The 144,179-nt window shown below is 37.7% G+C and overlaps 1 protein-coding gene across 7 annotated transcripts; it reads right to left on the minus strand.

Annotated features, from left to right (window-relative positions):
* Positions 1-2,863: 2,863 nt before the first annotated feature.
* On the minus strand, positions 2,864-109,228 carry stard13b (StAR-related lipid transfer (START) domain containing 13b). 7 transcript variants are annotated; one of them, XM_048160092.1, is made up of 18 exons: positions 108,991-109,228; positions 101,615-102,665; positions 91,867-92,034; positions 90,483-90,620; positions 80,832-80,862; positions 16,673-16,744; positions 13,663-13,744; positions 11,262-11,325; positions 9,260-10,635; positions 8,836-9,006; positions 8,345-8,504; positions 7,974-8,172; positions 7,643-7,853; positions 7,117-7,237; positions 6,685-6,921; positions 6,376-6,593; positions 3,828-4,004; positions 2,864-3,726 (listed from the first exon to the last, which is right to left on the minus strand). In XM_048160092.1, exons 2-18 carry the CDS (start codon positions 101,885-101,887, stop codon positions 3,609-3,611), a joined length of 3,816 nt encoding a protein of 1,271 aa, XP_048016049.1. In that variant the 5' UTR covers positions 101,888-102,665; positions 108,991-109,228; the 3' UTR covers positions 2,864-3,608. The 7 variants fall into 7 exon arrangements, with proteins under 7 accessions (XP_048016049.1, XP_048016050.1, XP_048016053.1 ...); XM_048160093.1 differs by lacking the exons at positions 91,867-92,034; positions 101,615-102,665; positions 108,991-109,228 and adding an exon at positions 90,797-90,814; XM_048160096.1 differs by lacking the exons at positions 80,832-80,862; positions 90,483-90,620; positions 91,867-92,034; positions 101,615-102,665; positions 108,991-109,228 and adding an exon at positions 58,128-58,526.
* Positions 109,229-144,179: the final 34,951 nt, after the last annotated feature.

A 144,179-nucleotide genomic window follows, 5' to 3' on the forward strand; every position in this document is an offset into this window, starting at 1 on the left:
ACAGAATAAACTGATGTACCTTGTGATTAAAAACACATATATTTGTTTGTGTGTTTAATGGGATTGGTGTGGATCTCTTTGTGTAAATGTGTCATTTCAAAAAATGTTTTGGTTCACTGTGGTGAGAAGGCATTATTCTGTCAGTCTGATGCTATATAAACCACACAGTTCACTAGATGACAGAGGCCATCTGATGGATGGATTCTTTGGCTGTCTGCTGGAAACCACACCATGAGGTTTGATGTCTGGATTGGGTAAATGTGTGTGAGATAGTGTGTCTGCGTCCATCTGTAATGCTCTCAGATGTTGTTAAAAAAACAAACAAACATGCAAATTTATTTACAGCAACAAAGTGTTGTTCAAAGTTCATTTGGTGTAGTTAATGCACTCCATTGTTGTGTAAACATGTATTTAAAATTAATTATTTTTTGTTTGTATCATTGTTGTCTCACATTTTGACATCCAAACAAATGCTGTTAAAAAATTTTGATATCAAAACACTGTAAACAAGCTACTCTGCAGCTTTTCAAGCGTTTATTTAATATTTACCAATAGAATTTGGCAGTCATTGAAAAGAAGGAAAGGTTTGTTGTAGATAAACACTGACATCTAGCGGATAAGAGAAGTACTTCACCTTTAAGCAATACAGCTTTGGTTTGTGTTCACCCAAAAAATGAAAATAATGTCGTTTAGCTATTACTCACCCTCCCACACCCGTAAAACCTTCGTTCATCTTCAGAACACAGATTACATAGATCGTAAAACATAGTTCATGTGAGTTCAGTGGTTCAGTGGTATTATAAAGTGACAAGAAAACATTTTGTGCGCCAAAAAACAAAAAAAAAACAAAAAAAAACGACTTTTCAACATCTAGTGATGGGCCGATTTCAAAACACTGCTTCAGAGCTTTACCAATCGAATCAGTGAATTGGCGTGCCAAAGTCACGTGATTTGAAGCTCCAAAGCTTCAAGAAGCAGTGTTTTGAAATCGGCCCATCACTAGATATTGTTGAAAAGTCGTTATTTTGTCTTTTTTGGCGCACAAAAAGTTTTCTTGTCACTTTATAATATTAAGATAGAACCACTGAACTCATATGAACTGGTTTCAAATATGTTTTTAGTACCTTTAAGGACCTTGAGAGAGTTTGAATGGCTTTGCTCTCAATAAAGGCCTCACTGAGCCATCGTATTTCATCAACAATATCTTAATTCGTGTTCCGAAGATGAACAAAGGTCATGACAGTGAGTAATAAATGAAATTACTTTCATTTTTGGGTGAACTAGCCCTTTAAAATTATTGTGAATACATTTTAATTCATTCATCACTCTTAATTCATTGCCATTGAGGAGCAATTCAAATGTTCAAAACTTTGATATCGGTAAGATTTCTTTTAAATGTTTTGAAAGAAGTGTCTTATGCTCACCAAAGCTGTATTTATTTGATCAAAAATAAAAACTGTAACACTATGAAGCATAATAGTTACTTACATAATAATTACTTTAAAATAATGTAAAATAAATTGCATTAATTAATTTAAAATAACTGTTTTCTATTTTAAGAATTATATTTTAAAGGTGCCCTAGAACTTTTTTTAAAAAGATGTAATATAAGTCTAAGGTGTCCCCTGAATGTGTCTGTGAAGTTTCAGCTCAAAATACCCCATAGATTATTTTAAATTATTTTTTTTTAACTGCCTATTTTGGGGCATAATTAGAAACGAGCCGATTTCAGGTTGCGGCCCCTTTAAATCGCGTTCTCCGCCCCCTCCCGAGCTTTCTACTCTATCACAGCATAAACAAAGTTTACACAGCTAATATAACCCTCAAAATGGATCTTTACAAAGTGTTCGTCATGCATACTGAATGCATGCGTCGGATTATGTGAGTATTGTATTTATTTGGGTGTTTACATTTGATATTGAATGAGTTTGATAGTGCTCCGTGGCTAACAGCTAATGCTACACTGTTGGAGAGATTTGTAAAGAATGAAGTTGTGTTTATGAATTATACAGACTGCAAGTGTTTAAAAATGAAAATAAGGACGGCTCTTGTCTCCGTGAATACAGTAAGAAACGATGGTAACTTTAACCACATTTAACAGTACATTAGCAACATGCTAACGAAACATTTAGAAAGACAATTCACAAATATAACTAAAAATATCATGTTATCATGGATCATGTCAGTTATTATTGCTCCATCTGCCATTTTTCGCTGTTTTCCTTGCTTGCTTACCTAGTCTGATTATTCAGCAGTGCACATCCAGACGTCCTGCCCTTGTGTAATGCCTCAATCATGGGCTGGCATATGCAAATATTGGGGCGTACACCCCGACTGTTACGTAACAGTCGGTGTTATGTTGAGATTCGCCTGTTTTCCGGAGGTCTTTTAAACAAATGAGATTTATATAAGGAGGAGGAAGCAATGGAGTTTGAAACTCACTGTATGTCTTTTCCATGTACTGAACTCTTGTTATTTAACTATGCCAATATAAATTCAATTTTTAATTCTAGGGCACCTTTAAATGTCACTTGATCCTTCGGAAATCATTCTAATATGCTAATTTTGTGCTCAAGAAACATTATTATAAATGGTTCTAATTTTGTAGAAACCGTCAGATATTGTTTTCATAAAACTGATAGAAGAGTAGAAGGTTCAATATAACTTTTTTTTTTTTTTTTTTAACAGATACATCTTTGCTGAATAAAAATATTAATTTATTTATTAAAAAAAAAAAAAAAAAAACCTCATAATGGCCCTAACAGGTTATGGTGTTATTGTTATGAAAAACATATTATATCAATGATCATGTAGATGATAGGACAAAGAAAATAGCATCAAAAAGACAGTAAGCAAATGAATATTAATTCATTTACATAGTTTAATTAAAAATCATTGTCTCTTTGTCATTAATGTAATCCAGTACTATTATAGCAGGTCTGAAAAAAAATCAAACCCAAGTCATTTTGTCCATCCTTTAAAACAAGCAAGTAAAAATTCCATAATATTACACCCATTCATGGACAAACATTAAAATAAAACAGAAAAAGCAAAATAAACCCAGCTTACAACTGAGTAACATTTTGTACTATATGAATTACACTGATATCTGTGCAAAAGGAGATATCAAAGACATATATGCAAAATGTTCGTACTACATGAGCATTTAAATATATATATATATATATATATATATATATATAGTCTATACAAGATGTGTGTAGATACACACGTACACACAAATACAAACAAACACATACATGGACATGCGGTGCATGCATGTGCAAATATAGCTTTTTTTTGTTAATTAAATAACATATATGCTTCCCAGAAGCACTTAAGAGCTTAGGTGTCCTATACATTGTATAAGATCATATAAAAGAATAAAATAATTAATTATAATACAAATAACAATAATTACAATAAGATAATATTAAAAAGGGACCAGCTAAAGGTACATTGGTAAGTTGACGACATTCCCATTTGAGTTTATTTCCCAGACCAGGCAACTCTGCTCATTGTGCAAAAGAGGCAAAGAGCTGCAGAAAGTTTTCATGGTATTCAGAGTCACAGAACTGAGATTTCATTTCCCAGAATGATAGCACGGCTCAAATTTTTGTTTCTGGACCCTCTGTTTGGATCGGCTGGAAGGAATTGCGAATACGAGCAGCTTCGGCGGCGCAAAGGTGTCCGAATGCTTTGTTATACCACTCTGGAGATCTCCCCCTGAAAAACAGCACAGAAAATGTGACCACACTGACATACTTTCATTTCTATGAACAAAGTAGTTACGTGTGTATGTGACTCAGGCAACTATATATACTCACTTCAGGTCCACTCTGCAGATGTGGGTGAGTCTGGACTTGCCAGAGCCACAGGGCTCCAGTAAGTAATTGGATTCCATCACTATAGCTCTGATGCCCCCTACAGGCAGACAGTCCTCATGCTCGATAGACACAGACACCAGAGAACACGTCCCCCGTGGCAGATCTGTCCTCCATGACCTGAGGACAAACATTGTAACTTTATATACTTACAATCGCTGAAGCAAAACAAAGTAACATGTGATCTATGGATCTATGCATTAATCCTACTTAGTGCTGACAACAATGGAATCACTTCGGAGAGAATTGCCAGAATAGAAGACTTATTTTTTTGCACAAAAGAGGATTAACAAAGCAAGTTTTTGAGTGTGAAAATATAGCAAACATAACAGAAACTCAAAAAGAACGGACTTGTGACAGGTCACTGAAACGATCAGTCCTTCACTTTAAGCATTTCATGATGACTGATTGCAAGGGGGAGGAGTGGAATGAGAAGTGCCTGGTCCCCACAGTGAAGTTCGGTGGTAGTAAAGTTCTTATATAAGGATATATGAGTGCTGAAGGAGTGGGGAAGCTGTGCTTAATCAATGGTGTCATGAATTCACACTCCTCATTCCCTGCGCTGTTGGCCACTTTTTCATTATGAAAATGACTCTATACATTCTCTTAAGGTGGACAAGTATTTCACCCAACCGTAATGCTAGTGGGCACCTGTGGGGGATTTTGTAGAGACAAGGTGAGCAACATCCCCCATAACATCAGGGCACTCAAGGAGCTCATCATTCAAGAGTTAAATAGGATAGATGTGACAATGTGTCCTGAGCTTGTACACTCAATGCCAAGAAGAGTCAGAGCAGTATACTTAAAGTTATTGAGGACACTACATACTAGACTATTACATGTTTGTGGACATTATGCATTTTTGCAACCCTTTATTTAAGCAAAATTGGCTAATTTACTCATTTTGCATATATTTATGACATTTAGTACAGTCCAAAAGTTTGGAACCACTAAGATTTTTAATGTTTTTAAAAGAAGTTTCGTCTGCTCACCAAGCCTACATTTATTTAATTAAAAATACAGGAAAAAACAGTAATATTGTGAAATATTATTACAATTTAAAATAACTGTGTACTATTTAAATACATTTGACAAAGTAATTTATTCCTGTGAAGCAAAGCTGAATTTTCAGCATCTTTAACTCCAGTCTTCAGTGTCACATGATCCTTCAGAAATCATTCTAATATGCTGATTTGCTGCTCAATAAACATTTATGATTATTTTCAATGTTGAAAACAATTGTGTACTTTTTTTTTCAAGATTCCTTGATGAATAGAAAGTTCAAAAGAACAGCATTTATCTGAAATACAAAGCTTCTGTAGCATTATACACTACCGTTCAAAAGTTTGGGGTCAGTAAGAATTTTTATTTTTATTTTTTTGAAAAGAAATTAAAGAAATGAATACTTTTATTCAGCAAGGATGCATTAAATCAGTCAAAAGTGGCAGTAAAGACATTTATAATGTTACAAAAGATTAGATTTCAGATAAACACTGTTCTTTTGAACTTTCTATTCATCAAATAATCCTGAAAAAAAATATTGTACACAAATATTTTGTACAATTGTACACATTAAATGTTTCTTGAGCAGCAGATCAGCATATTAGAATGATTTCTGAAGGATCATGTGACACTGAAGACTGGAGTAATGATGCTGAAAATTCAGCTTTGCATCACAGGAATAAATTACTTTGTGAAATATATTCAAATAGAAAACAGTTATTTTAAATTGTAATAATATTTCACAATATTACTGTTTTTTACTGTATTTTTAATTAAATAAATGTAGCCTTGGTGAGCAGACGAAACTTCTTTTAAAAACATTAAAAATCTTAGTGGTTCCAAACTTTTGGACTGTACTGTATTTTAAGTATATAATTAATACATTTCAATTTTGTCATGTTTCCATGAATGATAATAGTGATCGTTAAGAAATAAATATGTTCAGAGGGGTGTATATATTTAAAGGGTTAGTTGAAAATTCTTTCAAAAGTCATCAATTATTCACCCCCATGTCGACTTTCGTTCATCTTCGGAACACAAATGAAGATTTTTTTTAATGAAATCTGAGAGCTTTCTGTCTCTCCATTGACAGCCTACACAAATTTCAAGCCCCAGAAAGGTAGTAAAGACATCATTAAAGTAATCCATGTGACCCAAGTGGTTTAACCTCAATTTTATTAAGCGACGCAAGTGCTTTGTTGGTGCAAAAAACATAATTTACCACTTTATTTACAAAATATGAATCTTCAACACGCATTTAAGAGATCACCACGACGCATGCGAGTTGACGCGAGAGCAGACATTGCGTGAACGCATGTTGGAGAGTCATATTTTGTAAATAAAGTGGTAAATTATGTTTTTTTTTTTTCTGCACAAAGCACTCAAAAGTGGTAGTTGCGTAGACTGTCCATGGAGGGACAGAAAGCTCTCAGATTTCACTGAATATTTCTCATTGAACTTGAATATTTTACAAATATATATGACTTACCTGAGCACTACGAAGTCTCTGCTGGGATGTGGGGGCATACAGTTGAGGACATACTGGAACACTTCCGTCTGCCTGTCCAGGACCTCACACACTTTCCAATTCATCAGATCCACGTCCCACAGGTGCCGTTCCCGAAGAACACGGTTCAGAACCACAGAAGGAGGAGCCTCCACCTCCACCGAGACCCGCCAACGTCGAAGAGGGTTCCCATCACCCACCTGGAGTTAAACGAAAGCACTTTACTTAGTATTAATTAGTTTTATGTAATGTTTGTTATGTGGTGCAAAAGCCTGATTTCTCCATTCATACCTTCTTATAGGACAGCTCGGTGTTACCGGTGCTCTGGCAGGATACCCAACCTTTGGCCTTTTCCCGTGATTCTTTGAGGAGACCCTGCAGTCTGGCCTCTATGAATGCAGGCCAGGAGCCTTCATCTTCCCCCTCTTCCTCTTGATGTTGCCGCTTACAGAGCTCCTCGATTGTGGGAGCCTGAAGCTCCGCCTCCACGTAAGAGTTCCGCGATTGTGTCACCATTTCATGTGGAATCTGAGGGAAAATAAAACAGTTTGTATTCTGCAGTAGGGATAATTGAAAAGGCCAATAAAAAAAAAAATTGATTTTCACATAGACTGTGAGTGCATTGTGGGCATAAAAGTTTTGTTATGAAATACACATTCTAGTAATTGAAAGAAAGTATGTCAAGTTATTCTCATGTGAAATAGATGTGTGTATGTGTCTCACCTCAAACAAGTGGTTACACTCTGTGATCATGTGTGCCAGGCCCTGAGTGGCAGCCAGGTTTTCATTCAGGTCCTTTTGGTCTGGCCTCCCTGTAGCATACTTTTTCTGCATCTGCATAGCTCTGTAAACAGATCAGAAAATGCTTTAGTTAAGATGACATTAAACTTTTAATAAAATGTATTTAAATATTTATTTTTACAAAAAGTAACATAAAATTTGTAATAAAATAATACAAATGTAAAAAATATAGTAATAATAATTTAAAAGTCAAGTAATACATAAACTCTTAATAAACTATTACTTTATTGGGAAAATGTATCTTTATTTAGTGTTGCTTTAACACATCACCAAACCTTAAAGTACAGTATTTATATACTGTATAAAATTAGTTTTCTTCATTAGATGGATGGATGGATGAATGAACTTAATGGTACATATAACAGTAGATAGTTGAAATGATGAGTTTCTCCTTTATGGGGATAAATAAAGATTTCTATCATAACCTAACCATTGATAGTAGATATACCTTGGTGTAAGATTGTCCTTCTTCAGGATGTTGAGATGAAAAAGCGAAGGTGCCAAACAAACTGCGATGTTCATAGGTGTCATTTGATTCTCTTGCACGGAAGTGACATCGCTCAGGAAGCAGAGCAGTGTTTGCAATACTTCCCTGTTTTCATCTGACATCAGCATGATGGCCGCCTGCACAGCCTGTAAGCGCTGCTCTTTGGGCACATCTAAAGAGGAAACGAGGATCAGATGAGTGAGTAAAGTAAGTACAGTATTTCTCTTCCTGAATGCATGAGATGGATGCAGGAGAAAAGTTGGGTTAGAGTTTGGGGAGCAGTGTTTCTTACATTGGTAAATGTGGAGGAAGGTTTCACCAAGTTTGCTGGTCAAAAGTGGCTCAGGCAGATCCCTGAAGAACTGTTTAACCATGTCGGCCACATCATATGCAGACTGGTCTTCATAGTTGACATCTTCTGGAGAACTCTCATTCATCTGTCTGAGAGCTTGGATACGAGACTTAACTCCAGACTTGCGAAAAAGACCCACCTAGGAAACAGAAGACAATTTTAAGTTGTACATTTTAAATGTAAAGAAATGAAGTTGACTTACAAGAAAATGGAAATGTAATGTTCACATACAGTATAATGTACATTTGCATTTAGAAGAATAATAGCATTTTATATACAGTTATATTGTTGATTTGATGAGCCTGACTGACCTGATCAAGGCATTGGCTCCTGAGGTAGCGCAAAGCCTGCTGCACGCCAAGAGGCAGAGGCTGACCGAAGCGTTGCACATGCACAATCAGTGGAACCCCAAACACATTCTTATCCTTGTAGTCTGGAACCTTCATCCTCTTCATAAACTTTGGCACAGCCCTAAGAGACAAAGAATAATAGTGAGGTTTTTATACCATATAACCTATTTCACAGTGGCGTTTTTTTTATATTTTATGTTTTGGGAGTAGTAAAGTCATCAATACAAGTAAATTAAACAAGTTAAACAATAAAGCTTTGTATAAACAGTGAAGTTATCACAGTTTTAGGCAGGCTGCTGTAACAATAGTGACCAGTAGAGGGTGCATGGGTTAGGATTTACTGGTACTCCTTCTTGAACTAATCACAACACAACCACTTAAAGACTGAAGCTTTAAGCTATAGTAAAACATAAATCCCATAGGATCTGATTATTTTTCTAAAAGATTCTTACCAGGTCCAGCCATGTTTGTTGGACATGGAGTACTTCTCCATAATAGCAGTGAGACGGAGCAAGGAAAATTTCTGTAGCAGACTAAGCTGGGCGGCAGATTGGCTGGAGATCTGGAGGGAGGCGACCGAATGGCTGAGGCGGTTGGAAATTTGGAAGCTCGGCCATCGCAAGCTAAACAAAGAGCAAGGAACCATGTTAGGGTTTTAAACCTGAGGGTGAATGAATGACTGACTGACTTTGAGCACAACCACCTAAACCAGCATTTGGACAATGCTAAAACTACTCCATTTTTTTTTATTTTTTTGTTATACATACACATGCATACATGCTAATTTCAACCTGTAAACCAATCTTTATTTTCAAGTAACTTCTACGGTTCTGAATGCAACACATATATCCAAGCATTGTTAGCTCTGAATCTTACCGTCTTGGTCTGGTAAGAGAAGCCCCAACACCAGAGTCTCTCCTTTCCCTCATTCCAGTGGATTCTGTTTCATTAAGCGACACCCCATCCCTGTCTACATCACTGAGGGCCTGACCCTCCAGCACTGAATGCCCCTCAAAGTCCAGCGTGATCTGGCTAGATGACTGCAGGTCCCCTTGTCTCTCTCCATTAAAATCAACTCGCTCCTTCACTGCATTTTCACTATTGGGCAGTACATTCTTGGACCAGTGGTCCACGATCTGTTGCAGCCCACTAACATGCTGCAGAATATCGTCCAAATGTGGGAAAAGGTCTTCCTTTTCCAAGTCTATGAGGTCACCAGTGCTGGCATAGAGGTGTGAGCCAGGTACGTTGTCGTAAATGCTGATCCGACTACCTCGTGTGCAGCACTGTGTGATGGGGCGAGGTTCTTTGATGCTGGGTGGACGTTGGACATCCGAGTCCGTGCTTGCAGAGTGCCAGTTGATGGAGGTTGCCATTGAGGGTGAAAGACTCTCAATGGACAGAGCTTTGGGAAAGGTTCCAGGTTTGTGATCTTTAGGGATATGCACCACCAGGTCCTCGTAGGAGCGGAACTCATTGCGGCGGTTCTGCTCGGCCACACGCTTACCCTGGATGAGACTGGAAAACACATCCAAGTCCTCCAGGTACATCCCGCTCCGCTTGTGATTGGCCCGGTGGACGTTGCGTTCCTTCAGGTTTGGCGTACTGACGGCACTCCCGCTGGACTGGCTGCTGCTCCCTTCACTGCTGGACTGGGATGGCAACCCCATGCCGGAAGGTGGCTCCGCTAGACGCATATCACAATTGATGATCTCCACACAACGGAGAGTTTTCACAGCCTGGGGTTCTTGTTGGAGAACCGGGGCACTTATTACAAGACTCCTGTTCCCTCCGCCACCCATTGCTCCCTGCAACTGCAAAGCCTCCATGCGGCGTAAGAACTCCTTAGCTCGTGTCCGTCCTCGCTTGGCATGCTTTACAGGCAGCGAACTGTAGCTCGAAATATCTGAAGAGAGATGGGCCACGCCTAGTGATGTGTGGTCGGGCATGGCTGCGGAGTCCGAGCAGGTGCGGTGCGAGCTGTCAGAGTCTTCCGCACTGTGCGCAGGAATACCGCCGCTTCCACCGCTGCTCTCGCTGTGGAGCGAGGAGATCTCCGGCTCACTCAAATCTGTTAGAACACTCTCGCTGCTGGTTGTTGTCCTCAGGGCAGAGTTCTCCCCTGAATTCTTGTTTTCCACACCCCTCAGCAGGCAATCAATGTCTTGGAGCCTGGACCAACGGCGACTGCTCCATTCAAAGGTCCATTTGTCACTGATGGCAAAGAGGTCATCTTCATCTGAGTCTTCACTCTGCAAATCAACAAGGGAATGAATAAATATGTCTTTCTTTCTATTGCCATACCTTTTCCTTTACTAGGTTAGTAATTCAGCACAACACTTGAATACCATCCCAGTCCTTCAAGAAAACCTTTCTTTCACTCTCTCCTTTTTTTCCTTTTTCCTTCTCCACAATCCAGAACCCCCAGAGGTAACGGTTTAGATTCACTCAAATGACTTTTTCATGTTTCAAAGGGCACATTCTTTCCTCTGTTAAATGATTACATAACCAGTGTGATATAACATCTATTCATCTATAGATGTGATATAACATCTATTTCTATTCAATAGTTTCATCTATTCTATTCAATAATTTGGTGGGACAATAAGTGATACTATACTTTAGAAAAGAAAGCAGAAATATCACTTCACACAAGACAATGCTAGTGGCTTTCTCATATGTCAATCTTATTGTGATAAAAAGGGTTGTAGTCTTTTTTTTAGAGTTAGAACCCATCACATTTTGTGCTAGTCATTATATAGCTTTTTTACAGGCATAATAACCCTCCTAATTCTAGCAGCAAAAACGCCATAACATGAATTCGCTAGAACAATGCACATACCCAGCAAGTATTAAATAGAAATGATGCATCACTTACTTTTTTCTTGGGAAGGTTTACATCAAGTTTCATAGAGGCACACTTGTTCAGCGTATTTAGTCGCCTAAATGAGAAAAAAATTGATAGAAATTTAAAAAGCCTTTCCTACCAACTGGCTTTATTTTGCATTGCATATACCATAGTGATGTGGACACAATGTCAGCACAGCCTTCTGTGGCAGTTTCTAATATAATCAAGCTGTAAGATCTATGTCCCTGCTATCCAACAATCAGCTCTGGTGAGCAGCAAACCTAATTAGACACAATAATTGGCCAATGCCCTACTCTCTCTCATGTACGCTTGCTTTTAATTGGCGAAAGCTTGCGAGCTGCAGTTGTCATGGTTTTCAATGGCCCTCAAGAGCAACTAATGTGGTGTTGATTCCAGCTGCCACATAGTCACTCTTCCAGGTCTGAGAGGCCTGTTTTAACCCTTAAAATTCAAAACATCGAAACAAAAACCATAAGAGCTTGCTTTTCTTTGATGCCATTCCCAAAACCTCCTTAAAATAGGTCTTTCTTTTTCGGTCATTTGCGTGGTCCATCAAATATGAAAAACCCTTTTGGGATGAAAGTAAAGCAGTGTACTGAACTTTTGACAAAGTCGTGGGCTCAAGCTTCTCCTTGAACTAGTCTTTTTGAATCGCAGAGCATAAGTTTAAATTACAACGTTTCACAATAAAGGTCTTGAAGCAACACCGCAACATATCAATATTTCCAATAAAAAGTCAATAAAAAATAAAGAAGACTCTTCCTAGATCCAAAAGTGAGTGGGAAAGATTTATTAGAAGCTGTTACTGATGTAAAGGGAAAGAAACGGATAATGTGGAAAAGACGACAACACATTGCGTGCCTCAAGCATGCATGGAAACCAAGCCACTGTTTGTGATGTAATAATCATGACATTTTATGACTCTTTATATTGTTCAGTGGTCTGTGCGAGGGCCATGACAGCAAAGACTTAAGATATAAAACATGAATCACAGAACACATGCGTAATGTAGCAAACTGAAAGACATTGGCCATAGTCAATGGAGAACAAAGATAAGACACTGGTTCCAATAAGACAAGGCATCAACATAAATGTTAACTTTGTTTTCATTTAATCTATTAATATTTATATTAATATTTACCTTTTTTTAAACAAAGAAGTGTCTTTATTAACCGTTTTTATCGTGGTATCAAAATTTGTATGAAGAATTTCGGTGGTATTGGTATTGACCATTGAATTATTGGTTTCACGAGAACCCTACATTTGGGGTAAAAATATGAAGGGTTAACAGGGCTACTTTGATGACTTCCTGGCAATTAATTTATTAAACATGCCAAGTTATTAGTCCACAAATCAAGCAGCGAGTCTTTATCTACAAATTGATTTGCCACTGGAACTTGCAAACATCCACAACTAACAAACTCCTCCGCGCTCTTACTGGGCATGTCGTGCTAGAATTGTTTACTGAGCTGTTCCCCTCCGGGGGCTGTAGAAAAGTGAGAAGTCAGGGGGAGAGGTGGGAATGTCGGACATTGTTTCCTATACAACAGTAAACAGGTTTGGAATTTCGATGAGTTGCTTAAGGGTTGTTTAGAGTCACAGTAGACCAGCTTGAGTACGCCCCCCTTTGCCCCCAATGCTTTCCTACCAGGGTAGTCTCCAAGGCAACCAAAGTTACTGGAGGGCTCTTTTCATCTTAATTTGGGAACTCAAATTCAGTGTCTAAACAAGAGGAAAAGCTAACTCATTGAGAACATTCTGTACTTATGTCTGGGGAAACACAATGAGTGTAATTTACTTTATTTAGTCAGTAGTTGCTTTAATCATGACATTATTTACTTCGGCATTGCAAAAAGATTGACATGAGAAAAACTACACCAGACTTTTATAAAACACAATGACAGCAATAAAAAAAGGATGACCTAAGACAATTTAAAAGCCATTGATTTGCCATTGCAATGTCTGTGAAGAGTTACAATCCTCAACCACAACAAAATAAATATTTTAAATAGAAAATTTTAATGCAGTAGGAGTAGATCTAAATGAAATACTCTAATTGACCAAATCCTGTTTATAACCATGAAAGTGATATCAGTAATGACAACAGGTCGTAAGAGTCATTTTTTCTTCTTGTTTTATTGCTGTCCTTGTGTGTTGCATCAGTTAATTCTGGTGTGGTTTCTCTCATGTCAATCTTCTTGTAATGTAGAAGTAAATAATGTCATAATTAAAGCAACAACTGACTCAATAAAGTCTGTAAAATAACTCATTATGTTTCCCCGGAAATAAAGAACAGAATGTTCTCAATGAGTTAGTTTTTCTTTTTAAAGAATCTGAAATTGAGGTGTTCATTAGGTTCAATGGTTTATGGATTATGGGCTTTTTTGTTAAGGGAGTACACAGTCCTTACCGGCATAGAGGTTCCACAAGGTCTTTGTCCAAGAAGTCATGGTCTTTCTTCACAGGAGAGATATCAATTGGAAACTGAGAATCTGTAAAGAAACAGGCATATCCCATTTCAACAATCAAGTTCATTATAGTCAAATGCTGGGGAAAAAAGATGCCTTTTAGGGACCGTAATGATTTCCCTCTGATTCGTTAATAGGCCAATCTTGCATGTTCACAGTGAACACAGAGGAATTCAGGCGCCCACACTCTTAAAAAAACCCTCTGACAACACATTCTTTCCAGAGCGATAGCCAAGGCAAAGAGAGTAGCTAACTTGTTTTAGACTTCCAGATGCTAATAAAATGAGACAGGGTTTGCCCCCCAAAAACTGAGCTTGGCTTTGAGAAGCCATTACGTCTTCCACCAAATATTGTGTTCAACTTATGCAACAGGGTGACTGGATCCAGACCCTGCTGAAGCTGACATTCCTCTGGTACAATTAAATGTTTCATCATATTTTTTGCCTTTGCAGAACGACACAGAAGTAAAAATACAGATTCAAAGAAAGTCACTGTGTTCTGGCATTGAAACGCTGGAAATTCCAAAACAACACTTGTAAAGAGATGCATTATGGGAAGATTCTATTCTGCATTTTGTTCCTGTGTCTCCCACTGAGATGACAATGTAGTAGCTATTAATATTAAAAATGAACAAAGAAGGGACTGCATAACAGGACACCATTGTTCTTACATATTAAATTGCAAATTAATTCAATTAATGTGAAAAATGAAAATACATAAAGTACCCCTATTATGCTTTTTCGATTATTACCTTTCATGCAGTGTGTAAAATAACTGTTTGTGCATGTAAAAGATAATCTTCAATTCCAGTCTCCTGTTACATGCACAATGAAACAAACTTGCTTAATGCCAGCCCATGGTTTTCATTGGCTGCCCGCAAATAATGTCTACTTTGACCCGCCCTCAAACACTGTAGTTGTAGCTGAGGCCTAGAAATGTTTGGTTTGTGTTGTGGATATGTTGAGAACACAATGTTTTCTGCAAATCCACTTTGCTGCACTACAAAAGGATTCTAGATGGAACTGATATGGAAAAACGACGCCATCATTCCTGTTTGTATCAAGCGCTAAGGAAGCTCCTGAGCTGAAATTCAGATATGGTAATGGGAATTTAGGGTAGACCAATCACAACAGACTGGGCCATCTGACCAATCAGAGCAGAGTAGGCTTTCGGAAAGGAGGGGTTTAGAGAGACTGAATCAATGAATGAACTGTTTTTAGACTCTTTGAGAAATGTATATTATGAGAAAATCAAAGTGTCTTTTGACCTTGGATGCATGTACATTTATTGTAGGAGACCTGCAAAAAAATTAAGCAGCTTTAAAATAGCATAAAAGGGACACTTTAACCCTTAAATGCATACCTCGGGTCTTTAGTGACCCGAGACGTCATTCACTACCCTCCTCCTCGTTCATTTTTTAAAGTTAGACATCAACCTTCTTGGTATTCCTCAATCAATTCATTATAAAGAATATAACAAGAAAAAAATCATAAAATTATAAAAGAATGCCTATTTTTGTATTCATTTTTTGTAAAAATTGTATAGGGTCGCAAACGACCCGAGGTGTGTATGAGTGTACGTATATTTTTTCTGCACAACAATAATTGAATCTTAGATGACATAATAAGTGCAATTCACCTTTATTCCACAAGGTGGCAATGTCTGATACACAATGCTGAAGTGACGACTCATTTAGACAGAAAACGAAATAATAAGAAAAACATGAAATGGCTCAGTGATTTACTGCAGAGCAAGTACTGAACGCAATCAAATATGACTGTAACTCTTACTGGATTGGATCTGGTGAAGCTGTTAGCGATCGAAATATTGATTTTGAAGATGTTGAAAATTATATAGTTCTGAGAATATGTTTGAGATCGCGAATGGGCTCATATTCGTGACCTCAAACATAAAACTAGCCCATTATTTGCTGAATTTACTGGGAAATGAGCTCTGACGAGGACAGTGATGATGGCATAAAACATCTGCTCAAACGAGCCCTTTCAAGCTCCAAAAGGTAACAAAATACGATTTATTTTATTCTTCTGTAATTGTTACTCTAATATCAGAGGAGTTTTATATTATCATGACAGGTAGAGATCCTTCCGTGTTAGATATAGATCCGGGTCGAAAAAGACCCGAATATGTAAGAATGACTGGCGAAACAGTCATTCATTTAAGGGTTAATTATCTTGCTACAAAAAACTGTGAGCCGATGTCTTATTTCCAGGTATAAATTATAAATTCTAATCTATAATTTTATACGAAATATCCAGATGTGGAAATGCACTAAAACTTCAAATGGATAGTAAGTATCCATTATAAAAAATATCCCAGAACCTGGGGTGCAGAGTCTTAGTCATAGTTCCTGCAGAAGAAGTATAAAAAGAAAAGAAAAATAGAGTGTTCACAAAATTTCATCCAAAGACACTCCAACATCAAAAGCGTTCGCCAAGGGCGAGTGAAAAAGGCAGTGTTTTTGTGGCAAGGTTATTCCCATGACCTCTGTTTCTCTTTGAAGATGTCAAACTCTAGTATGTTCAAGTGGTACCTCTTAACTGGAACCAGTTTAAGCAATGACCTGTACCTCTCAGCATTTCAGATGAAAATTTCAGATGTAAGACTTAAATGAGACATTTTTTGAGGTGGTATAAAAAAGTTACACATCACAGCGCAGGGGAAATGAATGAGCTAAAACCAACTTAACATCATGAGGTCTGGCAGACATTAAAGCGGCCATTAACACAAGTCTGTCGCAAACAACATCGGAAACTAAACCCCACATTAAAAGCTTGTGTTAGCCGTAAATCATGCTGATGTCAAACAATTGTTTCTAAATCTGAATGAGAGTACCGGCCTCCCTCTAAACAGTTTTAACTACAACTTTACAGTTGGGTGTGATAACATTTGTGAGATCTTCTAAGTTTATGTTCTTGTGTGGTGAAGCGTTACCTTCAAAGAGCTGGGCGTACTGGGGGAATCCTGCCGCCCGTAGCCAGTCACAAGCTTCCTTTGCCTCGATTTCTGCAACACAAAATGTTTGTACTTGTCAGACTCATAAAGCATGTCTATCTGTTTAATATATAAAGACAAAGAAGAAACGAGATTAGAGGGCCCGATTTCATGGGTAGCTTCGAAATTTGAGATCATAATGACCACATAATGACAAAGTCAGCCATCTTTCATGCCACTCTAAAGCAAAAGTACAGCACATTGATATGGATATATTTTGTATAAAGCAAACATAACATGTTTTTGTCTTTTTTTCTTTATTAATATATAGTATATACACACGTGTGATACATTTAGATAGTGTCTGTCAGTAGAAACTTTTTGCATCTTAGTAAAGGCACAGTGTAAGGAGACTAGGAGGACCACTAGCATATTGTTTCAAAGACAGTTATCATCAAAACTATTTTTAGAAGAGCTTGTGTGCTCTTGGACAGGAACAGAGGGAGGGAGGGAGGGAGAGAGAGAAAGAGTGAGGAGGTATTACATAACATAATCAGTTCTGTGTGATTTAATTATGTTTCTCTTCCTGCCACTGCATGAACAAGGTTATTCTTGTAGGTCAGGAACCAGCCAGGTTACAAGATAATCACACAGCCCTGTGAGCCTGTAAAGTCTGCTCGTAATCCTACGTGATAAAACGAGGACAGCTCAAGATCTTCAGGATTAAGAGATCAGTTACATATTGGCATCATGATCCTGTTCATATAACCGTAGTCTTTTACGTGACACGTCCCAGTCAGCTAACGCAGAGCTTATGGAGGGTTAACATAATGTACTAAAATGTCTGAAACCTGTTTTTGATTTTTCTTCTAAAAAAGCTTTTAGTGGTCAGCTTTGGAATAATGCTAGGAAACTGAGTGATTAATATCATCTTCCAGAAGTGGAACTGGAACATTCATAAATATTAATTTATGGGTCCACTAAACAAAACAACTGTTTTAGAGTTGACCAAAAAGGTCAAAGACCCTCTGGTCACGAGTGTATCCCCATAAAAAAACATAAAATAAAAACAGGAAGGAAAATCATAAATGAAATCTTGTAAATAGCAACAATGAGATAAATAAAGAGTAAATGGAGATCCCTTTTCCCCAATAATCTCACATTTCCTCAATAGGGTCTCAAACTGTGCTCAGATCAGCCAATATAGCAAAGTCTCCAATAAAAAGATTTCAATATGAACTCCAACTTTTCTCATCAAAATCTTTCAATGCCACATTATATGATATCTATACCATCCACATTAGTTTTACAGATCCATACTCTTACTGTTTGTCAATAATTGTCTTATTTGTGCTGTTTTTAAAGAAATTTTATTCTGCACAACTATGACACAAGCTGTTCATGAGTTACTTTCACTGTACTTGCATCAAATACACAAAATGTAATACTGTCAGCCAGAAAAAAAAAATTAAGTCAGTGTTTGGGAGTGAAACAGCAAAATCCGATATTTTCAAAACAATAAAAGAACACAAGCACACACTTCCCTTTGTTTAAGATTTCATCGCATTTCAACCAGCTAAGTTACTCATGTTCACTGTCAACAAATCACAATAAAAGGCATCTACTATTCTATTACATACTTTAATATCATCAAAGAATGACTGAAAGTAATATTCTGTATTTGTGTAGCGCTTTTCACAAAAAAAAAAACTTTACAGAAAAATAGTGCCTTACAATCCACAGTGATCAAGCCAATTATTGCTCAAGATGTTTAGATAAGATGAGGAACAAACCGTGGGAGGAACCAAGACACAGACCGGTGAGTTTAAACAAATGCAGACAACGATACACAGAAACCCATTGACAATATAATGTAGGTAGATCCTTTAGTTAATTTGTCAATTTTTTAATCTAAAACAATTTTTTTATTCATTTGAATCATTCTCACCTGATTCAGCAGTACAGGAGTGACTCTGTCACCTTCACTTATACAACTCTCAACAGCTCAATTTAAAAAAGGACATATGGCTTGAATCTCATGCCAAACCACTTGACAATCCAAATCACGCCCCAAAGGGTCTCCTGTGTGTGGGTACAGCCTATATGTCCGCCCTCCAAGCTTGCGTAGAGGAGTAGCTGTGTCAGAGAGTGAATCACCTGGGTTTCCATTCGTCATATTGACAGTAACATGTATAAGTGTGGTGAGAATTCCTGCGCTGTCTCCACCCCACTAAGATTACCTTTCTTTTGTGTCACCTCAGTTCACTGAACAATATGGTTTGTTCGCTTCAGCAGCTCCTATGGGAAAGACTAAACGCTTCAGACGTCAAATGATATAAGATTGTTCTTTATGAGCATGTCACGAAACTCTCAGGCTATAGCTAATTAGCACAACTATAGCAGTAACCACTTGAGGGATTTGAAGAAAACAAACGCATAACAACTGGCAAATATTAGCAGATAAAATGTCCTTGAGGTTCAACAGCACGCAATATGACATGAAATTACAAACATTTGATTGTATAAATGTATTTTCACAAGGTCCTCCCTAAATACGTCACACAAAACAGTGGTTGACCAAATCGTTGATACAAACACTAAGACAACATTGATGGAGACATTTCAAAATTTCGAAAAAAAAAAAAAAATGAACTTGCATAATATTTTCTTTAATATTTTAAAGAAAATTTTCAGCATCATTACTCCAGTCTTCAGTGTCACATGATCCTTCAGAAATCATTTTAAAATGCTGATTTGGTGCTCAAAAAACATTTCTTATTATAATCAATTATATTTTTGTGGAAATTGAGATACATTTTTTTCAGGAATCGTTGACAAAGATATAGGGCCCTATTTTAACGATCTAAACGCAAAGTGTAAAGCGCACGGCGCAGGTGCACTCAGGGCGTGTCCAAATCCACTTTTGCTATTTTAACGACGGAAAAACGTTTTTTTGAAATGGGTTGTCCCTATTCTCTTAATGAGTAATGGGCGTAACGTTCAATAAACCAATCAGAGTGTCATCTCCCATTCCCTTTAAGAGCAAGATGCGCTCGTGCCATGGCGGATTGCTTATTTACATCGCGGAATTTGTTGGCGGAAAAGCTGAACGCTTTTCAAGCGAAGAAACCGATCTGCTCGTGCGCGAAGTTAAAGCGCGCGAGCAGATCATCTACGGGACAAGCAGGATTCCACCAAAGCTTCCCGAGGTGAAGAAGGCATGGGATGAATTAGCAGTGATTGTGTCCATCAGATGTTTTGCTGAAATTACCTGTTAAGTGGCCAGTCAATCTCTCAGTCGTCTGCGTTGGATGCAGGCTTTCAAATAGCTCCGCGCGATGAGTCAGTTAATATATATGTGTGTGTATTGGCACGATTGTTCAATTAATTAGCCAATTTCGTTCATCATTATAAATAGTAATAGGCTGAATTGAAAATAGGTAGCCTAATTCTAATACACGCAATGACTATTCATCATTACATTTTTATATTTATGTAGCCTACACAATAATATTCTTTTACACTGTAATCCTTTTGTTTTTAATATTTGGCATGTTTGTGTGATGCGCATCCCTGTGTGTAATAAGCAAAGTCAACGCGCACTGTGGACGCGCCCAGAGGCGCAGTTTCTACCAACGCGCTCTAACAAAAAAATATTGCGCCATTGACTTTAGACTTTAGACCAGGTTTGAGTTGGTTTATGGCGCAGTCTATTTTCAGCTCCTTAAAATAGCAATGCGCCAGCAATGCACCTGAACACACCTCTTTTTTAGACCAGCACGCCCATGGGCGCACTAACTGGCGCAAATGCATTTACTAATTTAAGGACGTGGCGCTGAACGGGAAAACGTGAACGGCGCCGGACGCAAACTAGCAAACACACTTGCGCTGCGCCTTGCGTCGCATTGCGCCGGGTGTATTATAGGGCCCATAATATTCTTAAGATATAATTTTAATTTGCATATATATATATATATATATATATATATATATATATATATATATATATACATATATATATATATACATATATATATATATATATATATATATATACACACACAATAAAAAAAATCTGTAAATTATACAGGGAACCATTTAACTTGGTACATCACAAAAGAAAACCCCCCAAAACAAATTAAAAATTAAGAACAGAACTCTGCAGTTCAATTGCTATTTAAAATCTATAATATTCAAAACAACCAAAAATGCTCTGGATATCCCAACTGAATTTCAAATGATATTTCTTGTGTGAAACATTGGAGTATAGAAAAACGTTATCTATAAAAAGTCTAAAAACGTTATGCATATCTATGAATAAACAACATTTTATAAACAAATTCCCATGAAAGCGTACAACAAAGGTTTGTTCAAAATAGTGTAAGGAACACAAAACAATAAACATTTCTCATAAAAAATGTTATCAAATGTCAAAATATCAGATAATTGCTTAGCTTGACCAACATCAGTTCTATCACTATCACTGTTATGTAGCACTGTTATACAACCACGATATATGGTGCTGCTCAACATAGTGCCTGTAACTGAAAACAAAGCGTAATCCAACAGAAGGTGAGGGAACCACCTTTGTGACTAAGCGTTCAATTCCCAAGAGTGCTGTGGGCAACGCATTGCACCTCCTGCGCTGTACAGTAACACTGAAAGTGAAGCGGCATCCTTATCAATGTACCAAAAAAAGCCTGGAATTCCACGTCACACAGCATTCTGTAACACAATCCCGAAAGCTACAGTTTCTTTTCCGTCATTGTCCTTTTTCATGGAATCGGAAGGATAAAGAGCTCAGCTACTGGCTTGCCGCCAGCAGGGGAAACTCTCCCTTTTAAATACGACCAAACTGCGTGCAGAGCACAATGACTGTCACAACAATATCTTCGTAACACAGCACTCCACCAACACAATGCTAAAAGCAGAGTGCCGCTAAATATGTGAGAAACACAGACACCTTCTTTTCCTCACTGAATAACCTTATGTAAAAGGAGGTTGGATACGGTTTTCCCTCAAGGTCAGCCGTGGCACACGCTGTCACTTTGGCAAGCTGTCACAAGTCCCATTAGAATTTAATACGCTTAAACAAATATTTGGCGTAGGATTTACTTTGAAACAATTTTTACAAATAATTACAAACAAAATGGCAAGTAGAAATGAACTTTTGAAGTAGAATGACTGAAATTGTATTTTCTTGTATTTATTTGTGGATTTACTTACGAGAAACTTTCATCCTGGTAAAAACAAACAAACAAAAAAAAAACAGTCCTGTAAAGTTTAAAACAGAATTTCTTCCTCCCAAAACATCTTTTCTGTGCGCTCCTAACTCTCTCCTCTTCTGCTTCTCTCTTCTCAGCTTTTGTGTTTCTCTCTCTCTCTCTCTCTCTCACTTCCTATTTCCCACCCCTTTATTTTTCACTCCCTCTGTCTGTTTTTACTTCAACTTCTCATTGGTTCTCAAATCCGAGCCCCCTTCCAGCATCTACCCCCTCCATTCCTAATGCTTTATTATCTCTTCCACTTAAACCATCACAACTCACTCCTTCTTCTCTTGGCACTGCCCTTTCAGCCACCCTTCAAGTGGCAGGACATTGGCAATGTGGGACTTTCTTTCCTTGCTGTCTTATGATGTAATCAGCCCCCCACTGATCCCATCGGTCTCCCAAACCTACAATCAAGCTCATGTAGTAAAGACTGCAGGATGTTTTACATCCCTTAACTTTAAGTTTTATAGCGTTTTATAGCTTTCATGTAAAAGGAAGCTGGGTGAAACAGTCACCCTCTTCACTCTTAAAAGGTTCCAAAAAGAACCTTTAACATTCATGTAGACTTTCCATTACACAAAAAGGTTCTTTATATTCAGATTTTCACAATGTTCTTCACTCTAAGAAATGTTTCTTTGTTTTTTGGGGAACCCAAAAATGGATCTTCAATGGCATCGCTGCAAAAACTCCACTTTGGAACTACAGTCAAACCAAAATATATTCAGACACTATATACAGTACAGTCCAAAAGTTTGGAACCACTAAGATTTTTAATGTTTTTAAAAGAAGTTTCGTCTGCTCACCAAGGCTACATTTATTTAATTAAAAATACAGTAAAAACAGTAATATTGTGAAATATTATTACAATTTAAAATAACTGTTTTCTATTTGAATATATTTCACAAAGTAATTTATTCCTGTGATGCAAAGCTGAATTTTCAGCATCATTACTCCAGTCTTCAGTGTCACATGATCCTTCAGAAATCATTCTAATATGCTGATCTGCTGCTCAAGAAACATTTAATGTGTACAATTGTACAAAATATTTGTGTACAATATTTTTTTTCAGGATTATTTGATGAATAGAAAGTTCAAAAGAACAGTGTTTATCTGAAATCTAATCTTTTGTAACATTATAAATGTCTTTACTGCCACTTTTGATTGATTTAATGCATCCTTGCTGAATAAAAGTATTCATTTCTTTAATTTCTTTTCAAAAAAATTAAAATAAAAATTCTTACTGACCCCAAACTTTTGAACGGTAGTGTATAATGCTACAGAAGCTTTGTATTTCAGATAAATGCTGTTCTTTTGAACTTTCTATTCATCAAGGAATCCTGAAAAAAAGTACACAACTGTTTTCAACATTGAAAATAATCATAAATGTTTCTTGAGCAGCAAATCAGCATATTAGAATGATTTCTGAAGGATCATGTGACACTGAAGACTGGAGTAACGATGCTGAAAATTCAGCTTTGCATCACAGGAATAAATTACTTTGTCAAATATATTTAAATAGTACACAGTTATTTTAAATTGTAATAATATTTCACAATATTACTGTTTTTTCCTGTATTTTTAATTAAATAAATGTAGCCTTTTTACTAGTAGGTGCAGGACACTATAGTTCATTTATGTAAGTAAACTGTGACATATTGTACCCAAAAAATGTTCATACAGTGGACTAAAATTTATAAAAATTTGGGACCAAAAATTATTCAGAGACTTTGACCTGACCATGTTTTGCTTAAGTGTTATCTGACATAATTAAGATAAACAATTTTCTGACACAGTTTAACTCTGAGATCTTGTGATAACTGTGATAATGTGTGAAATGTTGAAGGTGTTTGAATACATGTATATCATTTTAGAGTGTTGCTGGGAAAACGGGAGGGGAGAGACAGACTGGGGGAAACCAAAACAATCCAAATTCCTGTAATGGCCTTCTGGATGACGGAAAACCGTAGGAGAATGTGACACAAGAAGCGAGCATTAAAATAGATTTACTAGGTAAGACATTTCAACACATTATCTAGTGTCAGCTGAGTGTTTGCTGCCCACTGATCATTACAGTAAATACATCAGCAATGTGACCCAAAGCCTCATGGGAAGACCCTTGTGGGCTGTAGCTTCTGCAGTGGGATCAAACAATAAAGAAAGAAGACAAAAGACTGTCGCCAACAGAATGCCAGAAAACATTCCACTGAACTCAAAAGAACATCTTTGTTGTCTGATTGAGCTTTTTTTAATAATGGTTTTGGGCCATATCATAGTTGCAATACATTAAAAAACAAATATTTACAAGTATTTAAGTAGTAATACAAGTATTTAGTATGTCAAATACATATAAAATAGGAGGTGTACCTTATTGGTACTATAATGGTTATGTTGATAACCAATATTGGACATCATATATTGTGCATCGCTACTTTTATATATATTTAACATACTAAAAATATTACATATATTTAAAAGTATACAGTGTAAATAATGTTAACATACTAAATAATTTCATTTAAAAAAGTAAATAATTTTAAATACATAATTTTTAAATACGTTATTTCAAATAAATTATTTTTTTTAAGGGTTAGGATTACATTTTTACAAAATGTAACTCTAAGCCTTAAATTTTAACTAAAAAATAGTTAAATATTTTTACCCAATATCATACTTTACAACAACAACAATAGTAGTAGTAGTAGTAGTAACAATAATAATAATAATAATCATTCATACAGCACCTTTATAAAAGATCAACAATGCATTCAAATAAATCTAAATAAAATGCATACTGTGTTTTGTAAAAAAATTATTATTTTATGATGCCTAAATTCACGTGTAGCATTTAAAACAACAAATAAAATAGAACTTGTGTAGAATATAATATCCAAATAAAATCCTTCAGGGTTAATTATTGTTTATCCAATACATAATAAAACATAGAATGCACCTACTAATATATAATAAACCCTTATTTGGATATCGGAGTACAAGCTCTCCATGTTGTTGGTCTTAATATTTTTGCACATATTTTATCAATGAATCCTGAAAAAAGGCTTCTGGCAACTAAACATTCAATCGAGGAAGAGCAATTCAAGGAAATGCTGTGAGATAATTCATCGACCACCCTACAAAAACACGGTGTGTGTTATGAATCAGCCAGACGGGGATGTAGAGTGACTGAAAACATCCATGATATAAACTCACAATCTGTTACTGTAAAGCCTGATGGTCTCATTGGAAAACACCTGGAGGTAATTCATTGCACAAGAATCAAAGTTCCACCGGCTGAGTCAGACGCCCCTGAGGGAACGCAGGTTTGACAGACACCTCTTGGAGCTCAAACACATACTATTTTTGCCTGCTGATTCCCCTGTGTCAGAACAGACTAGCTTCCTTGTAAGAGGAACCTGGCTAAATGACAGACAAACATGCATCTGTTGTCTGTGGAAACCTCTGCGCTGGAATGTGTCATGGTAAAACATCCTAACATCTGATAAGACAATGGAAAAACTATGTATCAAAATCAGTCAAGCATCAGTAAGCCCAAAATTTAAAGATATACACTGACCAACTATATATACTGTATTATATATATATATATATACAGTACAGTCCAAAAGTTTGGAACCACTAAGATTTTTAATGTTTTTAAAAGAAGTTTCGTCTGCTCACCAAGGCTACATTTATTTAATTAAAAATACAGTAAAAAACAGTAATATTGTGAAATATTATTACAATTTAAAATAACTGTGTACTATTTAAATATATTTGACAAAGTAATTTATTCCTGTGATGCAAAGCTGAATTTTCAGCATCGTTACTCCAGTCTTCAGTGTCACATGATCCTTCAGAAATCATTCCAATATGCTGATTTGCTGCTCAATAAACATTTATGATTATTTTCAATGTTGAAAACAGTTGTGTACTTTTTTTTTTCAGGATTCCTTGATGAATGGAAAGTTCAAAAGAACAGCATTTATCTGAAATACAAAGCTTCTGTAGCATTATACACTACCGTTCAAAAGTTTGGGGTCAGTGAGAATTTTTATTTTTATTTTTTTGAAAAGAAATTAAAGAAATTAATACTTTTATTCAGCAAGGATGCATTAAATCAATCAAAAGTGGCAGTAAAGACATTTATAATGTTACAAAAGATTAGATTTCAGATAAACACTGTTCTTTTGAACTTTCTATTCATCAAATAATCCTGAAAAAAAATATTGTACACAAATATTTTGTACAATTGTACACATTAAATGTTTCTTGAGCAGCAGATCAGCATATTAGAAAGATTTCTGAAGGATCATGTGACACTGAAGACTGGAGTAATGATGCTGAAAATTCAGCTTTGCATCACAGGAATAAATTACTTTGTCAAATATATTCAAATAGAAAACAATTATTTTAAATTGTAATAATATTTCACAATATTACAGTTTTTTACTGTATTTTTAATTAAATAAATGTAGCCTTGGTGAGCAGACAAAACTTCTTTTAAAAACATTAAAAATCTTAGTGGTTCCAAACTTTTGGACTGTACTATATATATATATATATATATATATATATATATAGAAAAGAAAACTTTTTTGGTCACTGTTCTGGTCATAACATGACATAAAATGACATTTTATGCTCCAACAGAAATAGATTTTAAGCCTGTGTTCAATTTCCGAAAGCTTTTATCATCAGTGGTACTTCAATACCCCACATCCTGATCTAAAAGTAATGTCCTTGAGCAAGAGCTAAATATTTACACATGGTAATCCGGCTCATGTGCTTGAAAAGAGACGTGATGAGTAGGGGGACAAGCAGACGTGCCCAAAAATCTGTATACGCTCTGTCTGACTAGTAATGTGGTGTGTCACGCCAAAACAGACATAAATCCGGCTCAGATTACCATCTGCCTATTGTTCATATGGAGATTATATTACGACCACACAATGCGTATAGTGTAAAGGGCAGCAAATGTATAAACACATCTGCGGTTGAGCGGAACGTGATTGATTGCCATGTACGGTCAAACGTTTTGGGACACTGGGTTTTTAAAACACTATTCACTGTATGTGTGTCTACGTCAAATGAGTCTATAGACGTCAAAGAAGCGTTCATGCATCACCAAAACACACATAAACTGGTAATGATTCATCTCACCCAGCATCTAAACACATCTGACCAATGCAGGAGCGTCACATACCTATTTTTCTTAGGACCTAGCAGTGACAGCTCACTTGGTGCCCTAGGCAAGATAAGAAGTGAGCAAAGAATTAAACCATTTTTTATGGATGGCTGTGGTCCACTGCCATTTTCTACCATGCTTTTATCATTTATTTTCTACCAGCTGTTTATTATTTATGACTTTCGTGGATAGATTTAGTTTTACCTTTGTCACAGGCCCAGTATTTCATTATTAAAATATGGAAATTCATCATAAAAATATGAATTATCATAGTTTTAAAAATGCAATTATCTTAAGAACTATTATCTTATTAAACTATATATATATATATATATCAAGGTGTTGTTTATATAGTATGTATTTTTAAATATTTTATATTAATTTTTAAATATTATTTTTAATTTACATATTATATATATATATATATATATATATATATATATATAAATTAAAAACAACACTTTTGATTTTGCCCCTACTTTTTCATGAGTTGAACTACACAAAAGGCCTATTTCTCTCAAATATTGTTCACAAATCTGTCTAAATCTGTGTTAGTGAGCACTTCTCCTTTGCCGAGATAATCCATCAACCTCACAGGTGTGGCATATCAAGATTCCGATTAGACAGCATGAATATTGCACAGGTGTGCCTTAGGCTGGCCAAAATAAAAGGCCGCTCTAAAATGTGCAGTTTTATCACACAGCACAATGCCACAGATGTCGCAAGTTTTGATGGGAGCGTGCAATTGGCATGCTGAATGCTGGAATGTCCACCAGAGCTGTTGCCCATGAATTGATTGTTCATTTCTCTACCATAAGCCGTCTCCAAAGGTGTTTCAGAGAATTTGGCAGTACAATCCAACCGGCCTCACAACTGCAGACCACGTGTAACCACACCAGCCCAGGACCTCCACATCCAGCATCTTCACCTCCAAGATCATCTGAGACCAGCCACCCGGACAGCTGCTGCAACAATCTGTTTGCATAACCAAAGAATTTCTGCACAAACTGTCAGAAACCGTCTCAGGGAAGCTCATCTGCATGCTCGTCGTCCTCATCGGGGTCTCGACCTGACTGTAGTTCGTCATCGTAACCAACTTGAGTGGGCAAATGCTCACATTCGATGGCGTCTGACACTTTGGAGAGGTGTTCTGTTCACGGATGAATCCTGGTTTTCACTGTACAGGGCAGATGGCAGATGGTGTGGGTGAGCGGTTGAGTGGCCCATGGTTGAGTGGCCCATGGTGGTGGTGGGGTTATTGTATGAGCAGGTATATGTTATGGACAACGAACACAGGTGCATTGTTATTGATGGCATTTTGAATGCACAGAGATACCGTGACAAGATCCTGAGGCCCACTGTTGTGCCATTCATCCACGACCATCACCTCATGTTGCAGCATGATAATGCACTGCCCCATGTTGCAAGGATCTGTACACAATTCCTGGAAGCTTAAAACATCCCAGTTCTTGCATGGCCAGCATACTCGCCGGACATGTCACCCATTGAGCATGTTCGGGATGCTCTGGATCGGTGTATACGACAGCGTGTTCCAGTTCCTGCCAATATCCAGCAACTTCACACAGCCACTGAAGAGGAGTGGACCAACATTCCACAGGCCACAATCAACAACCTGATCAACTCTTCGCGAAAGAGATGTGTTGCACTGCCTGAGGGAAATGATGGTCACACCAGATACTGATACTGGTTTTCGCTATAATTAGCATTTTTTTTTTACATTTTAACCATCGTTTACCCGCCAGAATGCTATTAAATGCAATTAAAACATTATTTGAAATGCAGTGGAAAAGTTAATTATTTTCAGAATTCTCCTGATAAAGTGTTAATGGACTAGTGACAGTGTGAAAAGTGTATGAATTGAAGAAACACTTTGAAGAAACACTTTGTGTGTGTGAAAGACAGTGAGAAAAAAATAAAAAAACTTGTTTGTGCTCAGCTTGATGCTTGAAGACTGACAGACAGCACCAACAGCTATTGAAAGCACAATCATCAAAATTCAGAGGTCGGAACTGCTGGCGAAGCAAAATGTGGCTTAACAGGGAAAAGCCCTGGGTCATGGTGGCAACTGCGTGGGAATGATTCTCTATTATCTCACTGCCTAGGTTTTAATTAACAAGCACCGGTGTTTCTGGAACCCCTAAAGGGCGACATCCTACATACAATAGTCAGGAGTTGAATTAAAGAGAGGTGCCACTCATAATCTCACAAAATCACACGTCCACTCCTCTGTGGCAGGAGTTTTGCCAGTAGAGGTTCACAGCTGGGCCTTGGGCCAAAGGAAATTACAATCACTGGGAAGTACGCACAAAAGCAGCCCTCCAGATAAGACGTAATAAATTCTTCTTTCTGACAAAACATTTGGAAGCACTGATGCCTTCAAGGTTGGCAAAAACAACACGGATTAGGTCAGCTGGGGATTTTTTTTGGGGGGGAGGACATCACACTGCTAATACTCATTTCCCGACAATGTCACGAGTTTTAAGGTTTCGTTTTATGACGAAAAACAGTAGGAACGTGTAGCACCAAATTAAGGTTAATAAAACAAATACACGTAAAGTCGCAGACAGTTAGTGTACCCGTGTTATTTTTATGACTTTCCTCCACGGCATGATGTTGATGCAGTACGTCCAACTCATACTATAAGCCAAAAAAGAGCCATTTCTGTTTCTGTACTTCAACAAAAGTATTTGTTGGCTAAACCCTATCGGAAAGCTCGATTTCACCAGGTACACATCTTTGTTGATCCTGGATCAATAAACCAATCAGATTTGAGGGACAAGTTTACAGTTTATGTCAAGTTTATGATTACAAGCAGGGTTAGGTGCTTCTACATCAGTGTTATTCATCTATCATTTCCCTTTGATTTTAGGGATAACTTATGGGTAGGGTTAGGTTTAGGGGTAGGGATATGATCAAATGTTCAGACAGTAATGTTGTTCCAGGATCAACAAAATATGTTGACCAAGTCTAACTCTGCAAAATCCGGACATGCAACCCCTTTCCTCTGAAAAAAAGAAACGGGAGTGCGGGTCTACTTTCAAAGGCACACAGTGAAAGCTTATTGATTTTGAGAGTGAAAAACACTTGTTGACTGCTGATAAAGCTCACTGGGTCAGAAGTCACTCTATGTGTTTTTGTCCTGAAATGAATTCAAACAAGACTGGCGCAGCTGTGGTAACACACTCGCCTGGTCCACTCAAGGACACCCACTGATTGTCCGCTTTCATCCACAAACCTCAATCAGGGTAAGCTTTATTTGAGGTCACGCTCCATAGAAACATGCTATCTTTTACTATAGTAAATCAGTTCAATGTACCTAGCATACGTTTTGGTGTTCTGTGGGTCCACTTAAAAAAAAGAGAAAATTTTGTCATTATTTATTTACTCCTGTGTCGTTCTAAACATATATTTTTTCCATGGAACACACAAAAAAAGGATTTGAAAGCTGATCACTGAGTAAGTGAATAGAACTCAAGAACCGAATCAGTGAACAAATCGTTCTTTTGAGTCGTTTCACAAATCAGGCTGACCGATTCATTCATGAATCAGAGCTCAAATGATTCAAATATCTGGGGCATATTCTTCGTACGTCGCTAACTCAGTTAGCTGGATTTGACTGATGGCGATTTGGCATGATCTTGGATTGTTCGGTTCTTCGACGCTCATCCTGGACCTGCTGTCATAGCAACAGGTCCGTAAGCTCAAACCTGCTCGGGATCAGGCTTATTTCATGTAAACAGGATTAGATTGCATCTTTTTAAGCGGAGGTGATGCTTAAAGTCTGTCCCAGCCACTGCTACTTTCCCACAAGAGAATCCTAATGTAAACCAGGGACAATAATAATAATTTAAAAATAAATTTGCAAATAATACTATAATGCCGTGTAGTGTCATAATATAGACACCGACAGTTTTACTCTTTGAGAGATTCATTCATAAGGGAACAATTACGTAGGCTAATCATTTTTATTGGAGTCTTACACACATGATGTACAGATGTCTATGCCGTACATTAGGGGTGTGACGAGATCTCGTGGCACGAGATCTCGCGAGACTAAACTGTGACGAGATTTCTCGTCGAGGCGAAAAGTAGTCTCGTGATGTTGCCATGACAGAGTGTTAGGATGATTAGGAAAGAATATGCCACCGCTACGTTTACATTATGCATCCACTGTCGTTTTGCTTTGTATTTAAATAAAAAAAAAAAAAAACATTTAATTCAGTCGGATATATTTACAGAGTACGCGCGACCGTTGAAAGTGAAAGTAAACGCGTGCGCGCATTCAAACGTGATTTCAATTCCCCGCATTTGACAGCGGCTCCCCGTTGAATATAGTACAAATCATGTACAGTAAGGTCTGAAGAGACTGAAATCATACAGAAGAGAAGTCAGTTGAGTTAGTAGCAAAACCTTTTACAGTAGGCTACTTGAGTATTGTTGTCTTTTACTGCAGATGATAATTCAGGCTCAGAAAGTAGAACTGAAATGACATTCGTTACAAGATGATTAGTTAAAACATTTCAAATACACCTGCAGAATATTTTTTCTAGTCATGTATTTCGCCATCTTGTCTCGTCTCGTGAACTCAATCTCGAGTCTCGTCTCGTGAGATACCGGTCTCGTCACACCCCTACCGTACATGCATTTGTGCATTTGAACCGCGACAGATATTATGGGAGTGGCTTGATGAAGCGCAGGAGATGCAGATAACTTGATCTTGACCCTTAAGAAACTTTAATTAATGCTGTCAAATATGCTTCAAAGGTAAATTAGTTGCTAATTACAACATTGAAATAAAAAATTGCCTGTACAAATACTAGAAATTGTGAATATAGCCTAAATAATTGGGTAATCGTGTAAAAAAAAAAAAAAAAATAGTGCATATTTCTTTTTTATCTATTATAACATTTATGTCGTTCTTCTGTCATTTATTCGCTTGGCTGTTTCCTTATAAATGTCTAGAAATTCGTCAAGTTTTTCGACAGGTGTCTTTTCTCATTCTATGATGTCATTACGTTGCCGTCTTGACTCCAGCCAATCGCTGCATTGCTGATCGTGGTTTCGAGCATCGATACATCTGCCCTTTTCATGGAACACGAGAACACGCAGTAATCTTAGACAACTTAATCCAGATATTTTAATCCAATCTGCAAATTCGTTTGAAGAACCAAATTAGCCAGAGTTCAGTTATCACGATTAGAAGATGTGGCATCTGTCAAATCATCTCAGATGTATTAAGCGAGGTACGAAGAATATGCCCCTGGTCTCAAATAAACAAACAAATAAATAAAAACATGCAAACAAACAAACAAATGTTTCATTTTTGGAGGCTAAAATATGTGGTCACTGTGTCTTTTGGGTGAAGATACTTCAAAATAACTCATTTTTGTTCTACAGAAAAAAAGTAAAACAGATTTAAAATGGCATAATGGTAAGTAAATGAAGACAAAATCCCATTATGATTAAAACTACACAAATAATAGATGAAGGCTATCAAAGAACTATCAATGTTTAATGATATTTTTAAATTGTCCATTATTCATAATGATATTGTGAATACTGACATCAATGTGAATCTAAATGCAGCCGACATTGTTTGAATCCTAACAAAGAATGACAGCTTAAAATGATATGTTCATTTCGGGAGTCCTGCGCATGGTGGAAAAGCCTCGTCCAGTAAATATTTGGATCTCTTTGACCACGGAAAATCACTTTGGGTTGTTTGTCACACTGCACATTTGTGTAAAATATGATACACAACAGAATGTTCCTCCACAAAAGGAAAAAAAAGGGAAATATATGGGAGGATTATAGTGTAGCCGTATACCAAATAAGCCCATGACGTCTCTGCATCACAGGTCTTAAATTCACCGGCCCCATAGCTGTAAATTGATAGTACATTTCTGACTTTGTGGCTGCTGTGAACCATGCTGAAAAGCTACTGCAATGAAGCACGCCAGGGCTTTACGGCAAAAACCGACACTCCTCCAGTTCCAAGTAAAACCGAGAAATTCATACTTTATTAACTTGCCTAACCACAGAGCAGTGACTCTAAGCTCCCCAAAAGGATTAGCGAGTAATATTCAATGCTCTGAATGTTACCAAACATCTGGGGAATGTAAAGTGTGACACTTTGTAAACTGGTTGCGGGTGCTTTCAGGACGTTAACCAAAGTGAGGTGAAAGGAAATGTGTAGCAAGGATTTTGCTGCCTTTCTATTCCATCAAAAGCTTGGTTAATGTTTCTTGACAGTCAAAATATATTATAAAGTTAAAGGGAAGCACTGACCAAAACATTTTGAAGCTGTAGCCAAAAGTGTTAAGAAACTATAATCCAGAGCTATAGAGCAGGTGTTCGCTTTCTGACCTCAGGGGTCAATATGTCCATCCGCCACACATGTCTTCCATTAAAACCTCTCAAGTAAGCAGCTATACAAGGAAAGGCAGCTCAACCTGAACCACAAAAATACCTCAAGACCTTCCCTCCAGACACCAGATCCCCTAAACAAGGCAAAAAAAATCAATCAGATGAGCTCCCTGAAAAATACATCTAGCAGACATTCTCTGTGTGCCAGATAAACACTTCCAGGTGCTGGACTACTGCCATTTTCCCACATGCTAAAGTGTTTTGAAAGCCATCTCAGGAGCTCCGATGTTTTATTGCCTTGTATATTTTCAGAAGAATTAACAACATTAACGCGAATTTCAGCAGAATTTCTTCATCAAAGCTTGTTGCCGTAAACTGCTCAGTGAGTTCTGCTAGCGAACACTCAAAGACTTACAGGAAGATCTGTTGGGAGAACCTCGAAAACCATGTAAAGACAAACAAATTGTGATGCTTGAACCATCACAAGAAAGATGAACAAGTCCAGATAAAGGAGAAAAATATACATCTATCAGACAATATCAAAACAATTCACTCTTGAAAAATAATAGTTCAAACGAAATGAAAATCAGGTCAACATTTATGTTGTTTCAAACACGTTCCACTTTCTGTTTGCCATAGAACATAAAGACATTTTGAAAAGTGTCTCAAAAATCATTCTTTTGAGTCTGATCTTTTCAACGAATCATTTGATTTGGTTCAGATTCATTACTACTTTTATCTTGAACTCTCATGAACAGTAATAGTTCATCCGAGATGAAAATCAGGTCAACATTTATGTCGTTCCAAACACGTTCCACTTTCTGTTTGCCATAGAACATAAAGACTTTTGAACATAAAAATATTATGAAGAGTGTCTCAAAAATCATTCTTTTGAGTCTGATCTTTTCAACGAATCATTTGATTTGGTTCAGATTCATTACTACTTTTATCTTGAACTCTCATGAACAGTAATAGTTCATCCGAGATGAAAATCAGGTCAACATTTATGTCGTTCCAAACACGTTCCACTTTCTGTTTGCCATAGAACATAAAGACATATTATGAAGAGTGTCTCAAAAAATCATTCTTTTGAGTCTGATCTTTTCAACGAATCATTTGATTTGGTTCAGATTCATTACTACTTTTATCTTGAACTCTCATGAACAGTTAGTTCATCCGAGATGAAAATCAGGTCAACATTTATGTCGTTCCAAACACGTTCCACTTTCTTTTTGCCATAGAACATAAAAACATTTTGAAAAGTGTCTCAAAAAAATCATTCTTTTGAGTCTGATCTTTTCAACGAATCATTTGATTTGGTTCAGATTCATTACTACTTTTATCTTGAACTCTCATGAATAGTAATAGTTCATCTGAAATGAAAATCAGGTCAACATTTATGTTGTTCCAAACACGTTCCACTTTCTGTTTTGCCATAGAACATAAAGACATTTTGAAAAGTGTCTCAAAAATCATTCTTTTGAGTCTGATCTTTTCAATTAATCATTTGATTTGGATTCAGATTTATTACTACTTCTATCTTGAACTCTCATGAACAGTAATAGTTCATCCGAGATGAAAATCAGGTCAACATTTACTCACCCTCATGTCATTCCAAACACATTCCATTTTCTTTTTGCCACAGAGCATAAAGACATTTTGAAGAGTGTACTGGTCTCAACATCATTTTTTTTTTTTTTTCTGAGTCTGATCTTTTCAATGAATCATTTGATTTGGTTCAGATTTATTACTACTTCGATCTTGAGCTCTCATGAACAGTAATAGTTCATCCGAAAAGAAAATCAGGTCAACGTTAACTCACCCTCACCATGCCGCTTCCTTTTTGAAAGCCTTGACAGCTCTAGTCTCCATTTGTTGTAAGATTTTCACAATTTTGTCTATTATGTTCTATGAAAGACAGAAAGTCATACAGGTTTGGAATTAAATGAGTAAAAGATGGTGCTGCTTTTTATGGAGTTTTGTCATAACAACTTTATCAAAAATAAGTGGACTAATTATCTGTTTCTCAGTCACTTCCTCTATTTAGTTGTCATGTGTGAATGTTTTGAGCATACACAAAGCACAATGACAGCCAGTACATATGTGTTCAGTGTGTGAAAAACACCTCAGACACTGTTATAATGACATGTCCAATCTTTACACCTAAAATCAATAATGTTTCACAACTATTTTCCATGTCATGAACACAGAGTGTATCCTGTAATTCACGCTGCTCTGTGATATAAACACTCTCACGATACTCTGCAATTTGGTTTTCCGTGCCAATGTCTCACAGCTGTAGGATGTTGCAATTATCAGCACACGTCTTGCGCTTGCTCCGTAACAGGTTTAGAAGAAACTACAAACACTGTAATTTCACCTCAGAGTGTCTATATATCGAAGAGTAATTTACAAAAAAAATCAATGTGGTGGTACCATGGTACAATGATGGCATCAGATGGAAATGGCATATTCAAGTAAAATGGTGTTTATAATGGCACTTCCAGGTATTTCAAAAAATATTATTGTGTTCACATGGTATTGCTTTTACATGTGGTATTATTATTACATATATAACAAAAACACTTCAAACTATCCATTTAAGCTTTCAAGTTTCTGTATAGATTATTTAGAGGTAATATGGTTATAAAATGATAAAGCATTGAGGCTTGTGATGCATCTGACTGCAAATTCACATTTGCATCAGCAGGGGTCTCTCTTCATCTAAAAACACTGTCTAAGCTGGGGGGAAAGTTTAAAAGTACATTTTCTCTACCAATAAGAATAAAGACAGTGATTCCATTACTTCTTGCAGTCAAACTTAATTACCATCATATATTAAAACATGCCAGCAGAATATTTGAAAAAAGCCAACAAAGCACTATTCACTGAAAGGGAAAATAACTCGATTACCTTTAAACACATTCTTCATTCTATCCTTGAACAGACACTGAAGTAATTCTCAGTCATTGGAGATTTATTAATCTCTCTCCGGCTTTGTCAGCGCCAGGGTTATATTTAGAAATGCAGAGAAAGTCACGAGCCACAGGTCTGTTAATATGTCACGTCATCCATGGTCACTGCATTCAGACTCTGGCACACATTAGTGAAGACTGTCAATGATTTACCCTCGTGTGACACAGATAACCCTTACCAGCTGTGCAGATGCACATTCACAAGTTGGGTTTAACAACAGCAACACGTAAGCGTCCATTATGTATTAAATACATGGCATACAATATATAACATTAAAATGTGTGATTCATTATAGTACACTCTAAAAAATGCTGGGTTAAAAACAACCCAAGTTGGGTTGGAAAATGGACAAACCCAGCAATTGGGTTGTTTTAACCCAGCGGTTGGGTTAAATGTTTACCCAACGTGCTGGGTAGTTTTATTTAACTCAACTGTTGTATAAAAATTGCTGTATTGCTTGCTTAAAATGAACCCAAAATATGCTGGAAATTAACATTTATTAATATGTTTAATAAATGAGCATTTATTAATAAGATGAATAATAAACAATAAACATTTATTAAATTGCTTATTAATAAATGTACACCTTTTGATTATTATTGTTGCCTCTAGTAATTATGTGTCTGATTTTTAATTTCTCACCTATTTTGGATTCATTTTAAGCCAGCCATATAGTCATTTTTAATCAGTAGTTGGGTTAAATAAAACTACCCAGCAGGTTGGGCAAACATTTAACCCAACCACTGGGTTAAAACAACCCAATTGCTGGGTTTGTCCATTTTCAACCCAACTTGGGTTGTTTTTAACCAAACATTTTTTAGAGTGTAGGCTATTCATGTAGGCTATACATATGCAGGTAGACTATACTCTTGCTTTTCTGAAAAATGCATAAATAGATTATATAATATTAATACATTATATTTATGTATAACGATTCACAATATTTGTTAATAATAATAACAGTAATAATGATAATGATTTTACAAATATTTAAAATTAATAAACTATATATCTATATTTATAATTAACCATACATCATTTTAATTCTGATCTCACAAAGAGTTACATAGACTGCTGGGAACTTCTTAAGTAATGGATAGGACTGGACTCATTCATTTTTTAGATAAATGGGTTTACCATCACAGCCGCTGATGGTTTGCCACTGGAAACATTTATCCATCCTCAGTACACACATTTTCGCTATGCCTCGTCTACCATCCATGAATGTCTCTAAATCTGAGGAACTCTACTAAATTCTGAGGGAAAACCCACCAGATTCCATCCACACTGGACCAAAGCCACTTCTAAGAACAAAACCTGGGGAGCCTGTTTACTTTATGAGCTTTTTATTAAGTTCTCTGGGAATCATTTGTCCTCTTGACTAATGAGCACTCTGACTGGAAATCAACACTCATTTTCTTGTGGTTTCTTCAGAGTCTAAGGCCCCTTTTGGTTTTGAACTCACAGGATATTACAATCTGATGACCTTCCAGATGAAATGTTCGCATCAGATCCTCTTGAACAACAGACAAGCCACTGCTGATTTCAGAACTATACCTCATCTCCCTACAAAGAATTAATTAATCAGAGAGAGTTTTGGGCCTGATGGGCAGCACTGCAATTCAGCTCTTCGGAGAAGACCATTTAAATGAATCCGATATCTACCACTTAAGCATGCTAGCATTTGGCCATCCTGAGTGGCACTACGCTTTCAAAGAATGGGATATCTATCCAGTGAAGGAGCGAGAGAAAAGGTGAAGTGCTTTTGCTGCATTTGGCTTGAGTGGCTCAGGCCTCTCCTCCACTTATACTTCCAAAAGCACAAAATGGGAGCATAGAGGTCCACCATCGTGCTTCTCAAAACATTCCCATCATGCAGCTCTAGTGGAAGCTCTCATCCCAAATGACCTGCTCACCCTCAAAGCTAAGAACATAAAGACAGTTTTCCATAGATCATTGAAATACAACTTCAACAGCAAATAACAAAAAATAACATCTAGGTGCCCCATAAATGTTGAATGTCTATCTAAAAACATTGGTAAAATGTGTTTTTACGAAAGAGCAATAGATGAATCAAAAGAGGGATCGATGGATGGATGGATGGATGGAAGAGGGATGGAAAGAGGGATGGATGGATGATGGATGGATGGATGGAAAAAGCAATAGATGAATTGAAAGAGCAATGATGGATGAAATGAACGATGGGTGGATAGATGGATGGATGGATGGATGGATGGATGGAAAGAGCGATGGAGCGATGGATCGAAAGAGCAAAAAGCACAATATGGGAACATACTTCCAAAAGCACAAAATGGGAGCATAGAGGTCCACCATCGTGCTTCTCAAAACATTCCCATCATGCAGCTCTAGTGGAAGCTCTCATCCCAAATGACCTGCTCACCCTCAAAGCTAAGAACGTAAAGACAGTTTTCCATAGATCATTGAAATACAACTTCAACAGCAAATAACAAAAAATAACATCTAGGTGCCCATAAATGTTGAATGTCTATCTAAAAACATCGGTAAACTGTGTTTTTATGAAAGAGCAATAGATGAATCGAAAGAGGGATGGATGGATGGATGGATGGATGGATGGATGGAAAGAGGGATGGATGGATGGATAGATGGATGGATGGATGGATGGATGGATGGATGGATGGATGGATGGATGGATGGATTGAAAGAGCGATGGATGGATGGATGGATGGATGAATGGATGGATGGATGGAAAGAGCGATGGAGCGATGGAGCGATGGAGCGATGGAAAGAGCGATGGAGCGATGGATCGAAAGAGCAAAAAGCACAATATGGGAACATACTTCCAAAAGCACAAAATGGGAACATAGAGGTCCACCATCGTGCTTCTCAAAACATTCCCATCATGCAGCTCTAGTGGAAGCTCTCATCCCAAATGACCTGCTCACCCTCAAAGCTAAGAACGTAAAGACAGTTTTCCATAGATCATTGAAATACAACTTCAACAGCAAATAACAAAAAATAACATCTAGGTGCCCATAAATGTTGAATGTCTATCTAAAAACATCGGTAAACTGTGTTTTTACGAAAGAGCAATAGATGAATCGAAAGATGGATGGATGGACGGATGGATGGATGGATGGAAAGAGCGATGGATGGATGGATGGATGGATGGAGCGATGGATCGAAAGAGTGATGGATGGATGGATGGATGGATGGATGGATGGATGGATCGAAAGAGCGATGGATGGATGGATGGATGGATGGATGGATGGATGGATGGATGGATGGATGGATGGATGGATGGATGGATGGATGGAAAGAGCAAAAAGCACAATATGGGAACATACTTCCAAAAGCACAAAATGGGAACATAGAGGTCCACCATCGTGCTTCTCAAAACATTCCCATCATGTAGCTCTAGTGGAAGCTCTCATCCCAAATGACCTGCTCACCCTCAAAGCTAAGAACATAAAGACAGTTTTCCATAGATCATTGAAATACAACTTCAACAGCAAATAACAAAAAAATAACATCTAGGTGCCCATAAATGTTGAATGTCTATCTAAAAACATCGGTAAACTGTGTTTTTATGAAAGAGCAATAGATGAATCGAAAGAGGGATGGATGGATGGATGGATGGATGGATGGATGGATGGATGGATGGATGGATGGATGGATGGATGGATGGATGGATGGATGGATGGATGGATGGATGGATGGATGGAAAGAGGGATGGATGGATGGATGGATGGATTGAAAGAGCGATGGATGGATGGATGGATGGATGGATGGATGGATGGATGGATGGAAAGAGGGATGGATGGATGGATGGAAAGAGCGATGATGAATGGATGGATGGATGGATGGATAGATGGATGGAAGAATGGATGGATGGATGGAAAGAGCAATAGATAGATAGATAGATAGATAGATAGATAGAGCACATGGCTAACTTATACAAATATCCATTAAATCATCAAATTTCCATCAGTAAATTAAAACAGAATAATTTGTTACTTAAAAAAAACTGAGCGTCACCCGTAAACACCACATTAAAAATTGTCACCCGCTCTAGAGCCTTGCGACCCCTGACACAAAGATCTAATCGCTGAGCGCTGTTGTCAAACCATTACTCTCAGAGAGGATGGGAGGTGACAGCAATACAACAGTGTGGTAATGATCTTTACAGGGAGGCCGGAGTTAGTGAGTTGTTAAGAGCTGTGTGGGAGAGGTCGGGAACGACACAGCCCTTTGTCCTGAGTCCTGACCCCTGCACTGGATACTATAAATTAAGTATGACAACTAATTAGGCTTGGTTACAGTACACCACTGTTGAGTTTTACACTATCTTAGATGACACATTGTTTCTTAGTACCTCTCTCATGAGACCAGATATTTAAATTTAATGAGCAACAGGTGGTCAATTTTTATACTGCCAACTTGATTAAAATGACGCTAAGTTCTTAGTCTGTTTCAATGTCATGAGATGGATTTTTATTGCTGTCAGCAGCCTTTGGCATTCCGAATTAGCTATTGGCAAATCAAACATTTTTCCAAATTTTATTTTCTGGCATCTAGTCAATCGAATTACATACAAATGAAACTATTTTGGAAATATCTGCTAGCTCAACCTGGGGAGAAAAATCAGAAACTATCATAAAACATTTTTTCCAGAGATATGAATAGCTCATTGATTTTATGCTTTGACAAAATGTGTATGTGTCTCCATGTATGAATGGGTGTTTATGTGTTCGGATGGGAATTTTAGAATATTGTGAGTGCAGCTGTAACAGATGTGTAGAGTGTCTGGTGTCCAGATGGGCATCTATTAAGAGGAAAGAACCCAAAGCACCACAGGAATCAAAGCAGCTCCATTACTATAAACATCACTAAAGTATCCAGAGCTTCATTTCAGAGCTACCTCAAACACCAAAAGGAAAAAAACAACACTTTGTGGAGACTACAGCCAATTCTGATAGAGTCTTAAAGATAAGCAACAACGTAAAGGATACTAATGGTGTCTTCTAGGTTGGAATGCTATATCTGAGTGGGAGAAACTAGAGTTCAACTTCCTGTCTACAGTTGCCACAACAGAACTTACATAATCACACACAGAGTAATTTCTCAGGTCTCAGTTTTAAAAAATAAATATATCAACCTTTAAAAAATGTTGGAGGAATGCTATTATTTTTAAAAAGCCGTAAAAATGCTCTTATAGTCTCATATCTGGCAATATATTGAACATTTATGATGATTTTGTTGACAATATAAAAATCAATTCCAACATTGTGAAAACCGGTAGACAAATTTCATTTTATTTCAAGACTCTTGAGTGTAAGAGTGTTAAGACAAAGATATTTAGCATATGTGAAGTAAACATCAGCAGCAAAAAGGCTGATAGACAATAATTATATATATATATATATATATATATATATATATATATATATATATTTATTAGGGCTGCAACGATTAATCGCGATTAATCGTTTGCAAAATAAAAGTCTATGTTTGCGTAAAAAAATATATATATATATATATATATATATATATATATATATATATATATAGGCTATATTTATTATGTATTTGAGGAGCGGAGAAGATCATTCTAAAATTCGCTGGTCAAAAAGCAACCAACAAGAGCTTAATTTTGGTAAAATGTTAATAATATAATGATATATACAATAATTTGACCATATAAAAAGCCACAATATCAACTTTAACAATGCAGTGTTTAATTATTTTAAAAAAATACAGTGTTTTTTTTTTCTTTTCATTTCATCGTATCTGCATTTTTGGAGTTACAAGGTTTACGCACGACAGAGATGATATACACAAAATAAATAAATACATTTTAGGTATGTTGTCTCTTTCTTAGTTTGGCCCCTCAGTGTCTATGTCAACAAAACAGAGAAGGTGGAATTTATGTGTTTTGAGCCTTTTGCCTCCAACCCCCCTTAGAGGTTGAACTCACACTCTCCAGCACTATGCCAACATACAGGAAACATCCTTTAGGAGGAAAAACATAACAATACTTCAAGGTGTTTTATTGGTTGTACATGACTGACATAAACAAGAACTTTCTATAATATACTGTATATAGGTTAATTGTCCATAAAAATAAAATGGATTTGGAAAGGATTTGTCCTATTCCTTTTCCACAAACATGCAGCCCTCACAAACCTACAGCAGATCCATCAGGATTTGACACCACCATAACACAACAAATAAGGAAGGTATTAAATAACAGCAGTTGTCTGTCTTGTGTTCCACCTAAACTAGATACCCCTGATGACAAACTAGACAACCACAAATTCAAGAGGACAAGACCCAACATGCCCTGCCGTACACCTTTATCACAGCCCATCAAGATCTGAACGTGAGACGTATACCCGCATTTCTGAGAACATCTCCCTCCAAAAAGAACATTCTGTGTCAGGTAACCTGAGAACTCTCAAGAAACATTCTAGGAAACAGGTCAGTTAAAGCTTGTCCACATGAGTCACATAAAAATGGGAAAGACAAATCACAAATGAGACCTCTTTAAAGGATCTTCTTTCTGATGAACACAATCAGAGTTATATTAATAAATATCCTGACGCATCCAAGCTTTATAATGGCAGTGAACAGGAAACAACAAGTATGAAGCTCAAGAAAGTGCATCCATCCATTATAAACATACTCCACATGGCTCCGGGGGGTTAATAAAGGCCTTCTGAAGCAAAGCGATGCATATGTGTAAGAAAAAATATCCATATTTAACAAGTTCTAAAGTAAAAAATCTAGCTTCCGCCAGACCGCCTTCCGTATTCAACTTACAAAGTGTAAGACTCTCGCAGTTCAAAACACTTACGTTATGTCCTACACCTTCCATATTCAAATTACGAAAAAAACGTAACTGACGCAACGTCTCATTTCTTTCTCTTGGAATTAAATTGACCTATGTATGAAATCGAAATTCAGTTAACTCTAAACTCACAAATGAGATTGCTTTAATATTTCTCAGTTGTTTCTCCTTGAAAGCGAATGATGTTAAAAAGAGAGTGAAATGAGACTTTTGCTGATGTATTCTGCTCCTAACAATTTGTTCCCTATATGTATATGTATATATGTATATGTATATGTATATATATATATATATATATATATATATATATAAAAAAACACTAGGTAACCGCACGTCTCAAAGGAAATCTCAAAAAAAGTGTCAAATTGTGCTCAGATTAGCCAAAATATCAAAATCTGCCATCAAAATTCTAGAGATTTCAATATGAAATCTAAATTTACAACTGAAATTTCTTTAATATCTCAATTATTTATCCTAGAAGGTAATGAGATCAAAAGGAGAGGGAACTGAGATTTTGCTGAATTGTTCTGCTTCTTAATTTTGTTTCCTACACAAAAAAACTCTCCTCTAGACTTTCAAAAGATATCTCTCAAACTGTGCTCAGATTAGCCAAGATTAGCCACATTTTGAAAGCTCTAAACTTTTACTGTATGTTGACAATTATCCCATTTGTCTATATTTTTATCTCTCCTGGGGAATTTTAGGTGAGACGTATCAGCTGATGCTTCAAACATAATGCCATTAAGTTTCATACAGTTTTTCACTTAGATGAAATATACAATTACATGTATAAAGGGAGAAAAAAGGTGTTATCTTTAAGAATATGCTAAGTGAGGGCAGCTCTTCAAAAGAGTGAATGGTCTGTCAAGGTCTTAATCACCCTGTAATGTCTGCAGACCCCCTCAGGTAAACTCTCATTGATGAACACAAAGCAAATGGGAGGAGCTAAGATGTCAAACGCCTGAACGGCTCACCATTGTCTTAAGCTGAAAACAACAGCTTGAGGTGTGATGGTGACAAATAAGAGAGTCCACACTAATTATACTTTCTTTTCTGTCTCAGTATAATGCAATATAAATAAAAATGCTATGAAGAAATTAACTACATAAGGTTAAGAGTCAAATGAAGGTTCAAAGGTCATGCTAGGGATTGTTACGTGTAACTAACTTCATTAGTTTCTGAATGTCTAACTAGAGATGAATCAGTCACAGAAATATGCATGGGAAATCTGAAGCCTGACACTATCTGACCCATAGTTTGAGACCGTTCCCAATTAACTGAAACAAATTGTGACTAAGTAAGGGGTATACTATCACAACAAAGACATGATATGTCTTAAAAAGTTATCAAACACAATGTAAAGATACACCTTAGAAAGTCAAAGAACACAGCAACTTTTGACTCATAAAATCGTATATAACTTATGCCATGTTGTTCCACCTGGTCATACCTGCCGCTTTCCTTTTAAGCAGCTGCTGGCGGGCAATGATCCTGCCTAGCCTGTACCCGGAGCGTCGTCTGAGGTGGTCCATCCTCAGGTAAATATCCTGTGTCTCTGGGGTCATGTTGCCCAGGCATTCGCTGCTCTCGGTGCGCGGCAGCTTCCTGTACATGATCACACAATATAAAACGTCTGGCACCCCCTCCCTGAAAAAAAAAAACCTGAAACAGTCACACAACTGTCCGTCTGTCCAACAACAACCAAACACGTGTGAGATGTGAGTCCGTAGAGCTCTAGAACCTGGGAGGAGAGCCAGCTGTCAGCCCCGCCCCCTGTTTGAGTCACATGGCTAGAGGTGAGCCAATGAGAAGTTAGGCAGGCCTTGTGGCTGAGCTGAATTCAAGGTCTGTGTGAGTGCTGCTCAGTTCAGGAGGGAAATATAAATACCAGAGGAATGCCTGTGAACTGAGCGAGTGGAGAAAGCTGGAGAGCAGGGGGCCGTGGGAGGGGAAAAAGAAAAACAGCGTGGCTAAGAGAACCACCCAGAGCAAAAAGAACAAGCCTGCTGCTGTGAAGCCACATTCAGGTGCCAAGTTTGCTCAGGAGGAGTTTGTTGGTTGGGAAAAGAGAAAGGAAGAGTGGCAGAAAGAAAGAAAAGTTTGGTCTTATAGACTATTAACTTAAAATAGTAAGCCTTTCTTCCTTTTTGTGACATATATGTGTAGGACAGGACTTGATTTTTGTGAATGATGAATTGATTGGATCATTGCGGTTTGCTGTTGCTGTGATGTCATGTGAGTGACAGGTTGCCCCTCCCTTGCGCCAGTAAACACGTCATCAGAGAAGAGATGTCACTGTACGTAGGAGGGAAAGTTATTTGATTAAAGATTACAATGGCGCATTAATAAAATAATTAAAAATAATTATGTGCATGGATAAATCATTTATAATAAATTCTACAATATTCAATAAAAAGTTCCAAAAGTGACTAAATTGGCTGTAGAGGTTAAAAAAAAAAAAGGTGTCTTGTTGGTAAACTCGATCCCCAACCCCCTATTTGCTCTAAGCACAGTGGGGCTTCACCTTGTGAAACAGCCATTCATGCTAAAAAGGCCATTTCACACATTAAAATAGGTTGTAAAGGAAACACCTTAACTGTAATTCAAACACAAAGACCTTTCTTTATGCTGTAATATGTGCACTTTACCACCTGGCATATTTCTAAGTCCCCTTGTAGTCAATAATTTTATCTCTTAAAACTCATCTTTGATCACCAAAGTGATATATTTAAACATTTTTTCCTGTGGATAAAATTTCTTCATGCCTTAAAATAGCCTGAATGTAACTCTACATCCTTGCTTCATTTAGTATATATGGTTCTATGAATATGCAAATTAGCCCCGGCTCTACTCACTAGCACAAGCTCAGAGATGCACTCAGTCAACTTTACTGAGGTAATGGTGTCGTTTCTTACAACGGACACATGACGGTAATTAATATTAACCTTCTGCTTGACTACATTATCAAACAGCTGCTAATAATGTGTTGCTAATGTTACAAACCATGTTTCCGTTCGCCATCTGAGTCAGACAGCTGCCTTCTAAAAACGTCAGTAGAGAAAGTTCATCATAATATAGTAATATACATCATACACCCACTATATTGCTAAATCTACCGATTTTTCAAATCCACAGAAAAATAATATAAAATAATAAAAATAATAACCTTCTGTTGAGACTCCTCTGCTTCAGAGCGGTCATGGTTAATGATATGCTAAAGCCCGCCGGCAAGTTGACATGATTGGTTACAAGGTAGTTTGTGACGTCACAAACACCAGCGATTTCAAACCGTGTTTTTGAAACTGTCCTTAGATCACTGCAGTTTTAAAGAGAAAATACTCAGCAATGGTGTTGACTTATGAATTTGCACATGGTTTGTCTTAAAGCATATTAAAAACACCACATAGACATATAAACAACATTAAAAACTTGATTTTCACCACAGGGGGTCTTTATAACATGGTGCAAAAAAACAAAAAAAACATAAATAAATAAGTGAGTAATAACATGTCAACAATACACTTAGCTCTTAGGTCCACTTACATTATTAAAATTAAAATAATAAAATAATAAAAAAGATATTAAATGAAGAGTTTAGTTCCAAAACGCGATAAACGCCATTTAAAAAATAAATAAATAAAATTTTTAATTTTTAGTTTCCGCCAAAATCAGTATTGTATCTGGTCAGTATTGAAAAGTCATTTATTAATTTTGGGCAAAATGCGATATCCGTCGTGTTATTCTGTCATGTTTTCTCCCTTTCTTTCCAAAACGTGACGAAAGCCAGTCTTCTTTTTCTGCAGAATGCGATATATCCGCTTAACCAATCACAGCGCACCATTCCACGCACTGTAAACATTGAAGGCTTTTTTTAAAAGTCGTTTTTAATACCAATGTACTTGGCAAATGTGTTTATTTTGCCAGATGCTCTTTAATCGGTAATGACAAATAATTTATAACATTAACAAGATGACCCGTTGAATCAATTTTGGGAGCAACGGCTGAATGTACTAATTTTAGTAAAATGCCTGTATATAAGATAAATATTGGCAAAGTTTAGACTCTGTCATATATGTGAATCAACTTACTTTGTTGTGTATTTTCAATTTGAAAAATAACTTTTATATTGATGGATTAATTGCATTTTGAAAATAAAGTGTCATGGATTTATTGCATTTTGGGAAAAAAAAAATATGTTTTTATAATAAAATTTTTAAAATCAAAATGTAGATTTGAATTTTTAATGTTTTTATAACCAAAAGATGCTATATGAAAGTTTGAAACAGAAAATAGTGGTTTTCATCTTGCCAATTTCTTGGTAAAGTAAACACCTTTTTACTCAAATTAATCAAAATGGAGTTATTGCATTTTGGAACCAAACTCTTATATATAATTAAATTAATGATTTAAATAATAGTAAAGGTACTTTAATATATTGTATGACAATTACATATTTATGTATGTTTATTTTAATATTTTTAGCTATTATTGTGTTGAAAAAATTTATGTATATTACTTATCGGAAACAAATCAAAAATAATCAGTTGTATCAGTCATAATCAAGGCACAGCAGTCGATCTCTAATGTTTTGCTTTCCTCATTCACTTATATTTAACAAATGCTGATGCTTTAAAAAAGACAATTGAGATCTACATGAATTTTGTGCAATACAAATTTCCTTTCTACAAACCCGATTCCAAAAAAGTTGGGACACTGTACAAATTGTGAATAAAAACAGAATGCAATGATGTGGAAGTTTCAAATTTCAATATTTTATTAAAATACAACATAGATGACATATCAAATGTTTAAACTGAGAAAATGTATCATTTTAAGGGAAAAATAAGTTGATTTTAAATTTCATGGCATTAACATCTCAAAAAAGTTGGGACAAGGCCATGTTTACCACTGTGTGGCATCCCCTCTTCTTTTTATAACAGTCTGCAAACGTCTGAGGACTGAGGAGACAAGTTGCTGAAGTTTAGGAATAGGAATGTTGTCCCATTCTTGTCTAATACAGGCTTCTAGTTGCTCAGCTGTCTTTGGTCTTCTTTGCCGCATCTTCCTCTTTATGATTGCGCCAAATGTTTTCTATGGGTGAAAGATCTGGACTGCAGGCTGGCCATTTCAGTACCCGGGTCCTTCTTCTACGCAGCCATGATGTTGTAATTGATGCAGTATGTGGTCTGGCATTGTCATGTTGGAAAATGCAATAAGAGGTCTTCCCTGAAAGAGACGACATCTGGATGGGAGCATATGTTGTTCTAGAACTTGGATATACCTTTCAGCATTGATGGTGCCTTTCCAGATGTGTAAGCTGTCCATGCCACATGCACTCATGCAACCCCATACCATCAGAGATGCAGGCTTCTGAACTGATCGCTGAAAACAACTTGGGTTGTCCTTGTCCTCTTTAGTCCGGATGACATGGCGTCCCAGTTTTCCAAAAAGAACTTCAAATTTTGATTCGTCTGACCACAGAACAGTTTTCCACTTTGCCACAGTCCATTTTAAATGAGCCTTGGCCCAGAGAAAACGCCTGCGTTTCTGGATCATGTTTAGATATGGCTTCTTTTTTGACCTATAGAGTTTTAGCCGGCAACAGCGAATGGCGTGGTGGATTGTGTTCACCGACAATGTTTTCTGGAAGTATTTCTGAGCCCATGTTATGATTTCCATTACAGTAGCATTCCTGTATGTGATGCAGTGCCGACTAAGGGCCCGAAGATCACGGGCATCAAGTATGGTTTTCCGGCCTTGACCCTTACGCACAGAGATTGTTCCAGATTCTCTGAATCTTTGGATGATATTATGCACTGTAGATGATGATAACTTCAAACTCTTTGCAATTTTTCTCTGAGAAACTCCTTTCTGATATTGCTCCACTATTTTTGGCCGCAGCATTGGGGGAATTGGTGATCCTCTGCCCATCTTGACTTCTGAGAGACACTGCCACTCTGAGAGGCTCTTTTTATACCCAATCATGTTGCCAATTGACCTAATAAGTTGCAAATTGGTCCTCCAGCTGTTCCTTATATGTACATTTAAACTTTTCTGGCCTCTTATTGCTACCTGTCCCAACTTTTTTGGACTGTGTAGCTCTCATGAAATCCAAAATGAGCCAATATTTGGCATGACATTTCAAAATGTCTCACTTTCAATATCTTGATATGTTATCTATATTCTATTGTGAATAAAATATAAGTTTATGAGATTTGTAAAGTATTGCATTTCTTTTTTATTCACAATTTGTATAGTTTCCCAACTTTTTTGGAATCGGGTTTGTAGGTAGTTGCTTTGTAAGTACCAATAAAACAGATAACTCATGTCACGTGTACATGAATCTAATGTACTTGAATATAAATGTAGTGTAACTAAAATACCTATGGTGAACGTAATTCATAAAAAATGTAAGGCGCTCACAAGCTATACTAAAGCAATACTAGCTATACTAAAGGAAAACAATGCATAATTCTCTGAATTATGAAAATGAATGAATGGAAGTTTTGCAAGAGCATCTGTTCCATTGCTGCATGGAACAACCAGAGTCTTCAGACTGAAAATAGACTCCACTTCAGACTGAAAATAATTCCACCCTCTGTTGACTAAACTCCATCACTCTTAAGGCACTAGAGAACAGCACACAGTTACTGTTAGTATGTGTTATATGCCTCTCGCTCCTTGTCTATGTGTGAGTGAGCACATAAACACATGAACAGGGTACGAATGGGCAAGACACCAAGTTAAACACATTCTGTGCCCCCTCCCAGACTGGCACACACTAACCATACTAGAAATCATACAAAGACCGCAATTCAACCAGCGCCTGCAATCCTGCAGCTATTTATACATAAACTACCCCATCCCTCACTCCAACGCCCCTCACCACAGGAAAGTTTTCATGTTTTCTACTCTGTAACGGTTTTTAAGACCTTCTGTGCAGGTTGTGTCGCTACATTAAAAATGATCTCATATGTTGACCCAAAGCTTGAGCTTATAAACAAGGTACAGTTCGTGCTCTTGCAATCTAATAATGTACAAAGGTGCTCTTTTTACTACAGGTGTAACTTCCTGAGCAGGAGTTTGAGTGATCGACCAATTCTCTAATGGTGTGATTTGTTTTCCACACAGAACCACACAGATGATTCATGTTATTATCTATATAAAATGTTAAAAATGATACCAATAAAATGACTCACTTCAGGACAGAGTGTAAAACAGGCCGGCATACAATAATATTCCATTGAATTTTTTGTTTTTGGCCACAGTATAAATGATTAACAATTAAATGCTTTAAATATTTCATTGCTCATGTTTAGTAATCCTTCAGTCAATGACAGCGTACTCCTGTTTTGCACAGGTTTGGTTTATTTGGAGGAAATGGGTGGTCATAAGAGTACTACTATGCACTTCACTGACCCCATTTTACAGCACAATAAGCCTGAATGAAAAACTAAATCAGCTATTATATCATCATATATCATTATTCCAATCCCTTTAATTGGTCCATATAGACATATAATGGTATCTTTATTGGTTTTGCATGGAAATGGCTCACAAATACTCTCTGATTGATGAAGCACTGAAATAAAACTTTTAACAAACTTTAAACAAAAATTTAAAACAGCTACAACTGGTATAGATCAGTCAAATCAATTATCAGATGTTTATTTCAAGATAGCGAGAACAATGACGGGTTTTTATGACTACGCCTACTGCTACTATTTTGAGTGATAAAAAAATCGAGACTTTATTCCTTTATTAATTACTGGCCAAGATTGCCTTTTAGATTGTCACTTCTCCAACATATTTTAGCTTTATGTAGGAGAAGATGTGTTATTGAAAACAGATCAAACATCATTGTCATGCAGAACTGAGTACTTTGCCAGATTTAGCTCAATATTCAGAGCCAAACTTGCCACTGCCAAGTCTCTCATCATCTCTATACTGGAGCCAAAGATGAATGTCTGACAGCTCTCAGAATAAATGTATGCAAAAGTGGAGGAGAGAACAGACCCTCCTCACCACTCGCCAAAGAATGCACATTCCACATGCTCGCTCTCTCTCTCCTTCTCTCTCTTTCTCTCTCTCATTTGAAGGGACACTTTAGAACGATTGCAGTAATAGGATTATTAGGACCGCTATTATTAGTTTAAAATAAACAATTCTTAAACTACATATCCAAATTTTGAAAAATAATATTACTATACCAATTACGATAATAATTTGGATGCAAACCCATTTTCAGATATTGAATTTTGAGAATTAAAGGAGTCACGGCAATTTCCCTATTTTCCTATTTACTGACATATTGTACCATTAAAACATCCTGCAAGTTTCATAGCTTAAAACATCCTCCTCATTATAAACAGAGCAGTAATTTAATCAAGCTCCAAAAACAGCTCGTTTGGATATTGTGGGATCTGTGACGTCATATGGGCAAATACATTTGCATACGACTGTGATAGTGATATTGTCTACACTGGATGCGGCGCAACACGACACAACAAATTCCCAACAGTAAACACTTTCCCTGTTCTATTTCATAGTCCAAGTGCTTTGCAATGGTCGGTCTGTCGCGTTCAGTGTAGACAGCTTTTAGCTGTTGCTGCGCAACGCGAAAAAAGTCGTGTCTGGTGTAGACACAGTGTTATATTTCATTGCACCATAGGCTCCGCCCACTACCGTTCAGTCACTTAAAGCAGAACTAAGTAACTTTTTTTACCTTCATAAATAGTTTTCTAAGTCCTTACGATGGTTAATTGACATGTAGTGGTGTGTTTGAGGCGAGCACTAACCCCCTCTGGCACATCTACACCAGAAAACAGCACTTGCATGTTGAGCTTCGCCGACCCGACACAATCTCGCATTTGCTTTACGGTAATTCAAAAACAATGCATATATTATGACTTTATAAGACAATTTCGAAAATTACCCACCTCCATCGAGATTTCTTGTACTGTATTTGCAAAACTACTGCGCTGGTGAGCATTGTAGTCGTTGTAGTCCAGAGCTGCGCTTGGAGTATTTAGGACAGTGTGATTCACTGAAGGAACCTGTAGGGGGAGCTTCGCAAATCTTACTGAGCACTACGTCAAAAGCAAATAAATTATAATCACTGACTATACACTGGATACAGTATACAGATACACGTTCAATTTTTGACATACTCCACGCTCTTAAGTCTGCTGACAACTATGGAAGCTTGTTTCCGCCACTAAATAAGAAAATAAAAAAGGTAATTGCAACTTTTTATCTCACAATTCAGACTTTTTTCTCACAATTTCATCTTAAGATATAAACTCGCAATTCTTACCTTTTTCTCAGAATTGTGTGTTTATATCCCTCAATAAACTCGCAATTCTGAGAAAAAAAACGTCAGTCTTTTTTCAACCTCACAACTGGACATTATAACATGCAATTGCAAGTTTATACCTCACAATTCTGACTTTATAACTCGCAATTCTGACTTCATAACTCGCAATTCTGACTTCATAACTCGCAATTCTGACTTCATAACTCGCAATTCTGATTTCTTAACTCGCAATTCTGACTACATAACTCGCAATTCTGATTTAACTCGCAATTCTGACTTCATTCTGAACTCGCAATTCTGACTTCAAACTCGCAATTCTCGCAATTCTGACTTCTCGCAATTCTGAACTCACAATTCTGACTTCATAACTCGCAATTCTGATTTCTTATCGCAATTCTGACTTCATAACTCGCAATTCTGACTTCATAACTCGCAATTCTGACTTCATAACTCGCAATTCTGACTTCATAACTCGCAATTCTGACTTCATAACTCGCAATTCTGACTTCATAACTCGCAATTCTGACTTCATAACTCGCAATTCTGACTTCATAACTCGCAATTCTGACTTCATAACTCGCAATTCTGACTTCATAACTCGCAATTCTGACTTCATAACTCGCAATTCTGACTTCATAACTCGCATCAGCAATTCTGCAATTCTGACTTCATAACTCACAATTCTGACTTTATATCAGGCAATTCTGACTTCATAACTCACAATTCTGACTTTATATCAGCAATTCTGCAATCGCAATCTGACTTCATAACTCACAATTCTGACTTTATATCAGGCAATTCTGACTTCATAACTCACAATTCTGACTTTATATCACTTCATAACTCGCAATTCTGCAATTCTGACTTCATAACTCACAATTCTGACTTTATATCAGGCAATTCTGACTTCATAACTCACAATTCTGACTTTATATCAGGCAATTCTGACTTCATAACTCACAATTCTGACTTTATATCACACAATTCTGAAAAAAAATTCAGAATTATGAGATATAAATTTGCAACAGCGAGAAAAAAATGTCACAATTGTGAGATAAAAAGTCGCAATTACCTTTTTTTATTTTTTATTTCATGGCAGAAACAAACTTCCATACACAACAAGACAAATTTTATTTATTTTAATTTTTTTTTTTTTTTTTTGCATAAATAACTTTATTAACATTAAGTGAACCTCAAGAAACATTTTAAAATAATAAAAGAAATCCACCTCATGACTCCTTTAAAGATTTCTAATGGTATATTGGCTGTCAAGATTATTACAATTATTACAATCAACATGAAATCAAAATTGCTTGTTACTGCTCTTAATTACTTTTAGTTCCACTTACATTATCTTAAAAATATAAAATAGCAAAAGAATTTAATAGATAAAAAAATAAACAAATACATACATACACAAGAGTGATGATAGGAAAAGAATAAGATAAATTAAAGATCAATAAATAATGGAATAAATAATACACAAGAAGATAAGAAAAGTATAAAAAAGATAAAGCTAAATGAATTAATAAAGTAACAAGTGAATGAATGAATGAATGAATGAATGAATGAATGAATGAATGAATGAAGAGTAGTGTTAGTTCTAGTAGGTCACATCAGTAAAGCTCGCATCAGCTGAATCTCTTCGAATCAGACTGTCATTTGTCTTGATTTATGTTGTTACATTAAATTATTGTCATAAAGAACATTAATGATATCTGTAATACATTTCCCAACTGTATGCTAACTGTCAGTAATCTGTAATGATAGTAGTGCTGACAGAAATAAATAAAGAAGACAAGGTTTTTTTTTTTCTGATGACAAAAACTCATTCCTAAAAAATGATAATGAATCAAAACCAAGTTCCTCATCATCGGCAGATCAAAGCTTCCAGAAGGCCCTCGACTCTTGTACTCATGTGCGATGTTATTCCTTAACCTAGATAGAAGGTGAAGCCACCGCTCCATATTCAACCTAGCTGTCTCAACACGTTTGAACTCAATGGCAACAGCATAAAAGAAATCTCAACCTCAGATCTTTAAAGAGCACAGTGGATGTTTTTTTGGATGTTATACAGACAGCGCTACTTCACAGTCATCTTGGTACTTCATTTGTGTATTTTTCCACTTGCTGAGGCAGAAGCCAGAAGCATCTGCCAAGAAAGCGTTACTGTATTTGTACACCTTCATGAATTAATATCTACATTTTGATGGAAACAAAAATAAACAGTTTTGTGGCTTCCACAATCAGGTCAGATGAGGATTATCCACAAGAGAGGCCTGTCAGAATGACAGCTGATTCCTAATAAAATGTCCTGGCTGAGAAACTCTGGTCTGGGATGCTGACTCCACAACTTGTGCGCATAGAGAGCGAAGATATCAACACAGCCAGTGGAAAGAAAAGTTATCGGCATAATATTTACTCTGTGGATTTCTGGGAAGGGCCGCTGAATATGGGCAGCTGCCAGATAAAACCAGCAGGTGCGTGAGATTCGCTCCAGGCAGGGAGAGACGGCAGACAACGAAATGTTTCTGCTGTCTCCTCTGAATTCTGGTTTGATTGAATCTCCCATTGAAAATGTCAAAGCTGCATCACATTTATGAGTTTCCTCTGCTTTAAGGAATCTGGTCTTTTCTTTAAGCATAACTTTATATGGTAACACCGACTGGACCGTGTGCAAAACGAGCTAAATGTTGTAATCAGTCTTTCCCGTGGCCCATGATAGCTGTTGCTTTTAGTTTAAAGGTGCACTATGTATTATTTTCTGTCCGCTAGAGGTCTATTCAAAACAAAGGCGTAGCTTGATGACGCCAAGTTTGAGTGCGGAATCTTGGGACATGTGGTCTTCACCTCACAGCTGGTGGAAAATAATTGGGATAGGACTCGGGAAGAAATCATGTTCATGGATGCAATTATTAACGTTATTGTAGTATGAAGCAGAGCAGGACCGAGTGTTGTGGGAGCTGAATGAGGCGCTGGAGCGATTGCGCAACACGCCTCACGAGCAGCGGGACTTTTATTATGACACAGTCACCGGCGCTTCCAACCTTCCGGTCATGAGTATGAGGTAACACAGCTCTGTTTATCATATTAGATACATTTGAGAGTGTTGAAAATGATGTTATAACGTTACTCTGTGCGTTCGCTCAGCGGCTGCTGTGAGGCACTTGTTGCACACTGCAGTAAGATAGATCGATTTTAGAATATCATATTAAATGCTGGATGGCTTGTGTTGATAAATGGCATGTAATTAATTTTAAAACTTATTGTATGATGGAGAAAATGCTGTATTACTGTTACTAAAAATAAAGCTGCATCTGATTATGCTATGTTAGCTACTTCACAAAATAGTGTTTTACTCTGAGGCATGGTAAAGCACGGTACTCGCAAAAAATCAAGAAAATTAGATTTAAACAATAAGACTAAACATGTTGAGCTATATAACAACAATTAGTTTTCTGTACCATATATTGTTCCATTCTCTATTAAAACGTGTAATATTTTAAAGCGGAAACCAAAAGGGTAACGCGGGTATGACGCAATTGACAGGCGACTCCTCACACGTCCCGGAGCCTTGGTTAAAAGTGCAATTTTCTCATGATTTACAAATAGTTGCAAACATTTGGGATTTCGTAAGTACTCAAGTGAACAAAATACGTAACACCGGCCTAGTGTTTTTTGGATATTTTACTGCAAAATTCTTACATATTGCACCTTTAAGTGGCTCTTTAGCAAATGGCTTGTCAGGAGATTTGAATGATGCCTAGGTGTGCTAGCCTATGATCATGAAACAAAAGTTTTGAACAAAAGTTTTGAAATGGATACCATAATGCAACCAATAATGCAATCCCACACAAATCCCTCATTCTACAGTATGTGGGCTGCCATGCTTTAGTCTTGGATGCTACATGCCATTCAAAAGTTTTATTCAGCAAAGAAGCATTAAAATGACAGTAAAGGCATTTATAATGTTACAAAAAAATCTGTTTTCAATAAATAAGGTTCTTTTGAACTTGCTATTCATCAAAGAATCATGGTTTGCACAAAAATATTAAGCAGCAAAACATTGATAATAATAAGAAATGTTTATTGAGCAGCAAATCATCTTATTAGAATAATTTCTGAAGGATCATGTGACACTGAAGACTGGAGTAATGAAGCTGAAAAGTCAGGAATAAATTACATTTTAAAATATATTAAAATAAAAAGTTATTTTAAACTGTAATAATATTTCACAATTTTGCTGTTTTTACTGTATTAATAATTAAATAAATTCAGCTTTAGTGACTTCTTACTGACCCCAAACTTTTGAACGGTATCACAATTTCAAATTGTCTAAAACTTTGCTTTGAAGGACAAAACTGAAAGGTGGAGCTCTATCTGCCACAATATCCTTCATGGTTGAACTTTTAATAGAGGCTCAAGTCAGACTGAAATATATCCCTCTTGGGAGCCACACTGATCTTTCCACTGTCATGCCTCAAAGGGCTCCTCATTGTTTGGCATGTGTATAAACAGCCAGGCCAGATCGTGCACATGACTGCCACCTACAAAGCACATCACTGAAATACATATATGGAAATGAACCTGATAAGCATGCCAAAAATGCCTCGAACATTTCATCACCATCCCCATGGTAGCCCAAATAAACAAAGAACCTTGAACAAAACAAATATACAAGCTGTTAAAGATTTAGATCTACTAACATCAGAGTTTTAATTACTGTCAAATATAACAAACAGATGGGCCACCATAAAGCACTCCAACAGAAGAGAGAAACTCCAATCTGAAACATGATTACTCGTGTTTTCCACTAAGGCACAACGTTGCAATGACTGACATCTAGTGGTCAAACATTGTCGTTAAGTGTTCTGAATCAACAGAGGTTTAAGTCAATAGAAGTAAATAGTAGTTTCTAAAAATTAAATTAAATAAAATTTCCACTTTAACATATAAGATTAAAAGCTGAAAGTACTGCCAGTAGAACATAGATGATGCAAAACTCCCCATTCGTTGTGTATAAAATGAAGCTGCTGTATATGTAGGCTACACTTATTAGTATAAGTAGTAGCCTAGGCTATATTTCTGAGGGCTATTTTCAGGTCGGGTATGCTGATACACGAGCTTTAAATTATAAACGTAAAACATTTATTAACAGCCATATTTGTTGGCTAAAACAATGTTTTGATATGTTATTATGTTACCTTGCTCCATGAATTGTTTGACAATGTTTGTGTTAGCTATAACTCTTTAAATGCCGCTGAAAATCCTGTAAGGCTGGTTATATTATGACAAGGTGCCCAATGTTAAATTAACTTTAATTTTTATCATAATGGTGGACATGTTCAGTTCAGTCTATTTTAAACTTCAACATCAATACTCTATAATCAGAATACATTAATTGAATTCAAACTATGCTGTGCACGTCGTCATATCACTTGTCATTTCGCTACAACGCAGCCACTCGCGTGAACTTTTACTACAGTGTCACTAACCTGCAAGTCGTCTCTCCCTGACACTTTTCCACAATAAATCCCAAGCTTTGGACGTGGATTCTCTGAGTTGCTCACTGAATGACCGCCTGAGTGTCAGTGTGAGAGACTTTCGTTTCGCTGTCATCGTCAATCAGCGCTCATAATAATCAATCAGTGGCTCGCGCGCGAACTCCCGTTATATCTCACAGATAGCGAGACTCCTTGTACTTTTCTTCACCTGGCCCGCAGCCACAAACCGCAACGGGAAACTTTTCCGAAAAATAAATGCATATCGAAACGAAAAATGTGGTTATATTCTCCAAAATAATCCAGTTTAAACCACGCGTTGGTAAAGGACGCGCAGCCGCTGTCTGGAGTCGCCGTGTGTTGCAGAGCAGATGTGGGTTTGTTTGAAGTTTCTCCTTCAGCTTGTAACATATGATCACTCTCTCTCTCACACACACACACTCTCTCTCTCTCTCTCTCTCTCTCTCTCTCTCTCTCTCTCTCTCTCTCTCTCTCCTTCATCACCCTCTCTGCTGGAGGACTTCATTTCACAGCCCACCGTCAAGCAAGCCTCACCAAAAATCTCAGTTCATGCACTCCATATTAGTTCCTCATTTTGGTATTAAGAAAATGCTGTATTTGTAAAAAAAAAAACAAAAAAACAAAAAAAACAACGTAAAATATGAATAATTACTATATACCATGTATTTGTTGGAAATGTAGGCTATATTTTAGGCTAATTATTAAAATATGCAAATGCATACAGTGCATTTGTGAATAAATATACATTTTAGAATATTACATATTATATTATAAACAATAGGCCTATATATTCTTGAGAGTGACTTTTCAAATACTCCAGGCAAAAAACTCTGCTCACATACTCTGGTCTGGAGAACAAAAATATAATGTAATGTACTAACAAAATAAGTTATTTCTATGTTAGATTGAAAATAGTAAATACAAAGTGTACAGAAATGAAGGTACTGCTGGGTCATGCTGAGGAAGGGTAGACATACCATGAACACTGACGGCTCATTTAATTATGGGCCTCTATGGATTCCATTTTGGACTCAGCATGGCATTATCATCATAACAGAGAGGAGACTGCTTTGTGTGACAGGTTTTCTGTCTGTAATGTGAAGGGTTGATCCAAGCTGAGATGTCTGGGATGGAAAAATTAGGTGACGGCAAAAAGAGAAATGAATGCCTTTCACATAAATGATTACTGCATACAGTTAAACTCGTAACAGATTACTATCAGGGTCTATTCATCCTGGATCCAGGATTTGTTATAAAATGAATGAGGTTTAGCTTTGCTCTAACATAAAGTAGTGCAGTATTTGTTGTCTTTTGAGGTCAGAGAGAACGGTGTTAACCGGCGAGTCATGTGTCTAGTTAGGGAACAGGTAGGTGTGTGGCCTTTATTAAGGTGAGTGTTAATGCGCCTGAGTTTTATTCACTAATGGAGTCATCTGATGGGAAAAATCTCCCGGGAGAACAGGGGGTCATCTGCTGTGCTTCAGCTTACGTGTCAAAGGTCAAAGGTTAGGGCCAAACTTTTCCCCTCTTGCGGGATCTGCAGTGGAATGCCTGGCTTGGCGATACGACCGTCTGACCACTTAAAGAAAAGACTAGGAATTTGGTGAGGTCGACCAAATTTGAATTGAATATATATTATATATGTATCATTGTGAAGTTTTATTAAGTGTTAACAATGAGATTGTGTGGTTTTTATAATCAGTTAACACTGCTTTTGTCATTCTTTAACAAGATGGACAAAATTTATCACCAAAAAACTCATTCGGTTTAACCAAAAATTTGGTTATACCGAATGACAATATTTTCAAACAATGCTAACAGGCTGATATCTAGCTAGCTAGCAAAAGGACAATCAAAGATGTTATATTTTGTACAAGTTTTTAAAATATTACAACATTTTCCATGTTTTATAGCGGTTGTACCAAATGACCTGATGTTTCGGGACATGCGCATGAGCAAATGAATTTTTCAAATAGTTAAAAGAGAGTTAGTTACTTTGCTTCATGATCATGTGGTTCTTTGCAGGTGTCTGAATGATGTCACATCCTGTCACATGATATTGACCGCATGACTTGATCCAAAATCCCTTTTATATTGGTTACTCTGAATGACATCAATGAAATTAATTTTTCCGGACATTCTTTCTCATAACAAAGCAACGACTTGTACACATAATTTTAATACCATTTTGCACTATGTTGATATATAATGTTTTAAAATCATGCCAGAATAAAAAATATACACATTTATTACATTTTAAGATATTTTAATCACAAATGAAATGGCTGTTTTGGCCTTTGGATGGTTAAACCGAATGACATTTTGACACTTTGTTTTTGACTTTTTGTTTTTATTATGATTAAGGCCTCTAAAAATGCCCCCTCAAATCATTGACCCCTGATATATATAACACATATATATATATATATATATATATATATATATATATATATATATGCAATATATATGCATAATCACATGCATTTTAGAACTATATTTATATAATTTATTTATAAATAAATCATATATATACTATTGATATATAGCATATACAGTAAATAGTGTATATGTAGTAAAAATCAGCATAGTGTATGTATAAATACACACACACTACATTAATGATTAATGATAAATTAATTTTTTTCTGCTTTAGTTACTTTTTTAAGATAGATAAATAGATTAGATAGACCTCTATTAAAATACACAAATACAGTGTTTCTTAACTAACTTCAATATCTTGACTTGAGTGGTTCAAAAAATAAGATAACAAAATGAAGACCACCTAAACGACAGCTTTCTATTCTCAGATTCATTTGTCTAACACACAGACAGCTTAATACTGCAAAGTAAGGTTGTGTCTGTCCTCCTCAGCAACTGTCTCACTCCATCACTGCTCCAGCTGGCTGTTCTGAGCCCTTGATCTCCTGTCTGTCAGCAGCTGATCTCTTCGAGAGACCCATCACTTTAAACTTCAGTACAGGGCAGGCTTTCCATTATAAAACCAGTCCAGGGAGCAAAATACCAAACTAGCGGTCAGCACAACCTTGACGACTCTCAGCCTCGCTGTCAAAGCGGTAGATGCTGAATGTGTCATCTGCTGTCTGTGCCGTCACGCTGCATTTACAATGAAATAACCAGAAAGTATTAAACCATAACTTACACTATATACAATTTGATACGGATTCATAACTGCTCCAAATGTCTCATTAAATAAACTGATCTTGGAGATTAAAATCGAAATGGATATTGTGAAAGAAATCAGTCAGCTCAGATGTGGATCTATGAGTGCTTATATGAAGTAACTGAATAATTAGTTTCATAGAATTGCATAGCAAACCCCCAACGTTTGCCAGAGAGAATATGAATGTCATACAGATGACTCGATGGACTTCTGCCAGGCAGCACATTTGCACAGTAGCCAAGCTGGTGTCTCTGCATTCTCACCAGCATCGAGGCACGCAATTGAAACCACATGGACTGCCGAAATTCCTCGTTTAAAAATATTTGAGCCTATTTAACGCAAGCCTTTAGTCGCTGTCTGGTCCTGTGCTCAGTAATGGGGTCATGCGGGTCACGTTCCTGATCAAAGCCTTTGACAGGAAACCCCACGCTCATGGCTCCGTGCTATCATTCCTTTTGCTGTGACGTTTTCAGCATAATAAGATTGTTGATATCGAGGATAAGATTATTATGGCTAGTCTATAGGAGGATACGCACAGGAAGCAGTGACGTAAGGGGAGGAAGTGGTTGTCAGAATGTGAAGGGCTGTCCACACAAACCCACTGGGGTTGCTTGTTTTGGCAAGACCCCATCAAGCTCTTATCTTCTTTCCAAACAGACCCTTTAGGCTGCATATGCAAATACAATGCACTTTGTTCCTCTTCAAAGTCACCATGAAATGGACAATTTTTTGGAATATTGTAGTATTTATCATAAATTTCCATGCACGTCATTTAAAAAAAAACAAATAAATAAATAATTTGCTTTTGTATCGACATCTCTTCTCTTGACATGTTTACTGGCGCAAGACGGTGGGACAACCTGTCACTCACATGACATCACGGCAGTTGAAAACCACAACCATCCAATGATCCAATCAATTCCCGATCGGACAAAATAGAGGCCTGGCCAAGATTTTTTTCATGTTCGAGAAGCCGTTTCACTCGGATATATGTCACAATAGGGAAGAAAAGACTATCGCAACTTCCATTTCATGCCAATTTTAAAGGGTTAGTTCACCAAAAATGAAAATTCTGTCATTAATTACTCACACTCATGTCGTTCCACACCCCTAAGACCTTCGTTCATCTTCGGAACACAAATTAAGATAATTTTGATGAAATCCAAGAGGTATATAACGCGTTCAGAGACAGCAATTTAACCACTACTTTCAAGGTCCAGAAAGGTACTAAAGACATTATTAAAACCATTGACGTGACTTCTGTGTCATTCCCATATGCTGTTTACATTCAGCGCTTACAAGTTCTACATCAGAACACGGGCTCAGTATTTAGTTGTTATTTTTGTTTTGTTTTTGTTCACTCTCGTCACTTCGTAAAATTAAGTTGAACCACTGCAGTCACATCGACTGTTTAAACAATGTCTTTAGTACCTTTCTGGACCCTGAAAGTGGTGGTTATATTGCTGTCTATGGAGGAGTCATATACTGTACCTCTTGGATGTCATCAAAAATATCTTAATTTGTGTTCCAAAGATGAACGAAGGCCTTACGGGTGTAGAACAACATGAGGGTGAGTAATTAATGACAGAATTTTCATTTTTGGGTGAATTAACACTTTAAGGTGCAAAATGGCTGAAAATAAGTTTATCGGAAAGACTTGAGCAGCATTAATCATCACTAACCTCATGCCTTGTGTTCCCACACATCTAAATAAAATATGTATTCACCGCAAGTGGTTTCATTTAATCTACACTATGAATTATACATGAAACCGCATGTGATCTTCTCTTGCACCTCTTGTTTGTTTGGCTACAAGCCCAGTGACTTGAGCTCCAGACTGACCACTGAGCTGCAATGAGAAAAGGCCCAGATGTTGAGAAGCTGATTTTTTTTTTTTCCGGGCTCCAATTGGCCCACTCACTTGGCCGTGAGGTCCCAAGCCAGGCTCCAGGAATCCTCCGGAGGGATCACGCTTCCCAGCCTAATGCATTCAAGGCGTGGAATTCTCCCCCAACCACCCTTTTCTCCCACTCACACTCACCCATCCTTATGCATGCACTATACATTTCCTGAGCAAATATTCCCAAGCCAGGCCTGCAGTTTTCCAGAGAAAATCACAAATGTAATGTATATGTGATTTTAGATTCAGGGCTTGAGGGGGAGGAAAGGCCTTAAAGCAATAGAGTGAATGTGATTCATTGTGTAAAACATCATCAGGTCATCACTTCAGAATCATGAGGTTAGACGTATATTGTTAAATCGCTGTTACACTAAGTGTAATTGAGTGACTGTGGTTATGTTTGGAATAGCATACTGGCATACTACTCTTCCTATTTTTGCAGTACACTGAATGTGCAACTCCTTTCTGGAGTGACATATTAAAGGGTTAGTTCACCAAAAATGAAAATCATTACTCTCTCACCCTCATGTCATTCCACACCCGTAAGACCTTAGTTCATCTTCAGAACACAAATTAACATATTTTTGATATAATCATCACTTTCAAGGTCCAGAAAGGCATTGTTAAAACAGTCGACATGACTGCAGTGATTCAACCTTAATTTTATGAAGCGACAAGAATACTTTTTGTGCGCAAAAACAAAACAAAAATAACCACTTTATTCAACAATATCTTCTAATAGCTAAATAAATTAACGAACACATGTGACTGTACAGTACAGAACAAACAACTGAACAAATGAGTGAAGGAACAAACAGGCAAATTGATGAATCAATTAAATAATCAATAAATAGTAAAAGAATCAATGGACACTGGAAGATTTGCTAGTTACTTGTAACTGAATGAACAGAACGAACAAACTGCAAACAAACAAACTGCTAAATCAATAAATAGTAACAGAATCAACAGTCACCATAATATTTGCTAGCCACTTGTGACTTAACAAACAGAATGAATAAACTAAACAAACAAACAAACAAACTGAATCAAATGAATTAATCAACGAATAGTAACAGAATGAACAGCTACAACAATATGTGACTGAACGAACCGTATTAATCAACTGATCGAACAAACAAACATCTGAATCGTTTAATGAACAACCAGGTAAATGAATGAATCAATAAGTGAATCAATAAATGGTAACAGATTCAACAGCTACTGCAATATTTGCTAGTAACTTGTGACTGAATGAACAGAATTAATAAAATGAATGAACAAACAAACAACTGAATCAATGAATGAATTAATGAACTGTAATAGAATCAACAACTGCTATAATTATGCTATAAACACTTGTGACTGAACGAAGAGAATAAACGACTGAACGAACAAACAACCAACCAAATGAATGAATCAATGAATAGTAATGGAATCAATGGTCACTATAATACTTGTGACTGAACCAAAATAATTAATTAACTGTACAAACAAACAAATAAATGAATCAATGAAAAGTAACAGAATAAACAGCAACTGAAATATTTGCTAGCCTCTGAAATGAACAGAATGAATGAACTAAATGAACAAACAACTGAATCAATAAATGAGTCAATGAACAATAACAGAATATAGTCTCTCTAATATTTGCTAACCGTTTGTGACTGAACAGAATTAATGAACTGAACAAACAACTGAATCAATTAATGAACAACCAGGTAAATTAATTATTTAAATGAATCAATAAATAGTAACAGAATCAATAGCTACTATAATATTGGCTATTAACATGTGACTAAACAAACAGAACAAATAAACTGAATGAACAAACAAACAATGGAATTAATCAATAAAAGAATAACAGAATCAACAGTGACTATAATATTTACAAGTCACTTGTGACTAAACAAAATGAGCGAACGACTGAATGAACAAACAAACAACTGGATCAATGAATGAATCAATTAACAGTAACAGAAGAGTCACTATAATATTTGCTAGCCATTTGTAAATGAATGAACAGATGGAAAAAACTGAACAAAAGAAGCAAAACATCTGAATCATTAATAAACAAATAAACGAATAGTAGCGCAGCCATCGTATTTTTGTCACTTGGGACCAGAGCATGCTATACTTAGTGAAATAATGTAGATAATCACACAAAGAATTACACACACACAGACCTCATGAAGGGGCCAGAGGGGGTCTGTGAATGCTATTGTTTCACTGTTGCAAACTAGCAGTATGACAAAGCATGTAATGCTGTCAAGTCAGAATCTGTTAGGACTCAACCAACCACAAAAGTCCATGAGAAAACATATACAATCACACACACCACCTGGCTTCTATTAGCAGAGAGGGGATTATAACACACACACACACAGACACACTGTGCCCTCTTACCCAATTTGCATGTACGCAAGCTGTGATTTGTGCACTAGAACACACTGTATGTGCCTCTGTATGTGCAAAATTCCATTTTAATGCAAATGACTCAAGCTGTCTACTGGCTGAATGTAATATAAGTGGTTACCATCTGATTTTAGTCAACATTTGATTTGATTTGTATCACAAAAAATCCAATGACATCTGTACAGCCCAACCCGACCCAATACAGGATAAAACAACAAACAAGCTAAGAAACAAGAGAATCAAATTTTCTTTTCATACCATCTTACATCTTTGCAGCAGAATAATACAATTGAGAAGTATCTTTTGCTAAAGCAAGATGGGAAATTAATCCTAGATTAGATTTAAATTTAGAGATTTAAACAGACTAAAATCTATTAAATCTGTCAGGGAAAAAAAAAAAAAAAATTTCTGACTAGCAAAACACAACAGTCAGCCAAATCTACTAAATGTCAGGCTGTTCACTTACAACACAATGAATTAATAGGCAGAATTATAAAAAAGAAAACAGAAGATGATCCAGGCGAGATACTCGGCACAAAACCAAAAGTAGAACATCTGTTGATTCTTTGTTGCCTCTTTGATTGCAAGGCTAAATTGTTTAATAAGCACTTAACCACAAGAAAGCCCCACTATCCTGCAGGGAAACAGCGGCTTTGCATAACTGTACGAGCATGAGCCTCAGAAGAGGCTGAATTGTTTGGATAAGTAAGCAAAAATAGCCTCAAAATAAAAAAAACTGCAATGTATTAATACTAAAGGCCAACAATATGCAAAAGTTCTAACACAATGATTTCACTTTTACTTTGTCTTTACATTTTAACAGTTTGGAATTAAACATCTAAATTTCAAAATTCCATTGCTAAATTACAGGACAATGTGGTTATAATTTGCCAGTAAGGCCCAAATGCTGTACAAATATAAACATGTATAAACTAGTTTGTATTTGGAATGACTATGAATTTGTTTTTTATTATTTAAAAAAAAAAAAAAAAACTTTTGTTCAGGAAGGACACATTAAATTGATAAAAAATGAACGTAAATACATTTACAATGTTGCAAAAGATTTCTATTTCAAATAAATGTTGTTCTTCTAGCATTCTGTTCATCAATGAATTCGGAAAATAGACATCACAGTTTCCATCCTTTATTGTAGCAGAGCCGTTGGTAATAATAAGAAATGTTTCTTGAGCACCAAATCAACATATTAGAATGAATTCTGAAGGATCATGTGACACTGACGACTGGAGTAATACACAAACATTCAGTTCCATCAGCTCAGGAATTGGTTTAATACCTGCTTCACTTCATTTTAAGTTACAAAACAAAGCTCAAAAGAGAGCGAGAGAGAAAGAGAAGAAAATGTTCCAGCTTCTTATATTGTTCTTGGACGTTTATTCATCCTGGGATTTGCAGAGCACTGCATGTAATTGATGGGGATTGCAGAGGTGACAAGTCTTGTACAATGAGGCCTGATCCAAATTAGTGGCCGTTCAATCCCTCTACGACATCCCCTATTGAGAGGAAATCACACTCTGGCAAGCATGAGTTAATCAAATTATAGGGGAATTATTGAAAAAGATTCCTTACCACAAGTACCTGCGATGGTGCAGTAAGGAATTAAAATGTTACATTGTGCAAATTGCTTTTTAAACACAAAGGCATGGCTGTAGGTTACCAAATAATCCATCAATCCTTACACAAAAACAATCACAGGATTTATAAAACTTAATTGAGACCAAAAAGCAATACAGCATTACAGAATTACAGAATTCCAAACTTCCAGTGCCAGCAATGGAAGTCCACAAGAAGCCACAAGCCATTTTCCTTCTTTCCACATGTGGAATATTTCATGCTCTCCCTATGGCAGCGGCTCTCTTTACAGTACAGCCTGCCAGGCCACATGACGACCTGCCTGTAAATTTAACTCATGATGTCATTGATTTGGGCCATGCAGAAGCAGAGGGAGGCTAAAAAGATCACATAATAGCATACTTTCATATGTGAACAGAAAGTCCATACTGATTTGCTTAGAATCAGAGATAAAGGCTTTTTACTTTTGCTGTTTTTGCATTTATTGTAATAGGAAAGTATAAGCTAGACAGGCAGTGGGAGAGAGAGTGGGATGGGATCAGGAAAGTTCTGTGAGCTGGGACTCAAACTCGAGCTCTGCCCACCAGGCTACCGGCTCCGAAAGAAAAAACTATTCATTAGCGGTGCCTCTAATACTATAGAGTGCAATAGTGCCTGTTCCTTTTTTCAACTGCACTGGTTCCGGAAGATGTGTTTTTCCATTAGTTTTTCCCATAGGGATTTTAAAATAGTCTTTGTTAAAGAGCCATGAACCAAGCTAATCAGCTACGAGGTGAATCACATCATTACAACCTTTGATTTGAAGCAATAAAGCAAAAAAGTTTTTGAAAATCTGACAAAAAGACAAGGTACTAGAATGTGTACTTAATGGCGCTAGTGAGGGAAAGAACTACACTCCCATGACGCACTGCAAACAGCATAATCAAATTAAAAATATAAAATATAAAACTACTCCTTTACAAATGTTGATTTTATATATATAAAAACAATAGATTTAAAGTTCATTGCAAAATATGCATATATATACACTATATTGCCAAAAGTATTGGGACACCCCTCCAAATCATTGAATTCAGGTGTTCCAATCACTTCCATGGCCACAGGTGTATAAAATCTAGGCATGCAGACAAACATTTGTGAAAGAATGGGTCGCTCTCTGGAGCTCAGTGAATTCAAGCGTGGTAACGTGATAGGTTACCACCTGTGCAATAAGTCCATTCGTGAAATTTCCTCACTACTAAATATTCCACGGTCAACTGTTAGTCTTATAACAAAGTAGAAGCAATTGGGAACAACTGCAACTCAGCCACGTAAAATCACAGAGTGGGGTCAGCGCATGCTGAGGCGCTCAGTGCGCAGAAGTTGCGAACTTTCTGCAGAGTCAAAAGCTACAGACCTACAAACTTCATGTGGCCTTCAGATTAGCTCAAGAACAGTGCATAGAGAGCTTAATGGAATGGGTTTCCATGGCCGAGCAGCTGCATCCAAGCCTTAAATCACCAAGTGCAATGCAAAGTGTCAGATGCAGTGGTGTAAAGCACGCCGCCACTGGACTCTAGAGCAGTGGAGACGTGTTCTCTGGAGTGACGAATCACACTTCTCTGTCTGGCAATCTAATGGACGAGTCTGGGTTTGGTGGTTGCCAGGAGAACGGTACTTGTCTGACTGCATTGTGCCAAGTGTAAAGTTTGGTGGAGGGGGGATAATGGCGTGGGGTTGTTTTTCAGGGGTTGGGCTTGGCCCCTTAGTTCCAGTGAAAGGAACTCTTAATGCTTCAGACATTTTGGACAATTTCATGCTCCCGACTTTATGGGAACAGTTTGGAGATGGCCCCTTCCTGTTCCAACATGATTGTGCACCAGTGCACAAAGCAAGGACCATAAAGACATGGATGAGCGAGTTTGGTGTGGAGGAACTTGACTGGCCTGCACAGAGTCCTGATCTCAACCCAATAGAACACCTTTGGGATGAATTAGAGCGGAGACTGCGAGCCAAGCCTTCTTGCCAACATCACTGTCTGACCTCACAAATGCGCTTCAAGAAGAATGGTCAAAAATTCCCATAAACACACTCCTAAACCTTGTGGAAAGCCTTCCCAGAAGAGTTGAGGCTGTTATAGCTGCAGAGGGTGGGCCAACTCCATATTAAACCCTACAGACTAAGAATGGGATGTCATTAAAGTTCATGTGCAGGTGCCCAAAAACGTTTGGCAATATAGTGTATATATACAAACATTTCATTATTTTGAGAGCATATGGAGATCGACTTGATTGCGTCATTTGCAGTGCTTCATGGGAGTGGTGAAGTTAAAGAGCTATTTTGATACATGTTGCTTTTTTCAACTCAATGATTGGTGTAATTTTCATACAGCATCATGGGTAATGTAGATTTTCACCAGGAATTCCACTGTTAAACATGATTATTTTAAAACTAAGTTGAAATAATACGGGCTCACAGCTTCAGCAGAAGTAGTATAGGTTTGTCTCACTTCAGTCATAGTGACCAAATGGAGGTGCAATTTAAGAAGTTCAACATATAGCAGCTAAAACAATATTGGACAAATCATTTTCTACAGTTTGTGAAGGATGCTGAGCCTGTGTGTTCCCTCCTATCTCTTTACTACTCTTCCAGAGGTCTGTTTCCATTAAGAACAAGTGAACTATAAATGTCTGAGCCCAATGCTGCCACTCAAATAACCACATTACCTTTGTGTCACCATCAAAACAGTATAGTACAAGCAACAATCTATAAAACTATTATTGTCAAAGGTATCTCAGCCATCGTACAGTGAAAATAATGATCTAACAGTATTGGGTTTGCTTCTATGTGCAATTGCAGCCAGCTACTCATTTCTTTTGACATGAGTATTTTGAAAGATGTGGTGGAAACCAAGGTCAAAATAATAATGTCTAGCACTGGGTTGTTTTTACAGTTCCACCCTAATTTGAAGCACAATAGGTTCCAACAGTGGAAGCTGGGTGAAAATATACACCCTTAGCAAATATAAAATATATACTGTAGATATAAAAGCATTGACCAACTAGTCTCCTTCTAGGACGTCACTCCCTTTCATCTCACAGTAAATCAAGCACAGATCTCCTGGTTTCTGTCTTGAAAGGGCTCCTTAGAGACAGACTGAGACAGGCCAGCCAGACAGAACTGCAGAGTGAGCGGCCGCAGCTGTTAGGGGTCACCCTCACTGGCCACTAAGAGCCAAGCCACCCTGAATGAGAAAAAGAGAGCCAGTCTGGGAGAGCAGCTGGCTAGAGAAAGGATTCATAAGATTCATCCTGAACACATATAGACAGCTTAGGTGGTTTACATAATCACTGCTGGCAGATACAGTAGGAAAGAAAAAAATAAAGGAAAGCAAAACAGGAAGGGAAAAAGGGAAGAGGAAAAAAGAAAGAGAATGGAAAATGAATAAGAAGATGAAGTGGAAAAGGAAAAAAGGGGAAAGAGGAAAGTAGGTAACTACAAGGGTAAAGGAAAAAGAATAGAAAAGGAAGTGAAAATTGAAAAAAGAAAGGGGAAAAGAGAAAAGAAAAGAAAAGCAAGAGGTAATATAAAAAGGAAAGGAAAGGAAAAGAAATGGAAGACAAAAGGGAAAAAGAAAGTGGGAAAAAGGAGGAAAAGGGAAAAAGGTTAAAGGAAAGGAACAGAAAAGCAAAGTAATAATAGGTAAAAGAAAGGTAAATGAACACAACTTAAAGGAAAAAACAGAAAGGGAAAGGAGAAAAAAAAAGGAAAATAAGAAAAAGGAAAGCTGTGGCATGGCAATGCTGAGGATTATGGGACAGAGGAAATGCTACAGGTGATTAATGTGCGCTTAGTTTTCTGGGAATATCCGGTCAATACAAATTGCATTAGCTAAATTAACTCTGCTAGGTCGATATTACTAATGAAGTTGGAAATGAAATTGATCATTACAATGTGATTGATGTGGGATGAAACTAAAATAGAAGAGCAAAATCAATAAGGCATATAACCATAGCATACATCATATCCAAAAAGGCCGATTGATAATTTCCTTACAGTGATGGTTGCATTGATCATTTGTGAGCATGCAGGGTGTTTCTATTTACTCTACTGCAATAGCCCCTATTGAGAGACATTTTGTTCTCAGCAGAAACGGATTTGCACTAAATTTAATATAACATAATTGCAGTGCTTTTTGTTTTGTCTGAAGAGGTGAAATTGCTTTACAGCTTTATCTAATCAACTGAAGACAAATTCAGTTTAGATAGAATGATAGATAGAATGATAGACAGACAGACAGACAGACAGACAAAACGATAGATAGTATAAAAGACAGGACAATAGAATGATAGAACAGGAAAAGTGATAAATAGAATGATAGAAAGACAGAATGATAAAAAGATATATAGAACAATAGCACAATATCACGATAGATAGATAGATAGAACAGCTCATCTACACATCTTCAGTGTGGTCATTTGGAGAGCTTCCTCCTAAAGCTGATGTGAGAACAGAGTGTCCAAAGTAGAAAAAGAATCCTTCAAAACCCCTAAGTCTTACTTTGTTTTCATTCAGTGGCTGAATGGCTTTGGATTTTCCTTGTCAGAGCAGACTAAGGACATTCGTTGAGAGAAGAAACTGTTCAGAGCTGTCTGTCCAGGTTCTGGCTTCAGCACCAGTGGCCTCTAGCTGACAGTTCTGGGTCGCCTTTTACTCTGCCTGTCTCAGTCATGTCTCTCTTTGTGAGACGGGAGGTCTGACAAGGTGATGTTTACCATAACAAAAAGACTATGCGCTTTCTTAAAACAACGCTGAACAGGGGACAAAATGAAGGACGTCCAATTCCAAAGTGTTAAAACGTGTTTCATCACACACACACAAACATGAACAACGTCTTGTCTCCTTACCAAAAAAACAAAAACAAAAAACAAATCCAGAGCTGTTTTTCCCCCCAAACAAAAAAAAAAAATGCATATGGGAAACTTTCCAGGATTTAATCCCTACATAATAAACAGATGAATGATAGTGTATCCTTTCTTCCACAACATAATTTCAATCAGTGTGGTGATTTTGGAGAAGAGGTCAAACTTTGTTTAAATCTGAGGAAAGAACAAACATCTGAAAAAAAAAAAAAAAAAAAAATGAAGCAGGTCAGGGGGGTTGAGTAATTTTCCATATGTCTGGCTGTTGCATTTCTTAAACATGAGAACTGAGGAATCTGCTGTATAAGTCATGTCATATCTGGTGATCCTGCATAGAGTCATATAGCATAAGATATGTATTATTAATTCACATCTGGTTATAAGACGGGCCTCTCAATCGATAACTGACATGTCTAGACATGGATAAAAACAGTTTCTTTGAGTACAGCTATCAAACCCTTCAGAGGGGGAGGGGCTGGTGCATGAGAGGATGTGCATTTTATGTATAGTCAAGGACTCCAAAAATTGAACAGGGTTCTTGAGTTCTTCACAGGGGTCTGGCACTGGTCTGCATCAGAGCTAATGGCCTTTTACGAGGTGCAGGGCTACTTCTGTTTATAGGACCCTGCAGGGCTGGTGGGTGGGTCAGAGTGACCATTATAGACAGGAACTTGGTTATGTGGCCACAAAAAAAAAAAAAAAAAAAAAAAAAAAAAAAATGTTGGATCCAAGCTCATTCGGAAATTGTTTTTGTTTAATCTGTTGCACTTCATCTTCACATGTAAATGAAAAAGTAAAGTGTGTAATTTTTTTTTTTTTTTTTTTTGTCAAAATAAAGTATAAATATTAGAGAGAAAAAAACAGGCTTTAAGTTTTACAGTCAACAAGACAAAACAAAAAGCCCTGCAATTTGGAGCCAAATTACTAAACTGAGTATGAATCAGTTTTTGCTAAGAACAAAATGTCTCTAATGATTAATTTGATTATCCGATGTGTGTAAGTCAGCATTATTAACATTAACTAAAAGTAAAAACATAAAAATATTTTGTTACTTGAAATACATGTTAATTGAAATGTTTTGTTACCCCTCTCAGGGAACCATGATTACAGGAGTAACCTGAGATGTTCCCTTTCAAATGGGAACTTGCACTGCGTCCTCTAGAGGACACTATGGGGAACAAATGCCCACTTTGCCATGCTGAGGGAATGACTGCCTAATTGGCTGTGACAAGCACAGACAAGGACTCAACGGATTTAGATGCCGGAGTCAGATTCCCTTACTCAGGTCTGCCACAGAATTGTCAGTGACGCTATTCCCTACGGCCACCACCTAAGAAGGGCAGAGCTCAAAGATCGGGTAATGCTAGCCTCTACGCCAGACATTATCTTTAAGGAAATACTGCCACAGGGAAACAATGGTTCCCTCACCTGTCACTCACAACCAAAGGGAGCTGTCTACTTAAGGGACCCGCTATCAGGGGCAGACAGCTTCAACTTTAGTATTGACTCATGAAGGAGCCACCTGCTTAGAGACCCAAACTCTAGGGAGGCAGCCACGGCTTCACGAAACATAAGGGAGCTGCCTACTTAATGAACCTGCCATTAGGGGGAGACATTAACCTTATATATCTCAGGGATCTGGTTCAACCCCTAAACACCACAGGGCAGCATTTTTGTAGCAAAATGCTCAAACCCTGTCTGACCTAGAGTCAGCATCTTGCAAGGCCAGCACTACTGAATTTAAGTGTGCTCAACCAGTGAGTAGGGATGCTAGTTCGAGCAAAACCACTTCTCACCAGGGCCCAGAGATGGGTTCCTTTGGGGAGCTGAGGACTCAGAGTCCAATGCTCACCCAAGACTGTGATCCCCAACTACGACAAGGCTCAAACCAGGGGCGACAGACCCTAATAAAAAGAAACCCCATAAGGGAAGGGTGAACTACACCCACTAGAGGACACTCGTAAATAGCTGCATTAGCATCAGTTGTGCTAGAGACTACGAAGTCTGTCTTAGCCAGAACAGAGCTTGGAGGACCCAAAGAGTAGGTATGCCTGTAACAGGGAGGGTACACTCCATGTTAGCCCCAGCAGTCTGGGGGTCATCTCGAGCTCTCTTCTGGGAGCAGAGGACCTACTTACAGAACCCTGAAGGGGAGGCCTAGGCTTGACCAAGCTATCGATCTCCAGAGTACCGCCTGCTTAGGGGGCCCCAAGTGGGGGAGGCAGTTTCTACTTCGCTACTTACACAAGGGAGCTGTCTGCTTAAGAACCCATTATAGGGGAGGCAGCTACGACCTTGCAAATATGATAAAGTTTGCATTCTAGGGAAGCTGCCTATTAAAAGAACCCAAAATAGGGAGGCAGTTTCATCACAAATGAAGGAGCCTCCTGCTTAGGGGACCCTAATTCTGGGGGAGGCAGCTAAGACTTCATTACCACATGTGAGCAGTTATAAGACTTATAAGTCTCCAGTCAGGGGGAGGCAGCTGCAACCTTAAAACTTCAGCATATCAAATAAGGGAGCAAGCTTGAAGAAGGCAGCAGCCCCTAGGTTATTAAAAGGGAGCTACCTGTTTCAATAGGGAACCCATAAAGAGGTGGAAGGCAGCTTGCCTTACCTTGGAGATTGCAACTGCTCGAAAGCTGTGACAAGGACCTTGCTTAGGGCCCATAACGGGGAAGGTACAACTCGTTCTACCAGCCTCAACAGGGGGCTTCCTGAAGCTTACGCAATTTTCGGGAAGCCCACACCTTGGTAAACCCAAGGAAGCTTCCCACTTACATAATCCAGCACTAGGGGGAGGAGGTTATTAAGGAGATAAAGGTATTAAGGAGCTTCTTACTTAAAGGAACTTTTTTTTCAGTAAACCGCAGCCCCCAGTGAAGAAAGCTGGGAACGAGGACCTTACTTAAAACCTCAAAGGGGAAGGTGCTACTCGCCCTGCGAGGGGTACGATTGGCGATGCTCTGCCTCTGAGCCTGTATGCAGTCCTCAGATGGCCCAGGGTCCCCAGAGGTTTGAGGTGCAGATCTGGAGCGGCGCAGTATATTTGGTGGCCCAGAGAGCAAGATCTGTGGTCTGGCTCAGCTCAGAGACCACTTCAGGGTAAAGGCCCTGGCCATCATCCAGATCTTTAAGCAGGTCCACTTGGTAGGCTTGCAACACTGCCATTGTGTGCAAAGCCCCACCAGCCTGACCCGCAGTCGCATACGCCCTGCCATTCAACTGTGATGCAACCCACATCGGCTTTGATGGCAGGAATGGTCAACATTGATGTCTCGACCATAGAAAGATAGCTCACAAGTGCATCTTCTAAAGGAGGCATTGATGCATATCCGTGCTCATGCATTCCCTCAATGTTTGTGTAATTCGTGCAGTGAAAATGATGAATACAATCTGCACGTTTATGGACAGTCAGAAATAGCACGTCTAAATGCCCATGAGCGATCTGCAGCCTCTCAAGCTTACAGGGGAGATTTAATCTCTGTAGTGCAAACCATAACTTCCAGCAGCTCATCATATGCAGGGCAGGCAAGCTGAGAGGGCTCCATAAGAATTTCTTTGCCCTCCACAGCCACATCCTGCTCTTCCTGGCTGGAAGCCAAACAAGTGCTGTCTACTAGATCGGATAACTCAAGAGAAAGGACATCCGCCACAAGCAGCTTTCTCGAGTGAGTGGCAGGGGTTAGGAGAGATAGCCATACCTCAATTGAATTCCTCTGCCAGCTCGACCTGCGATCCCCACGATCCGAGTCTCTGCTGGGCCTCGGCTGCAGCAAATCCCAAACTGCAGGGTACAGATGCCTGTCATAATTCCTTTGAGAAAAGGGGCAGACTTGAACAGAGCTTCTTCATAGAGAAGCCCTCGCAATCTGTGCATTTTGCCCCCTCAAGGACAGAACGTCCGTGATCCTCTCCATGACAAAATGCACAAGTCATGTGCATCATCCGGTGTCAGATAACGCTGACATGGCAGCACATGCACTTTCTGAAACTGTCAGAGGATGCTTACATATTGCCTTAATCACGCTTTTTTTAAAAAAAAAACTGTCTCCTGAAGACAAAAAAACTGATGACGTCTAATACAGGTGCCCTTTCATACTCACCGCCGCACCGGTAGTGACGTCACAGACTGACGTTGATCAATGACAATGACATAGGTCACGCTATAGGCATCCCCCATAGTGTCCTCTAGAGGATGCAGTGCAAGATCCCATTCGAAAGGAAATTATATCACCATATATTAGTATATCAATGATAATAGAATAAAACTGATGTATTTCCACTCATTTAGAAATGATGAATGAGCTTAAAAATAAAATAAAATAAATAGCAAATAGTAAATAACAATAAAATAAATGACTAAGGCCTTTTTTGAAGAGTTGAGAAATTAATTCTGGCTTCAGTTAATAAACTTGAAAATAGTGGAACAGGTGGCTCTCATGTGAGCAGGACACCCGAACAGTGACCTAGCAACCTCTGATTTTTGTCTTTCTTTCAAGGTCTCTCATTATCTATGTGGCTAATCTAAAGCATGAACTATCCTGCTTTGATGCGATTTTGCTTTGTGTGGTATTAACCGAATCAAATGGCAAAAAAAAAAAAAAAAAAAAAAGACAGGTTAGGTTTTCTCTTAAAGGTCACAGACATTTACTGAACAGAATTTTATAGCCACTAAAACTTATTTTTGTCATTTCTCCACAGCATGACCTTTAACCCTAATCAATTACACAGCACAGAGCTTTAAATAACAGCATTTACAGTGATCTGAATGAAAAAACATGTTTTAATTTTAGAAGTCATCATTAAAGTCTCCAGTGCTTGTAAGCGAGGTCTGGACAGAATCTTTCTGGAGACTGTCACTCTAACGAGGTGTGTAGTACATTATGGAGCCGGTCAGCCATCTGGCTCTGCAGCACAGTGACATCATACAGTCTCTACCTCCCTGCAGTAAAATACGAGAGGGGAAATACTACACCACATGTGCCCTTAACTCTACGCTTCTCTTTTATAGCATCATCATTGTTATTACTATTAGCATGGATATCCAATCGAAGACACATGGATAGTTGTTAGATTAAATAAAAGTGACGGTGAAATCCAGAGTGGACAGACCATTTAAACTAAAGCTGAAACAGATTTGGAAAAATAATGAATTAAAATTAAAATGCCCCCCATGGCCACATCAAGCCAAGTCAAACAATTCTTCTCAGCTAAACAGTAACAATGCTCTGCTATGCCCTCCTAATTTTAACTGGATCCCACAGCAAGCCAGGACACAGAAATAGGGCTATAAATGAGGGGCTACGTCTCCCGCATTCTCCAGACACAGTAACAGAAGACCACCTGTCTGTGTCTGTCACACTAGTGTTGGACCAGCCATTAACAATCAGAGGAGAACGGACTGAGGAAAGAAAGAGTAACAGATGTTTTATCACGTGAAGAAACCAAATTATAAGTTTGCTTGCTTTGTGTTTCTTAATTTCTTTTAGTTCCTTTCCTTTCCCTCCTTCTTTCCATATTTCTTTCTTTCCTCCTTTCCCCTGCTTTCTTTTCTTCCTTGTGTTTTTTTCTTTTTTCCTTCTGTATTTCTGTCATTCCATCTTTCTTTTTCTTTCCTTCTTTTCCTATTTTTTTTCCATAATTCTGTCTTTTTCTTTCTATATTTACTGTCAGTTGTTTTCTTTCTTTCCATATTTCTGTTTCCTTACATCATTCTTTCTTTCTTTCTTTCTTTCTTTCTTTCTTTCTTTCTTTCTTTCTTATATATTTCTTTTGTCCTTCCTTCCATATTCCTTTCTTTCCTTCTGTTCTTTCTTTTCCTCCCTTCCTTCAGTAATTTTCTTTCTTTCTTTTGTACTCCTTCCTTCCATCCATATTCCCTTCTTTCTTTCTTTCTTTCTTTCTTTCTTTCTTTCTTTCTTTCTTTCTTTCTTATTCCTTCCTTCCTTCCTTCCTTCCTTCCTTCTCTCCATCAATATTTCTTTCTTTCCTTCCCATATTCATTCCTTCCTTCCACATTTTTCTTTCCTTCTTTCTTTCATTATTTCTTTCCTTCTTTCTTTCTTTTTCTTTCTTTCTTTTTTCCTTCATTCTTTTTCTTTCTTTCTTTCTTTCTTTCTTTCTTTCTTTCTTTCTTTCTTTCTTTCTTTCTTTCTTACTTTCTTTCCTTCCTTCCTTCCTTCCTTTATTTCCATTTCTTTCTTTCCTTCCTTCCGTCCATCAATATTTCTTTCTTTCCTTCCCATATTCCTTCCTTCCTTCATTCCTTCCACATTTATCTTTCTTTCTTTCTTTCTTTCTTTCTTTCTTTCTTTCTTTCTTTCTTTCTTTCTTTCTTATTCCTTCCTTCCTTCCTTCTCTCCATCAATATTTCTTTCTTTCCTTCCCATATTCATTCCTTCCTTCCACATTTTTCTTTCCTTCTTTCTTTCATTATTTCTTTCCTTCTTTCTTTTTCTTTCTTTATTTTTTCCTTCATTCTTTTTCTTTCTTTCTTTCTTTCCTTCATTCTTTTTCTTTCTTTTTTCCTTCATTCTTTTTCTTTCTTTCTTTCTTTCTTTCTTTCTTTCTTTCTTTCTTTCTTTCTTTCTTTCTTTCTTTCTTTTTTCCACCCACCCATATTTCTCTTTCCTTCCTTCCACTTCTTTCTTTCTTTCTATCTTTCTTTCTTTCTTTCTTTCTTTCTTTCTGTTTTATTATAGCTGTAGCACAATAGCACACATGCTCACAGGTTCAAGTCTGGCTTGCGTCATGTCCTTGATCACACAACATTCCAAGCTCTTCGTACTATCCTTTAAAGTCCATAAAAAGTTTAATATTCATGTACTTTAGCTTGCTAAGAGCTTATTTAACTTGTAAATACAGTTCACAAGCTCACAAAGCAAAACACTTCCTGAGAATATATTAGAAATTAGAGATTCTGAGGTTTCAAACTGTGACATCAGTCAAGATTAAAGGAAAGCCCATTCCAGTCCAGGATAACACAACAAGAATCTTGTTTCATCCTTGAATTAGTCACACTGGGGACAAGCTGGGGTGCAATTCGAGCACAGAGGACAAGAATGTTTGAGCTGTCTCGCGATTGCATGCTTTAGTCATTTAATTACATTAAGGAGCAATTCAGACAAGCTCCCACTAAAAACCAACACCCTGTTAAAGTATTACAAAACTCCACAATGAGACGGTCTAATTAGTGAACCTCTCTTTACTGATTAGAGCAAAGATGTAGGACATAGGCCATGTTTACACAGCTGCAGAATACTGTTGTCAGTGTTCCTGTATTTGAGTCCTTAATACACCTCACACCCATAAATTTCAGGACTCACAACCGAATTCTTGAAAAACCCACATTGTGTGAACAGAACTGGACTGGACAAATAGTTTTCTGTCACGTCATACAGTGTGTCATGTCAAAAGTGATAAGACGTCACCATTTGGGACATTTCGAAACTCACACCTGCAAGTAGATGTCAATCCCAAAAACTGACAGTGTGCACATGGCCATAATATCTTAATCTAAGAACATGGGATAGTTTATATACACTGCACAGCATAAATAAGAACACCCCCTCTGAAACTTCTGAAAGTCAGCAATTACTCAATCACTTAGAAGACATGTTAGGGTTCTTTAGAGTTATAATGTTCCAGCAAGTCTGCTTAATCAATTACCAAAGAAGCATGTCAAAATTATTCAGGAAAATAAGATTTTCTTATGAAGTTGATAAAATGTTGTGTAGCAAAAATGAGTACACCCTCCTAAAAGTTACTAAATAAAACAAAATAAAAAAATGTGGTGTAAGTTTAAGGCAATGTTTGATCAACAGGTAAGTATGTTGAACGAAAACATTTAAAGAGAAGTAATTTCTTGACAATTAAAAGTGTTATATAGCCCACTGAATCATTCTCAGACTTAATGCTGACAACAATGGAAGCACTTGGGAGAGAACTGTCAGGAGACTTATTTCTTAGCACAAAAGAGGACAGTGGTACAAGACGATTACCAAATCATTGTTTTAAGTGTGAAATATAGCAAAAGTAACACAGAAATTCAAAAACAATGGACTTGTGACAAGACCCCTGAAATAATCAGGCCTTTATTTTAAGCTTTCATTTAGTGATGAGGGATTTTTTTGCTAGACAGCAGGAGAAATACCAAGTGAGTTTCTCAGAGCCAGCAATAGCTATGAAAAGAGTGACTGTGACAATTTGTCATGAACTTGTACACTCCATGCCAAGAAGGGTCAGAGCAGTATATTCAAAATTATGGAAGACATACTAAGTGCTAGAATATTATACATTTGTTGAATTAAATCTAGGGTGTACTCATTTCTGCAATCCTTAATTTAAACAAAATTGGCTAATTTACTTGTTTTATGGCTATTAATGACATATATTTCTCAGTTTTTATTATGTATATGTTTAATACATTTTAGTTTTGCCATAATTCCATGAATTGTATTAGTGATCATAAAGAAAATACATCTTTTGTATTTGTTCAGAGGGAGTGTACTCATTTATGCTGCTTATAACTTTCAGAAATTACATTCAAAGAGACCCTTTCACGCCGCCAAGGAGCAAACAATGTCAAATGCATTTAGACCAGACTGATAAAGTCATTACTCAGCCCATTTCATCCGAACACTTCTTATTGCCAGCACAGTTTAATATATAAAAGGAAAATGTGTACTCACCTGCACCTCCATGCCTCTTCTTGATGGACATCTGAAAACAAAACATGAAATCTGTTAAAACAAGCATCAAGGTTGAGTTAATATTTTCATAACAGTTTAACAGAAACCATATCACATAAAACTGTCTCATGGAGCATCAAAACAAAGGCCTTGAAGTATTGCTCCTCTCCCACAGTGGATAAAATCAACACCTGACCACTGAATTTCCTCCCATGGATCTGCTGAACGCTACGCTGACCTGGGTCACTATGATTTACAGTGCTCTTGCCCAGCCAAGAGAGAAAGTGCTACATGTTTAGAGAGAGGATCATGTCCACATTCCAGCTGTTTTTTAGTTTCACCTTTCTGCTACTACGCTCAGGTGGCCTGTGAAAGGGAGTTATCACGGTACTCTCATATGCATCCATTCAGGGAAATAAAAATGCCACTTTTCCGCCTGAGACCCAGCAATTCACTAATTAATTTAGCAATTTTTTATAAGAAAATACATGCTAATTAAATGTAAAAAATGTACATTATTAATGCTACTATATGCTTATATCTAAATATATGTTTAGAGGTGTTCACAAAATGCACGAAGTTGAAACCCAAACCCAGCACGAAATGAAACCCTCTGACTCGATAGGTACTGTCAAATTTTTAAGACTGACTAAAAATTGCTTTAAAAAAAAAAAAAATCCCTCCTTGTCTAAGTGAGAAGATCCAGATGAATGGATAATTTCAGTAGTGGAGACAGTAGATGACTACTAAACACAATGATGTAAAACAAATGATGGTCTCCAAATGTTAGGGGCGTTTTACATTTAAAGGTAGCAGATGTTTTGTCTAGAAACAGAGCAACCAACAAAACACCAGTAAATTTAGTGTAATTCAACACATTAAGAGTGTTAAAGCTTTTTGAAGTGGCTGTTGATCATTGTTCGAGTATTCCCTCAGCTGTAAATGTACACCGGGGCCCTCTGCCTCTGTTTAATGAGATCTGGGTCTGAAAAACACAGCGGAAAGAGGGGAAATGATGGATGATGTCATGGTTGCTTATAGGCTGTGAGATTTTGCAATGAGGGGTTGAATTTTCACCACACATCTCAAAGAGTTATGGTGTTCAAATGCAAGCACAACCGAGGGTGTTACACTCATAAAACAGCTTAAACAGTGCGTGAAAAACTGTAAAGCGAGACCATTTCAAGGTATGTATATTACATGTTATTTTTGACAAGACTACTGGGCCGCTTACTGGAATGTCGCCTTTCAAAACAAGTTTGCAGAGGATTACTATGAATTCTTGGGAGAAAGAGCGTATACAGGAGTAAAGTCCTGCTGTGTTTCAAGGTAGTAATTGTCACTGACACAAATGATGGTTACATGACATGTAATTAAGCGTCAAATGAATGATGACTAGCTTTAGGAAGAGCCTGCCTTACAAAAACAGATCTGGATGTAAAAGGTACAACACTCATCCATCAAGCAACCTGAACAAGAAATGAACAAGAAAATCAAGGCCAAGACCTTCACATAACAAGAAAACAAACAATGTTAACACCATCAAATACAAGAAAATGGATCAAGATGCAAACGAAAAGAACAATGAAGGAAGAGGGAAGTTGTTTTGACATGTGGTCTATATACTAATGAGTGCCTTCCTGGTATATATATCATTTTCTTGGAACTATAGGATTCCTGTGTGTGAATGATGAAGGCTGACAGGATTACAAGTATAATCATTTCTCAGTCAGAAATAATAGATAGATAGACAGAGGTAAAATAATTATGCCTGAGGGGAAACTCAGGAAAAGTAACTGTGCAAGTTACACTGCTTTGGCTCGGAATGAGATACAAGATCCTAAACACAGAAAAAAGAAAACAGGCGCCATAATTTCCAGAGGCAAGGGTACCGATACATAAAGTTCACACAAACATCATTTGGGCTGAATCTGAATTATGAGCTGTCGGAGATTTACTGAATAACAACCCCTGAAGTTCAATACGTATTTTTGCATGTCTGGGATTCCCCTACAATTCATTTTTAGCAGTTTTATTTGGCATGCGTGACTAACGTCTATCATAATATTCATCGCACTGGAGATTCAAAAATACATGTTTGATATTACACACATGTTCCATGTGGAGCCGATGCTGACTGGCCAAAACCGACTCATTTAAAGTCAACATGCAATGTGAACTACCGAATGTGAAGTATTTTGGAGAGAAACTGTATATTAAACAAGAAAATGGAGGTGGGACTTTGTAAGAGAGATTGTCTCCATCTAAAATGGACTGGATCAGGAAAAGGTCAGTATATGACAGTTAAAGGGTTAGTTCACCAAATTATTCACCCTCATGCACACCCATAAGACTTTCGTTCATCTACGGAACACAAATTAAGATATTTTTGATGAAATCAAACTGCCAAAGTCACGTGATTTCAGTAAACGAGGCTTCGTTACGTCATGAGTGTTTCGAAATTTTAATGGTTCACCACTGGGGGGCGTGACTTTGGCAGTCTGATACATGCGCGAACCACTGATTCGAAACAAAAGATTTGTAAAGCTTTGAAGCTTCATGAAGCAGTGTTTTGAAATCGTCCATCACTAGATATTGTTGAATAAAGTCATTATTTAGTTTTTTTGCGCACAAAAAGTATTCTCGTTGCTTCATAACTTTAAGGTTGAACCACTGTAGTCACATGAACTGTTTTAAATATGTCTTTAGTAGCTTTCTTGGTATCTGAAAGTGTTAATTATCTTGCTGGCAATAGAGGCCTCACTGAGCCATCGGATTTAAAAAAAAAAAAAAAAATCTTAATTTGTCTTCCGAAGATGAACGAAGGTCTTACAGGTTTGGAATGACATGAGGGTAATTAATGACAGAATTTTCATTTTTGGCTGAACTAACCCTTTAATAAGATTGATTAATGACGTAATGAAAAGGCGTTTTGGAGAAAATGAAAAAAAAATACAAACACTTTCTTTTTTTTAATAACTTGCACAGATGAATCATTCACAATAATCTGTATTAAGAAAGAAAATCGGATCAATTTTAACATTCTAAAATGCTTTGCATTGTGCACACAATATCCTTATTCATAAGGCAGAAACCAAGCGGCACGTGAAAAACAGAGGCTAAGAAAAATGTAGGGATTTAAAATGACTGAGAATATAAGACAAAGAGAAAGAGAAAAAAAATAGAGGAATAAGACAGAAAGTATGCGCTGTAAACTACAAGAAAAAGGCCCCACGGCATCCACTTCAAAGTGACCCTAGAGGGCTCGGGTGGGCCAGATGTGGTCCCGCGAGCAAAGCCTCATCCATCTTACATTCCATGAAACCCCCTGCAGCAGGACAACTTTTCTATATTTAGTTCTTCTCCTTAAGCCTCGCTCAACCCGCTGGAATATGTTCCATCTAGTTCCCGCGTTATCCACCATGTTTCAGCTTTTTTTTTCTGATGGACGATCTGTTTGGGCTATCAGGCTGTGGACCATCCATCTTGCAAGCTGAGGTGGGCGGCTGAGTTGGTGGTATTTTTTTGAAGTTGACATCTAGAGAACGTCAAAGAAATGCAGCAAGCATGACACAGGGTCTTGGTAGTGTTATGACAGAAACAGCCTTGGTGAAATGCACAGTTAAGCAGCGGGAGAGAAAAGGAGAAACATGTCACTGTCACGGGTGACGATGCGGGCAGACTTATCTGATGTTGCGTATATGTTTAATTTGGAGTCTGTGAATGCAGTAAATGTATAAGCAGACAGTATATCGGCTTAATACAACCCATCTTTTGCACAAGCATATGCCTGTTTTCTGAAAAGGAAACAAAAGAAGCAGGGTTGAGGACTTGAGGAAATGAAAGATGACTTAAAAAGGAAGGATAATGTAGGATCAGACCTATTCCCGAATTAGTCCTGCTTTTAAAGGAAACACGGGGAGTTGAATAAGCACCTCATGTTGCTGCATTCTGAAAGTGCTGTATATGTTAAAACCCGCTTTGAGAGCTTTTCTGCTTCTAGGCTCTTTGCCAGAATGCCTCTCAAGGCTAGTGGTGGTGAAAGGTTCATGCATCACTGCAAAGATGTGTACGTGGGTAAATGTATGTGCATTTAATGCACAGGTTCCACACATATACGTCTGGCCAAACAGGAAGTGCAAAAAGTTGGGCACTGTGCCCAAGGGGTCAAGGTTTTGCCATGGTCTAGTGAGCCCCTGCTGGTATAAAATCACAACTACACCATCTGGGCACAAAAGAATCTTTCTCCATTGACAGCCATTATAAATATGATATATACATACCATTGTAAATATGAAGCATATATATATACATACCATTGTAAATATGAAGCAAACTTTTGGACTGTACTATATATATATATATATATATATATATATATATATATATATATATATATATTTTTTTTTTTTTTGGTAACACTTTACTTGAAGGGGTGTGCATAAGACTGACATGACACCTTCATAATCTTGACATGACACGTGTCATGAATATGAAGGAGGTTTTATGCATGTAATTATGACAACTGTCATTAACAGTGTCATTCGCTCAATTATGTCATATATTTCAATGCAAAGATGACATTGTTTGAGATGTCCTTTGTTACGACAAAGCTTGACATAAACCAACACATCATTAACCTGTCAGTGTCTTTGTCAGTGACAACGTGATCATTCAGCAAAACATTCTAATAACCTGATCATAAACATGACATAGCAAACATTTAATGTATACAAACTTACAAAAACTACTTAGCTGTTATGGGTTAACATTACATTACAGGATTATTTGATGAATAGACACTTCAGTATAGGGAACACATATATAAACTGATTAATCTAATGACTTTTCCCTAACATTATAAACTCTCTAATTTACTGCTTACTTATAGTAAATTGTCTAGGTTTAGGTATTGGGTAGGATTAAGAATGTAGAATAAGCATCATTGCAGAATAAAAGCATTCAATATGTGCTTTAATTTACTAATTCAAACAGCCAATATTTTAGCCATATGAATGCTAATAGTAATAAGCAACTAGTTTAAAAGACCCTAAAATAAAGTGTTACCATTATTTTATAATGCAGTGTAATCTTTTTTATGAAATTTGAAATGCTGTCTATTATCTGACCTTCTGTTGGAAGGAAACTTAAAAAAACAAAAAACAAAAACAAAAAAAACATGAAATGAAAAATAGTCATGATGCTGTTATAAAATTATTTGTCAGAGTTTTGTCACTTAATGACATTTTAATGACAAGTTTAATTTGTACCACTGTACTTGAGCTCAAGATACATATTTATGACACTATTATAATGGCCTCATGTCAAAACCAACTACATGACAGTTTAATGCAATGTTAACCCATAAAGCTAAATGATGTCAAGTTATCATGACAAAGACACTGACAGGTTATGAACTGTATTGGTTTATGTCAAGTAAATGTCATAACTCGGTGACATCTCAAACAATGTCATCTTTGCATTAAAAATGACATAATTGAGCGAATGACACTTAATGACAGTTGTTATAAACATTCATAAAACCTCCTTCATATTCATGACACATGTCATGTCATGATTATGAAAGTGTCATGTCAGTCATATGCACACCCCTTCAAGTAAAGTGTTACCTTTTTGGATATATTTTTACTAGTGGGTGCAGGACACTATAGTTCATTTATGTAAGTGAGGATAGCAAAATAAAGTAAACTGTGACATATTATGCCAAAAAAATTCTTCATATAGTGGACTAGCAGTAAAATTGATAAAACAAAAAAAAAATTGGGAACCAAAAATTATTCAGACACTTTGACCTGACCATGTTTTGCTTAAGAGTTTTGCTTACATAATTAAAATTATTATTTTTTTCCTGACACAGTTTATATATAAGATAAATACAATTATAAAGATGGGTAGCTGCATGTGCAATTATATATTACAATTAAACAAATGGTGTTGTAACCCCAATCCTCAACGACAGCCAGGCGAACCTTCGGGGGAATCACAGGTCATCGGATGGTGTTTACATAAAGCATTCTATTTTCTGTCACAGGAAATGTGAACTCGCACACTGACGGCATACGTGCTGCTATATTTACAAACCCTGATGAGCAATGTTTTGGGAATCTTTGAGAAGGATGTTATGATTGTTTTCAATGAGAGTATGTGAAGTCACATGTCTAAAGTTGATACTGTTATAATGTAAACAATAGAGTCAGCTTAAAACGAATCCCACAATACTCTATTAACTAGTATATCATTTCTAGTTAAAGAAAGGTGAAATATACCTTGAAGTCAGATACTGAAAAGTTCTCACAGTGAATTTTTTTTTGTAACTCCCAGCTCATGCAGATTCACAAGGAATTAAAAGAGTCCCACAAAAAAAGTGAGAGGAAAAGAAAAAAGAGCAAAAGCTCACAGCATTGGCCTTTCAACCCAGCCGTATTTTGACACTTTGCAGGGTCGCTCCTCACCCAACGTCCCAAACTGAGACTTAACCTCTGCTGGAGCAGAACAAATCCTGGCCTCCTGAGCTGCACTTGGCCCCGTAATCTATCTTCATCCCATTGAGCCGCTTAGCTCCCCTCTCCTGCCCCAACCGAGGACCCCGCAGGGAGTTAGAGGGCCGGCGTGGACCCTCCACACAGATGGATGGAGAAGACTCAGCTTCCCATCGCTCACCAGCACCTCCAAGCTTTTACAACAATAGATCGAGGGTGAGGAATAGGTTAGAGGCAGTGGGGAAGCGTTTTCCCAAAGCATTTGTGAGTTCACACAATGATTCAAAGGTTTATTAATTCTAAACGAGCCACCAACACATAATTAAGCAAACTAAAGGGATAGATCACCCTAAAATGAAAACAACTTTGGACCCCACTGACTTTCATTGTATGGACAAACAAATATATATATATCTCAGAAGCAATAAGTAGTAGAATAAAGTCTCAAGGGTTTGGGATGACATGAGGGTGAGTAAATGATGACAGAATTTAAATTTTTGTGTGAACTCTCACATTAAAATGATGAAAAAAGTCTGTCAGCTTGTTCCTCTTTTGTAAGTTGCTTTGGATAAAAGCGTCTGCTATATGCATAAGTGTAAATGTAATGTAAAATATGGCTAAGCCTCCACAGTGGGTTCTTTACAGCATGGAAGCTACGTTAAAACAGGGGCTTACAACATCTTAAATAAAAGCTGGTTCCAAGTTAACAAGCATTCTGAGCCGTATGTTTTCTTTAAAGATTTTATGACGGCGTCAACTGTATGGTGTGGGTGTAGTAGTGACGTGATTGACTGAAACAACCTCTTTCACAGTGGTTGATGTTATTGCACTAATAAATAGATGGGCTACATTGGCCCGGATCCTTGTGAGTCATATTTATGACGTACAGCTTCCTCGTAACATTGACTATATCAACATAAACATTCTCTCAGTGTTGATTCATGAACAGTTTCAAAGTAGCTGATATGGCTTTCACCAGACAAGCTAGATTTTCACCTTCCAATAACTGGCTTAAAAAAATAATTCAAAAGCAAAAGCTGCCAACCACATTTTAGCCAGAAATAATACAAGTCTGTGTTTATGTACGTCACAGCGAGAGTAGAGAGAAGTTAAGATGGAGACTAGGGCTGTGTGCTTTTCAGAACTGAATTTGAATTGAATTGAGGTTGAATAAAATTCCAACTCACGAAATTAAAATGGAGCCAACTCGTAAAGATTTTGACCAACCCTGATAGCAATGGATATTGTAAAATTGTTTCTCTCTTTTTAAATCAGATCAGATGAGACCTTCAAGAACTGTGACTACAGAAACACCTTCTTCATGACTTGGTCAAGAGGTGAACTAGGATAACAGGCTTGATGAGAATCACAAATTGTTTTAATGTTAGAAGACAGTTGGTAAAATGCCAAGGGAGCTTTCCAAATTTGGATTTGTCATCTACATGAGGGTGGCCTACACTCATTCCACTGGACTGAAGGCCTCCACATGCCTCTGGAGCTTTTGACCTGTTAATCTTCTCCAAGAACCTCAAGACTTCATTTTGTCAGAGTGCACAAAGCCAAATCATTCTATTACCCCCTCCAATCCAATTACCCTCTTCAACTCTCTCTCTCCTGTGCTCTCACACAGTCTAATAAACGCACTCACCTCCCAGATCCCCATGCCAGAGGCCTTTAGCAGGGTTCCCATGCACGGACCACAGAATGTACCAGTGCTGCTTCTGCTATGCGGAGATTAAACAAACACATCTGGCCCAGTTCTCTAGCCGGACGGAAAAGGACCAAATTCCCACAGATATTGTGCTCATTTAAACCCACTGTTGTTCATCGGATATTGTTTTGGGAACAATGCAAGGGAGTGCGTGCCTTTGAAATGAAAAATATTCATGATGAGCTTAAAGGAAGAGCTGGCGATTGCTTGTTTTCTCTGTCTTCGCTAGGCAAGGGTGGCTTGAGACAAAAGTCCACAAAGTCCACCATAAATTGCGGTCGATCTGAAGCTGGACTAAGACAGCTGTAAATCAGCTGCGGTGATCGTCCGTGAAGAGTCTTATTTTCCATCCTTTGCATGTCCGACTTGTTTCCAGAATGACAGAACATTCCTTTCAGCATCTTTCACACGAACCCCAAACTCGTAAATCGCTGAGTTGTCAGATCTCCTTGTGCTTGTTCTAAACAGCAGGACACGTACAGGCCTCTTTAATTTCTGTTTGAGAATGCCTTGTCCCGTTACAAACAAACTCCAAATGTTTACAAGGCATGTACAACTAGAAACAAAGCCCTTACCTTCACAACAGACAAGCTGCATACTTTAAATATGTTATACTGTATGTAGCAAACTTGAGGAGCTTGACCAATCAAAACCGAAAAACACAAGACTCATTGCAACAACTATCAGAAATCTCATCATACAACATGTTTAGGGGTTTACAAATCACCGGTTAAAAGAAGAATAATCCTGGAATGTTTTCATCAAAAACCTGAATTTCTTTTTGACTGAAGAAAGAAGGACATGAACATCTTGGATGACATGGGGGTGAGTAAATTATCAGGAAAATTTTATTTAAAAGTGGACTAATCCTTTAAGCTAAGCTACACTGGTTTGGAATCCAAACAAGATGTGATGGCCTTAAATGGCCCACTAAAAGTCTTCCTTTGGTGTCGCCCTGAATTCATTAATTCAATTCCCCAGACTAAGGGGGAATCCTGTTTGGATTAGCGAGGGGAAAATCTATTTAAGTCAGCCCCACTAATGCTGAAAAAGCCATTAGAAATGCAATCCTAGACCATCAAACCTCAACCTCAGAAGCTTCTTAAAATGAACATATGCCCTGGTCACTGACACACAGTGTCTTCATTAAGAAACACTTCACAGAGAAAGCTTAAGCAACTGATCACATGGTCTATATACAGATCAACTCTTCTTAGGTAAAGCCAAATTAGATACTAACAATCCTGAGTTCTAAATACCAGTACCATCAATATGACATAACAACAAATTTATTTTTCTCTTAATGATTTGCTCTGTTCTGCTAATTAGATTCCAACTTTTTTTTTTTTTGAAGTACCTACATAGTTTTTGAGGAGACTGTTGAGGAAAACAATTCAATATAACACAAAAAAATCAAGTTGAGTAAGTTCAAATGCTCACCTCTGTCTTTTTACCATGTGATCTCCCCAGAGAGGAAGTGGCTCCCACAAGTCTTTCTTGGCCGTGCCGTTCCTTCGTGTCGGTTCTTCTGGCCATGTTGTTCCAGTTGAGGGACTGGTTCACCCCCACAACTCCGCTCTGCAACGACAGCACAACAACTTTTAGCATGTGACGGGACACACTTTGTCTGGAATGGATGACCTCTGGAGATGACTATGAGAAGAATAGAGAAGCTAAGACACAAACTCAACAGACCATTGTAAAGAGCCCAAAAACTATCAAAAATAGAAGAACTTGAGAGAAAAATTGTTGACCTTGTTCCAGAACAGCATGCAAAGGGATATCTTGTCTCTCGTTAAAAACCAGGAATGGTTGTGGTGAGGGCTCTGAAACCCATCATGTCATTCTGCTGACCACCCCTAATGGACATGGTGATATAAACAGAACAACAGACCCCAAGCACAAGACATCGTTGTCTTGAGGAACCAAAAGGCACTTTTGTCTTGCTGTGAACCCTTGCTACAGGGTAGTTATGTCGCGAGCTTGCATGAGGTTTTTTTTTTTAAACTTGCATTGAAAGTTCCCCATGGCAAGCTCCCAAGACAATGGACCTCTGTGTTAGTGTCACCAGTCTGGTCTACTCTCTGCCAGCATGCAGCACATTCTATGTAACCCATGTCACAGACAGACGCCATGCACTGGCACATCAAGCAATATCAGACAACATAATATTCCCACTGAATTCTTATCAGTTATCTACACTCACAAGTGTGAACCAATCAACTAATCTCGAATAGAATAGAATAGAATAGAATAGAATAGAATAGAATAGAATACAGATTGTGATTCAGATAAAATCCAGCCGATGAAAAGATTCTGCCTGTTTAAAGGAAGCTACAGCAAAATATTTACCAAGAAATACCCATTAACTCTTACCCCGCCAGAGTTCAAGTTTCATTCAAAAGGGAACATTTTGAGCAAAAAGCTGAGAAAATCACGTTTTTGTCAAAGACTACATCTGGATTAGATTCAGAATGATGATCAAAACATAGATGGAGTAGATTGTGTCCATCAACACCCCTAATGATTTATATGCTGTTTAATGTTGGTGATCGTGTTATTTTACATTTGCATATGATTACATATGATATTGCTTGTTTCTGCATCTTCTTCGCATGTGTTTGATCAGGAGATTCAGTACTCTTTTAGAAGATGTGTACTAGCACCCCCTACCATATAACAGTGAAAACACGGAAAGCCGGAAAATTTTATCGATGGCGGGGAAGAGTTCTCACAAATTGTGGAAATTTATGTCAATGGTGGGGAAAGAGTTAATCAACAAACTAATTACATTATATTTAACAAGAAAGAAAAAAAGAGTGACCTGCAGGAATGCTCTGTCATTAGCGGTGTGTCTCCTGGCGGTGTTGGGTGTGTCGGAGGGGGAGGAGCCAGCACTGAGCGCTTCCTCTATATCCAGATTGAGCTGATCTAATCTCTTTATTAGCTGGGTCATAGATTCAGACCATGGAGACAGGACCTGAGGAGACTCCTGCATGTACACAGAAGAGACATACTGTAGGACATCACAGAAAAATAAGCATTGAAGATAAAATTGATTAGGCAGAGTCATTACGTTAGACTCGGTCATTCAGTCAAGGGTCTGTTTTCCTTTGATGTACAGAGCCAAAAATAACCAACTTGATGAGCCAGAACTGATTTCAGAGCCGTATCTTTTATTCTCAAACTAAGGTTTCAAAGTCACACTGAACTACTCTGCATGAAAACACAGAACAACACAGCCAACAAGTGTTTTCCCAGAGAAAAATGTTAATGCTTAGACTTAATGGAGTTTTCAGTTGTTTCATTTCAGTATCTACTGTCTCGTTTGTTTCCGTTGTATTTCTACCAAGAAATTTTAGGAGAAACATCTAAGACAACTGTTGACATACAGTAAGAGTACAGATCTTTAAAATGAATGCATCAAGATACACTGTGGGACAACGACAAGCCAGTGGAGGGAATGTGATGCTTTGGGCAATGTTCTGCTGTGGAAACCCTGGGTCCGGCCATTTATGTGGATGTAAATTTGACACGTACCACCATTCCTAAAAGCCAGGTACACCCCTTCATGACAATGGTGTTCCCTGGTGGAAGTGGCTTCTTTCAGCAGGATAATGCACCCTGCCACACTGCACACATTGTTCAAGAATGGTTTAAAGGAACACTCCACTTTTTTTGAAAATAGGCTCATTTTCCAACTTAAGCAGTTAAGTTTTACCGTTTTCGAATCCATTCAGCCAATCTCCGGGTCTGCGTAATATCATTGCGCCTGCTGCACTCATGGTACGGCAGCAAAGTTCCTTGATTATTACGCCAGAATGAGAATATAGTTCCTAGCCATATCGGCCTAGAAAATCACAACTTTTCATTTTCCGTCGGTCTTAGTACATGATGTAACTAAGAGTCAAGTTTGAAATAGGAAAAATATTGAAACTCTGGTCATTTTTTTGAGCGAGATGCTATTGGTCTCATCAGATTCAATGAACAATGCTAAGCTATGCTAAAAGTGGTACCGCCAGACCCGGAGATCGGCTGAATGGATTCGAAAACAGTAAAACTCAACTGTTTAACTCTAGAGGAGTTGGAAAACTATTTTCAAAAAAAGTGGAGTGTTCCTTTAAGAAACATGATAAAGAGTTCAAGGTGTTGCCTTGGCCTCCAAATTCCCCAAATCTCAATGCAGTTGAGTAATTTGTAGGATGTGCTGGACCAACAAGTTCAATCCACCTCACAACCAACAGGACTTGAAGGATCTGCTGCTAATATTTGTGCCAGATACCACAGGACACCTTCAGGGCTCTTGTAGAGTCCATGCCTCAGGGGTTCGGCACTGTTTTTGCAACACGAGGAGGACCAACAGCATATTAGACAGATGGTCATAATGGCCAAGTACTCACTGCAGCTAAATTCAGTTGTTAGTTCACCTTTTAGTGCTTAATCCTGTTCTGTACACACACAGTGACAACCGCATTTACAAAAATTCTACACAGTATAACCAAACTGTGTTGTTAATTTCATATTTTTGTTAATTTTTATCAAAACACCGTTACCATGGTGTCAATCATCACAGGTTTCGGGAGTGAGTCGTGGTCCATATACACATAGCCTAGAACAATAATTTAGGGGACTCACTCCCGCATTTAAATGCGTTTGTCACTCCTGAAACTTTGCAGTGTGTACGTGCCCAATGAGAGACATTAGCCTCCCTTGAACAGTAAATAGCACTGAGGGTCAAATGTTCCAGTGCCACACACACTTGAACCAATACTAGCGAGGCAACCCAGCTGCCATTGTGGTCCAAACATAGCTGTATGGTATTCCTCTCCTTTCTCTCCAGCGCTACTTTCACTACTCCCCACACACCCCTGCCAAAGATTATAAATAGACTGTCCCGTCCAGCTCAGACACAGCCGAGGGTTCCTGGGCTATAAATTACCCTCACCTACCTCACTCACCAAGCTGTAAATCAACAGGGTTGCCCCTTTACCAACAGGAAGTGGAGGGGCCAGAGGAGCAGGAAGAGGGCAAGGATGAACTGTGAGGAACGTTTAACAGTAACATCCCAGTGCGGGAGACACAGCAGGCGGAAATGCTCAAGTCTTTCTTGGGATCTGAAGCCCCAAGGCAGAGATTACAGCTCCCTCTCATCCACACACAATGATGCTATTGACGACTGTCATGGCAGAATGGGACACATTTGTCTCAGGCAGCAGAAATACATGGTTTGGTTTGAAAAGGGGGGCAGCATACAAGGCACATAAAATCTCAAGGAATGTGGCCATGGTAAGACCCTTAACCAATTAGACTCAAGATGATGACATTCCTTCAGAGAGTGAACAAAGGGGTACAACAGAATCAACCTTTCTAGGACAGTTTAAAAATTAATACAAAGTCAGTAAGATTTTTTAATGTTTTTGAAAGAAAGTGCTCACCAAAGCTGCATTTATTAGTTACCTGTTTTAGGGAGTAATGCAATATTGTAACTTACCCCAACACTGCTAGAGAGAAGGCTTTCTTGTTGTCCTTCTTAAGACATTAGCACCACTCTGTCTTGCCCTTCTGCAATGGACCATTAACCCTCTTGACTTTGACAAAAGAGGATGCATTTGCTGCTCATAATGCTCAAATCTGACCCCCCAAGCAGAGTCTTGAGTGAAAACAATTAGTGTCTTCTTAGAAATAAAGGAGGATGTTGTTTGACTAAACAGACAATGTCACTAAGACTTTAAAGCTAAGGTCTAATTTCTGAGTTTACGGCAACACTAAAATAGGGCTCAAAAGTTTGGGATCAGTAAGATTTTTTGAAAGAAATTAATACTTTTACTCAGCAAAGATGCATGAAATTGATCAAAAGTGGCAGTAAAGATATTTATAATGTTATAAAAAAATTGTATTTCAAATCTACTTCATCATCTTGAAATAGATTCAAGAATACTGGAAAAAACGATAGCATAGTTAATGCATTAAAGGTGCAATATGTAATATTTTCTGTCCGTTAGAGGTCGCTAGAGGCCTATTTAAAACAAATGCGTAGCTTGATGACACCAAGATTGAGCGTGGAATCTTGGGAGATGTGGTCTTCACCTCACAGCCGGTGGAAAATAATCGGGATAGGACTCGGGAAGAAATCATGTTCATGGATGCGATTATTAACGTTACTTTAGTATGAAGCAGAGCAGGACCGAGTGTTGTGGGAGCTGAACGAGGCCGCTGGAGCGATTGCACAACATTCCGCGAGCAGCGGAACTTTTATTATGACACAGTCGCTGGCGCCGCTTCCACTTTTCCGGTCATGAGTATGAGGTAACGCAGCTCTGTTTATCATATTTATGGTGGCCCAGTAGTGCACAACACAACGAAATTAAAAAAGCAAACATAAGTTCACAACACAACGAAATCGAGCCACAACACAACGGAATGAAGCCACAACACAACAAAATAAAGCCACAACACAACGGAATTAAAAAAGCAAACATAAGTTCACAACACAACGAAATCGAGCCACAACACAACGGAATAAAGCCACAACACAACGAAATAAAGCCACAACACAACGAAATTAAAAAAGCAAACATAAGTTCACAACACAACGAAATCGAGCCACAACACAACGGAATAAAGCCACAACACAACGAAATCAAGCCACAACACAACGGAATAAAGCCACAACACAACGAAATAAAGCCACAACACAACGAAATAAAGCCACAACACAACGGAAATTCTCCCGACCACTATGGGGCTCTCAGAGCTCGGTAAATTTAGCTTTCCTTGCCAATGTTCTATAGAGTCGGCAGTAATATCAATACCACAATTAGTTTTAACAGTATGTAGCCACCATATATCGACATGAAATATTAATTCAAAATCACCTACGTGCAAAATAGCTTCATATTTATACCTTGTGAATGATGTTGACGTGCTACCACGGACTTCTGCCAATTCCACCAAGTGGTTAAAACCTATAATTTGTATTCATTAAAATTACTTATAACATTTAAAAACAGACATATTCAAATTACAAAGTTTGTCAGTCTTACCAACAGGAACTAACAAGCTTTGGAATTTGAACATATCTGTTTTTAAATGTTAAACAAAGTCAATGTAATGAATACAAATTATACGTTTTAACGACTTGGAGGAATTGGCAGACGTTCCCTTCATCATGCTTCCTGGTATCGCGTCAAATCATTCACAAGTATAAATATGAAGCTATTGTGCACGTAGTTTGTTTTTAATTAATATTTCATGTCGATATACAATGTTTACATACTTAAAACTAATCGTATTGATATCTTTGTAAGATTGCTGACTTTATAGAACAGTGGCAAGGAATACTAACATTACCGAGCTCTCAGAGCCCCCAAGTGGTCGGGAGCATTTCCGTTGTGTTGTGGCTTTATTCCGTTGTGCTGTGGCTTGATTTCGTTGTGTTGTGAACTTATGTTTGCTTTTTTAATTTCGTTGTGTTGTGCACTACTGGGCCACCTTACATATTAGATACATTTGAGTGCGTTGAAAATTATGTTGTAATGTTACTCTGTGCATTTGCTCGGTGGCTGCTATGAGGCACTTGTTGCACACTGCAGTAAGATAGATCGATTTTAGAATAGGCCTATCATATTAAATGCTGGATGGCTTGTGTTGATAAATGGCATGCAATTCATTTAAAAACATATTGTATGATGGAGAAAATTCTGTAGTACTGTTACTAAAAATAAAGCTGCATCTGATTATGCTATGTTAGCTACTTCACAAGATGTTTTTCTCTGAGGCATGGTAAAGCATGGTACTCGCAAAAAAAAAAAAAAAAAAATAGATTTAAGCAATAAAACTAAACATCTTGAGCTATAAAACAATAATTAGTTTTCTGTCTTATAAATATATCAAAACAGTTGTTCCCTTGTCTATTAAAACATGTAATATATTAAAGCATCCTTTGGTGTTTCCAAGGTTTCTACAAAATAAAACCGGAAACCGAAGGGTAACGCGGGTATGACGCAGTTGACAAGGCGACTCCTCACACGTCCCGGAGCCTTGGTTATAAATTGCAATTTTCTCACAATTTACAAATAGTTGGAAACATTTGGGATATTGTAAGTAACAAGTGAACAAAATATATAACACTGGCCTAGTGGTTTTTGGATATTTTACTGCAAAATTCTTACATATTTCACCTTTAAGTACCCTGGACCAACAAATGAACAGCATTTTTACATGTTTATTAATAAAAATACTATTGTTCATTCATGTTTGTTAATGATATGAACTAATGGGTCAATTTATGCGACTTAAAATGTCAAAAATGTATTAGTATAATGCACAAATTAACATTAATCTAGTATAATAAATGCTACAAAGGTACTGTACATTGTTAGTTCATGATACGGTAATATGTTAATGTCAACTAATTACAAATACTGTAAAGTGTTGCCAATGTCCCCTGTTTTTAGTATTAAATAGTATTGATTAAATAGTATTAAATAGTATTGATTTCCACAAGAAAGAGAACACAGTATTAAAAAGTATAGTGTATTGTCTAGTGGCAGCCCTTGGAATCTGTACCTTGCCCAGAATCCGTGGTATTCAACAACCCGGCATCGGTTACAACACCCCTTTCCGCCCTGTCAGTCGTGAGAAAATACACTTGTCATGGCAACTAGGCCGGTATGAGTCAGTCCCACCAGATCAGCTCATCATTGTTATCTTCCACGGTGGACAGAATGGCCGAGGACCATAACTGCACCGCCGCAAATTGGCCACATTGTAAATCTCAGCACTGGCCCATTGACATGGAAATGAGGAGTCAAGTGCCCGGCTTTGGCATGGCTCTGGGCTTCCTGCCATAGCCATGCCACCCACTGAGCGTGCCAGCCAGCTCCACCGAGAGAATGTAGCAATATGTCATCCTTAAAGGCCACCAGCCATAATCCGTTTGCTGAACTGCTTCAAATCCAGGTCAGATAAGTCTCTACAGAGGAAGAAAATCCTACCTGCTTTTTTGTTACAGGAGCCATTCAACTCAGTGTCATGTAAGTCAATGTCTTTCCTCACAAGGATATATACACAGACGGCTAGAGATGCTGCAGTTTTCAACAATTACTTTCCATGAGCACAAATAAAATTTACATAAACAGGTGTTAATAACTCTACTAGAGATTTTGGCCACACAATATGCGTAAAAGGTTTGTATAGAGCGCCTCCAAATGGTGAAGACGCAAAATGCAAGTTGTGTGCAATATTAAATATCAAATATTTAATTTCCATATGGATTGTACCAGGGAATCTCATCTATAGCTTTTTAAATATTTAAAAATAAATATTTTTGCAATTTTATACTGATATTAAATGTTCCTTGATTTTTTTCTGTCCATATCCACTGACAGCTAATTCTGGTATTTCTTGAGAAGGTGCAAACGAGGCAAGGTCAGCGCTCACGTGAGGGGTACCACATTCTTTCATGCGTTCATCTTAAATCATGCATGAACAAAGAATGAGAAACAGGAGGGGAGAGCTGAGCATGTGCAGCACAGAGGGGTGTTGGGGACAACAAATGAACCACGGGTCGTTCTCAGCTCACCTGCCTTAGAAAAACTATTTAACCTCTGTACATTCTGCTAACTACTGTAAGCCATCACAACTTCTAGATGTAATTGTCCTGTCTTGGTTTGACGTTTTTTTCCTGTACAAAAAAAGTATTATTTTAAAAGTTTTAAGAAAATTTTTTTAGCAATAAATTCATTTTTTTTTAATTATTTAAAAATTATGCATTAATTAAATAATAATAAAAATGTATTAAATAATATTTAATATATTGTGAATATTGCTGGTTCTTTTTTGTTCCTCTTTTGTAAGTTGCTTTGGATAAAAGTTTTTGCTGTAAATGTATATATAAATGTAATTTAATAATATTTCATTATATATTTAATATATAATCATTTACATTAAATGTATTCATAAAACAATAGTATATATAGAGAAAGATATTCTTTCTTTGTAGACTTTTCATTGCAATTATTTTCAGAATAACACAAAATAGATTTTATTAAAGGTGCCCTCGAATGAAAAATTGAATTTACCTTGGCATAGTCAAATAACAAGAGTTCAGTACATGGAAATGACATACAGTGAGTCTCAAACTCCATTGTTTCCTCCTTCTTATATAAATCTCATTTGTTTAAAAGACTTCCGGAAAACACACAGGATCTCAACATAACACTGACTGTTACGTAACAGTCGGGGTGTATGCCCCAATATTTGCATATGCCAGCCCATGTTCCCAACATTATGAAAGGCATTAGACAAGGGCAGCCAGTAACGTCTGGATCTGCACAGGTGAATCAACAGACTAGGTAAGCAAGCAAGAACAACAGCGAAAAATGGCAGATGGAGCAATAATAACTGACATGATCCATGATATCATGATATTTTTAGTGACATTTGTAAATTGTCTTTCTAAATGTTTCGTTAGCATGTTGCTAATGTACTGTTAAATGTGGTTAAAGTTACCATCGTTTCTTACTGTATTCACGGAGCCGTTCGCTATTTTCATTTTTAAACACTTGCAGTCTGTATAATTCATAAACACAACTTCATTATTTATAAATCTCTCCAACAGTGTAGCATTAGCCGTTAGCCACAGAGCACAGCCTCAAATTCATTCAGAATCAAATGTAAACAATATAACAGTATACAATACTCACATAATCAGACGCATGCATGCTGCATGCATGACGAACACTTTGTAAAGATCCATTTGAGGGTTATATTAGCTGTGTAAACTTTGTTTAGGCACTGTTCAAGGCAAGCGCGAGCTCCGTGGGCGTGGAGCATGAGAATTAAAGGGCCAGTAGCCCTGAATCGGCTCATTTATAATGATGCCCCAAAATAGGCAGTTAAAAAAAAAATCTATGGGGTATTTTGAGCTGAAACTTCACAGACACATTCAGGGGACACCTTAGACTTATATTACATCTTTTAAAAAAAAGTTCTAGGGCACCTTTAACAACCTTTCAAGAAGGTGTGTATGTGCATGCGTGTGTGTACAAATTTATCAAAAACTTATGATTATGCAAAGGAATGGCTACTTATTCTAACAACAAGCAATAGCAAAAGATGTCAAACTGAATCTATATACTGAACAGTTGACTTTGAATTTATGTAGTGATAAGAACAGAGTAGAGGGTGTGACAGCCTCAACTTTACACTTTGTCCTGGTTATCTCTGGTATGTATGGTATGGGACATTTTTACAGGAGCTCTTAACTGAGCATGGTAGGGAATATGCCATTGTGTTTTCATATATGTCCATGTGACACCTCTTTAAAGAACAATAAACTTGGGATGGGGAGGTCACATGTCACCAACAGTCAGGTCAGGCATGAGTTTAAGAGAAAGATGCAAATCATCCATGACTGGTTCCAACTAAATGAAGCTGTAAGTAATGGAAAGTTAAGTTCACTGCTACTGTAAATAGATGTTTGCTCTGACAGGCGACAGGAAGGACATCAGACTCGGCATTCCATGAAAAAGAGACTATGACCGATGCTCAGGAAAGCTTAGCTTTATGACATGAACGGTCTATCAGCATGACAATATGTGGTGGTTGAGCTGGTGGTTCATTCAGAGCTCTAGTAATAACCAGTCAGTCCTTTACAAGCATTTTCTATAGTCAAGCATTCTATATATCATTTTGTATAGAAAAAATAAAAAAACAGCAGCTATGGGAGTGATGGTAAAAATTACATCTTTCTCTCTTTTGACTGCCGTTTTCAATCGCTTTCTAATTTTTCCCTCTTTTTAAAAGTTGTGAGAACACTATTGTGGAGTTTTTCTTTTGCTATTTGAGCAAGTGGAAACACAAAAAATATATTTAATGTATTCTCTCATTCAACGCTATAGAATTTTACCCAACTATGATGACTTCCGCTTCTGAGAAACCCGGAAATGTGAAAAGAGTCTATTGGATTTTCATTACTTTTCCTTTATTTATCCAGTAACTGGAAAAGGTGTTTTAAAATAATTTAGATTTAGACCAATTACAAGTCTTTCAGACTGATTTGTGAACCTGTTTAACTGACTTCATGGAAATAATTGACTTAAAAGAACAATCCTCTCACAAGTGAGACATCAACTGTGGCTTGTGAGTAAGCAAGACCAAAATCTTGCCAATAAAATATTTATAATATCAAATCAAAATTAGGAAAATCTATATTTACTACACAAATCCATTACTTATCCATGACTTTTAAGATTTTATGAACTGCAATGACTTTTATTTCTAGGTTTTCCATGACCATATGCATGAGAAACCTGGATAGCACCTAAAGCTGAATGTACTCGCACAAGTTAAAATTAATTAAATTAATTCCAGAAGTTTATCATTTAATGTTATAGTTTGAGAACAAACCTGAACATTTGAGGAATATTAATACAGTGTTGAACTGAAAGCAATGTAAAAAATCTTTACAGACACTGAAAATCAAACCAGATATCCCACTTAAAGACATCACTAAGCTTTAACAAATCTCAAAAAGCCTATTAAACATCTAACCATCATTGCATCCTCACCTCTGTACTACTACTCTCCTCCTCTGCCTCATAACTGCTGGTGCTGGTCGGTGGGAGGTTGGTGCTGGAACTTTCTTTTGTACTTGCTTGTCCACATGGTTCCTTTTCTCCTTTGGTTCTCCAATCCACCCCTATTTCGTCTGGAGCCAGGGAGAAACTCTTTGCTCTCTGGGAACACCTCATCGCCATGGCTGTCATCTTCAGAAGAGGTCTCACAACCTTCTGAACTCTCATTGGTTTGGGCATTCTGGATAACACCCAAAAAGCTGTCATAATCTGCAAAGGTAATGGAGCTGGGCTTGTGTTTGATGATTCGTGGTAGATCGGTACCCTTAGGGACTGACAAAGGAGCAGAATATGGGTGCTCAAGGTGGGACGGTCCCAATGGAGAAGGATGCAAAAGAGTAAGCGGGGTCTGAAATGGATCTTACTGTCAAACTAGAGAAAGGATAAGAAGTAGACAAGGTGTTTGAGGAATCTACATCAAGGCTGTTGGTCACTGAACTATCTGAAGGAAGTCAAAAACCCTGTATCACTGTCCAGTTTGGAGGTCGGATTCATGAAAAATGCCATTCATCTCATGTTTTGGGCTTGATATTGGAGCAGAAGTGCTTTTATGTTTGATGCATTCCTTTGTCTTTTCTTCTGTGAGAAGATTTGTGATTTGAAGACAAGGTCCATCCTTGCTGACTAGCACTGGTACAATTTGATTGATCTTCTCTAATGAATATTTGTTCTTCAGCTCAAGTGGTGTTTGGTCAACAGATAATAGTGAATTGGAACTATCTTTTAATGTCAGGTTTCCATCCATGGCTGAGTCTGCCATTGAAAGCTCTACTGAGAAAGTCATTTTGGGGGCCTCTTGCAATGCTGATGACCGCTGTCCTTCTAAAGGTCATCATGGGTCGATTGTCCATGTTTCAATCTACAGTTTAGAGCTAGCCATAAGGAATACTCCAAAGTGCCTTTGTATAATGCCAGAAACTGCCATGTTCCACCATTTGGACTGAACTGGTTCCTCTGTCCAAATTAGCACTTTGTGCCTATCATCCTGAAAAGAAAGAACAGAAATTGTAATAAGTTTGCTTTAAATGTCTGCATGATTGTTTTTTCAAGATATAGGTACATTTACTTACTTAGCATACTTAAAAGATTAGTTCACTTTAAAATGAAGATTACCCCAAGCTTTACTCACCTTAAGCCATCCTATAGGTGTATATGACTTTCTTCTTTCTGATGAACACAATCAGGAGATATATTAATAAATATCCCAATGAATCCGAGCTTTATAATGGCAGTGAACAGGAAACAATGAATATGAAGCTCAAGAAAGTGCATCAATCCATTATAACCATACTCCACATGGCTCCGGGGGTAATAAAGGCCTTCTTAAGTGATGAGTTTGAGTAAAAAAATATCCATATTTAGCAAGTTATGAAGTAAAATATCTAGGTTCTGCTAGATCGTATTAGCCTTCCGTATTAAAAAAATGGAACCGGCATCACGTCAGTTAAGCTTTTTCCGTAAGTCGTATATGGAAGGAGTAGGATGTAGTGTAAGCGTTTTGAACTGCGAGAGTTTTACACTTTGTTGAATGCAGAAGGCAGTCTGGTGGAAGCTAGATATTTTACTTCATTAACTTGTTAAATATGTTTTGTTTTTTTTCCATAAACGCATTGCTTCGCTTCAGAAGGCCTTTGTTAACCCCCCTGGAGCCGTGTGGAGTACGTTTATGATGGATGGATGCACTTTCTTCAGCTTCATACTCATTGGTCTCGCTCACTGCCATTATAAAGTTTGGATACATTAGGATATTTATTAATATTTCTCCACTTTAATCGAAAAGAAGAAAGTCGTATACACCTAGGATGGCTTGAGGGTGAGTAAAGCTTGGGGTAATTTTCATGTGAAAGTCAACTAATCCTTTAAGTGTGAGTTATTTCATTTATCAGACTTAAAAAAATATCAAAGCAATCATGTTTCAATAACTTTTCTGATGGTGTAGTTCTCAGTTTTGGTGGTAAAATATTTATTAAACTCCTTGCCTGGCCAAGCTGGTTAGATGGACTGTTTTGCAGGTTTTAAGAGTGGTTTTAGGCAGTTTTTAGACCAGCTTGGTGGTTTTAGACCAGTTAGACCATCATAAACCAGAAATACATCTTAGATGGGTTCAAATTGCATATTCTTTTCAGCATGGGACATTTAGGAAAATACATTTCAGCATTGCTTCTTATCGGACACTATGGAAAAGCAGAAGTATTATACCCAACCAAGACAAAAAAAAAAAAAAAAAAAAAAGCATTTTATATAAATGTCGGAATTATTTTTTTATATTCTCTCTGTGGTAATTGTCAGTATGCCAAATATATACAGTGTTTAACCCAGAATATTGTTTTAAATTAGATGAGGATATGTTGGAGCATTGCTTCATATGGGATTTTATGGAAATGCACACGTATTTCACAGACAATTTTTCAAACCATTATAGAAGGAGCTGGAAATATGCAGTACAATGTGGAGAAATAATAGAGAATAAAATGGGTAGAAAGAGTAAGAAAAACAAAGAATCTCAAAAATGGAGAAAGACTGAATCCCAAAGAGACACTCTAGTAGTAGCAGCGAATCTCACAGATGCAGAGAAGGGATAACGGAATCCCAGAGAGGCAAAGAGGGAATAACAGGGAATCTTGCACAAGTAGAGGAGGGAATAACAGGGGATCTGAGGGGTTGAACATCTGGCACAGGCTGAGAGCGTTCAAGTCTGGATCTGTTAAAGGCACGACGATGGTGACATCAGTGCTATGAGGAATCTGGCTTTTCGCTCTCCAGTGGCTGATTTACAATGTACCCGTCCATTCATCAGACGACCTAAATGTCCCAGACCAGGCTGTGGTTAGCAACCCTGCTAAGCCCCCTCATTACCCCCCAACCACACTGCACAAAAACACACATTAAACCACAGGAAGTGTCTGATTGGTGGAGAAAGAAAGAACATTCCTTTCTGACACCTTAGCTTAAGAACATCATCTAGACAGATGAACTGAGAAAGATCAAGATTATTCTTGGCAGGACGTTCCTATCAAGTGACTGATAGCGTGAAATCATACCACTCAATTGTGCTATATTAAGATGTGATTGGTTTGTTTTGTCGGATTTATCAATTTATTATGCAAATTGCAGCTGACAGGCCAGGGCTGCATTTCCCAAAAGCATCAAAAGCCTAAGTAGATCGTAAAACCCTTTGGTGCAATTGGTTTACGATCAATTTAGGCTCACAATGCTTTTTGGAAAAGCGGCTGTTGTGTTCATTCCAGAAGTGAATGATAGGGTGCAGAAAGAAATGAGTAAACTTTTAAGCTTCACCATTTTTAATCATCTTTTGAGCACTTAAGTTGTAATCTAATGTGAAATTTTTTAAAAAAAAAAAGTACAAATATCCCATATAGTCTCACATGTGTGTGCAATTTTTAAAAGAGACTAATATTTTACACACTTTTAACCAATAAATAGGTGACATTTGATAGATAGAAAAAGCACCCAACTACTCAAATATTTAAATAAGAGTCATTCATTCTTTATTGAGAATTGCCCAAACATTTTTGTTGTTGTTGTTGTTTTTATCAATAATAACTAGATTACTGATGAATTAATTGTTAGTTTTAATGCTGTTATATTTATGCAAAGTTAATTGCATAAATAAATAGGCACAAAAGTTAAGAATAAATTGCTCTTATTTAAATATTTGAGTAGTTTGGTGGTTTTTCTAACTATAAGTTTTATATATACTTAAGTATTGTATATAGTATTATGTATTATATAATAATATGTTACCGGTATATATACATATAAGCCATTAAAAGTCATAAAAAGACAATATTGGTATCTCCCAGTGTTGAAGTTTCTTTTAGCGGTCAACTCAGAGAAAAGATAAAAACAAAGCATATTTCACTGATGGATACATTCAACTTTCATGAACTTTTTTCCAGTGGTCATCAACAGATGGAAACACTGAATATTCCTGTGTACTTCCAAGCATGCATAGAAAATCAGAGCTCTCTGTGCTGTGGTGTTAAATGTGAGAAAGGGGCCAGCTGGCAGCCCTGACTGTGGCCTTCACTCATTTAACACTTTGCCTTGTGCTTTGCTCTCATTCTGTCTCTATCATGTCACACACTCACGAAAACATGGTTCAATTTAATCAAGAGAAAGGAAAACGCACACCTGCTGCCCTTAACAAAACATTTAACCTTTAAAAGCTGATAAGAACTATGACCAAACACCGGACAAGGTCAGTGACTCACAGCCACCTACAGCTCTGACTTTGACATGTGCCTGTGATACACATGCAACCATGTTCATATGAAATTACACATGGTATATAACAGAGGTTATGAAATGCGAAGCACTATCTGTCAAATATCACAATGCACAAGAACTTTCACAACCATAGATGATATTAACCCTTTCACACGTAAGTTTCAAATATTCTGGCTGACCCCCCAGCGTGAGTTTTTTAAGGCGACCGTTATTTAGAACGTATCACTTTATGGTTTCCATGGTGATGCGTCATTGCTTGTTACGTGACACACTGTATGAATGATGATCTGCTTTCATTTAATTTTTCCTTTTTTATTCAAAATATTCACAAATTTGTTAACTATAGCATGAAATATCTAATATTCCGATTGCCAAATATGTGCAAGTGGATGTGTTTTGCTGTTTAAACACCTTTATAACGATCGCGTTAGTTGAGCCATTTGAGCGATGGGCGCCGCCATGTTAGTTTGCACCGCGCAGAGAATCGGATCTTTTGGATTTACAACCCGTGAATTTATCCACTTCTCCCGAAATACATGAAAGTACGTGAGTCGGTGAACTGGGGCTTTAAAGTTACTTTCACAATGTGTATCTGATATGAATTAAACGTGTTGTCAAGTTATAATGGAAAGGGTTGTTATTTCCGCTTCTATAGACATCATTGTGTATTTTACAAACTCTAAATATATTGTTTTGTTAGTACTCATGTGTATTTAAATGTCTGAAACCTGAAATGAACATTATTTGGTTGAAAACACTGCATATATGTGATATATGAAAAGCGCTGCGTGCGTCCCTCTCTGGTTTAGCGGCAGTTAAAGCGCGCACGCACATTTGAATTTGGCAGTTGATCACGTAATGCGCTGAACGTTCTAATCACACCGGCGTGATCGTACGCTCCTGGGGCCAGCCAAGACTGATCACACCGGTGTGATCGTACGCGGCAAAGGGTTAAAGAGATATTTCAGCCAAAAATTAAAATTATCCCATGATTTACTCACCCTCAAGCCATCCTAGGTGTATATGACTATCTAAATCGATTTGCGCATTCTGCGTACGGTCGTCCGTCGGAAGCTAGTTATTTGAATTTATAAAGTTTTAAATATGGATATTTTTCTTACAAAAATGCATTCAGAAGGCATATATTAACCCACTGGAGTCGTATGGATTACTTTTTTATGGATGGATGCATTATTTTTGACTTCAAAACAGGCCCCCCATTCACTATACCATTATAAACCTTAAAGGACTAAGGATATTTTTAAATATATCTCTGATTGTGTTCGTCTGAAAGAAAATAGTCATATACACCTAGGATGGCTTGAGGGTGAGTAAATCATGTGATAATTTTCATTTTTGGGTCAACTATCCCTTTAAATACTATACTATTACTATATTATACCATACTATATCCTGCAACATGCTGTACTCCACTAACAACTACATTAAACAGTATTTTAATGGAATAATTAGCCATATTAGACCATTTAAAAATGATCTTGTGAGGACAAAAAGGTGACTAAATGGTGAAAATTTTTGTGACCAGTCACAGAACCTAAAACATACACTTTTTCTTATAAGTACATGTAAATTGTAGCCTAAAATCTTAAAATAAATCTGCCTAAAAACTACTAAAACATAACCTAGAGAATACTGACTTCAGTATCATTTTTAACACAGTAATTAGTTACTCACTATCAAAGCATTCATATTTAGATGTTGCAATTATGACTGAAGTTACAACATCTGTTCATAACTAGCCCAAAAACATTGTCTTTCATGAGAAACAGTGTTGCAAGCGTAACCCTGATTAGATCTAGTCCTCTCACCTCCTTTCCTTTAGCCAGTTTTTCTCTAAAGCCACAGTAAAAGGAGGCCTCCTCATTCCCAGCTGTATAAAAGACTTGATCCAAACAGCCAAAGAGGATTCTGCACTGTGAATGTCACTCAAGCGTTCTACAAGTTTCTCGTTGAGCGCAAAGTGTTGCAATACATGAAAAGGAGCGAGCAGTGTTTTCTTTTTACTTTACACACTGTGAGTGACTGTTAACGCTGCCGTTCCCATTCATTTTACAGAGATCTTTATTAATTCATTACACAGTGTACATTTCACCAGGACTGTAATGGTCCAGTAAAAACGTACACAGAGTTATTGACACATGTAAGTTGAAGTAATCCTGCGGCTTCTACCATATGTTCCTGGTTTTTGATTTGCATTTTTCAGAGCCATTTTAGTTTAGATTTCTTAGTGAGATTAAGATTTTAAATGTTCAAATTTGTATGAATATATAAGGGAGAGTTAATACAGTATATAATGTCCTGTAACTCATCATCATTACTTTTAATCACTTTTTTTCTTTACTTTTAAATGGTCCCACAGTGTAAATATGTGTCCCATTTCCTCCTCTGAGTAAAAATAAATACATATATAAATGTGACGTTTACAAGTATACAGTATAAAATTTTGATAATGATAAATAAAGTTGCAATTAAGAGAGAGGCACAATTGAGAAATATATATCAAATTGCAAGACATAAATAGATATAAAGATGCAATTGTGAGATATAAAGTCATATATATATACACAATAGCCACAACTGCACAATATAACGGCAAGATATAAATCCACATTGGGAGATATAAAGTGGCAATCATAAGAAATAAAGTTAAGGTTTCTGTTATGTAGTCTTTCCATGATTGTTCAAGCTGCATGCATAAATAATTATACAATAACTAACAAACTTTAGATGCAGTAATGCAGAATGTCACATCACAGAACATGTGAACTACACATCTAAAGTTGTGGAAATCATTTGAAACAATGGGAAAATCCAGTGATCCCTGATATTTCACTTTCACATCTAGACGCAAATGAAACTTTAAATGTATTCATTTGGCAGACACTTCCATTCAAAGTGACTTCAAGGTATGCATTTCATCAGTATTCTCTGTCATGAACTTTAGCCATCATCCACCTGCGCTGAAGAGTCTCCAGCAGGTCAGCATTGAAGCTGAAGACTGACTTCTGCATATTAAAACAGAATGAAGGCCATCTCACCTTAGAGTCCTTCAGAATGTGCTGGGAAGTCCAACAGGCGTCAAAGTCATGATGAGGAGCGTGAAAACTGTCTAAGGTCCCACTAAAAAAACAAGAAACGTGCACGCAGACGCGCTCAGCCTTCAAAAGCGTCTCTCTTTGCGCTTTTCCTTGGATATTCAAGGCAACTCCTCCGCAGAGGGAGAGGTGCTGTCATCACAAATTCCCCAGAATCCCCACAGGCAACGGGAAGCCTCAGCATGCAGTGACTAAGACATTCAGAGTAAGAGTGGAAGGGGAGGAAGAATGTATAGTTGTTAGAATGATGGTTTGGAGGAGGAGTCACGGCTTAGGGGAAAGGGTGAAAGAGAGAGAGGAAGAGAGGAGATACTGTTGTGTAAACAAGGCGCTGCACAAAGTATATTTGGATGTAAATGGCCTGCACTGGCTTTAATTGTGAAGGAGAACAGATCCATGTCTCAGTGTATGGCTCTGACCCCCAGTTCAACAGGGCTGGATGCATTCCAGGTTAGGCCACCATTATCCACAGAAAGCCATATGGATACTTTATAAAAACAAAAGGAATGGATGGACAAGGAAATAAAAGGATCTTTTACTTCACCGTGGCTTTTTTCCATCAGGAGAGCTGTCTGGATCACCCAGGAAGTTCTGTGGCTGTGTCCATATCCTAAGGCATATGTCAATGGCTTATCAGAGAGCGTTTTTGTATGAAGGTACTTCAGTTCAGTTTCCAGGGAACCATAACATCACATTTAATGATCTGGAACAAAATTCAAGAGATAACCAAGCAAATGTTTAATGGATACATTATCGTATCTCTTGGTAGAAAAGGAATCTCAAGCTTAAAAAGTCTAAAAAAATATATGTTTACAAAAAACTATTTATAAAAACAACGGCCAAAATGAATTTTACATATATATATATACACTACCGTTCAAAAGTTTGGGATCGGTAACATTTTTAATGTTTTATAAAGAAGTTTCGTCTGCTCACCAAGGCTACATTTATTTAATTAAAAATACAGTAAAATCAGTAATATTGTGAAATATTATTACAATTTAAAATAACTGTTTTCTATTTGAAAATATTTTAAAATGTAACTTGTTGGCAAAGCTGAATTTTCAGCATCATTACTCCAGTCTTCAGTGTCACATGATCCTTAAGAAATCATTTTAATATGCTGATTTGCTGCTCAAGAAACATTTATTGTGCACAGATGTACAAAATATTTGTGTACAATATTTTTTTTTCAGGATTCTTTGATGAATAGAAAGTTCAAACGAACATCGTTTATTCGAAATATAATCTGTTGTTACATTTTAAATGTCTTTGCTGTCACTTTTGATCGATTTAATGCATCCTTGCTGAAAAAAAATATTAATTTCTTTAAATTCTTCTAAAAAAAAAAAAAAAAATCTTACTGACCCCAAACTTTTGAACGGTAGTGTGTAATGTTACAAAAGCTTTGTATTTCAGATAAATGCTGTTCTTTTGAACTTTCTATTCATCAAGGAATCCTGAAAAAAAAAAGTATACAACAGTTTTTAACACTGATAATAATAATAAATGTTTCTTGAGCAGCAAATCATCATATTAAAATGATTTCTGAAGGATCATGTGACACTGAAGACTGGAGTAACGATGCTGAAAATTCAGCTTTTTCAACACAGAAATAAATTACATTTTATATTATATTCCAATAGTACACAGTTATTTTAAATTGTAATAATATTTCATAATATTACTGTCTTTACTGTATTTTTAATTAAATAAATGCAATCTTGGTGAGCAGACAAACTTCTTTTAAAGATATTAAAAATCTTACTGATCCCAAACTTTTGAACGGTAGTGTGTGTATATATATATATATATATATATATATATATATATATATACAGTACTGTGCAAAAGTCTTAGGCACATCAGTATTTTCACACCCAAAAAAGGTTTTAAGCCAGTTATTTATATCTTTTGCTGTAGTGTGTCAATAGGAAATATCCGTTCACATTTCCAAACATTCGTTTTGCCATTAATTGTAATAATCCAGTGAGATTTTTGAATACACAATAAGACTGATAACAGCTGGTGCTCCACATGGAGATCAGAGCTCACCATCATCAAATCTGTCTGTGATTACATGAAGAAACAGATGAAACTGAGACAAACCAAATCCAGAAGAACTGTGGCCGTGTCTCTAAGAGATTTTATGAAACCTGCCTCCAAAGCTACCTGAAAAATGATGCCCAAGTGTACCTGGACAAGAGCTGTTTTAAATGCAAAGGGTGGTCACACAAAATATTGTTTTGATTTAGTTAATATAAGTTAATTGATAAATAAAATCTATTTATAACAGTATTTTTTAAAAACATCCTTACTTTACAGCATTTTTACGCAAGTGCCTAAAACTCTTCACAGTACTGTATCTTTGCAGGCAGGTTTCTTCAAGCATCTTAGAGACACGGCCACAGTTCTCCTGGATTTAGTTTGTGTCAGTTTCATCTGTTTCTTCATGTAATCACAGACGGATTCGATGATGGTGAGATCAGATCACTGTGTGGAGCACCGGCTGTTATCAGTCTCATTGTGTATTCAAAAATCTCACTGGGTTATTACAATTAGGCAAAATGAATGTTTGGAAATGTGAACGGATATTTCCTATTGACACACTACAGCAAAAGATATAAATAACTGGCTTAAAACCTTTTTTGGAGGGTGAAAATACTGACGTGCCTAAGACTAACAGTACACGTATTCGTACCAAACCGTTTTGGGGCAGGGCTTTCGGCTCGGTGCACATGTGTACCGAAGCATTACATTGCAACATTGTAGCCTAACCACCAATAATCGCAATAAGCTCTGCGTTTTGTTACTTTAGATAAAAAACAAAGTGTCGTCCTTCAAATTCTGTCCATGAAGTCACGAAATTTAAACAGAAAATGCCATTCATATCTCATGTAATCTCTCATGTAATAGCGTTTACCTCAGAAAAGCCATTCAGTGTCCACAGCTTGTTAGTTTGCTAGAGAAATGAACTCTTTCGCTTAATATATGCACTGTATTAAGCTATATATTCATTATATTTTACTTAACTTGTTAGTGATGTCTTGATTATTTAATGTATGATTAAATAAATCTGTCGTGAAAATGACAACCACTGTGTAGAAATGATTATTATACTTCAACTAAGAATTTGAGGTAAAACATAATTTTATAATTAGAAGAAAAAAAAAAAAAAGCATGACACAATTCAACATATCTCACATGTTCGTAGCACAAACAGAAAACGGTGACTTACCAGCCAAAGTTTATTACTTAGGGGATTGTTTAAGCTAAAAACAGAAAGAATGAGCCAGAACATAGCTCTTTAGCCAAAGCATAATTTGACTCAAAATATCCATTATTTTAGCACATTTACATTGAATCAAAGTGTTTAATTTTTTAAACCCCATTTGATATTATTTGGTATGGTAATAACTCTCATAATTCATTATCAACAAAATGAAATGAAATAAAGAAACACTGAACGGCAGCCAAAGCTGGCTCAGCATTGGCAAGGATGCTGCCAAAATTTACTCTGAGACTTCATAATCTTCAAAGGCACTCGAGCAAGAAAAAAGCAAGACCTTAAAAAAGAGAGGGCTTATGTCACCACCAGTCTGTACTACATGGGGATCACTACAAGGGCAGCAGATGAAAAGCAGCAGCAGGCTGAGCGATTGGCAGGACTGTGTGAATGGATGTCTTTATTTGCTGCGGTGAAGCCCTGGAGGTGATGTGACCCTTCTTCGCGTTGTGGAGGTCCAGCTTAAACACAGCTGGATCTTCATGTAGCTCAGCCAAAGAGTCCCTCTTCTGATCTTTTTCCTCCAGCACTGAAAAGCAGCCCTGTTTGTTGAACACTCTCTCTTAGATTTGTGGGGCTCCCTTACTGAGACAAGCAGGAAAACAAGGAACCCTCTCTCCTGTTGAAGAGCAATAAATCACGTTCAACTGAATGCCACAAAAAGTTGTGCTTCTGTAGTGCTTGTCTCCTAATCATCGCAAGAGCTGGGTCTGTTCAGCATTCTGAACAACCCTAAAAAAAAAACAAAGATCATAACTCAAAATGCTGTTAATGTCCAGTTATGACAGTTGTCTGAGTCTGACACAGATTCAAAGAATTTCTCAAACCTTAAGACCATATATATAGACCATATATATCTTCCGCATGCTGCCAAAACAGCACCGACCCATCGAGGCAAAGGTGTCCTGCGGTATCTGGCACCAAGACGTAAGCAGCAGATCCTTCAAGTCCTGTAGGTTGCAAGGTGGAGCCGTCATGGATCTAACTTGCTGGTCCAGCACAGTACACAGATGCTCAATTGAGTTGAGATCTGGTGAATTTGGAGGCCAGGGCAACACCTTGAACTCTTCATCATGTTCCTCACACCTTTCCTGAACAATGTGTGCAGTGTGGCAGGGTGCATTATCCTGCTGAAAGAGGCCACTTGCACCAGGGAACACCATTGTCATGAAGGGGTGTACCTGGTCTGCAACAATGTTTAGGTAGGTGGCATGTGTCAGATTTACATCCACATGAATGGCCGGACCCAAGGTTTCCCAGGAGAACACTGCTCAGAGCATCAGACCAGAGCATCCCTCCACCAGCTTGTCGTCGTCCAACAGTGCATCCTGGTGCCATCCCTTCCCCAGGTAAACCATCCGCGTGATGAAAAAGAAAACGGGACTCATCAGACCAGGCAACCTTCTTCCACTGCTTTAAGGTGCAGTTCTGATGATCGCGTGCCTACTGTAGGCACACAGCCCCATACAATGCACTGTGTTGAGATACAATTTGTCCCAGGAACTTGCTGTCTGCATTTCCATCGCAGTCTAAAGTACCGTGAAGATTAGTTCGGTGACGTAGGACTGTGCACAACATTCCAGTTCCCACTGGATTTCATCCTCCACATATAAGCTTAATAGAGCCTGAACCTCGTCGCCGGTCCATCGGTCGTATTTTTTAAACACCAGTGTTGATTCGAAACAACTCTTACTGCACTCACCATGACAGACTGTTAAAAATGGTGGTTGAAATAAAATGCTGCGTGAACATCAGCACATTCAGTGCCCAAGTCCCACCCCCAAAAAGTTCCTGAACTTTAAAAAAGTACTACCTTGCAAGACATTTTGCACCTTTGCACCTTGCAGGACATTTTGAGGGGAGAATTTTTACCCGGAACTTTATTTAGACCCTGGTTCCTGCGGTCGAAACACACCGAGTACCACCCCAAAGTCCCTTGTTCCTGAGGAAAGTTCCTGCAGTGGAAACAGGGCTTATATATAACAGTTGTGCTAAAATTATTCATACCCTTAGTAAATATGACCAAAGAAGGCTGTGAAAATAAATCTGCATCGTTACTACTTTTGATCTTTTATTTTTAAAAATCTACAAAAATCCAACCTTTCATCGGAGAATAATAATTTTAAATAGGGGGGAAAACCTCATTATGAAATAAATGTTTTTCTCTAATACACATTACTCACAATTAATCATACCCTTTTATTCAATACTTAATACCCTTTTACTCAATACAAGATAACATTTATTTCATAATGGACACCGTATTTTCACAGCCTTCTTTGGTCATATTTACTAGGGGTATGAATAATTTTTAGCACAACTGTATATACACACAAAAAGACAGATATATAGAAGAGAAGAGGTTATGAACGCAATGTCAAGACTGGTCCAGGTGGGAACAGTGTCGCTGTCAAAGCAGACAGCCTTGCACAGATTGATACAAAGAGCGCCTGAAGCCATCAAGAATTCTGGGTAGTTTATCATTTATCTCTGTTGTTTTGATACAACATGATCTATGACATTCATCTACTGACATGAGTAATTTTGGATTTTAAGTTATTTTGATCAATTCATTATAAAGAACTGGCTAATAAGAACCACTCAATGTATGCTTAAAATTGGTTGACTTAATCACCAAGATAACAATAAAATATACAAAATGTGCATTAAAATTGTGTTCACTCACTTGAGGTGTAACCACTTTTAATTATAAAAAGGAAACACATTTACTGAATACATGCCAACATATAGGCCTAAAATAAATAATACAATTATTTATACTTAACTAAATATTACATATCACATCAGTGATGTACAGTCCCTGTAAAGCATGCAAGATCTTCACAAATCACTCAAAACAGACCTGCAAAGTGGGAAACAGCCTATGCAAATGGCATTCAGCTCAATTTTTTTGGCTGTTTGCATGGTTACCTGAATTGCATCATTTCTTTAGTGAATTGGGTGTGAAAACACTCATTTTAAGAAGCAACACAATTCATTTATACTGAATTCCACTGAGTGGTCTATCTGCAGAAAAATGCAAAAAGAACCAAACATCATGAAAACCATTTGGTTCATTTTTCTTCGCCTTATCAACGGCAGCCGTACAGAAACATCCACCATGATCGATATTCCAACCCCCACAATTTGCCATAAAATATGACAGCACCTCAAGCAGGGTGCATCTCGTTAAATCTAAAAATATTTACATACCTCCATACAGCACAGATCAGGCCTGTTCCTTTTTCACAAAGTACATCTGAGTTGTCTTGTTAGTCGGTGATGAAATCTCTGCATCAGTATAAATGAGACAGGAGGTTAATTTGGACCACAAATGCCCATTAAATGTTACATTGCACTATTTAAAATCTGTTAAAAATAATTAATAATGTTCAAATCACAACATGCCAGAGCAGGTGACTTTAACTCGAAAAAAAGTCAAAGCATTTGCTAAGTGGCATTCCTCAGATTAATGTGGAAATGGTGCTATTGTGACATTGTTTGCTCTTTTTTGATTATGAAGCTTCTCCCAACTAGTGTTAACAGAGAGACTGAAGAAAAGAGTGGAAACATGGAAAGGTATGTCTGAATATAGTGGGCGACATTGGAGTGTTGGTACGTTTACATTATTAAGTCATGGGTGAAGAAAAGGACAGTCTGGCAAAACTCCAACAATGGGCTTTAACATTACTCTAACATCAGTCATGGTGAAAACAGGTGAGGGATTGGAATGTTTTGCCCAATATTTTTATGCTCAAATGGCATTTAACCTCCAGCACTTCCAACCAGCCTCATTCCACACTAAACCTTGACATTCAGACACTTATGTAACATTAAACTGCCTCTAAAAAAACACACACAAAAGAGAAAGATGAATAAAAAACAATCCAGCACCACAACTTGTTAGAACATTCCAGCGATGCCTTTATCTTTGACTCCATATTCCCATTCCGTTTCAATTTTCTGAAAGATTCCCGACATTCCAGAAAGCCTAGGCAGGTGTTCCGCATTATCTCCTCAACCTCACACTCCAGTTCCATCTTCACCCTAAGACACTTGACCCATCCTTATAAATCTAACTTAATGCCCTCGGTGGCAACTAACTCATGGGTTTTGCATTATATGCTGCTGTCAGGCTCAAGAAGAGGCAATGGATCAAAGCTGTCACTTTGTACTCCAAGCAGTTGTTTCTAAAACATGTGGTTAAGGATTGTTGTACATGACTTGTGTACCAGAAAGGTGACGGTTTATTTGCTGATGAATAAATAAGAGCACACAAAAAGGATTTCAAAGTTGGTTATGACTGAAGATCTAGATATTTCAACAAGGGGAAAAAATTGACCCTTATGAATGGTTTTGTGGTCTAGGGTCACATATTTCTCTGACAGATTTTTATTTTATTTTATTTTTTTATTCAGAATTATTAATTTGTTTGCTAAATGTTGTGGTTAATGTTTAAAACAGGTTAAACAAAAATACCCACCAATTAAATTAGTCAAGATACTTTGAAAACAAGTATGAGGTAAAATCTGACATATAATTAAGAATGGGGTCTATTATAATGAATGTTGACATTTTTGCCCCCCCAAAATGTCCTTTGGTAACACTTTACAATAAGTTCCAATTAGTTAACATTAGTTAATGCATTAACTAACAATGAGCACTACATTGGTTAAAGTATTATTAATCTTTACTAATGTTAGTTAATAAAACCATTCACTCTTGTTGAAAAACCAAACTTTGCCCTCAGACATCACACACAAGCCCTCAAAAACACACACACTACAACACAGTCTAACACACTGGTGAGATAAATTCAAAACAATACTACAAAAACCAAAAACAAAAACCAGTAATAAGTTGCTTGTGGTTCTCCCTCTCACTGAACTTTTCACATGATGAACACATGTGTATACATTTGCACATTTTTCATTTCTTAATGTACTGTACAGTACAATACATCAAACAGCAATAAAAAATATTCTGCCCCAGCATCACATCTTTGGTCTGGGACAGGCCAGAGAATCTCGTCAACATCACAGGCTCTACTGGCCCTATCCAGGCAGCGGGGGGAAATCCTCTTGCATGCCTGATCCACCACTGGCACGCATCAACTGAAATGTCTAGTCAGGCTTCTTCCATTCCATTGTCTCTGTGTCTTACAAAAATAAAAGTACTGATTACTGTAACTGTAACATCCTGTATACAAAATGGATGCAGGCAGAAACTCTATCTGTATGTAAGATGGTTTGCATGATGCATGTGTTGTAACAGAGAACAGCACTCAAAAGTTACAGTAGAGTACACTGAGGTACACCTCCTGTTTTCCTCCCTGAAGGTTCTTATGATCAAGGCGACGGTGAAGCAACTTACAGTTTTTCTCGATTGCTTAAACACTATAACCAGGCTTTTGAACTAAAATTTCAAAACCCTAACGCCATTTCTCAAAAAGCACACCCATTTCCCTAAACTATAAACACTATTCCCTGTTTTGACACATGAATCAGATTTGTTGAACTGTCACTGAAAAACTCTACACACAAATCCCTTCATTTCTCATTGCCTACACCATGTTGTCATTTAGCAAGCACTAGCATTCAATATTGTTCACTCAAGTCAGCACAGCTTGAGCTCAATTAGCACACAGTGGAAACACTAAGAGTCTAAATTTATCACACACCAATCAGAACCTTCAATAGAGAGATAAAAGAGCCCGAGTCAGTTCATTCAGTTTTGGAACAATGGATCCAGAGAGACGTGATTGAAAAGGTCGAGGACACCAGAGAGGAGGAGGAGGAAGAGGAAGAGGAATAGGATGAGCAAGAGCAAGAGCAGTAAGGAGTGGAGGAAGAGGTGAAGGAGGAGGAAGAGGAGGAGGATGAGGTGCAAGGAGACAAGGAGTCTCAGATGAAATTCGTGCCACTAGTTGACCATGTCCTTGTCCATGGTATGACTATGAGGGAGGCTGGGCAATGAGTTCAGCCAAACTTACAGTTTTTGCCTGTTGCTTGAACACATTTTGCAAAACTTCGCTCATTGTGCCAAAACTCTACACACAAGTAAACATGACACAACACTGGGAAATATACCATTCACATCTGTGTCAAATTGAAATTCTACTATCAAAACCTAAACTCTGCTATCAAAACCTAACATTCCTTTGTCAAAATGTCACTCTGATGACAAAATGACACACACTTGCATTATATGCATACACTTTCAGTTCAGGGGGAACACACTAGTCTACTTTATATAAAACACTGCAGTCTTTAATTTTCACTGTTTTTATTCAGTTCATCAGTTAGCATTCTGTGAAGCTCAATGCAACACTTAGTTTTTGTTCTGGGTTTTTTTTTTCCAACAAAGGTTTTCACAACAACCAAAAATGAAAGTACTGAAAGGTTACAAATGACATCAACTCAATACTGCACATCACAATACTATACTTTACAGTACAGTAAAGTAAATGCAGTAACGCAAAATAATACAAAAATAAAACAAAATACACTACTGTAAAAACAGGAAAACATGCCAATTGTGCGTGGGTGGGATTACAGATCCTGCCGTCTGTTTGGGTCTGGCCACATGATCCACAACCGTTGCTCTAATATCATCTGAAATATTGTTCCGTGCCTCTTTGACCATGTCCTACTCCTCTCTCTTTGTCTTTGTCTACTCCTCTCTCTTGCTCTCCATACTTGCAAAGTTCTCAAAATGGCTTAACTGAGGCCTTTTTGTAGCTGGCTGATTGGTGTTCAGTTTTGTAAGTAAGTGTTTTGAGGTGTGTGTCAACGTCTTTTCAATTAACCAATGTGTGTTGTATTTTGAATAGATGCGTTTTCTCAATGGTACCCTGAGATTTCATTTTTGAACGAAGTGTCTTATGTATGAAATAGTGTGTAGTATGCAGGACCAAGTGTGTTGCATAAAGGAGTAAGTGTGTTGCAGAATTGCAACTAGAGTGCAAAGCAGAGCTTTTGTTTAAGGTATGGGTACATGTGTTTGAGGTATGGTAACAAAAGCTTCAAGTTGTGTTACTTTAGTCTAAGCATGGGTGTATAGTGTTCAAGCAACGGGCAAAAACTGTAAGTTGCTTCACTGTCGCTTCGATCATGAGAATCTTCAGAGAGGAAAACCGGTAGGTGTACCTCACTCTACTGTAACTTTTGAGTGCTGTTCTCTGTTACAACACATGCATCATGCAAACTACCTTACATACAGATAGAGTTTCTGTCTGCTTCCATTTTGTATACAGGATGTTACAGTTACAGTAATCAGTACTTGTGTAGTACTGATCAGTAGATGTGATGCTGGGGCAGAATGTTTTTTATTGCTGTTTGATGTATTGTACTGTACAGTACATTAAGGAATAAAAAATGTGCAAGTGTATACATGTGTTCATCATGTGAAAAGTTCAGTGAGGGGGAGAACCACAAGCAACTTATTACTGGTTTTTGTTTTTGTTTTTTGTAGTATTGTTTTGAATTTATCTCACCAGTGTGTTAGACTGTGTTGTAGCGTGTGTGTTTTTGAGGGCTCGTGTGTGATGGCTGAGAGCAAAGTTTGGTTTTTCAACAAGAGTGAATGGTTTTGAGTGTAGAGCTTCATTTTGACCTGAAAATAGGATGTTTGGGGAATTGGGTGAAAAGTTATGGATTTGTGTTTACTGTTTTGAGAATATGAGGCATAGTTTCAAGAAATGTGTTTAGGCAATCAAGAAAAACTGTAAGTTTGGCTGAACTCATTGCCCAGTCTCCCTCATAGTCATACCATGGACAAGGACATGGTCAACTAGTGGCATGAATTTCATCGGGGACTCCTTGTCTCCTTGCACCTCATCCTCATCCTCGTCCTCCACCTCTTCCTACTCCTTCACCTCTTCCTCCACTCCTTACTGCTCTTGCTCATCCTCTTCCTCCTCCTCCTCCTCTCTGGTGTCCTCAACCTTTTTAATCACGTCTCTCTGGATACATTGTGTCACGTAAATAATGACGGATGCAATAGCAAGTTAATCTCTTTATTTAAGAGCTTCACACACAGATGGTCAGTCACAGATAACACAACAAACACAGCAGGAGAGTGGTGACGCAGGGACCTCGATGGGCGATGAGAGTCCAGATGAATGGTGACTGGTGAAGTGTGTCCGTGAAACAGTGCTGTGTAATCCGTGGGTGAAATCCAGAGAACAATCCAAACGAGGAAACAGGAAACAGGAAACAGGAAACAACGACGAGAAATCCAGTCCAAGGAACAAACAACACGAGCAAACACGAGACAACAACACCAGGACTCCAAACAACGATCTGACAAACATGAGACGAAAGACAAGGCGTTATATAGGCAGGTGTAATTGCAAACAGCTGCCGCTGATCAGATAATCAGCGGCGACGCCCACACGAACAATCAGGTGACACACTACAGAACACACAGACACCAGAATGAGACAGCGGATTCATGAACCGTGACAGTACCCTCCCTCCTAGGAACGCCTCACGGCGTTCCCAGAGCTCCTTACCTGTCGATTGTAATCATCGATGAGGGAGTGATCCAGGATGTCCCTGGCAGGAACCCAACTTCTCTCCTCCGGACCGTAACCTTCCCAGTCCACCAAGTACTGGAATCCGCGTCCCCTCCGCCTAGAGTCCAGAATGCGATTGACCGAATAAGTAGGTTCCCCATCTACGAGTCGCGGCAGTGGAGGAACCGGAGTAGGCGGATTAAGATGAGAGTGAAAAACGGGTTTAATTTTGGAAACATGAAAGGCGGGATGAATCCTCCTGTACGCTGGAGGTAATTTGAGTCGGACTGCCACCGGACTAATGATTTTGGTGACAGGGAATGGGCCGATGAATTTAGGAGCTAATTTATTGGCAACGGAGCGGAGCGGAATGTTCTTAGTAGAAAGCCACACTTTTTGACCAACAACGTATACGGGAGGCTTCGACCGGTGGCGATCAGTCTTAGCCTTGGTGCGCGCCCTCACCTGCAGCAGAGTCTCACGGGCTCTGCTCCAAGTGCGGTGGCACCTCTGGACAAAGGCGTGAGCGGAGGGGACCGCGACTTCAGATTCCAGACTGGGAAACACAGGTGGCTGGTAACCTATACTACATTCAAACGGAGAGAGGCCCGTAGAAGACACTGGTAATGAATTATGTGCGTACTCAATTATAGAGAGTTGTTGGCTCCAGGAGGAAGGATTCTTGGACGCCAAACATCGCAACATTCACTCCAAATCCTGGTTGGCTCTCTCGGTCTGCCCATTGGTCTGGGGATGGAACCCAGAGGAAAGACTGACAGTCACCCCCAGCAGTCTACAAAACTCTTGCCAAAATTTGGACACAAATTGGGGACCCCTGTCGGACACCACATCTATCGGGAGGCCATGTAACCGAAAAATGTGGTCTACGACGGTAACCGCTGTCTCCTTAGCAGAGGGTAATTTGGTTAAGGGAACAAAAGGAGTCGCCTTCGAGAACCGGTCCACCACGGTCAAAACGACCGCGTACCCCTGGGAGGGTGGGAGGGCGGTAACGAAATCTAGCGCAATGTGGGACCAAGGTCTCGAAGGGACAGACAGCGGTTGGAGTAACCCATCTGGAGGTCGATTGGAAGTCTTACCAGTGGCGCAAACCGAGCAAGCCAAAACAAAACTGCGAATGTCACGAGCCATAGCTGGCCACCAGAATCGTTGCTTAACCAAAAACCTGGTCCGATTAACCCCTGGATGACAAGCCACGTTGGAACAATGACCCCATTTGATAATGCAGGACCTTAACTTCTCCGGCACAAACAAACGGTTCGGTGGGCATCCGGGCGGAGGCGTTACCCCTTCTAAGGCCGACAGGACCTTCGATTCGACCTCCCATGTAAGAGTGGAGACCACTAATGTCTCGGGAAGAATACACTCGGGAGTAGACGGGCGTTCGGAAGGATCAAAAATGCGAGATAAAGAATCGGGCTTGATGTTTTTGGAGCCCGGGCGGTACGATAGAGAAAAATCAAAACGTCCGAAAAAAAGTGCCCACCGAGCCTGCCTGGAGTTAAGTCTTTTAGCCGATCGAATATACTCAAGGTTCTTATGATCTGTCCATACGATAAAGGGTGCCCCCGAACCCTCCAACCAATGACGCCACTCTTCCAACGCTAATTTGACTGCCAACAACTCTCTATTACCAATGTCATAGTTGCGTTCGGCTGGAGATAAACGATGGGAAAAATACGCGCAAGGATGCATCTTATCGTCCGTGGGAGAACGCTGGGATAGTACTGCGCCTACCCCACCTCTGACGCGTCGACCTCCACCACGAACTGACGCAAAGGATCAGGGGCAATGAGAATGGGAGCCGAAACGAAGCGACTCTTCAGTTTGGCAAATGCAGCTTCCGCTGCATCTGACCACCTGAAGGTCGTTCTGGGGGAGGTCAAGGCGGTCAGAGGTGCGGCTAGTTGGCTGAAATTGCGAATAAAACGCCGGTAAAAATTGGCGAATCCCAGAAACCTCTGTAGGGCCTTACGGGAATCTGGACTTGGCCAATCCACCACAGCCTTAACCTTGTCAGGATCCATGCGAACTCCCTCAGACGAGACGATGTACCCTAGAAAAGAAACAGACTGTGCATGAAACTCGCATTTCTCCGCCTTGACAAAAAGCCCATTCTCTAACAGACGCTGAAGCACTCGTCTGACGTGTTGAACATGTTCCTGGAGAGACGAGGAAAATATCAATATGTCATCCAGGTAGACATAAATGAACTGATCGACCATGTCTCTCAACACGTCATTGACGAGTGCCTGGAAGACCGCTGGACTGTTGGACAGCCCGAAGGGCATGACCAAGTATTCAAAGTGTCCTCTAGGGGTGTTAAACGCGTCTTCCATTCATCCCCCTTCCTGATGCGAACCAAATGATAAGCGTTCCTTAAGTCCAATTTAGTGAAAACGGATGCTCCCTGCAACCTCTCAAAGGCTGAAGACATCAACGGCAAAGGATAAGTATTCTTTACCGTGATGTTGTTCAGCCCTCGGTAATCAATGCAAGGTCGCAGAGACCCATCCTTCTTCCCCACAAAAAAGAACCCCGCCCCGCTGGAGAAGAGGAAGGGCGGATGAATTTCGCTGCCAGAGAATCAGAAATATATTTCTCCATGGCCTCCCTCTCGGGAGCAGACAGAGTATAGTTTGCCTTTAGGCGGAGACTTACCGGGTACTAAATCTATGGCACAGTCATAGGGACGATACGGAGGGAGAGAAGCAGCCCGGGACTTACTGAACACTTCCCTCAGGTCTTGATACTCTGTGGGCACGTTAGACAAATCCACCGCCTCCTCCTGTAACACAGAAACAGACACAGTGGGACAAGCAGACAACAGACAAGACCTGTGACAAAGAGTGCTCCACTCGGTGATGGTGTGCTGCTGCCAGTCAATCCGAGGGTTGTGTTTGGTGAGCCAGGGGTGTCCGAGAACGACAGGTGCCTGAGGTGAGTCCATGAGGAGGAACTGAATGTCTTCATTGTGATTGCCAGAGGAGATGAGAGTAACGTAGTCCGTAGAGTGAGAGATGCTGGGAAGTCGTTGTCCATTGAGTGCGTCGACAGTGATCAGGCGGGTGAGTGGGATGATGGGTAAACTGTTAAGTTGTGCAAAGTTGGTGTCCATGAAGTTCCCCTCAGCCCCGGAGTCGATGAGTGCCTGGCAGGTGATGTTGTGAGTCGCCCATCTCAGTCTTACCGGGAGGAGGGTGGATGGTGAGGACTTCTCGGCGGAGATCCCACCCGATAGTAGCCTCAGATTTACTACCGGGCTTGATCTTTTACTGGGCAAGACCTGAGGAAGTGACCTGATGCTCCGCAGTAGAGGCATAAGCCTTGGGATCTCCGCCTTTCTCTCTCCTCCCGGGAAAGCCGAGCTCTCCCTACCTGCATGGGTTCGGGATCTAAAGAGGAGCCGACCGTGTCCGCTGTATTGGCCAACCGGCCCTCCGCTCCATGAGGCTTAGCGTTAGCAGAATTCTAGACGTTCCAGCCTCTGAAGTCGAGCATCCACTCGCAGCGCAAGATCGATGAGTCCGTTGAGTGTCTGAGGAAGATCCAAGACATAGATTTCTCGATGGACACGGTCGGCCAACCCATGCAGGAACACATCCCACTGTGCCTCCTCGTTCCAGCGGCACTCCGCCGCGAGAGTGCGAAACTCGATGGAATATTCTGCGACCGTGCGGTTACCCTGCTTAAGTTCGGTGAGTTGTCGGGCAGCGTCCTTGCCAGCCACCGCACGGTCGAACACTCTCCTCATCTCGGCGGCGAGTGCCTGGAACGAGGCGCAGCATGGATCCTGGTTCTCCCACACCGCCGTTCCCCACAATGCTGCCTTCCCTGTCAGGAGCGTGATCACAAAAGCCACCTTGGATTCCTCCCTCTCGAAGGTGCGTGGCTGCAACGAGAAATGCAAGGAACACTTGTTCAAGAACGCTCTACAAAAGTTCGGCTCACCGGCATAAGTCTGAGGAACAGGAAGGCGTGGTTCTGGCTGATCCCACCGCTCCAGCGGCGTGGGGGGAATCAGCGGTGGGGGTGGCGCAGTGGGAGCTCGAAGCTGTTGAAGTTGCTGGGAGAGCTCAGACACCTGCGTCACCAGCGCTTGAACAGCGCGTCCGGTGGAAGAGATACTCTCCTGCTGTTGGTCCATGCGGGAAATGCTGTGGTTGATGAACTCCATCAAAGCTGCTGAGCTTGCTGCATCCATAGTTGGTCAGATCGTTCTGTCACGTAAATAATGACGGATGCAATAGCAAGTTAATCTCTTTATTTAAGAGCTTCACACACAGATGGTCAGTCACAGATAACACAACGAACACAGCAGGAGAGTGGTGACGCAGGGACCTCGATGGGCGATGAGAGTCCAGATGAATGGTGACTGGTGAAGTGCGTCCGTGAAACAGTGCCGTGTAATCCGTGGGTGAAATCCAGAGAACAATCCAAACGAGGAAACAGGAAACAGGAAACAACGACGAGAAATCCAGTCCAAGGAACAAACAACACGAGCAAACACGAGACAACAACACCAGGACTCCAAACAACGATCTGACAAACATGAGACGAAAGACAAGGCGTTATATAGGCAGGTGTAATTGCAAACAGCTGCCGCTGATCAGATAATCAGCGGCGACGCCCACACGAACAATCAGGTGACACACTACAGAACACACAGACACCAGAATGAGACAGCGGATTCATGAACCGTGACACATTGTTCCAAAACTGAATAATCTGACTCGGGCTCTTTTATCTCTCTATTGAAGGTTCTGATTGGTGTGTGATAAATTTGGACTCTTAGTGTTTCCACGTGGGTAACTGTGTGCTAATTGAGCTCAAGCTGTGCTGACTTGAGTGAACAATATTGAATGCTAGTGCTTTCTAAATGACAACATGGTGTAGGCAATGAGAAATGAAGGGATTTGTGTCTAGAGTTTTGCAGTGTCAGTTCAACAAATCTGATTCATGTGTCAAAACAGGAAAATAGTGTTTATAGTTTAGGGAAATGGGTGTGCTTTTTGATAAATGGCGTTAGGGTTTTGAAATTTTAGTTCAAAAGCCTGGTTATAGTGTTCAAGCAATCGAGAAAAACTGTATAAGATGAATTAGTAAATCTTGAAATTAACTACTAAGACAAATATAAGTATTATAAGTTAGTTCATGTTAACTAATGTAGTTTTATTACTTTTATTACTTGTAAAGTGTTAGCGGTCCTGTGTCTGTGTAAAATAAAAGCTTACATAATAATTTTTTATTTTATAAATAGGGGGGGAGGGGGGGTGACATTGACATCACTGTAATTGGTTGATCATCCCTAGGTGAAAACACAATAATATCCATTTATGATGTTTACAACTGCTCCACAGAAATGGACGGAAAAACGTTCAGTTACGTTAAACTGAAATAAACGTGAAATTACTGGGGGGGGGTGAGAAACCAGTTATGAAGAGATGCACATCAGTCAAGCAATATCTGATGTATATTGCACTACAGATGACATCGGGAGAATATGCTGACTGATCAACCCCATGTCTTTAACCGTGTCCATCTGCTCAGCGGACCCAAAGTGTTCCCTGAAGAGCAATGTTGGTCAATTATTAGTATTACAAACATTTGTTGCTGACTTGTAAAAAGATTAGTTCATTTCAAGAAGCTATAGCAATAACACTAATGCTTGCAAACGTTCAGTAAGCATACCAGTTTGCTGATCTTACAAAGCTCCATTGTGTGTCTATCAGTAGATTTTCCTATTAGCAGTATTTCTGCATGACACATTTATGCAGAAACATTTTTGAAATATCTCAGGTCTTAAATACTGGTTTTGGTTTACGTTTACATTCCATCAAATCTCCAGCGTCCCATATTTTAAGCATTTCGCCCATATTTTAGGCCATGTGGCAATAGATGACAACATTCCACAGATTTATGAATAACTAGAGTGTCATTGCTCCGGCTGTGCGGTGGACTCGCTCCTATTTTCATGACAACATGATTGGTTGGTGACTTCCCAAGAGGTTTATAAGAAACCTCAGAGTTGATATTTTCCCTCATTTGTGCTTTTGGGGTTTATAGATTTCCAGATTCATTGCAAAACCAATAGCAGTGAACCGCCGGGGCCTCTAGACGCCCCTCTAGCACCAGCTGAAAACACCAGTTTTAAACTGAGCAACAGGAAAATGCCTCAGAACAAATGGACTAAAAGAGAAAACGCTGCAGGAATAGATCAGACCACTAGTACTTTTATGACTTTGAGTCAGAGACGTTTTCTATGAGGAGGCAAGGAAGCAGTGCTGCGTCCAAAAAAAAATCAATCGCAAAAATAAAATAATTATTACCAAAAAAAAATGGACATTGACATTCACATCACTGTGATTGACTGATTATCCTGTCAGCCTTACCCATCTATCATGTTCACAACTGCTCCACAGAAATGGACGGAAAAATAAGTTATGTTCAATCTGAAATAAACTTGAAATTACTTGAAATAATAATATGTGAGCGTGGTGTTTTTAGTGAGCACTCTGTGACCTTCATACCTACAATATTTTCCTAGGTTTTTCATGCACTGGTCAATTTTGACAAATTGAGCTATTTGGCTTTTCATATCATGTTGTTTTCTGACTAGTAGAAAGAAAACATCAAAATACATTTTTAAGTGTTTTTATTATTATTATTATTATTATTATTATTATTGTACTTCATTAATTTGCATCTGTAGATGGTGATATCTACAACCTGAATTCTGGAAATATTGGAATATTTTTTAAATTTGAATGAAATGAAAACTAAAAGACTTTCAAATCACATGAGCCAATGTTTTATTCACAATAGAACATAGATAACATAAATGTTTAAACTGAAAAATTTTACACTTTTATCTACTAAATGAGCTCATTTCAAATTTAATGCCTGCTACAGGTCTCAAAAAAGTTGTCACAGGGGCAACAAATGGCTGAAAAAGCACAAAATTTTGGAAAAGTTTTAGCTGGTAGAACATAGCAACTAATTAAGTTAATTGATATCAGGTCTGTAACATGATTAGCTCTAAAAGAGATGTCTTAGTGAGGCAGAGTCTCTCAGAAGTAAAGATGGGCAGAGGCTCTCCAATCTGTCAAAGAGTGCGTAAAAAGATTGTGGAATACTTAAAAAAAAACAATGTTCCTCAACGCCAAATTAGAAAGGCTTTGCAAATCTCATCATCTAGAGTGCATAACATCATTAAAAGATTCAGAGAAACTGGAGAAATCTCTGTGTGTAAGGGACAAGGCTGAAGACCTTTATTGGATGCCCATGATCTTCAGGCCCTCAGATGACACTGCATCACTGATCAGCATGATTGTGTCAATGACATTACTAAATGGGCCCAGGAATACTTCCAGAAACACTGTCGGTAAACACAATCCGCTGTGCCATCTGCAGATGCCAACTAAATCTCTATCATGCAAAAAGGAAGCCAAATGTGAACATGGTCCAGAAGCACTGTAGTGTCCTGTGGGCCAAGGCTCATTTAAAATGGACTGTTTCAAAGTGGGAAAGTGTTCTATGGTCAGAAGAGTCCAAATTTGACATTCTTGTTGGAAATCACGGACGCCGTGTCCTCCGGGCTAAAGAGGAGGGAGACTTTCCAGCGTGTTATCAGCGTTCAGTTCAAAAGCCAGCATCTCTGATGGTATTGGGGTGCATAAGTGCATACGGTATGGGCAGCTTGCATGTTTTGGAAGGCACTATGAATGCTGAAAGGTATATAAAGGTTTTAGAGAAACATATGCTCCACTCCAGACAACATCTATTTCAGAGAAGGCCTTGTGTATTTTAGCAGGACAATTCAAAACCACATACTGCAGCTATTACAACAGCATGGCTTTGTCGTAGAAGAGTCGGGGTGCTAAATTGGCCTGCCTGCAGTCCAGATCTTTCACCTATAGAGAACATTTGGCGCATCATTAAATGAAAAATACGTCAAAGATGACCGCAAACTCTTCAGGCAAGAATGAGACCAAATTTCAACACCAAAACTCCAGAAACTCATAACCTTGATGGCCAGACGTCTTCAAACTGTTTTTAAAAGAAGAGGAGATGCTACACCATGGTAAACATGCCCCCGTCCCAACTATTTTGAGACCTGAAGCAGGCATCAAATTTGAAATGAGATCATTTTGTGCATAAAATTGTAAAATTTCTCAGTTTAAACATTTGTTCTGTTATCTATGTGCTATTGTGAATAAAAAAATGGCTCATGTGATTTGAAAGTCTTTTAGTTTTCATTTTATTCAAATTTAAAAAAATGTCCCAACGTTTCCGGAATTCGGATTGTATTAGTTAATTTTTTTTACCCTATCACCTTTTTGCGAAATCTATTTAAAAACTTGATTACAATTGTCAATTAATAACTATCAGAAAAAATAAATTTAATTAAAGAATTGTTATAGAAATAAAAAGTACTGGTTGCTTGTTAAGTTAACTGAACATGAATTTGCATTGTACTAAAAGACCCTTCGCTGTGTCGTGTTTTTTGGAAACAAACAGAGTATTCCTGTCTCCTGACAAAAACATCTTTCCCTCCTCATTTCAGACTTCCACCACACGGCACTGATTTGAGCTAGTTTGTTTGTTGTACACAGCAGATGTCTTTTATGAGCAGATGACGGTGTGTGATGACGGACGTTCAAGTAGTGACTCTGATTATCAACACAAGAGTCATGATAGCAGAAACCTGTCAGAAACCTGTTATTTCAGCAGTGTAAATCAGAGTCTCCCTGTGATTATCAGCTAGATATGGCATGCGGAGTGGTTACGTGTGTTTATGTGACCTCTGCGGTGTTCATCGGAGAAAAACGCAGCATGTCAGGAATATGTAATGGAATGAGAAGCAAATTAATTCACCTTACAAACACACTCCAGCCTCACCTGCCTTAACTTGCTCAGTCAATGGGCAAAATCAGGGAACAAATTCCTTCTACTGAAAGTAGCAGTCTGCAGTAGCAGACATGAGGAACATGGGCTGTGATGGCCAACAGGATCAAGCGGGAAGTTTCCTAAAAAGTAGAGTTTAATGTTACATTTCATCATCACATGCACATTTACTTCTTTATAAGCAACAAAATATTCTTAAATTATAGTCCACAATGACTGCATCATCATAATAAATCTTATTCCAACGGCGAATTTAATTTCCTAATGCAAAATAACACAGAAGCTAAATGAACACAGAAGGAGCATTAACCATAATGGCTTATTCACAAGCACTCTCTCTTAATGTTTTGGAAATTTATTCTGGCGATGAGTATAAATCCTCTCTGTTTCTATACTCAAAAAGCATTTTGGTTTTATATAAACAGCTACAGACATACATTTACAGAGAATTTACAAAGTCTACAAATCTGGCAAGGCAGCAATAGAGGTTTTTGAAAACCATTACCCTTCTCTATTTCACACAGAATGGCTTTAATGTTCTCCAAATTCATTTTAGTGACATCAAAACTCTTTTGATTCATACTCTACAAAGCATTTTGGTTTTATATAAGTAACTACAGATTGAGATGCTTTATGACCAATGTTGGGGATAAAACACTACAAGTAACACAAGTTATGTAATCAGATTACTTTTTTCAAGTAACTAGTAAAGTAACGCATTGCATTTAAATGTAAAACAACATACACTGTATTTGAGCAACTTTTTCAAATAAGTAATGCAAGTTACTGTACATCGTTTTCCCATTTATTGACTGACGAATCTCCTGTCCCCATGTTGAGGGAAAGCAGGAGTAAGTGCAGAGGCGTTGTGTGTGAACATGATGGATGTTGTAGTTCTAGACTAAATGTGAACATGCATTTACTCATCTTGCACAAATACAGATTCAGTATTCTTCCAAATGAATAAAGACAGTGAAACACAAACTCAGCCAGAATATTACACAAACCTACAATAATTAAATATGTACTTTATGCATTTAATCTCACTTTATTAACCTTTGCTGCTTATTATGTCTTTGCTGTTGACCTTTGATGATCCAATTCAACCATACTGAGCAAAAATGACTTTAGTTAAACCTTTTTTTGTTTTTATTGCTTAAGTAAGGCTGAATCCCACTCTTTTATGCACTTCTATGTCTTGTGGACTTGCAATGGCTGCCTCGTGCATGTGTCTGTTAAAGGTGCTCTAAGTGATGTCACGCGTTTTTAGGCCAAAACATTTTTTGTCACATACAGCAAACATCTCCTCACTATCCGCTAGCTGCCTGTCCCCTGAACACACTGTAAAAAAACGTGGTCTCTGTAGTCACCACAACCTCCGAAAATGGCAATAAAAACAAACTGGTACAGCCTGGACCACGAAACATAATAAACATGCTCCAGTCAATAACCGACAAGAATGATTTTAAATGCGCGTTCATGACTGTTTCAGGAAGCACGGAGGGGAGGGGAGGAGGAGGAGGAGGGAGGGTCTAGCTAGCCTCTGTTTTGTTTGACAACACTTCGAACGTCAACAGGAAGTTACTCCACCCAGGATCACTTAGAGCACCTTTAAGTGTCCCATTCATCATTTTAGGTTTCAGAAGGGCGCTTGCGAGTGCCCCCTTTGCGGCCGCTATGCACCCTCGATGCACACTTCAGCTGAGCCCCCAAGTCTGCGAGCTATGCAGAGGACTTTACCCAACATTACATCATGAAAGTGCAGACTGGGCCTGAGGCTGAATCCGACGGTGAATGGCACCCTAAACCCTCACAGTCTTCCTCTGAGCACTTTCAGGACATAATGTCACTTTGACTGCCGGGTAAAGTCCTCTGCGTAGCTCGCAAACTTGTGGGCTCAGCTGAAGTGTGCATCGAGGGTGCATAGCAGCCGCAAAGGGGGCACTCGCAAGCACCTTTCTGAAACCTAAAATGATGAATAGAACACCCTACGGTCTCGTGGACTTAACGGACACGCACACGTAGCAGCCATTGCAAGTCCACTAGACGGAAAGTGCATAGAAGTGTGCCATTTGGGATTCAGCCTAAGAGTGTTGAATTTTCTTCTCCTGCATCCTATTCTTCTGCAATCCAGAATGGCAGCACAGCTGAAAGGTTTGTTTGAGCTGGGCCCTCTACTGAACAGCCGTGAATTTGCATTTCCTTCAGCCTGAGGCTTATTCATTTCACTTATGGCATGAAAAGGCCCTTACATTTGCCAAAATTATCATTTCTTTTTGTTGTTGTTGTTGTTGTTGTTATAAAAAAAAACAATCAATTCAGCAATTCCTCAATTAACTTGTTTTTTGATCATAACAAATCCTCATTTTAATTTTTTCTTTCTTACTTTTTTAATAAAAATCATTTTTGTATCACTACCCTTCTAATGCGCAACATGGGTCAAAAATGACCCGTATTCATTTCCTATATAATTTCAATAACGGTTGAGTGTTTCTTTGCTGAATCTTTAAAAGAAATGTATTTTATCATTCATTTATTCCAGCCTTAAATATCTTGTTTTTGATTGACAAAAATCATTATGTTCATTTTTTCTTTCTTACTTTATAAACAAACGCAGTTTTTGTTTGTCTACATCAATTTTACACACATGGGTCAAAAATGACCCGTATTCATTTCCTATGGTATTTCAGTCAAGACTGAGTGTTTATTTGCTGAATTTAAAGAAATTTATTTTGTCATTTATTTATTCCAGGTATTCCTTAAATATCTTGTTTTTGATTTACTACAAATAATTATGTTTAAATTTTTTCTTTCTTACTTTATAAACAAACACAGTTTCTACATCAATTTTACAAACATGGGTCAAAAATGACCCATATAGAAATCTTTAATATTTGCAAATTTTTGCAAGTAGGAACATATTTACTGCAGACAACTGTTCATCTGCCACACATTTCACATCTTAACAAGGCTACTTTTGTATATTTGATGGATGTAAGTCTATTATATTTAATATATTAGGCTAATATTTCATAATTTTTAAATTTTTGTCATAAATCAATGCAATGGTCAGACCTTTAAGTCTGTCAGTGTTCCTGAAAAGTAACAGTTTTGGACATATACAACATGGGTCTAAAGTGACCTGAATGAGTTATTTTCTATATTGCATATATTACAATAAATTAATTTCATCATTCATTATTCCATCTATTACTCAATAACCAAATCCTTATTTTAATTTTTCCTTTCTTTTTGAATGATTTTTTTTGTGTGTGTCATTACCATTCTAAAGGCCAAAGTATACTTCACTTTGTATGCGTATGTGAGGATCAGCATACAGATTTTTGTAACTTTTTATAATTTCCGCCAGAATTCTGTAACTGTGTATGTGCACCTGCACATACACATTTAAATTGGTTCAACTGTGCGCAAAGTATACTTTCAACTTTTTTTACAGGATTCATCATCCACCTCAGTTCTGTTGAGGACACCATACTAACTTTGGATAAAGAAAATAAAGCATTACTTTTATTATATATTTTCACTGTTGGACAGAAACCTTGTTCAAAACTGAATTTCAGGAAACTGAAGATGTAAAAAGTGACCAGTAGCATTGGTTTATGACCACAACAATATAAATATAATATGCCTATTATATGAAATATAATATGACTGCAGCCATTTGTTTATGTCAGTAAATATGTTCCCAAAGGCAGAGAGTTTAGCACACTTAACCTTGAAAAAAATTTATCTAATTCTGCATTCCATGCATCAAAACAAATTTAAGAAGAAAGAAAAAATAATGTATTCCTGCAATAAATGAATGAAAATACAAAATACATTAACACGCAACATCCATATCTTACTAATATTTTGTTATAGTTAATGTTTTAACAGTACCTGATTCTTTTTGGAAGGCTATAAAAGGTGTTAATTTTTTTTCCCTTATTTCCTACCTTTGACATCACAGCTCAGTAACTTTTGACATAAAATGTTCCGTTCAACTGATTCAACCGAAATTGTCTAATGCTGCCTGGAATCACAAGGTTCTCTTTATATTACCAGTGAAACAATGTGTTCCATTATACAAACTATAAGGACAGAACAGGAAATTCAAGACATTCATGTCAGCCACTGAGATATGTTTGGCAACACATGCACATCTAGAGCTGAATCTCTCATTCCTAATGACTCAATAACAGTAGTGCGGGAGGTCAGAGGAGGTGTCTGATTAGACAAGCAGCTGATAACTTCAGTTTCAGCTTCTGCTGAGTTCACAAAGGCCAAGCTTGTTTCAACAGAGACCCAGGCACATGCAGCTCACAGGTGTGCACACTTGTAACACGCTTTTCAGCCTACAATGAATCTTCATTAAAACATGAAGTGGTTGGTCACCTAGGTAAAGACATCTGAATGATGAGTCTGCATGAGTCAAGGAAATTTCTCTGAAAATTATATCTTGTTGGTTGCCTTTTCAAGGCTAATTACTTACAATTTCATCCGTTTCTCTGCCAGGCTGCAGTATGTGCGTTAACTGTGACTCTACAATCAATTAATCCATGCAGGTGTATCTTAAAATATGAGCGAGTAGCACTCTGTTTTGTTTAACTGCACTAAAAACCCCGATAAGGGTAATGGCATATAAACATGAAACCAAAGGTCGCTGTTTCCACCTCAAGTGGACATTGAGAAAATACCTGTTTCCTGTCAGAGGTTCAAGTAGCACAAGGTGACTTTTAAGGCACTGCTGATGGTTATTGTCTGTTTTGAAAAAGACACATAAATAGGGGTATTCATACCAGCTATTCATAATCTAAAAATATATATTCAAACATTTTTCAAGACCGCACCACTTTGCATCTAGTTTGTCACACTCTTTAAAGGATAGTTCAATGATAAATGAAAATGTCACTGAAAATAATGTCTTTTTCGCTTCAAACCCGTATAGCCAACGCTATCTCACGACCAATATGTACGTACTTTATGTGGCTAATTCGTACAACGTCACTTGTACAATTTGTCTAAACCCCAGTGATGGGTAGATTTAGGAGTGAGGTTAGGGGTAGGTAATTTGTACAAATTCATACAAATTAGCCACCTCGTAAAATACGTATGAATTGTTGTGAGATCAGGTTGGTATAGCTGTCTTTATTCTTTAGAACACAAAAGAAAACTTTATAAAAAATTATTTTTGCCCATAATGACAGTTTCACTATTAGGAATCAGCTATTTTGAATCGAGTCAGACAAAAAGATTCACAAAAAAGGCTCAAACTTTTTTGTGTTTCAGTTCATTTAGAAATGAACTGAGAAATGTTATTATATGTACAGGGAGTGCAGAATTATTAGGCAAGTTGATTTTCTGATCATATTTTTTTCCCAAGCACATTTTACCAATTCCAATCCACATCAATCTTAATAACTACTATTAATATTGTTTTTAATCATTTATAAGTGATATATAATTGTTCATGAAGGCTGAAAATGAAAAATGCCTTATATTCAGGTGTGCAGAATTATTAGGCAAGTTGATTTTCTGATCATATTTTTTTCCCAAGCACATTTTACCAATTCCAATCCACATCAATCTTAATAACTACTATTAATATTGTTTTTAATCATTTATAAGTGATATATAATTGTTCATGAAGGCTGAAAATGAAAAATGCCTTATATTCAGGTGTGCAGAATTATTAGGCAAGTTTTCTTTTACAGGCAAAATGAGCCAAAAAAGAGATTTAACTCAGACTGAAAAGTCAAAAATTATTAAATACTCATGAGAAGGACGCAATACTAATGCAATACTAGAAATTGCAAAGTTAAAGCATGACCAAGGGACAGCAAAATGCTCATTCGGTCAGCGGGGTCAGACAAAAACAGGTGGAAAAGAAAAGACACATGTTAACTGCAAAAATAATTAAGAATTAAGGTGAAGAATTAAGTGTGAAACCATCAGGAACCCTTTAGTCTCCAGCGCCACCATTTTCCAGAGCTGCAACCTACCTGGAGTCTCCAGAAGTGCAAGGTGTCAGGATCTCAGAGACTTAGGTTAGCTAAAGAATCCTAAAAAATGAGCTGCACTTGATAAGAATCACAAGCTGAAGTGTTATAAAATACATGAAGACTGGGTTTTAATAGGGCTTATAGACAGACAGCTTGAGAATGACTCCTGATGGACCAGCACCACATCCTCTTGTACCACTGTTTGAAGAATTTATCCAGAATCTGGCAGTAAGGTGTTTGAGTTCACTTTTAGTCCATCTCTTATCCTGAAATGTCTGTCTTGCAGAGATGGACTAAAAATGATCTTCCAAAACTTACTGCCAGATTCTGGAAGATAAATTCTTCAAACAGTGGTACAAGAGGATGTGGTGCTGGTCCTTCAGGAGTCACTCTCAAGCAGTCTGTTTATAAGGCCTATAAAAACCCAGTCTTCATGTATTTTATAACACTTCAGCTTGTGATTCTTATCAAGTGCAGGTCATTTTTTAGGATTCTTTAGCTAACCTAAGTCTCTGAGATCCTAACACCTTGCACTTCTGGAGACTCCAGGTAGGTTGCAGCTCTGGAAAATGGTGGCGCTGGAGACTAAAGGGTTCCTGATGGTTTCACACTTAATTCTTCACCTTAATTCTTAATTATTTTGCAGTTAACATGTGTCTTTTCTTTTCCACCTGTTTTTGTCTGACCCCGCTGACCGAATGAGCATTTTGCTCTCCCTTGGTCATGCTTTAACTTTGCAATTTCTAGTATTGCATTAGTATTGCGTCCTTCTCATGAGTATTTAATAATTTTTGACTTTTCAGTCTGAGTTAAATCTCTTTTTGGCTCATTTTGCCTGTAAAAGAAAACTTGCCTAATAATTCTGCACACCTGAATATAAGGCATTTTTCATTTCCAGCCTTCATGAACAATTATATATCACTTATAAATGATTAAAAACAATATTAATAGTAGTTATTAAGATTGATGTGGATTGGAATTGGTAAAATGTGCTTGGGAAAAAAATATGATCAGAAAATCAACTTGCCTAATAATTCTGCACTCCCTGTATGTATACAACAGGATATATATATATATATATATATATATATATATATATATACAGTATCTCACAGAAGTGAGTACACCCCTCACATTTTTTTTAAATACTTTATTATATCTTTTCACATGACAACACTGAAGAAATTACACTTTGCTACAGTGTAAAGTAGTGAGTGTACAGCTTTTATAACAGTGTAAACAATTTTTAAATGTAAACAACAAGTATGCTCATTCTTAGAACAACATGAGGATGAGTAAATAATAACAGAATTTTTACCTTTACCTTTAAAGAGATAGTTCACCCAAAAATGAAAATTATCCCATGTTTTACTCACTCTCAAGCCATCCTAGGTGTATATGACTATCTTCTTTCAGACGAACACTCATTTTAAGGTATTCTGGCTCTTCCGAGCTTTATTATGGTAGCAAACGAGGGCTTGTTTTGAAGCCTAAAATAAATGCATCCATCATAAATATAATCCATACGGCTCCAGTGGGTTAATAAAGGCCTTCTAAAGCAAAGCGATGGGGTTTTGTAAGAAAAATATCCATATTTAAAACTTTATAAAGTAAAATAATATCTTTATAAAGCTTCCGCCAGACGACAGTACACATACTGCGCAAGTCAACTTGCGCCACAAGAGTAACCCCTGACGCTATATATGACGCAGGATGCTTAGACGCCTCTCGCTGTTCAAATATGGCTGGGCAACAAACTCAAGCTCCTCTTCTCTTATATCGAAATCCTCTGACAATTTCTTGTTTTAGACTTCTAATTCATGACCGATGTTTTGATTTGCTCTATCATCCGCGCGTCCGCGTTTGTCTTTGCATCATGCGTTAGGTCAGAGGTTGCTCTACTGCCAGAAATCGATGCATGCGGTCGTCTGGCGGAAGCTAGTTATTTTACTTTATAAGGTTTTAAATATGGATATTTTTTCTTACAAAAACCCATCCGCTTCATTTCAGAAGGCCTTTATTAACCCCATGGAGCCATTTGGATTATTTTTTATGATCGATGGATCATAACAATTTTTTTGGGCTTCAAAACTATCCCTTTAGTCCATGTTGCTGTCAGTGTTTCCCAATAGAAACATCTTAATAAACATTCAGGCCAACAAAACAGCAGAACACGGTGCATGAACGCACAGCCAGACTTGATTCTGCCAGGCCACAGAAAGGACTGGTGGGGGAGGCATTGAGATGCAGCGTGTGTGAGACTGAGGCGGAGCTGCCAGGAGAGCAGTTGTACCAGCAGTTGTCACTCTATTGTTCAATCCACACCAACTGAACAAGACAGCTGCCTTTCTCTCTCATGTGCATCAAAGCAACGCTGTGACTCACCACTCCTAATGAGTGAACAGTTTGAAACCAAACCTACATAAAACAAGATGTTAGCTGAGAATGAAAAGAAATAAAGAGGACTCTTGTTCATGTGACTTACAATATGGTGGCAAATCGATTGTATCACGCAGGGTTTCATTATGAGGCTGGTTCTCTGATTGAATAGCTGGAGTATGTGGAGGTGAATGTTATTGAATTTGAAATTTCATTTTCTGTTTTTTAACGAGAGAAGCAACCTCCACCTGAGACCATCTCAGTGCATTTCACGCTTCAGAGGATTCACTTTCAAAACAGTTTTTTCTTGTACTGCACATACAGGGAGTGCAGAATTATTAGGCAAGTTGATTTTCTGATCATATTTTTTTCCCAAGCACATTTTACCAATTCCAATCCACATCAATCTTAATAACTACTATTAATATTGTTTTTAATCATTTATAAGTGATATATAATTGTTCATGAAGGCTGGAAATGAAAAATGCCTTATATTCAGGTGTGCAGAATTATTAGGCAAGTTTTCTTTTACAGGCAAAATGAGCCAAAAAAGAGATTTAACTCAGACTGAAAAGTCAAAAATTATTAAATACTCATGAGAAGGACGCAATACTAATGCAATACTAGAAATTGCAAAGTTAAAGCATGACCAAGGGACAGCAAAATGCTCATTGGGTCAGCGGGGTCAGACAAAAACAGGTGGAAAAGAAAAGACACATGTTAACTGCAAAATAATTAAGAATTAAGGTGAAGAATTAAGTGTGAAACCATCAGGAACCCTTTAGTCTCCAGCGCCACCATTTTCCAGAGCTGCAACCTACCTGGAGTCTCCAGAAGTGCAAGGTGTCAGGATCTCAGAGACTTAGGTTAGCTAAAGAATCCTAAAAAATGAGCTGCACTTGATAAGAATCACAAGCTGAAGTGTTATAAAATACATGAAGACTGGGTTTTAATAGGGCTTATAGACAGACAGCTTGAGAATGACTCCTGATGGACCAGCACCACATCCTCTTGTACCACTGTTTGAAGAATTTATCCAGAATCTGGCAGTAAGGTGTTTGAGTTCACTTTTAGTCCATCTCTTATCCTGAAATGTCTGTCTTGCAGAGATGGACTAAAAATGATCTTCCAAAACTTACTGCCAGATTCTGGAAGATAAATTCTTCAAACAGTGGTACAAGAGGATGTGGTGCTGGTCCTTCAGGAGTCACTCTCAAGCAGTCTGTTTATAAGGCCTATAAAAACCCAGTCTTCATGTATTTATAACACTTCAGCTTGTGATTCTTATCAAGTGCAGGTCATTTTTTAGGATTCTTTAGCTAACCTAAGTCTCTGAGATCCTAACACCTTGCACTTCTGGAGACTCCAGGTAGGTTGCAGCTCTGGAAAATGGTGGCGCTGGAGACTAAAGGGTTCCTGATGGTTTCACACTTAATTCTTCACCTTAATTCTTAATTATTTTGCAGTTAACATGTGTCTTTTCTTTTCCACCTGTTTTTGTCTGACCCCGCTGACCGAATGAGCATTTTGCTGTCCCTTGGTCATGCTTTAACTTTGCAATTTCTAGTATTGCATTAGTATTGCGTCCTTCTCATGAGTATTTAATAATTTTTGACTTTTCAGTCTGAGTTAAATCTCTTTTTTGGCTCATTTTGCCTGTAAAAGAAAACTTGCCTAATAATTCTGCACACCTGAATATAAGGCATTTTTCATTTCCAGCCTTCATGAACAATTATATATCACTTATAAATGATTAAAAACAATATTAATAGTAGTTATTAAGATTGATGTGGATTGGAATTGGTAAAATGTGCTTGGGAAAAAAATATGATCAGAAAATCAACTTGCCTAATAATTCTGCACACCTGAATATAAGGCATTTTTCATTTTCAGCCTTCATGAACAATTATATATCACTTATAAATGATTAAAAACAATATTAATAGTAGTTATTAAGATTGATGTGGATTGGAATTGGTAAAATGTGCTTGGGAAAAAAATATGATCAGAAAATCAACTTGCCTAATAATTCTGCACTCCCTGTACAGTGCAATGCAGGCACAATCAATTTCTTGACACTTCCTTTTGGACTTATGATCAGACAGCCTGTCTCTCTTAATTCACAGAAACGGAAAACAGAAAAAAGTTCTTTTGTCACATTCTCTCAGGTTCTCACATACATTTGCATTAAAAAAGCATAAATATATGCATTTTTATTATTTAAAAATAAAAAAATAATTTCTACAAAAATATCAAGGTGTCTGAATAAATTTTGGTTTGACTGTATAAATAAATATATACTGCAGACATGTATATATATATAGATAGATAGATAGATAGATAGATAGATAGATAGATAGAATTTTAACATGGCTGATTTTATTTTTATTTTTAATTAATTTTATGACAAAATAGTATAGAATTTAAATATTTATTTATTAATTATCACCCATAACATGAAAATAATTATTGGCTTATCTGTATAAAAATAAAAATAATAATAATCAGCTCTAACAATAAGGAACAAAAATGGTCACAAAGACACTGAACTTCACTTTAACCTGATTCAACCAGAGAAAGTGTTAAATTTCAAATAAAACATTCACCCTATCCTCAAATTTTCCATACCTACAACTATTAGTTTTTCCATTCTAACAAAGAAAACAGCACTGTGTCAAATAATATGGCTGTTTAAACATCAACACCTTCTTCAATTTTTTTTCATTTGCTCTATAACAATAATAACAATAATAATAATGTCTGTTACTTACCAGTTTTACTGAAGTGACAGTTTGATTTTGTCATCAATATCTTCTCTTAGTCACAATGAAGTGTTTAGACTGTTGTCATTGTGTCAGAAACAAGGCAGCCACCCCTTCAATTAAACTGATCCCTGGTTAATGTGAGCACACAGAGGAGGGGAAAGCCATATGGAAGATAAGAAGGCAAAGGGAATTCACTCGGGACCGCTGTCACATGGTCACTCTGGGCAAGTGCAGAGGGGACAGATTCATCTTATTGTCCCTGTGGACGCAGAACAGAAATGATAGTCAAATGTGAGCATTTTCACGGTTCTGCAACATTCAATGTTTTGGGAGTGAGACTGTAATGTTGAAATCTTTCAGATTCATGCAGAATACTAACAAAAGGAGGTCATGATCTCATTACCCCATCACAGACTGAACAAAACCAGCAAGTGCACTGAAAGCAGACGGGTGCAGAAAGAGCCCTGTGGTGCATATAATGGAAATATTATGCAAAGATGAAAACCTCAAGATCTGAACACTACTACATTATACAGAGAAACTTATAATGGACACATTATGAAAATGCAACACAAAATACAAAGTTCTGTTATGAAACTTTACTGTAGATCAGTGGTCACCAACCTTTTTAAGCCCAAGATCCCTGACCTCGACCTTTATGAAAAACAAGATCTACTTGATTGTATTTAGTATTTTTTTCGTGGCCAATTTAGATTCTGATTGATTGATTGATTGATTGATTGATTTATTTATTTATTTATTTATTTATTTATTACAAGCAAATTGGCCGATTCTGGTACTGGTTGCAGATATTTATTATTAATATTATTATAATAAACAAAAATACATAGCCATTTCAAATTAGAAGGAACCACTGCTTTTTAATCACAATCCAAACAAAGATGCTGCTACACACGTTGCATGAGTAGTTGTTTTTGAATTAGATTTAATTTCAAGATTTAAAGCAAAAACAGAACTGTCTGACTATATCTTTGTGAAATGATATGTTACACACACAAAAAAAGCATGAAACATAAACAGCAGCCTGAATGAGACGTAAATTCACTCTATGACAGCAGGTGGTGCTTATGGAGCTGCAGTGATACAGCATTTCCTTGGTTAACGCTGTAAACAAAGCTGAACTGCACTAATAATTTGCTACTTTTATTCGGAGGTAAGAGGACATTAAAATGGCATTGCCATCGAAATTCCTTTTACAGATGCATTCATATAAGCCCTCACCCCCAATTCAATATTTATATTTTCTTCCCATATTTCGAGCATCATGAACAGTGAGCTGCTCTGCCTGCTACAGAATTGTCTCTGGTCTTTTGTTAACGGCTGTTTACAGACTCAGACATGATGTGGGCAATTTACCTTTACCACTGTCCCAGTAACTCCCAAAAATAACATAAAAATAAATACAAAAATACAGTACAAAGACTGGAGAAATGTAATGTATTTTTGTACTCATATTTCTGTTATTTTCACGAGCTACTGGAACAGTGATAAAGATCGACCAGTCGATCGCGATTGATGGGTTGGCGACCACTGCTCTAGATGGCACAGGTCGATAGGTCCTTAACTCAATCTGCTTGCAATCACGTCATTCTCTATAGGGCACAGCTGATTGGTTCCTGCTGTTTCAGTAGCCAATGAGCTCGCTGCTCAACCTTCAAATACTTGGTCAGCATTTGCTGTAACAGTTTGCAGCGCACTTTCAGAAACCCTCCACCTTCCCCAGCTCCACCTGTATAGATCTGCTACAGGTAATTCATGTATGCTATATTGCACAGCAGCAACTAGAGGTGCCTCTACAGAAATAACACACAAAAAAATGTTTGTTTGTTTATTTGTTTTTTAATATTTAGGGCCCGAACACCGATGGTGCGAGGACCCTATTGTAATTGTTAAGTCAATTATTCTTCTTTTTTTTGCACATGCTCGAAAACTCATGAAACTTTGCACATTCTTGAAAACTCATGAAACTTTTCGCACGTGTCAGAAGTGGTGAAAATTTACGTCTGATATGGGTTTCAGAATTAGGTGTGGCAAAATGGCTCGATAGCGCCACCTACAATATTTAAATTAAGCACCCTTCGCGCTACAATTCACGTACAAGTATGAAATTCGGTAGACACATGTAACAGCCCAATACCTACAAAAAACTCCCAGTGTGCAAAATCTGAAAACCCAACAGGAAGTGAGATATTTTGAATTTTCTCTGCAAAATTGTTGCAGTTTTTGCCATTTCCAGATGTTGTACTTTAACAAACTCCTCCTAAAGCTTTAATCAGATAAACATCATATTTGGTCAATCTAATTATGAAGGCCTTTGCAACGTTAAAATTCGATGTTTTGCAATGAAACAGGAAGTTGTTGTAACTTGGGCATACAATGTCCGATCTGCCCCAAACTTCATATGTTTGATAATAGTCCTGGCCTGAAGACGTCTACATGCTAATATTCAGTTACAGTCATAGCGCCACCTGCGGGCAACAGGAAATGTTTTACACTGTGATTAACGCCTCAGAGAGATTTAACCAGATCAACATCATATTTGGTCAGTCTAATCTTAAGGCCTTAGTGACGTTAAATTGCGAATGGCGTGTCTGTGGCGGCCTGACAAACTCCAAAGAGCTTAGAACCTAAGAGGTGACACTTTGATACTTTTTTGCTAACAGCCACTATATGGCGCTCCAGTAGCGTGGCCGCCATTATGGGGTGAAAATACTAACTGGACCATAGAATCCTTTACATCTTACGCACACAAAATCAGCGAATTTCACTGCCAAATCAGAAGCTCAAAAGAACATTTTTTTTAAAATTAAGTCACCAGTAAATTGTATGGCTCCTATAGTAAATGTTAGTTTAAAATTAGTTTAAATGTTAAGTTGTGGAATCCAACTATTCAACCATCTGAGATAATGTAGTTAGCCTACTTTATTGAATATTTCCATTTTATGCAACTTTACACATTTATTAATAGTAAATTAATAATTAATAAATTTAAGATCATGATGTTTGCAGCGAACAATATATTTCAGACCTAGTGGAGTAATAGTAATAATATCTAGGTCTGAATTGAAATAGGCTATATTGTACGTTTTAATGGATCACGCTACAAACATCATAAACTTATGATACATGATGCATTGCTGTGTCCGTTATCGCATAATTCCCACTTTTGGACACTTTTGCTTTAACAGATTAGACAACATGCAAAATCAAGCTGTTATATTCATATATTTATT

This window comes from Megalobrama amblycephala, linkage group LG16 (assembly GCF_018812025.1).
Source record: "Megalobrama amblycephala isolate DHTTF-2021 linkage group LG16, ASM1881202v1, whole genome shotgun sequence".
NCBI classification, from domain to species: domain Eukaryota; kingdom Metazoa; phylum Chordata; class Actinopteri; order Cypriniformes; family Xenocyprididae; genus Megalobrama; species Megalobrama amblycephala.

What these genes read in the sequence shown, in the direction of transcription:
- stard13b (XM_048160092.1), bottom strand. Translation starts at nt 101,887, where the DNA reads ATGACAGCTTTTTGGGTGTTATCCAGAATGCCCAAACCAATGAGAGTT. An exon ending in TCTCTTACCAGACCAAGACG is followed by an intron (nt 9,007 to 9,259) that starts GTAAGATTCAGA and finishes CTCTTTGTTTAG; the next exon opens with CTTGCGATGGCCGAGCTTCC. An exon ending in AGAGACTTCGTAGTGCTCAG is followed by an intron (nt 4,005 to 6,375) that starts GTAAGTCATATA and finishes GTTTGTCCTCAG; the next exon opens with GTCATGGAGGACAGATCTGC.